The 144,179-nt window shown below is 41.0% G+C and overlaps 1 protein-coding gene and 1 long non-coding RNA gene across 4 annotated transcripts; both read right to left on the minus strand.

The window, feature by feature from the left end:
* Window positions 1-3,852: 3,852 nt before the first annotated feature.
* On the minus strand, window positions 3,853-94,254 carry CD2AP (CD2 associated protein). 2 transcript variants are annotated; one of them, XM_061460983.1, is made up of 18 exons: window positions 94,138-94,254; window positions 67,128-67,288; window positions 46,450-46,603; window positions 42,655-42,755; window positions 38,376-38,496; window positions 35,634-35,818; window positions 31,864-31,969; window positions 27,797-27,888; window positions 25,007-25,111; window positions 22,484-22,520; window positions 22,044-22,106; window positions 18,687-18,846; window positions 16,725-16,867; window positions 10,304-10,419; window positions 9,346-9,432; window positions 8,547-8,731; window positions 7,372-7,435; window positions 3,853-6,182 (listed from the first exon to the last, which is right to left on the minus strand). In XM_061460983.1, the coding sequence occupies exons 1-18, from the start codon at window positions 94,139-94,141 to the stop codon at window positions 6,141-6,143; spliced, it is 1,926 nt and encodes a 641-aa protein (XP_061316967.1). In that variant the 5' UTR covers window positions 94,142-94,254; the 3' UTR covers window positions 3,853-6,140. The 2 variants fall into 2 exon arrangements, with proteins under 2 accessions (XP_061316967.1, XP_061316968.1); XM_061460984.1 differs by lacking the exons at window positions 3,853-6,182; window positions 7,372-7,435 and having other exon boundaries at window positions 8,595-8,731; window positions 9,346-9,410; window positions 10,287-10,419.
* A 9,558-nt stretch (window positions 94,255-103,812) lies between these two features.
* LOC133273051 (uncharacterized) lies at window positions 103,813-139,881 on the minus strand. 2 transcript variants are annotated; one of them, XR_009744643.1, is made up of 4 exons: window positions 139,480-139,881; window positions 120,850-121,231; window positions 105,639-105,819; window positions 103,813-103,901 (listed from the first exon to the last, which is right to left on the minus strand). It is a non-coding gene; the product is annotated as an uncharacterized LOC133273051 (long non-coding RNA). The 2 variants fall into 2 exon arrangements; XR_009744642.1 differs by lacking the exon at window positions 103,813-103,901 and having other exon boundaries at window positions 105,282-105,819; window positions 139,480-139,875.
* Between the last annotated feature and the right edge of the window lie 4,298 nt (window positions 139,882-144,179).

Raw genomic sequence — 144,179 nt, forward strand, 5'->3', positions numbered from 1 at the left:
CTCGGATCAATATTCCTTAAGAACAGGAGGCAGCTGGGAATCACCTACAGGTTTGAAGCAAAGGGTTGTATCAAATTATTTTCCGGTTTCTGCAGCCATTAAATGTTTACTGTGTGCTCACAGCCCTAATCCCATTTCACAGCTGGGAAACCTTGAGCTCATCATGTTTCATCATTAATATGTATTCAATCTGTATTTAATCACTGATGCAACTCCACCTAGGGCTGTTACCTTTACATGAGGTAGAAATCTGGGACAACTCAAGGTATTTAAGGCTCACCGAGTTACTGGCCCATGTTACCAGTAAAACACTGATCTCGCCCAGTTACGCTGCTTGACTCGTTGTGGAAATCACTTGGCCTCACCACTACCAGAACGTGCCAAGGTAACTACAGCACAGCAACAGAAACTTAGAGCAAAACAAGTATTACAGCAGCAAGTCACTGTCACTTCAGGGAAAAAAAATGGATTTACTGACATAAGGCCATGTGGAAGCATATACAGCTATTTCTCTCCCTCCAGAACTATCATCCTCCCTCTAATCATAAACTACTGCCATTGATGTCTCCATTTTTAAAAAGCTGTAAACACATTACTCCTCTCTCCCAGAGATTTTTGTTCTATCAGGACACAGGCACATAAGCAGCTGAGTTGTCAAAACCCTCTCACGTGGAAGGGACTTTCTAGAAAGAGAACACTTCCATACCCTCAGATATTTTCCACTCAATTCAGAAGACTGTCACCAGCTGCCCATCCTCCTTCCGCAGCTCATTTCATTTGGCCACAGCCCCCCAGGGGGGCAAAGCCCTCAACAAGAGTGAAAGTGAGGAGTGAGGCAGTGCGGCTAGGCAGTGTGAGGAGAGAAAGAGAGAAAAAGCCTCATAAACCAGTAAGAAATAGTAAAAAGATCATGTATGTGAAAAGTAATCCTAATGTTGGTTAACATATCACAGCCTTAAATTCAGAGACCTTACTCCATGACTTCTGTTGGTTTAAAAGCAAAGTGCTTTGTACCACACCAGAAAACTATCCCTCCTTTTCCTCTACCTTAAGCACTTTATTGTCTTTATTCCCAGTTTAATTCACAGTTCTGAGAGCAGAGTGATCCTTACAGTAACTTTAGCTATATGAAAATTTCACATTTTCTTAGAAGTGACAACACCGTCATTAGAGACCAATTACAAAATGACAAGCAAAAAGATCAGAGGATAATTAAGATAGCTAGTTATTTCCACAGACAAAAGAATATAAAACTGAAAAAATAAATGCAAAGTAAATACAACCTAAGTAATTAAGTACATTTCACATTATGAATAAATCAGTTTCACAAAGCACCGATATATTTCAAGCTGTTCTGGAAGAACGTTGTTTTGGGATAGTACTCACTGTTTTGAGAAGTCTGGGTTCTACTGTAAGCAAAATTAACACAGCCGGAGATTCTCAAGATATCCCCTGCAAGCGTCTAACCATTCACCCATTGCCATTATGCTCCAGCCTCAGTCTCACGGTCTTACCCAGTGTTGCTTGGGTGCTCTGATTCATTTAATTTTCCCATGAAGAAATAACCTTGGGCATCAGCCTACTTCTTTTCTTGCCTGACTGGATTAACACTGAGGAACCTTCATATGACAATATAGGTATTGCACTGCAAAATGACAAAACAAGTTACAAACACACCCACAAAGCTGCCAAATCACTGTCTTTGCCAGGAGTCCACACAGATGAATCACACCTGTGTGGTTTGTACCCTTCCTCCTGGTGGAGGCCGCACCTTCTGCTCTTCTGTATTTAACAGATCATAGAATCACGCAATGGTTTGGGTTGAAAGGGACCTTAGAGATCATCTAGTTCCAATCCTCCTGCCACTGAGGAAGGGACACCTTCTACTAGACCTGGTTGCTCCAAGCCCCATCCAACCTGGCCTCAAACACCTCAAAGGATTGAGCAGCCACAGCTTCTCTGAGCAACCCTTTGCATTGTCTCACCACCCTCACAGTAAAGAACTTCCTAATATCTAATCTAAATCTCTCCTCTTTCAGTTTAAAGCCATTCCCCCTTGCCCCGTCACTACTTGTTCTCATAAAAAGTCCCTTTCCTTCTAAAGGCCAAAAAAATTTCATTATCAAAATCTGGTCAACTTAACATATTACCCTTCATAAACCAAAGATGACATTACTGACAATATCTTGCCCAGCTGAAAAGCTCAATGAGCAAGTAATTTTGTTCAGGGGCTGCACCCATCAAAAGAAGCAAGAGCTGTCTGCTGAACCTTGTGCTATGTTTGCTGTCAGCTTATTCAATACCAACTCACCTCTAATAGGCACACTTCCAATTACCAGGAATTTACAACAAATTGTTTATCCTCACAGAAGAGCAATTCTGAACATCTTTCTACTCATAGGGCTGCTTTGAAAGAGCTTTGGTCACTTATCTTTCCACAGTCCTGAAACGCATTTGTCATGAGCTTACAGGATTTCCTGAGATAATTCCCACCAGTCCTCAGACACAAAGTAGGTCTCCACTGTCAGCCCAAAGGCAGATATTTACTGTTCTGTTTTGATACAGCCAGAAACAAGATTTCTTTTCTGCATCGCACATTGGTATCAAGTAGGAATTAAGCCAAGCACAATTAGGCACAGCTCAACCTAAGCAATAGTTCCCTGAAGGACATGAAGGCTGGCATGCTTCAACACTCAGAGCATCCCAGAAGGAAGAGGTGTGAATCTGTGCTCCCCAGGGGGCTTAGAAAGAGATTCAAACCATGACTTCCAACAAGCAAGAAGCGTACTCTAAACCCTGAACCCAGCACCAGCACTCTCATACTTTACAAGCTGTAGAGGAAGTTTGCAATGGTTAAGGTGAGAGGTATCTGCCTGGGCACCCAAAAGAAGTGGTATGTCTTCAGCTCTTGCAAAATCCAGTTACCCAAGATATATGACCAGCTGCTTTGTCACTGCTCTGAGAAAACACTCAGCAAGCAGGAACATCCCAGATAATGTTAATAGCAGCTAAAAGTAAAGCAGTTGTGAATGAATTTATCATTTCCTTTGAAAAGCACTAACAGACTCCTGCTAATTTATGACTTTAATGAATACAAGTTATTTATTTACAAGTTCAACAGTTACTTTCCTACACAGCTTACAGTCAAATCTTGCTATATGTGCTACAGGTTTCCATCAGAAACTTCATTCCCCTGAAGCAACATTAATGTAATGAAAAATGTTATCTGTGTGGTGACTTTAAATAAAAAGAAAAAAAAAGTAGACCGGCAGGATGGGGATTTTTTTTTCCCCAAAAAGCAAAACAAAACAAAAAAATGTACTTTATATGCAAACAAAAGCTTTTTAGGGAATGTTATAAAGATTGAATAAAAACCTTGCAGTTTATAGATGCTCCATTGTTCTATTTTTCATTTCCTTCACCCATACTCCTTTTAAATATGCCTAAGAGTCTTCAGTTCTTCACCCCATATTTAAGAGGTGAATCAAACATGCATTTATCCATGTTAGTCAGTGGAAATGAGGATCTTAAAAACAGGCTCTGAAGATGCAGAGTAAGGGTAGTTCAGTAACACCAACAATGGAAAAGAAGTAAAAAAGGAATAAAGAAATAGTTAACGGAGTTAACTAAGACATTAAGATTCCCAGTTACATTTGTGAAGAAAACCAGGAAGCGTGCCAGGATCCTAAGCCATCCTGACAGTAAAGAGCATTCCAGTGAATAAATTAAAACTGAAAGCCTCAAAGGGGGACTATATAAATCATAATACACTTTGATTCTATCCTCCAAACTCCTGCAAAGAATTTAACAGCATAAGAAAGATTCCTGAACAGAACTGAGCAGACATTTCAACAGGTTTTTAAACTTATTTTATTTGCTGAGTTTGGATAGCATGCATTATTTTACAGCACTGGTAAACAAGTCAGTGAAGCATACTGCTTTTAGGAACTTGTCCTGTGGAATGTCTTCAAAACCATTACCCTTTACCCCTCCACTCTAGTACATAACACTAGCTGAAGACAAGACAGACATATATCAGAGCAACTTCCTTATGGCTGAAAATACTCATAGCAGCGACTTTTAAAGGAGGGTTTTATTAAATCAAGTCATTGCACTTGGGTCATTTATTGCTATAGCGAACAAAGGCCATTAAATAATGAACATCTTTCATTTATGGTTTTAACTGATTGTCTTGCTGTGTTTATCTGCTAGAAGCTTACACATAGACACAATCTCTGCAGAGCAATCCATTCCAAGATTTATTTCATGCTCTAATCAATCACAGTGAAGAGCTTGTATAACAGAAATGGCTATTCCATTAGGCCCAATTCTTGCTTTTCATCACTTGACTTAGAGGCATGAATTCTAAGAGTTTAGAGTCTGACAAGAAGCATTACTGCTGCACATCATTCCTCAATACAAAAGATCTGGCTCAAGTCTTCATTTATGATGCATTGCTGCAATTAAAAGTTAAAAGCATTAATCAGCTTATTAGCAATGTGACTAGCAAATATTACTTAATACCTGCATAGTATATGAAACAAATTTTATGAATAATTTAAATTAGTAACTGACAAACATGATTCAATTGCCTTTTTGATGTTTGTATTTTAGGATGCATCAACTGTGGAAAAATATACTCTCAAGTAATAATACTTCCATGTCACAGCTCAAGTGACATGCTAAATAATTACTATATTTATGACTATTCCCATGAATAGAAACAGAATTACTTCTTTTACTGAATTTGTCAAAATATGTCACATGTTTTTGTCCTTTAAATTCTAGTAGACTAAAAAGAGATAAGGTGATTATTACCCAAAGTAATGCATTTGACTGGCTTTCTAAAGCTGGATGCTTTTTTATTCTTTAATGAAATGAATGCAGCAATAAATATTATTGTCCTCCATCACCTGGTTTGGTTTTTTTTTTCAGTATAGTTCTGGTGCACTGTGTTAAGCTCAGGGGTTAAAGATAATGACAATCCACAAGATTTCAACAGTTTTCCATAAAACATGAAAGACACTGTCTTCGACACTAGCACAATGCTGTCAAAGCAATTGTTCCAGTCACTCATTAAAATACAAAGATGTTATTAAATTTAGAGGTACACAATATATGGCAAAAGTTTGTGGCATAAATATATAAATATTGAGACATTTTGAGAGTATCAAAGTTCCAAAGGGATTTATTTGGAGACATATTATAAACAAAACCTGACTATTGTAAAAACAGATCATGATACATATTTAACCACTAGAAAGACTGATCACTTCAGTTTAGACATACAGAAGCACAGACATAACTTAAGGTTAACTTTCATGCTGTATGCTGCAATGTTTTAGGCACAACAGGTTGAGTTAAGACTGGATTCTAGCCTTGTTTCTGTATTTCTTGTATTTTTATGATTTTAAAAGTTAGTTTTGTCATAACTTCATGATTCAGTTCTAAATCCCTTTTCAATCCAATAGTGCAAGTGACAAAAATGTTCTGTTAAACTACTCAGATTATATTATTCATTCTTACTACAATGCATAGGAGTTTCACCTGCTTAATTGCATTAATTCCTATTTCATTACTCAACATATAAACAGCATATTATTTATATTTCCACTGCAGACAGGCACAACAGCATAACCCTGGGTAAGACTGCCAAAATTATACAAACATCATTTATTCCCTTTTGCATGTAGGGGAAAAGTAGTGACTACAATTACGATACAGTTATTCAATCCCTTCCAATAGACTATTTTACAGATTAGTTGTAAAGATAGATCACCCTATTTATCGCATAGATCTCTTTAAAAATTAAGATACAGGTATTCAATAAAAATCTATTAAGAATTCCCTCTCCTTTCTATACAGATTCAGTAGTATTTTCAAGCAAACCAAAAAATAAGGTCTGCAATTCCAGCACAGTAAGAAATAAGGCCTCTTTTATATTGGCAAAAAAATTACACCATTATTCCTCTTTGTTTTCTTAATCTCTCTGAATAAAAGACTATAGTCCTTTTCTTACTATGTATTTTTTCTTGAAGACTATAAAACATCAGCATTCATTATTATGAAATAAGAGTCAGTTCTCCTTGTGTTCAGCTTTGAATTCCTGGTGAGTTAAAAACATTGAGTCCATAGCTGTCTCATGTAGACATCATTGCTTTCTTCAATTTTTCTATTTCAAGCTGGAAAATGGACATTTTGAAAAGAGAGAGACATATTAAAGTAATAATAATCTAAAGTTTTCAGAGCTTTCAATAAAATTACAACCTTTACATTTCAAGGACACTTAAGCAAATAAAATTGTAACACAAATGCATTCGACAGGTTGATATTCACAGCTGATTTTATATTATTGTGTTGTTAAATAGACAAGATTTAAAATCATTCAAAGTTCGCCTATAGTTCTAGTTCATCTCATCAGATAAAGTCACTTTGAATATACCTGTGAAAGCTGGGTTGTGGAATCACTTGACATAACCCCATGTATTGTGGCATCATCACCTCAGACTAATCTCCTAAAGCAGCCTTCATGCAAAATACCGTGCTACGATTAATTTGTATTTCTTCAAACAGATTTAGAGGATACATAGAAGCTACCTCTTCTCCATTTCCAGTATGTATTTAAAGCAACTTCATCAATTGCTTCAGAGATGCATTAAAAAGAAGACTCAGCAGAAGTTCTTTGGCAAGTTTAGAAAGTAACTTTGTAGTCAACAGGAACTACTATTTCACAAATAAAATACCTTTTTTTACCAAACTGAACTAGTTTTCTACAAGGAGCTCATCCTACTAACTACTTAATGGCATTATATTGCAATGCAGGTAGCCTTCTTCATCAATAAATTGAGAGGAGTGGTGCTCATTCACAAAGAAATTTTTCAGATGCATTCTGTTCTTTTGACAAATTATCCACTTAACAGTTAAATACTTCATTAAAAAATAAAAAAAAAAAAAAAAAAAAAATCAGGAAAGTTAACTTTTGCCCTGTTTTTCTTTTATTACATAAACTAAATTTGCCCTTCAATTCTACAAAAGTATTGTATTAATCTTCTCTCTTGGAACATGTCCAGGTCTACATGTACCTAACAAAGGGCAAAATCTAGCAACAGTAAACTGAACTCACATTGCAACACCCATACACATATTGTCACAAATAATTTTCCAGATAAAAAAAGTTGAACTAAAATGAACTGTGAATCTCCTGGATACATCCAACTGGCTCATGAGGCATTCATTTGACCACACACTAACAAAGCAATACAAACATATTGAGCAGGCTGGTTAAGACTGTCCTGTGAACCAAATTCCAGAACACTGCCTACCTACTTCTAAATCTCTTTTCCCACCCACTCTCCAAATTGCTAACATTACCTCCAGATTACTTCGCAACTGCTTCTCTTCTTCCAAATCCTTCTTTAGTTTTTCCAGGTCTCTCCTAACAGTAAAGGCAACAGAAATACAATTAGAGGGGGGGGAAAAACTTTCACAAGCACAGGCCTTGTATAAATTCCACTTGTAAAAATCAAACAACTCTCTGATGCTTCATCTTATAAATAAGACCTACATATAAGTACATGCCCACTAACAAACTAGTACTCTGATCTATTGGACCACAAGCTTCCACCAACTCTCAACACTTCTTGCCTATTACTATGCACCTATCCTTAATTTATAATCACAGTTTTAAGTAGGCTACTTAAAAATTTGTATTGTCATTTTACTTGGAGAATTGAATTTAAGCTAAAATAACCTGACAACTTCCACACAATGAACAGAACTTCTTTAGAAGAGAAGATTCCTAAAAATTCCTAAAATGTTTTATTTCATAACTATATTCAGTCAAGAAAGTGCTAACAATTATCATCAAGTCACTGAAGAAAATGCAGAACACATAATTTACTAGTTTGCTTTAGAGACCAACTGATTCTGGCTTTTATAACCTCTAAAGAGGTATGTATCTCTAAAAGCTGGCTGGTTAGCACTAGTTATCATTTCAATAACAAAATGAATGTCTGTGCTGTAAAACTAAAATCAGAAAAGGGAAAATTTCCCCCAGATTGGTCTTTGCTGTTTTCTCAAACACCAATTACATTTTTATTCTACAAAAAACCCAACACACACACAAAGATGTTGAGGCTGCCATGATCACAAGACAGAAAAGCTCAGTAATATCTTTCCCTACTACCAGTCATGTCAATACTGCAATTACTTATGAACAGTGTTACATAAGGCCAGCACATGTAGTTTTATTTTATACCACAAAAATTATCTACTTTTCTCTACAGTGAAACTAATACTGTTTAAGAAATATTTTCAAAAAGCTGTAATGAATGCAGGAGCACAAAGTAGGAAGGCAAAAATGTATGCAAATTCCAAAAACAATTTGACATCAAATTTGTACTTATTTAGGACATTTAGTTGGATCAACTTCTAAAGAAAGAAGAATTAACATTAACATGGAATAGCTTTTTATTATGAAGAAGTTTGGCATTAAAGACATTTAGATTTCTATATATCCCTTTGCAGATTAAGAAGAAAATATTTACCCATGTTCTTTCCTCAGTACATCTACTAAACCCATCAATTCATTAATCTGAGTCCTGAGCTCTTCCACAGAAATTTTTTCATCATCTGTTTCTCCTTTAAGTTGCATGTCTCCAGGACAAAAGCTGAGTATAGCAGAACTTGGTCTCCGAGATGAAGATGGAGTTGGTGAACTGAATGCAGATGGCTGAAAACATAAATCAGTAGAAGGCTAAGAACTGAAATCTTTATGAACTGAACACTTACAGTGTACAGATCGTACTGGTATGGGAGCTATGTGTGCACAAATTTAGCTCATTTTCCACCCAATAGGTTAAAAAGAATGTCCAGTTCCAATGGGCTACTGTGGCGTAGGAGAGCTATTTTATACAGCTCTCGATTAAGCATTTTATTAAGGTTCCTGTAGCCACACTGCAGTTCTTTATGCTTTCAAACACTCTGTGATTTAATGGAGCCCATTAGTTCATTATGAACATTATTTGGTGCAACTTTCTTACCTGCCCAGTTGTTCTGTCTGTCACAAGACTAAAGGCTGAGCTGATATAAAGCTTATTTGAGAAATACCACCATAGTTTCATGGTATTCTATACAATCATTCTCATAAGAACTGATGTACTGTAATGATAAATGAGCTTTATACTAAAATTTCTATTACAAACTTTAGACTAAATGATATGGCTCACTTGCATTTAAAGACAATCATTTGTATTTAGATGCTTGCATCAATCTAATCTGGAAATACAAGCAAGATGAACAGAACACCCAGTTGTCTGGTACTTCTCTAGCTCCTTGGTATCATACCTTTTTTGTTTCAACTGGCTTTGGTTTGGCACTTTCTTCTTCTTTCTGCACCTTCAAATTTTTTTCTGGACTCACATTTTGACTTGCCTGGTAAACCATTCATAAAAAATGAAAAGGTTTTCAGACATTTAAAAAAAAGGTAAATCAAAAAAAACCACCTTGTCAGATGTTTCTAAAGATGCAATAGTTTAAAAGCAAACAAACCTCACAAACAAAAACAAAACCACCCCAAAACAAAACAAAAAAGCCCCCTCCAAAATAAAACCAAACTTAAGTTGCTAGACTATCAGTCTTTGTTCCCTGAAAGCCAGCACTTTTCTTCCCTGCAATACTAATTCAGCTGAATTTAAATCTAACATAGGAATCCTGGGTAGGACTTCAAGCCTCTCTGCAGTACTTAAGTTCTTGATGCTTTTGCGAGTCTGTAGGTGCTTCCATAAAACATTAACACTGTTAATTAAGTGGCATGACTGAACTATATAACATCCCATGACATAAACTAATTTCAAGGACTCTGCACTACCTGGTTCTCATGGTCTGACAATCTCACATCTTAGCACGTGAGAACATAAGTCCCACATTACAGCAACATTAAATTACAAATTTGTAGTGACCAAAGACTATCCATTGTTAGGCTTGTAAGGTACTGAAGGTACTTTCAGAGCTGTATGTACACAAAACACCTGTTTCATCATCTGTGATGCTAAAAGAACTGAGTACTTACTGCAGCAATACCCCACAGAACAGAAAAAAACTCTTTCAGCTGCAACACAGCCACATTATTTCTCTTTGGTACACCTCCCTCCTGAGAATGGATATTCCTGTAGACAAAGTCTAAAGGAACTGAACCTCATTTTTCACTCAGGCAAATGGCTCATAAGACTTTCCCAGTGCAATCCTGTCTCCTGGGAAGTTAGTTTTTAGTTCACTACTAGGAAAACCCACCCATTATACTCACAGGACTACTGCAATTGAACCGTGAAGGTAGCCTCCTACCAGGCATCTTGGGTCGGTTTGCAGTAGGGTGTGATAGATTATTTGAGGTAGCTATTACATCATCAAAGCTTAGCAGATCTAGAAAAAGATGAAAATACAGACCACCGTCAAGACCAGACGGTTTTGTGGAGTTCTTCTTTATCCCTTTGTTTCTTAATAAAAAAAAATAAAAAAAAAATAAAAAGCAATCTGAATTCTAACACAATCAGAACTGTTTCAAATATTCTTACTGGTTCTAGTTGATTCAGCATACTCAGCATGAGCCATATGAAACAACTGCATGACTTTTACATGTCTGGGAAACCATATCTTCCCCCTTGAAAACAATTCCCTCAAAAAAAGGTTTAAATTCACGTTCTCACAGAAGAATGCTGTAGTAACATGGCAGCATAAAACAGACCTAACAAATACATGCAGAAAAATATGACTGAGAGATGCCGTAGTCAACTATTTAAGAGAGCTTATGTTCTTGTCGCTAAACTTGCAGGAAAAGCATGAAAATCCAAGTCTTGGCTAAGACGAAAGCAACATGGTAAAATACATGTTCACACATTGGTGAAAGTAAGTTAACAAGACACAAACAGCAAATATTCCTGTGCAGGGTAGTTTTTCTACATTCAGTACTTAGTCTAAAGAAAATACATGACTTCATAAATTTTATAATAAATATTTCCAAACTCCATTCTCATACTGTATAAAAACAAAGAGAGCTCTTTGCTCATAGCTCTAGGTAAAAATCTCTCTTACATCAGTAGAAGGTTTTTATGTTATACGGGAAGAGGCAACATTAGGAAAAAACCTATTAATAGGAAGAATAGAACGCACCTACTTAATAGAAGTACTTCATCTAGTTAACAACTGGACTTAACTGTTTCTCCACAAAAATAATACTTACCTGCCAGCAGTTTTGTAATGAGATAGGTTATTTTATTTACGCATCAAGATTATGATTATTATATATCATTTTAACACATAAATTCATTAGATTTGCTCTAGAGACTCTACATGTTTAACTACAATGCCACGCAGCATTTACTATGGGCATCAAAAATGACATTGAAGGGTTTTGGTTTTGTCTTGGGGTTGGGTTTTTTTGATGACCCTTTATTTTTCAGGACATTATAATTTATAAAATAGAACCTAAGACACTTCTTTCTCTGTTTTCACATTTATTTTGAAGCTATAGCAAGAAGTCAGGTAAGTAAAAAAAAAAAAGAAGCAGCCCTAAGAACACTGAGCAAGATCATATCACTTTAGTGTTTGGATGATTTAAAATCATCTGATTAATCCAAGTTTTAATCACGCATTGTTAAAGCTGTATTTTTACCTGTAGGAACTAAGTTTTCCACTGAATCATAGAATGTTTTAACTGATTTTATGTCTTCTATTCTGCCATACTATCCTTGAAGTCCTTAACATGTTCACATCTTTCATATGTCCCTAAACATACCTACTTTGTCATGTTGCCTTACTGAAGTGCAAGCATTTATAACACTATCTGCTAACAAGTTAACAGTTTTGCTGCTTTTTAATCTTATTGCAGAGAATGCAAAGACAGTCTTTTGTAAACATGCAATCATATTTGCAATTAAAAAAAAAAAAGCAGGGAAGGAAAACAAAGGAAGTAATAAAGAGTGAATGAGTGGCAAGCGGCTGACGGAAAAAGAGGATGAGGGAGAAATAGCTATGAAGATATTTCTGTTGTAGCCTGTGCCAAAAATATTTAACTTATTAGAAGCCAAGCAATAGTGACCACGGGGTATAATTTCATGTTCTTTACTCAATCATCAGTAATCCTATAGCACTAACCCATGCTAAAGTATACAACAGGATTTACATTAGTTAGTTACTATTGAAAGGTTAACAAGAAGGCAGGAAATGTGCCTTTTCCCCCACCTCAGTAATTCTGGCCTGAAAACAACCCTCCTTTTGTCATTCTGGAGAAACAGCAAATCATATGGCATTACATTTAAATAAGAATTGTAAGTGTAGTTGCTATTATGACTGTAATGCCAGTCCTGCCTCCATGAACAAAGTAAACATCAGGCATGTTAAGAATATTAAGAATATATTAAGAATACCATGTACTTCTGAAAAAAAAACCAACCAAAAAACAAAAACAAAACCACAGAATTTTACAAGGCTTTAAGATGAAGACTTCTACAGTCTCGAATTGGATACGATCTAAATATAGATAGTGGGATGACACTAAAGTCAGGGTTTGCATTTGTTATCTGTAAGAGCTTCTAAAGGAAATCGCTACTGCACCTGAGACAATTGCTCAGCTTTAAAATATTACCACCCCATTACAGCCAGAGGGAATTCTAACTGAACTTGCATTTTCCGTTTTACCTTTCCATTTTGTTGCTTTGATATAAGGAAGAAATTAAAAACAGGCTGGTGGGGATTAGGTGGTGGTTTTGTTTGTGGGTTTAGGGGGCGTGTCTTTCTTTTTAAACAGCTTTTTTTGTTATTTTAGGAGAAAGCTTGGCCTCACTGAAACCAAACAGAAATACTGACAAAACCCACTGAAAGCTTACAGTTTACACCCATTTCAATCAGTAAAAGTGATTTATCAATTCACTTTCTTACAGACAGCCTGTGAGTAATTGTCAAAGGAAATCCCACCATGGTGCCAAAAGAGCAATACCATACACCTGGGGATTAATTTCAGTCAAAACTCTTTTGAGGCTGAGCAAAAGCATTTTTCTAGGAAGATGAGCAAAGTTTAAATGGTTACTTAGGACAGACTATTAGAAATGTCTCTTCTGCAAGCTTAACACTGATCCATAACAGAACTGTTAGGAGCTTTAACAGACACAATTAGGTGAGAGGTTTTGTCAAGATTTGTGAATGCTTTACATATATTCAAAGCAGTTTGGCTTAAAAAAATCTTCACGAAAAGAAGCAAAGCTGAAGGGGTGTCTAAAGAAATTGTGGTTCCAACAACTGATGTGGCTGGGGTTTAAAAACCCATGATAGAAATGAAACATATCCACTATTTTAGAAGACAAGACTTTCAATTACTTTGCAGAGTAAGAGAAGATGGCAGTTCTTTTTCATATTACTCATCTTGCTGAGATTGCACCCCAAAAAATTAGGGGACAGATATAAGCTTTAGAATATTTAAATTTGCAGTTAAGCTATAGTAAGGTATTTGCTACAATTAAGCACACGCTTAACAATGTAATTTTCAAGAATACTGTTTTTCAAGACTCATGATACTAAATAGTCAATGCTGGATACAGTGCCAAAATATTTCTTAAGAGCATAATTTGTGTGTACAGAAAGATAAAGCCATTCAACTTCATACACCAGAAGTGCTATTGAACACATTTCCCTATAAACATTAGGTTTGGCTTATCAATAGCTGGACTGTAAAGTTTTTCATTCTTATTTTATCCCCACAAGTTCCTAATTGAAAAGCATACTTAAGTAACTTCTTCTGTAACAGCTAAGGAAAACAGGCATTCAAACAAGCAAACAAACAAACAACAAAAAAAGGCATTTTACATTGAAAACCAAAAATTGTAGTATCAATCATTGCAACTGAAAACTATGCTTACGAAGTTAAGAAGAGGCTATGTGTATGGCATAAAGCGTTTGGATTTCCTTATAGATTGTTATCTTACCAAAATGGAGAAGGGTAGGGTAATTTCCTGACACGTAAGAAGGGAAACATGGCAAACAGGATAGGAAACAAAATCTGGAAAGAAAAGTCAAGGAGAGGAATGTCTAGAAAAAGATTCTGAACAAAAAAAACTATTTTACAAAGCAGGAAAAAGAAACATTTGTAGAAGAAACAGAATCGCTTTACATGTTCAGCATGCCAGTAGTATAGCTTTAGTCTTTTACAGTACCTTCATTCTAATTGAACAGAGAAACATTTATGCAACTTTTCAAATAAAACTTCAAGAGGAGGTATTTCAACATTATCAATATTTTTGAATGGTTTTGAGTATTTGTCCTTATCTGATGGCTGAGCACCTAATTTTGGTGTGGGGTGGGTGTTTTATTTTCCTATACAGAATAGGTACGTCAGCTCCTTCGGCTAAATTGAAAGTGGTTCAACCTACACCACACTTCATTGGCCAGATAAGCTAAAAAAAAAACAAAAAACAAAAAAAAACCTGAAAATTAAAAAAAAAAAAGAAAAAAAGAGATTTGTTTTTCAAAAATTCATTCAGTTCAGGATCTCAACCTAAAGGGAGGTGTGGAGGGATAAGACAGGCAATACAGTTGCCATATATTTTCCCCCACGTTTTAATATCTATCCTAGTTCTTGTAAGATTAAGCAATCTTGAACTTTATATAAGGACTCAATATCTTTGGAACTTTACACAGCTGCTGCATGGAATATTACATCTTTAGCAGCAAAATGCATACAGAGACATAATCGTTTCGTTTTATTGGCAGGAGTTTGGGCTAGTCTCTTTTCATAAGAGCAGCAAAACTACAAGTGACTCAGATTGTTTTAAACAAGGGCAGTTTTGTGTAACAGAATTTTTTAAGTTTTCTGTAAAAAGCAGCTCCTTGACACTGGCAGTGCTGCATCTCTGCATGGACTGCCTGAGCCTCCTTTGCTGCTTTGCTCCAAACAAAGACCCCTGAACAGACCTCACCCACTTTCTTGTTATGCACCCCTGCCCCACCTAAGTATCAAAATACTGAATTTCTCCATAAGCCTGTAAAATCTTATGTTAGCAAATCAGAATTCATAGATTTACTTTTTTCTAGATCTGTAGAAAATTAGGGGGCTTATATATATATATGGATGCCAAATATCACAGCTACTATGTTGTTACTCAGGTTATTAAAAGTTGCCAAGATTATTGCATCTAAAAGAGGAAAAAAAGCAGTTACATCTGTTTTCATGGGGAGTGTTTTCCTGTAGATAAATGATACAGTGCTATACAGAAATATACCTAGCACAATCAGAGAGAAACATCTTGGTAGCAGGACAAGGCTGACATTTTTAATGCTAGGTTGTGCATTGCCCTTTAATCTCTCAGCTTACTTTGGCCTCAAAGTGTTTCTTTAGCGCCTTCATTCAAACTCATCTTTAAATAGAGGCCAAAGTTAAACTGCCAATTCAAAAACTTTTAAAAAGGCATTTCAAGCACATGCATAGATTTTACTGGGGAATAATAAAGGAAAAAAAAAACAAACGTATAAACACTTTAGGAGAACAGTGATGGTATTTGTAGCATTCCCAGGATATTTTAATACCTGCTGTTGTGGCTCGGAAAAATATAATTCCATGTTAAAGCCATATGTGAAGTAACCTTTCCTTAAACAAAGTATTTAAGCTTAGAAGCACATTTAACAATGCTTAATGGAAGAATTAGGAGTATTCTTTTATATTCAGAAACTGCTTTAATTTTTTAATGCATTATTTTTATCTCCCAGATTTTACTACACTTTAGGACCAACTATTCTACAAACTGGAAATCATAATTGGCATAAAATACTAAACCAAGTTAAACTATTTCAAAATCTATTCTTACCAAAACCTTTCCTGAGATGAAAGGGTTGCATTTGAGATTTGCAAGCTGAACACTGCACATGAAGTTCACTAAAGCTTTTTCTACAGTGGTTAATCATACAAGAAAAATAATTTAGAGTTTAATAAAAATATGCCCACAACAGATGATTTCTGCATAAAAGGGGCACACACAGGACTAAAACCAGTTGTGCTGTCAGTAAAGGACAACAGATAACCATGTAATAGTTCAGAGAACCTGACCACCATTGCGGGTAGGTCAAACTGTATCAAGGTTTCTACTGGACAAATTTAGATTCAAAAAGATGCTAGATTTGGATCAAGGTGCATTAAGCAAAGCCATAAGCATGAAATTCCCATGTACAATGCTCCATGCTGGCTCAATTTTAAGGCATGATAAAGTTGCAACCTAGAATAACTATAAACTTAATCACAGAACGCTGAAGGTAATGGCATTACTAAAAATACGCAAGTTAGCTAGAAAAGCAAAAGTTATCTGAAATGCAAGAGCAGAACAGAACCAGTCAGTAAGGAAAACAACTTCATAAAAATGCAAGATAAAAGTGGCAGCAAAAAACATGCTTTCAAATCAGAAGAACAAACCATTACCTACATTTCTCCCTTCCTGTCACCTATTACAGCACAGAGATCATTGACTACCTCCCAACAGCCTACTTACATCTGCTCATTGCTTGCTGACTCTCACCTTCAGCTACCTACAGAAGTTCTCAAACCTCTACTTTCCACTGAACAGGCATAATTTCACTCTGTGTCATTTTAAGTAAATTATTTAAAAGACTTATTCTAACCTTGTAAAACACTGCAATCCAAAAGAGAAAGGCCAAAAAAAGTATTGGGTTTGTTTTTTTTCTTTTCTTACCTGATTCTTTAGAGCTCTTTGCCACAAGTGAATCTACCTCTACTGATTTTGGTCTAAGTGGTAAGGGTTCAGACTCTAACTTTGGTTTTCCTACTGGCTCAACTTCAGATTTCGGTCGAAGACAAACAACTTCTCCATTAGATCTGTAGTAAGAAAAAAAAGCCAACATATACCTAGTCGATGGATTAAATAGTTACAACTGAAATATATCAAGAATTAGAAATAAACTAAAAACTTTCAGTGTATCTTATCATATTGTAAAGATTTGCTTAGAGTCTTCTGGAGACCAGCTCTAATTTTTTAAAAGCCAATTCTTCTGTTCTAGCTATTCCAGACTTGTCCAACATGCACAATCCCCTTGTAAAACCAGTCCAAAACTTTTACCACAGGGCACATTTTGGCACTTAAATCTAAAATAGTACACTACAGTGCAACAGAAATATAGTATCTTTTGAAACGTTAGGAATATTACTCAAGATTTTTTGACATCAAAATCTTCCTGTAAAGAAAAAAAGCTGCCAAGTTATTTCTTCCTAGGTATAGAAGAAAGTAGCTTGTACACTTGGCTTTTATTCTACTGTTCATTCTATGTGTATCTGGCCACATCATCCAGGGACAAATAAACCCACCAAAACATACATATAAGATTATCTTTCTCTTGGCGCAATATATGCTGCAGAATGAAAAAAAAAAAAAAAAAAAAAGACAAAATCTCTAAATCTTTACTTAGGAAACTCTCCAAAATGCCAAGTGACAAAACACAATTACATACTGAAAACCTAAACAGAAGTAATGTGGAAATGGTCTATTTCTTCAGTCAGGCATCCAGTGTTCCCAGGGCTATGCAGATAGGATCAGAGGCAGCTAAGCCCTGTTGGAGTCAACCATCCAAAGTGTGTGCCTTACCCACGCTCCCTTTCCCTACTGCCCTCCTCCTCACTCTTTTATCTCTTTAAATATTCTTCCTTACGATTCAGCTATACAGGACCTGCTGTTAAAAAAAGATAAACCCTGACAAACGCTTGGTGCCATCCTGTATCTTGGTTGGTATTTAAGGTGAAAGCTCTTTGATGTAGCAGCTATCTGCTCCTTTATTTGAACAAGGGCAAGTGCATCGTGACATTACTTTTTCATGGTTCTCTCAAGTTAACTAAGCATCCCAAAGGGACAGTTAACCATCAGCAGTTTATTTACAGTTTGGGGTAAGGATCTAGCAATTACTTTGATGGAGACAGAAAGTAGAACTCTGTGTGGGGGATTGTACTGATGCAAAATTAGTCTTCATGAAACACCGTAAGTAAATTGTTTCAAACTTATGAGAAAAAAAATGAGAAGTGGATCTAAAAGAAATGGTGAGCCATTAGTTGCTATTACCCTCCCTGTTTGCCCAGTAACTCAATTGAGAATACTCAAGACAGTATGGAGACTGGATGTGGTTCTGTGTAAGTGCTTTCTTCCCAAGAAGAGCACATAAGCAACATAGGGTGTCTCTAGCAAGGGTACTAACTGTGCTCAACTCTTCCTTTCCACCTATCTTACTCTATTTGAAGGGTGAAACACTGAATATTGATGTAGCTCAAATCTTCATGTTTTCTTCCAACACAATAAGAATTCTGAAGTGCCATGTCCACAAATTTTTTTATACCACACTACTGCTGTAGCTACAACTTCTTCATTATGGGGCAGGCTTAAAGCAAAGCAGCCCACAGATAACTTAATCTGCCTCACAGTTAGTTATACTGAAATATTCACCGAGATGGATTTAATGTCTCAAATAATTAGAAAGTGATAAGTGCACACTGATAGACTTGGAGAACCAAGACACAGGTTGGTGTAGGGCAAAACTTAACCTTGCATCCTTTTCACCTTTAAAATATAAGTTTCTTCCCACCCTGTCCATGAGGAAAGACTGAACAAACCAAATAAAATATACTCAATGTATACAATATAAATTATACTGACTTGGATACAGATGATGGCAAAAGAGGCTTATCTGGACGTTTTGGGTGCAAAAGCCCTCCTCTCAGTAATCTGTTAGTCTTGCTTGGAGGAACAGGCTTCTTGGGTGGTACTTGAGGAGCTTGTGGCTTCAAAGGCTTCTGATCCAAAGCTCCTCTTTCATCTGATAAAATAAGTCACCACAACACTTTAAAACCCCACGTTATCTAGAATTCTCACAATGCTAACGGATTATAAAGCAACTGTTGTCAGAAATACCTTCTTTGAAGATCAATGTGAAAAATAGATTTGCTAGTGCCTTAAGTGATGCCTTATCAAAACACACAAACTACTTACCTGAACTTAAAAAAGAAAAAAAAACACATTAAAGCAAGATGTCTTTCTACTGACATGAAATAGCACATAAGAAATTATTGATTCACATTATTGCACTACAAAAGACAGCTAAGAACCAAGAATCTCTCTATACTGCTACTGCTTTCTCTTTTCTATGAATCAAACTTATCTCTTCTTAGAAAGATAGTTTTTTTTATTTTATTGTAACGAGAGCTCTTCCATATACACAAGCAGCATAATTTATCTATGCAAAAAGGAGGCAGATAGGGGAGAATATTTATCTGAATAACTGAAATTTTTTAGATAAAGTCCACCTTCCTACAAATTCAGGATACAAATTAAGTACAGGCAATCAAACAAACAAGTTAAATTTATTGTTTAATGACTGCTTGACCTAATCAAATACTGTCCAGAAGAGCTGGAGCTTTATAACTAATGCGACATGGAAAAATTCAAGCTGTTTCACAAATATTAATTAAATAGTCTTCAATCTACATTCCCTAATCACAGCCTTTGGGATACCTGGAGTAAACCTTCTACTTTTCCTTGTAAAACTATGCTATAGCCCCTTGGGCATACAGTTACCACAGTAAATCAGTTAACTGGGACGAAAGGACCGACCTTCAGCTTTGATTCTCCCCATGTTTCCCTCCTATGACTTTTCTTTTAATGCAGTATAAGTCTAATGTAAAATATTTACACATGCTATGAATTTAAGGGTTGGATTGTAAATTTGCTTCAGCTCTATCCCAGCTAAGTGCCTGATCTGCCAGTTCTATGCCTGACTTCCTTTGGAAAACTCCTCCAGATGCTGAGTGTCAAACCTCCAACTCTAAAATGGGAAAACACTGATTTTTGTTCACAGGAATAATCAGAAATAAACAGACTGTAGAGATAATTCTACAAAAAAAAAATAAAATAAAAATGATCAAGGTCAGATCAACTTTCTGCTTTGGGACATCTGAACATTAGGAGGAGACATGAACAAAACTCTCACCTGTTTGACATTCCCTTCTACTCTTTCAATATTGAGATTTAAAAAAAAGAACACTGAAGTAGTGGAAGAATTTTGCCACATGGTGGTGCTGACTGTCCGGTGTAGAACAACCTGTTAACAGTGCTAGACACTTCTGCCTAGGGATCCTATATGCAAGATTTTAAATGCCCTGTAGGAGTTAACATTAATTGAAGTTCAATTAACTTTATTTTAGCTATGCTGAACACAAGCTGAGAATTATGCCTTTTGTTTTTAAGAATAAGTGAGTTCATTAACAAGACAGAAAAACTGCTGTCATGAAATCTTGTTCCTGAATTGTCATCTGCCAGTTTTCCCTTCAATTACTCCCACTCAGAATCTGAATATAAAAACCCTCCACAGCTATGTAGAAAAAGTTAATACCAAAGTTCAAGATACACCATGAGCTCAGAAACTGAACAATTTTGCTGGACAAAATGGCGTGTCTCTTTTTTGGATTTTGCTCTGCAATGAGAGATGAGGTTTGGCTAAAAATAAGCAGTTTAGTAATGGAGATAAAAAATACTAATCTGAAGACATATACACTGAAAGAAAATTCTAAGTGCCCTCCGCTATAAACAAACACAGGAGTATTGCTTGCAATTTTTGATCACAATTCAAGGCAGATATCTTAGCTTCCCAAAATGCATAAAAAAAATTACATATTTGGTATTTTGTGATTAGAGCCACTCAATTATTTTTCTTTTTGAAAATTACAGTACAATTTCATAGTTAATAGGTTTAATCACTAGTATCAACATAGTTATTTTTCCATAAGTAAAACTTCACTGATAAATGGGCAATTCTAGTAAAACTCTACTGCTATCTATATATGCAACATGTAAGACCTGACCGTCAACTGAATGCAAGACAAACTCTTCCACCATCATTTCCTCATCACAGTAAATGACAGTTCTCTGCCTTACTTATTCAAAAGCTTTCATGTTCCTAAGCATTTTGGATGATGTTCTCAGTAGGCCTTTTTTTTTTCCCATATTCCTTCAAGAACTGTTGAACTCAGCTATGCAAAGGTTAACACCATAATACAAACAGAATCAATCTAAAATTAAACTTACTTCAGGTTAAGTAAACTTAAACAGTAAGAGCCAAGTGATCAAAATTTCTAGAACCATACAGCTGATCCCAAATCACATCTGAAGATACTGTTCGAACAGCTAAAAATAATTTGCTTGCTCACATGCAGAGGAAACATAGCTGATTTCAGCAAGTATCCTTCAAATGAAACACCTGAAAACGTGCTTTGTTTAAAATGTGGTTTGCAAAATCTGCCCAAGGAAGCCATGTAACCCACTGAGCAGGCTTACTTGTCAAAAAGCCATGGTCAGCCACCTGTCGCTGTTCAGAGAACAGAGTTTGTTTTTGTAATATGGTTAAGCTGCAGTAACATCTGAATTTCTTCTCTAAGACCCAGCAAGCATGTTTGTTTAAGCTTCTGACTTTTAAACACAATCAAAACAGTTTGATGGGGATTACCTCCAAATTCCATGGGGCAGGAAAACATGGAATATAGAAAGAATTAACAGGAAAGAAGTCTCATGAGCATTGCCACTGTTAACATCTGTCAAAGGAGTGCTATGACTGTTCTGTGTATTTCTTTCAAAAACATTTTCCATCAGAGACTGACTTTGGCCAAAACATTCAGATGCAGCAGCAAATGCTTCCATTTCTAGTAACTTACTATTGCTATTCAGAACTGCAATAACTATCACAGAAATATCTTTACATCAATTCAATAGTAACTATGTCATTATGCAGTGCAATATATATTTTTCAGAATATAATGCAGTTACAAGAAATTTAGTTCTTGTTCTAATCACTCTAAAGACATTTCCAGAACATCACAGACACAACAACTTCAGTAGATGGTATCAAGGGAATCTATATGTCATCTTCTAAACAGGTACCTATTGAACAGAGAAGTAAAGCTAAAAACTAACTCATTCACAAGACCTTGGTCTGAAATTCTCAATGAAGAAAATTGGTCTCACCTTTTTCTTCCGGCCTCAAAGAAGGTAATTTCTTCTCTCCAGTTGGCAATTCAGGCTTTGGAGCTGAATGCAAAAAGAAACCATAGACATTTCTCAAAAGGTTTAATTATCTACTTCACTAACTAAAAATATGACATAGACCAATTTGTGTTTATACTCTCTCCTTTGCAAGGAGTGAAATACTATTTATAAACACTCATTTCAGCCCAGAAAAGAGTAGGCCTGTCTTAAAGTGTTTCCAATGTAGGCTTCATCATGATTTCAAAAAATATATAGCAACAGCATACTACATGAAGCATAAAAAGTAACCTCAAGCTGCGACTATGGGTGGTTGGATCACTAGAAAATACAAAGTTACTTCTGAATTTTCTTTTGAAGTCATGCACTGCTTCCAATTTAATATTTCCTCAAATATGTACCACTATTCATACACTACATACCTGGACTTTTAACTGGAGGTGGAGGTTTCTTTGGTTTCTAAAAAAAAAACCAAAACAAAGAATAAATAAAAATATTACTCAAACAAACAGATATTATCTATTGAAGACAGACTCAGTGTTTTGTTTTGCATACTGTAATGTCTAGCTTGTTTACTAGCTGATTTTAAAGTATTTCACAAAGGAGGCAATCAATTCACAGACAGGAAACAGAACTGGAGGAATTCCTCTCATATCTCCTAGCCAGCCAGTTGCAAAAACAAAATGCAAATCAGATCAAAATCTTCCAATCAGATCAGTGCTTCAGCAGTGTGTATAAGCAGTAGAAGCACAAAGAACTAAAACCTAAGAATTACATCTGTTTTAGTCCAAAGAATTGTTCTGATGGCAACCATTTTAACCTCATTATGCAAACCTCAGTCTTAGTACAATGCAATTTAAAAGAATAATCAGGTAAATTTTTGACCTAAAATTGGTCACTTTCACAGAAAAAAAAAATTCAGAAGTAAGTATCAGAAGAACTATTTCAATTAACTGACTCCTAAATTACAAGCACAAGGAAACAAATTAAAATAGCAGCCTTTGCAATATAAACACTGCAGGTTCTAAATACTATTTTGAGCTTCCTTATCACTGTATATTTAAGTGGGAAAGGTGGACAAACTACATTAGCTGTATTTGCTCAAAAACTGTACAAAGTATTACAGTGCCATAGTCTTTGGCTTGCTTTCCCAGTGTGGTCATCACTACACTGTACATTGAAACTAACTTTATTTTAAAATGCAATCACTCATCACTTTCCTTAAGCTGGTAAAATTCAATTTAAACCTCTCCTGTTGAAGGAGAACTGGCATCTCTCAGGACCGGCATCTCAAACCACCTCATCCTTAGAATGCAATTAACAAAAATGCTCTAGAAGAGCTATCTTTGTGGCTGTACTAAGGACAAGACTCACTGATAAAGCAATCACAAAAGCCTGCAAAAAAAAACCCAAACAAACTCATTCTTTATCCAAACACTGCTGAAACCGTATGGGCTTAGTCTAATAGAGCCCCTCCAAAACACCTTGTAGTAAGTATTTTTGAAACAGTTGCTATGGGTGGATTTCACTTCTGCGCCCCTACCACTATTGAATAAGCTGCTCTTAATGCAGAAGGATTTTATTCTAATAGGCGAAATGTAACTAAGCAAGCATGAAAACCCATATTAAATTTCTTCCTCTAATTTCAGAGAACACAAGAGCTGGTGAACATAAGTAACAAGACCATATTTTCTTTCGTTCCCTCAAACATAGATACATTATCCAGCTGTGCAGCATTTCTGCCTATATCAAAACCAATTATGCTGAGAGCTCAGCATCACCCCGCCATTACATGATTCTGATCTGTGTTTTTTATCAAGTCAGTATCAAATAGCCGATTATAATAATCAGCTATCCAATGCTTTGAACTTCAAAGCTGCTCAGTGCCAGGTGAATCCCTGTACTAAGACACACTATACAATGAAAAATAAAGGATTAAAGCAGGGTTTGTCTACAGGAGACATTGTTTACGGTAAAAGAACAATTTCTCTTTCCTTTCTCAAAGAGTAATTCTGTATTGCAAAACAGTAATACTTCCCACCTACCCCTCAAATCATGTCAGCTGTATGTTACAGCATTTATGCCATTCTTGCAAAGCTGAGAATCAAGTTAAGAAGGAAATTCTGACTTGGAATAACTAGACTTTCTGTGTATGTTAAGTAACTGAGGCTAAATGCTAAATTAATAACTATCAGGTTGTACCTAGCAATTCTCTGTGAATGTCTCCAATTCCATATGAAATGGCACTAAATTACTATGAAACTCACTGTTCTGCTGAGATACATGCTTCAGCATTTAGATTTTCTGACCTGGACCTGAATCCATCCCATCTGAAGATGATGTACATTTGTGAATTAACGCAGCCATCAACAAGAAAATTATAAAATAAGAACCAAAATTACAAGACCAAGAAGTACCACATGAAACCATGCATTTCTACAATTTAGCACATGAGATGGTAGGAGAAAGATATTTCTAGATCCTATCCAAAGACTCATGCACTGCTGCCTACAGGCAAGTCTGAGCATGGAAAAATCCCAGTCGGACTTACAGGGGCTATTCAGTATTTTCAATTATAGTTGCTTACAGGACTACAGATGAAGAAGACCAACTGCTTATATATCTTTTCAAAACAGTAAGGATTGAAGACAGTAATGAGTTACATATTACAGAATGTTATCAGAACCATATCCTTTTCTATATGACCTAATCATCCTCACTGATATAGTTAATATCAAAAAGCATGCCTCTTTTTAACAATTAAGAAGTTTAAAGACAAGCATTAGCTTTTAAGTCTTTCTACTTTGATATACCTAATTCAAGATAAAGTTAAAATCGCTACAATTGTAATAACATTTTAAGCAGCTTAACATGCTATGAAGAATTTTATTGTTTGCATTTCCATCTATTTTTTTTGATACTAAATGATACACGTAAGAACTTACAGGGAAGTCTTTATCAGACTCTTGTATTTGAACAGCAAAATTATCTGGGAAGACTCCTTCTTTACCATTGAGTTCTCCTTTCCACCAGCCTGGCTCTCCAGTGTCCTAAAATAAACAACTGGACGTTTGAATCAGGATTTACTCCTTCCCCAGAAGAGATACGGTTACAGGAATATTTTTGCTTTTATCCACAATATAAAATAATTGTTTTTCTGAAATACCACATTTACCAGAGGAATACTTTGGCCACCTTTCCAAAGGGAAACAGCTACAGATCAGGTTTGGTCACTTTTTGTTTGTTTTCTAACAAGCAGGAGATGTATATTACATCATATATAAGATAAGGGTATAAGGATAAGATCTGCAAAGGGAAAAAAGTATGTAAACCCAGTATGACCCAACACACAGTATTCAATATACTCAACTTCCTTAGCTGGCAACTTATTCAATAAATACTTCAAGTGGTATTGGTGTAACACAGAATTTTACTCAGCAAAAGCGATTCTGATGTGATGAATCAGGTCCACTGGTCTGAAAAGGGTGAAGAAGCAAGAGGATATACCCATTATAACCACATTAAGGTATAAGTTAAAATTAAAGAGGGGCAGAGGGAGGGCGAATTAATTCAGTTGCGTAAAAATCCATGACATGATCTTACTGGATCAAGGCCTTAGTTTATCCATAGCAGAAAGTACGATGTTATTTGGATATTTTGGCAGCATAAATAACAGCTTTCCTCTGTTCCTCAGAGCCAAAATACTGCAGATGTCACCCCTGCATACAGCTCCAAGTGGATTACTGCTGACATATGCCTCTGTTAGCAGCACCAAGTAGTTCCTTCCAAAGTTCAGTACACAACAAGAATAATTCGGTAATTGATTTGGCTGGGACACGGAATAGGTAGAGGACTGGGGGGAAAAAAGGTTTTAAAAAAATCTCACCCCACATTAAACTGAAGGAGGAATCAGCAAGAAAGACGTGAATAGGCGATAAGTGCTGAAAATAAAAGTCTGGTAAAGTTTTCTCCTATTCCTCCCTCTGTCACCCTTTCAATTAAGTACTATAGAGTCCAGCTTCTGAGCAGTGAGCAGTCACGAATGGGAAAATGCATCTAGTGCTAAACTTCATTTAGCCAGTGCTGAGGGTATGCTAGGAAGTCAGAGACAACTTCATGGCAAATGATCATACATAACACAACAGAAAATAAATGGCCAATAGGAACAGGCTTTACAGATACTTACGTACTAGAAGAAAACTACCTTTACACATGGCAGATCAAAACCCCAGATTGGGGCAGCCAACTTAAAGTTACATTAATACACTCAGACTTCAGAAGATGGTTTTAGAGGGAGAGCTCTGCTCTGTATAACTCTGCTTTGCTCCCATTTGGACCAGCATATGCTTTGGATAAACTTGGGGTAAATTTAAGAGGGACAGAGAGGTAAGAGTTTCACTGAAGATGAATCAAGAGCTGTCATGTTTGAAAAAGTGGTCTCCATAAATACTTTTTTCCACTGCAATTACAGTCAGTAATACCAATAACTTGTTAAGAAAAGCATTCAGCTTTTCCATAAACTTAAACTCCTCCACAAAAAAAAAAAAAACAACAAAACAGGTATTACTTTCCTTCTGCTGTGAAAGCTGAAAACAAACAAAAAAAAAAAAAAAGAATTTTCACTTTTCTTTAGCCAAGTCACTATTCCTTAATATAGAATCATAGAATAGTTAGGGTTGGAAAGGACCTTAAGATCATCCAGTTCCACACCCCTGCCATGGGCAGGGATGCCTTCCACTAAGACCAGGTTGCTCAAAGCCCTGTCCAGCCTGGCCTTGAACACTGCCAGGGATGGAGCATTCACAACTTTCTGGTGCCTCACCACCTTCGCAGTAAAGAACTTCTTCCCTATATCTAACCTGAACTTACCCTGTTTAAGTTTTAACCCATTACCCCTTATCCTAGCACTACAGTCCCTAATGAAGGGTCCCTCACCAGCATCCCTAGAGCCCCCCCCTTCAGATACTGGAAGGGTGCTATGAGGTCTCCAACCAGCCTTCTCTTCTCCAGGCTGAACAGCCCCTTTCTCAACTGTCTTCATACAGGAGGTCTCCAGCCCCCTGATCATCCTCATGGCCCTCCTCTGGACTTGTTTCAACAGTTCCATGTCTTTTTTACGTTGAGGACATATAGCAGCATATAAACTAACAAACGGCTTCAGAGTACTGGAGGGATATTATGTATGGATAGGTTCTTTTGTTGTTTAAAACCATCTCTGCAACAAGATGCTCTTTCAGAAAGGAGTTTTAAATATTCAATAAATAACCTGAACTTCATTCTCCTGCTGAAAATACCTGCAGTTTTTTTTTCATAATACCTAGACCAAAATCTAAGTACTGATCCTAATTTCTCACCTTTTGACAATAATACTTTCCAACCACTACCTGATAAATAGGTCAGCCTGGTCTATCACCAGAGAAAAAGTACAAGTTCTGAAGGTAAAAGGGCTCTTTGCAAAGCTTTTCCAACTTCCCCTCTAAAAAGGCATTTGGTACTGGGTGTACACTGATCTGACTGGCCTTTGAGGAATCTAAGATAACTTCCTACTCCAGAACCATCTTTAAGGACATCTGTATCTCCACCAAGTACAGAAGAGTTGACTCTCACACAAGACAAATCAGTCTACAGGATTATCTACTTCAACAGACCCTCCGGCTTTCATATTTTATACATTATCTACCTGTGCAAAACCCACAAAAGCTACATAAACGGTTAAAGCAGACTGAACATCTTACCTTACTGATTATTTGAATGATCTCGCCTTCTTTAAAGCTCAGTTCATCATTTGAGCCGTCATAGGGAAACACTGTCCTGCAATATTCCTTGGCTGAAACAAAGCAGCACAATTAACCATATTTGCTTTCCATAGGTACTAACATACATAACACTAGATCACTTTTGCTGTCCAAAAGAAGAGCTCAGAAATTAACACTATAATAATAGTTCCCTTCTAGATGAGCCATCTGGGAGAGCTTTACATGTTCACTATGTACCCATATCACAAGAAAAAATAAAAGTCTATATTTACAGAACAATGGAAATAAATCTTTGTTATATCAAGAGTTTAAGCTCTAAAACACTTTTTTCCACAACAGCAACTTAATTCAAGTACTCTGACTTCAGAGGGAGAAGAGTCTACTAAGTTAAATTATAACAGCTTCTCTAACCCTCTCCATAGCATTATATACTCTGGTTTAAGCTACTTTAGACAAATATTGTTTGGAGCTTTTATTGAGAGTTTATATGATTTTTATTTTCAAATTTGATCTAAATCTCAAATTTGCAATCCTAATTAAATACATTCAAACATTTCAAGGTGACATCATCCTTTATTAACATGTACAATTACAGAAACTTCAAATACCCAGCAAATGTGAAATTCTGCTGTAAAACCAAATAACTGAAGCAAAGGAATTCCTTGGCTAAGCACCTGAAACCAGAGCTCATCCGAGTGATCAGCTCACAGTCACAGCCTCTTCTGCAAAAGTAGACAGAATAATTCCTTTCTTTCAATTTGGTACAGTTCAATAACTAATCCATTTAAAATTGTGATAAGGTTTTCAGGTGAAAAAGCAGAAGGATTCATTTTCCTTTCCCACACTAGAACACAAACATGAAAAAGGCCAAAATACATTAATATAGAAGGCTTGATTGCAACACAATCCCTTTTGCACCCTTTTTAACCCCAGCACATTTAAAATAATTTGGCATATAAAAAGAATATATTTCTGTATCTGACAGATTAAGGAAGAGGAAGCAAACAAAAGACTCTACTGTGCTGCCATAACCTAAACACATATTTGGCACTAACAACACACACAGGTGAGCAGCTGCACCAACCCCCACTTAGAGCGCAGCACACCACCAAGGCATCATGAGGATCATATGCAAGTCTTAATGACTGCCTGCTGCTGGATGGTAAGAAAAGAAATGAATTGCAGTTGAACCTTGTTGCTGTTGTTTTGTATTTGTTTAATCATGACACAAATCTTTAGTTAAAAAAAACACACAAATTCTGTTAATTAAAAATTTACCCTGGTGAGGAACAACCACTATGATAAATGTAAAAGTATGTCAAGATTAAGAGATAGATTTATCTACACAGATAGACATAGATATGTAACCACATGAGTAATCCCAAATACAAGAACTTGCATTATTTTACAGCCTTATCTAGTGATCAAAAATGCTCAACTGTAGATTGACTATATTGCAGCTTATGAAGAATTACAGAGCCATAGGAAGAACCATGTCAGAGACAAATGCTTAAATCTAGGTAAAAAAAAAAAATCCACCACACTGACTAAAATGAGATTCAACAGATATACTACAACTATCTATCAAATTTGGGGATTTTATTCATTATTAGTGAGTAAGTACAAACCAAGCGTAATACATTTCTATACCTTCTGCACTTCTCCCCTCCTCACATACACCAAGCCTCACAACAGGCAGAAACATCACCAGAAAGGGGACCTTTCACTCTGCTCTAGCTGCCAGGAAGGCTGGGGACAGGGAGCCCTGACACCCCACAGACCACCAAGGTTCCCACACATGCCAGACTGTAAGCACCAGCAGTCAGCACCAGCTGAGAAACCCAGCCAGGTACACTACGAGCATGCACAACTTTGCCACTTCAGAACCTTGGTTTGTAAACCTATGTCCTGGGTTTAAACCACGACAACCTGATATTCTGCCAGTAGTTAAAGAAGAAAATAGTCCAGTTTAGATTTCTGAGCATTTAAATCTAAAATGGTATTTACAAAACAGTAAATCTGAACTTCAATGAATATTTTTAATAAAAGGTAGTTTGAAATTGAATCTTTTCCAAGACTTGGTTCGACCAATACAATAGCAACAATCACAAATCCTTGGGTGACATGGTTTAGTGTGAGGTGTCCCTGCCCATGGCAGGGGGTTTGGAACTAGATGATCTTAAGGTCCTTTCCAACCCTAACTATTCTATGATTCTATGATAACAATCACAAATGTTGTGTTCTAACATAATAAGGGGAAAGAGGGGTCAAATGGTGATTATTTTTTAAACAAAATATTTTTTCATATTTGCTGCAGATGCCAAAACAAGATTCACAGAAATAGCAGAGCCACACCACAAAATCAGCCACACCAGTCTAAAAACTTTGGAGATCTCTGTTTGCTAACATGCTGAACGCATTTTATTGTAAACTCACTCTCTCAAAACTGAGGATTACATACATAAACTATGCAATAGTAGATGTTGAAATAAAAACACTACATAAAACCAAGCTTTCTTCAAAGGTGGTAAAATGTTCTTAAATGTTGTCTATCTACTGATGTTCTCCTACAGCATCTATTACTATCATATTTAAGCTCCTCTCTGACGTATTCTTCCTCTGGGGGGAAGACACCCAACATAGCTACTGGATTAGTCCAATTTCTATGTTTTTAGCATGAGATGCATCTGAAATTATGCAAAGAGCTAAATACTGAATGATAAGTGTTCAGTACTGAATGTTCAGATTTTTTAGGAAGAGTTGTGCTCAGGGTTGTACATTGTCTTGGTGCACTTACAGCAACAGCACTGGAACGGTTTAAAAGCAAGATCCAAAGATAATCCCAATTTTGATGTTTAGGAAAGATTTCAAAGTTGCAAGTTAGCAGGAACTTTCATCGAATCATTTGTATCATATGCAAGCTTTTGATGTATGCTTTGTAATGGCAAAACATAAATATTAACTGCTCTCAACCCATTTCACCAAACACTTCTTGACAGTAATCATCTGTTTGGAAATATGGTCATACTATTTATAGCTATCCAAGTCAGCAAAGCCAGAATATGGCTAGAACAGCAAGGATACCTTATACACTGTTAAAGCCACAGGTAACCAGGGCTCTGACAAACATCCTGTTTCAAGTGCCCTATTGTGCTACACTACAGAACTCCTGGGCATAACTAAAGTCAATTGTTTGTTGCAGTTTTCCTATTTCTGCAAATTATGCACTCCACCTAAACAACCCACTTGCACCAAAATAAAGTATTTCCACATAAAACAAAAATATACTTGAAATTATAATACAGAAGTCAAAAAAAAAAAGAGTCTGCTCTGGAACCAGGCAAAATGAGCTGTCTACACATCGTATAATTGAAGTTAATTTTTTATATGACTTTGGCGCTCCCACAAGATGTTTTGGGTTGGCTTAAAAATATCCCTTTATTTAAAACTATGCAATTTGGGAGTTAAATGAAGTCATAGATTCTTAGAGATAATAAAAAAGACAAATAAAAAAAGTTAGAATCACAGTGGAACTATCTACGGAACAGACTTCCACAAAACATCAACACCAACTTTCTGATGCAAGCAACTTCAGTTTGACAGTTATGAGAGCACACTAGCAACTCCACGGTAAATCCTAAGCCTAGAAAGTGACTTCTGTAATCTAGTGACAGAAACCAAATTAAGGGACTGTTCCATAGCAATAGATTTTCAGCATTCCATCTGAACACTAAAAGCTAGGCAGACAGTAAGTCTGCACAGATCAAGATAGCAAAATAATGCAAAGAGACTGCTGTAATAAAACTTCATACCCCAGCTTAATTTTGTTCTGGGGGACAATCCTACAAATATTTTGATTCCTTTTCCACAGAAATGCAAGTAAAATCTTTTTTAGACTCATTTGCATTTGCAGAACTCCTGAAAGGTACAGAACATTGGTTTTGAGTATACTGGATTTTTGTGTAAGACTTAACACAAAAAATTTGACAACCAAATACTTCTCTAGAGAGCACTACCAAGTAATAGATGTAAATTTCCAGCCTTACCAAGTTTACTTTCAGCTTCTGCTTTTGTTACTTCTGACAAGTTCTCAGTTTTTGTTGTACTGGGAAAATGAACTAGCTTTGTTCCAGGGGGATGGTTAGGTAATGTCTGTATAAACAAAAGAGAACTTTGTTAGCAAAAATTCTTTATAAGGGTTTGTTTCCCCCCACCCCATTTTTTTATTAGGCTACAGAACATACTCAGGTTTTCATTAGCTGGCATGATGCAAATGACCGTCTGCAAGAGATTCAATATGCTTTTTGCTTAAGTACTTCCTTACTGTAGTTACCTCATTACAGCTACAGCGATTAGAATTTTGTCTACTGATTAAAGATAGAGCACAGATTTGAAACTGGAAGACAATCTCAAAATATTGCCAGATATACTTTTGCAATTGTATTTCAGCAGTTCCAAGTGTTACTTTTCCATTAGCCTGAAAAGTGCTTCCTCCAGCACAGAGCAAGAAGCACTTCTTTAACAGCTCTACTGAAAGTAACTCACTGACCATGCTTACCGTGCTCTGGAATAAAGCAGTAATATTCAGTAGCTATAAACCACCTCAGCTGAAGAGGCAAACAGCTTTTAACTATTCAGACAAAAGTAAAATCACATGAAAACCCACTCTAGCTTCCCTTCACTCTCAGCAATTCATACAGAACAGGTAAGTGCCACTAGAGATTTCGCCTGAACCAAAGTAACAGAAAGGCATTGCAACCAGTAACAAGTTTCAAAGTTAACCTCCAACCAAAGTAGTTGTTCTAATGTGGATTTTTTTCCTCCACCCAGGAGACACACTGAGCTGCCAGGAAGATTCAGACAGGCTCAGCTGCATCCACTTCTTCATAGACTTACAAGCTACAAACATAGAATATGATCGTACAGTCAGTACTTACCTGAGTAGCCCTAATAATGTTACTGATGTGAAAACTCCCTTTGCCTTTAGTTAGTCTGTTCATTTGCATTTATGGTTAACTTTGCAGACTTTCTACTGCCAAAAAAAAAAATAGATTTACTCCTTAAAACCAGGCAGTGACTATGAACTGGTGTTTGGTACCTCTGACATATCATAGCAGAAGCCACGGTCACTCATGATGTTAAGTACATATGTGATTTAACTTGCTCCAGAATGCTATATGAAGTAAGCACTAAAATAACCCACCTATGGGATTAAACAAGTCCAACATGGAAATAGTTCTCTACATTTCCCTCTTCCAAAATGGGATGCAAGTAAAGGTATGAAAGCAAGTTTAGGCAGGCAGGGTATAAATAGCCTGAGCCCAGGCAGGATGCTGGCACCAGCTGAAACTCCCTCTTGCAGGACCATATATACTCTAGAGCACTTCAGATACATCAGAGCTCAGCCTTCCTGTGCTGAACAGTCTCTGAATTTCCCAAGTTTAAAAACAAAAAAACAAAAAACCAGAACTCTCTACAGTTTCCTGATGACAGCTTTTTTCCTTACTGGCTCAAAGACTGAGAACAGCCTTCCAGCATCCCTCCATCTAGCTCCAAAGTGAGCTGAGCACAAGTCAAAAGAAGTCGTTCATTTTTGCAAAACCTTCATGAGAATTACCTTTCTACGGCTCTCTATGTTGTTTTGTAAGTCTGTCCACCTTTGAGATGACCTTGGCAACAAGCATAAATGGAATATTAAGTGCTAAACTCAACTGTTTATTTCATTGTCCTTAAGCTATGCAAAACTGGTTTTGCACTTCATTTCCCTCTTGCTGAGAAATGGCCTATAACAACTTCCCAGGCAAGCCAACCAACAACAGAGCAACAACATATTTCAGTGTTTATGCACAGTCAAATAACACAATTCAAAATGTCTGAGCAGACTTCATATTAATTGAAAATACTTTAGTTAGGCTCTTTATACTCCCAAGTTACAAGGTAGAATGTAGGGAAACATGCTTTCGAATGATCAATCTCACAACAAGAAAGCAAACTGAAAGACTAGGCTGTCAGGACCCAGCTAACAGCATTCACAAGGGGATGTGGTGATACCACAGAATTCTGCTGCAAGGTACAAAGCCCGGAGAGAACTGAGGAAAATCACTTCATAGAAACACAGAATGGTTTGGGTTGGACCTTAAAGCTCCTCCAGTTTCAAACCCCTGCCATGGGCAGTGACACCTTCCACTAGACCAGGTTCCTCAAAGCCCCATCCAACCCAGCCTTGAACACTGCCAGGAATGGGGGCAGCCACAGCTTCTCTGGGAAGCCTGTGCCAGCATCTCACCACCCTTACAGTGCAGAATTTCTTCCTTATGTCCAATCTAAACTCGCCCTCCTTCAATTTAAAGCCACTGTTCCTTGTTCTGTCACTACAGACCTTGGTAAAAAGCCTCCCTCCATCCATATGCTGAAAGGACTCTGAAGTTGAGCAACACCTTCCTTAGGAAACAACATTCCTTGAGCCTTAAATGGAAGGCAACACACTTGTAACTTTTATTTTCTAAATCACCTGATGTTTTGACAGGATCAGAAACAAAGAGAACATACATGTCTATAGGTGGATGAGCACTGCTCTTCACACTGCTACCAATGGAAAACACATTCAAGGGAGTCTCTGTCTCTGCCCCCTTCCTAGGGACTCATGCCATGTTTGCCCTACACCATTACAATTATTTCCATGGCAGCAGAGGAAAGCAAATCAGTCAACAAACAGTATTAATGATCATAACCCACAGACAACAAAAAAAAAATATGAAATTGTCCAAGGTTTTAAAAGCTTGCTTTCATTGACCACCTGAATAAAAACTGAAACAGTGGATTATCTCCACTGCCTTTAATTTATCAAGAGCTGCAAGTCCGTATAGAAGCTCATGGCATAAACAATACATAAGTTCAAGATAAAGGACTGTGTATTGCTATTGTGCTTCCAAAGGGTAATAGAGCTCTCAGATCCAGACCAAAACAGAAGGGAAACTAAAGCAATTCCACCATTGTCACATTATCTCCTGTCTTCTAAGCTTTAAGTTCAATATAAAGAATAAAAGTGCCTTTTCCCCTGTCCCACTCATAAAAAAGGAGGAAAAGAAAAGAGGATGCAAATTGTAGAACAGATTTTTTCAGGCTTACACAATCACCAGTTCATGTAGCTCATTGACCTAAGACATCACCAAAGCCAAAATCTTGGCAGCATTTACTGAACAACACTTACACTGGTAATGATGGTTGACACCTAGAACACCAATCTCAACATCCACCAAAAATTGGGGGGGGGGGGGGGGGAATGGGAAAAAATAACTGAAAAACAAACAAATAAAACAAACAAACAAAAAAAACACACACAAAACAAAACAAAACATACAAAAAAAACCACCAAACATTGCTTGTTTTAAAGGACAAGTTTAACTTGCATGGAAAGATTTTACCGTACTGGAGACGTAAAACACAGTAACTTCTCAAACACATCATGCCTCTTTGAAATGATAATTTTTATATCAGCTTTGTTTTCCCTCTCTGATGTTTCAAATACCAAAACATTTAAACAGACCTTTTGGAATCAATGCTAAATATAACTTACTATGAAATAAGTTTGAGGGGGGTTGTTTTGTTTTATAGGCAAGAGCCCCATAAGAAGAATATGGTCTGATTATGGAGCCATATTGACAAATTTTTAAATGGCCAGTGCATTCAGCAGCTGCAAGAAACATTGTCTTCAGAGCCAAGTCTTCTAAATTACTTATATAGGAACCCCCTCCTCCCTCCCAAAACAAACCAAACAAACAAAAAAAAGCCAAAGCCAATATGAACCAGTATGAACCTTATCTTGCTTTTTATCTTCTGATTCATTACTGGATAATCTTGTCTTAAGTTTCACTGAGCCTTCTTTAAAGATATCTCCAAACCCAACACCTCGGACTTTCTTTGGCTGTGCTGGTCCAGATGCAGTTTCAGTCCCATTTCCTGGAGAGGCCACAGGTGAGGTAGGACCACTGAAAACAGACTCTGAAAGAAAGAAAGAAAAAAAAAAAGTTGGTCTAAGACTGGAAATTATTTGCTCTTCTTGGAAAAAAAAAAGAAGTGGGAATAACACAACTGCGTGCACTGCTCTTGCTAAACATCATTTCTAGGAGCATTATTGTAGCTGTAATACCTGAGATTTGCTCCTTTTGCACTTTTAACTTCAGACCATTTGAAATGACACCAGTATTGCACTAAATACTCTGGGCTACTAAGTCATTAGATCGCTCATATTGGTTGCTATTTCAGTTATCACTCAGGCTCCACAGCCTGTTAACATCAATGTTTTCCATTAGTTTTCAGAAACGCTGCTTATGCATTCTCTAAAGACATGGGCTTAGTCCAACATTTAAAACTTGTCATTTGCACAGCTATAGCTGCTGAAAGTGATAATCAATAAAGCTCAGTAATGAGTCCTACTATGTTTCAGCAGCCACGGGGAGAAGAAAAAAAAAAAAAAAATCACAACTGCATTTCAGCACATCGTTTGTTGTTTCAGCAATAAAATGATGCCTCTCAGGGCACCAAACTGAAATTTTCCTTTTTCTCAAAATGCACTATCAAAAATACCTGAAAAGTTTACTGCAAATTTATTTAAATAACTTTTTAACCTGGTAACACCTAAACCCTGTTTTAAAGGAGTTCAGCATTCATATCAGATATAGTTGGTAGAGATAAATACTTGTGTTATCTACCAGTGATTAAGTATTCTTTAAATCTTTCAGTCTTGAGAGACAACATTTATTCTCTCTGAAAAAAAAATGTAGTTAAAAACCTTTTAAACTCTTCTAAGATATCTATATCTCCCCCCCCCCCACACACACACACATACACCTTTTTTCCTTCCTTTTTTTTTTTTTTTTTTGGTTTGGTTGTTTAGTTGGTTGTTTTTTTATTATTTTTTCCTTTCCTTCTCTTTTAACTTTTAAGTTGCAATCAAATCTGTTAAAACCTACAAACCAGTATTCATGGGCAAATTATTTCCACATGCAGAATGCCAGATGGTAATGTGAAAATAGAGAGCTTTTAGAAACCAAATTCAAAATAGTCTCCACATCTTTTAGTTTTTCAGTTAAGTTATTTTCTGGAAATTGCAATGAAGATTAAAACCTCTTCCCTCCGCCACAAATGTATGAGGTTTTCATAATACTGTGAAGTTACGTGGCTCTTGATTTCAGTATCTCACTTTTTCTCAACTGAGTTACTACTCAGTTATATCCCTCTTACATACCTAAAAGGATAGCTAGATATTTCACTGATAAGAAAAGGTTGCATGTTTGAAAGACCATAGCTCAGTGAACAGGACATTTACTGTTTCCCAGTGGTAAGGAGAGAACTAGCAGATACCTGAAATCCTTATTGTGAACATACTGAAAATTAAATACAACCTCTGGAGGTGTGAGGGGCTTAAAGTCATAACTATGAAAATCATAACTTTCGGCCACTAACAGTGACAGAAAATACAATTACTTGAAATTACTGTTCTGTCCCACTAATCTCTGTATTCAGGAATTAAGACCAACACATGCCCATTTGTAAATTCATCTCTCCAGGCCCCACTAATTCAAGGAACTTGACCTCCAAGGAGACAGCCGCTAAGCTATTTGAGGCTGCTCAAGTCAAACAGCTTTTGGTTTATGCTACTGCAAGTATTTCCACAAATTAGCAATAAAAAGAAAAATCAAAGCCAGGCATTTTTTCCCCTATCTCTGAACAAACCCTTGTTAGAAACAATCAATACTGAATATCTTGTAAATGAGAGTGTGCATTACGGAAAGAAAAAAAAAAAAAAAAAAATCACTTTTCCCCTTGAACATTACGCAGCTGTCTTCAAGCATCCATTAACTTGCATTAAGATGTTGCTCCTAAAGAACACTGCCATTCTAGCAGTATCATGTCACAAGTCCCCAGCCTTCAAACAGGTCTTCATAGACAGAATGCCTCTAAGGTGCAGTTTCAAGGGAACAAGGAACTGCCTGTAAAGCACGCACCTGCCTGGTACCATTCAGCACTCACAGACTGCTTTCTTCTCAAGCTATACTGCCACAGCCACAAAGGAATAGCTAAATGTAAATACTGCCTTAAAAACATTTTATTGTTAGATTAAACCAGTGAAGAACCAGGGACCCCTTCTCAGGATTCTTTTTAAGTTGAATCAGAACAGTATAGAGAGCCTCAATTCAAGTTTTAATTCTCAACTGAGAGAGTTAAACACTCAAGTTCTGTGTTAAAGAACCCCATGTCTACAAAAATAAGATTGAGAAAAGCTATTAAATGAAGTAATAATTTCATATTTATTATTATTACAAATGCAGAATATACACTTGCAAGACCAACACCTCAACTGCAATTTTATTAAAACTGCATTGGGAGCAGGACAGGTATCTTCATAGCTAGCATCAGTATTTTCTAGAATTAAATTCAATACTTCCCATTCTTAGGAAGCTTGAATTCTTTACATCTTTTGCTGTAATATAACCATTATACTCTAAATTATACCTGAGATCCAAAATGACTTTAAAGGTTTACAACAGAATACCACCTGTGTCATCCAGAGAGTCCTGTGTTTCTCCATCATCAGCCACTTCCAATTCTTTCACAAAGTTTGAAGGAAACAACCCTGTCCTGCCATTTAGTGTGCCACTCCACCAGCCTTCTTCTACCTGTGTAGAAATATTTGGCACATTATTAATAAAGCAAAAGGAAATTTTTATAAATTCTATCCATGCTTCATTTGTAAAACTCTACAAACAACTTTGGGGAAGTTCAAATGACCATGATTTCTCTTTAAAGAAGCCTCGCAAAGATGTAGAAACAATAGGCAAAAAGAAGAGCAAGAAAATGGTTTACTGTCACTTCATCAATGATCCTGAAACATGAGACTAGCCCCTGCCAATTAATCCAGAACAGCAGCAAAATGTCCAACTTTCTCAAGGTAAAACAGCATAAGACGCATTACACATCTAACAGAAGAAGAAAATATCACTGTTGAAGAATGCAACATTTAACCTGGCTAAGGAAATTTTTATGGATTTTTGCTGTCCATCTGTCTTTTCCTGTGTCTGTAGTTTCTATCAGTGCTACTCCCACTGGCCTCATACCCATTAAACAGTTTCAAAAAATTGTGATTAAAAAAACAAGTTTCAAAGATATAATTCATACAGGTAATATTGGATAGAACAGAAAAAAGTCCTTCAGGACATCAGAGTAACAGAAAACTAAGCTGTCCATTCCTTCTAGCAGGAGGCAACTGGCTGAATAGCACATGCTGGCTCTAGTTGGGACAGAAGGTGCAGACATTTTCACATCAGAGCTGGCCAGCTGCTGATGGTAACAAAGATACATGAGGATTCTGTGGTGGCAAACAACAGTCCTAAGGATATAGGTCTACTGGATACCAAATTTTGTTGGCTTTCCTTTTCACAAAACCACTCATTTTTGCACTGAAAAGAAACTCACCCAGGAATTAGGGAACATAATGATTCCAGTGCTCAGGTATGTGCTTGGATTCCTGTAATTTACACTGTCATTTACACTGCAATACTTCACATTTAATGGAACATTTATCAGGAATACCCCATGGTCCAAAGCAGAACATACAGCATTTGGGCATACAGAGGTGACAGTGTAAAACAGGGCCAGAAGACTGAGTGAGAATTGTGCTTTTCAAATTTATGAGCAGTTTTCAAAGTGTCTTAAATAAATCAAATGCATTTGCCTAATGAGCACTATTTTAAAACTATAATTAACATAAATTTTCAAAATATTTCATTTTGATGGCTATTTCAGGGCTGGAAAGCTGGTTTTAGACAAGAAAGAAAAGCAACAAGAGGAAAAAACAAACAAAAGGCAAACAGCAGTTGTTTACATTATCCTTTCTTAGCCTTGTTTAGTAGGTCACTATGCCTGACACACAGGCACAGTTTAGACACCAGCCTACCTCCAGGCGAGCAGAATGCATGCAAAACCTGGCAGCTACAGAGACAGATGAAAAGAGCATTGTTACTTTTAAAGGCTTTCTGATGCTCAAATATACCTTAACTGTGGATGGTTCAAATTCAGAGTCTGATCCTCTGAAACAAATTTTAAGCACAGATTACTTATACTTGCTGACCAGGCTCCAGCATCTCATGCTTTACATATACAGAAAATGCAAACGCCTTGACTCACCCATACTACACCCAAGAGTCATGAGAAACGGACTTTTAATGCTTACGATACAGAAAGCAACTGGAGCATCCATTTATTCTTCTGCCAAGAAATAAGTTCAGCAAAGCACTTTACACACTTGCAAGGCAAAGTGACGCCAATGCCGAGAGTATCAGTAATAAAACAGGAATTTCTTGAGCATATTAGCTTTTGCTTTCTCACCACTTTTAAAAAAACTTGACTATGGACAAGCTGTGTTACCAGAAAAGCTATCTTTAAACATCATTAAAATACAGGTTTAAAAAGTTCTACATGATTTGGTGGAGAATATCTCTGCATCTCTGTCATCTGTATTGCTAAGGCCCAATTTCACAACTCATATCTTCCATTTCAAAATCTTACCACATGATACAATTTCCACAAGAGGGAGTTACAGCTTTGGTACACACACCAGTACTTTAGTGTGAATTCCATCAACTTATTTCTGTAAGATAATGAAAACTCAGACTTATAAACAAAAAGGGGAGAAAAAAAAAAAGCTAAAACAAGCAGTTCTGCAGAATTTTACTAACAGAGTCATGTGAATTTTGAGTATGCTTGATAACACAGCATGCAAATACTACAAAAATAAATCTGTTATTTAGCACTGCATCTGACACAAGTGGGAGGAAAACAAAGGAGAAATAAAGGTTTTGCAGCAGTGATACATTTATCATGCACACTTGGTTCATGTAATTTGCACTCAAACCCCACGTTCTTATTTTCCCCATTAAAAAAGTGATCAAATGATCTTTGCTTGATGTGACAGTTATGCATTATCTGCATATATACAAACTGCACCTTTTACACATAAATGGAATTGAATCATCTCATAGCAGTGAGGACAAGATACCGAGACGAGGTATCCCAGCATACCACACAACCAATAGAATGCATTTTCTACCTTTTTTCTCCATTTTTGTTTTATCAGTATACAGTTTTGTGAAGCAGACCTAACCTACACCTGTCAGGTCTATTCTACACCATCATAAAACCAGCACGCAAACAGCATAAAAACTTTAAGTTAGCTACAGTATTTTTTCTACCTGGTAGGATTTGGGGAAAAAAAAAAATAATACAAGAATAAAATAAAACACGTTTCCTTAAGAAACCAGATGAGGAAATGCTTTGATCTTTTTATTCTGTTTGACTATTTGGTCATTTGTATTGCTTCACACTGAACACCCCTCCCAAAATCATTCCAGATGTTGACATGTGTGACCTGAAACAGCAGCTTCCACAACGGTTTACTGCACATGCTGCCTCTCATAAATGCTTCCGTGGACCATCTGAAGTCATGACTGCTGTGTACAGGCACTATTCACAAATCAAGCTGGTGAGGTTATCCAGGAGCACTCAGTTACAAAACACCCACTCACACTGTTCCTTATGAACCTGTGATTTTGATGAGCAGGTTTTACAAGTCACTCGCTCTGTTTATTCAGTTCTATAAACCATTAGCACAAATGCATCTAAAGACATGACTTCTTCCTTGTTAAGAGAACGGAAGAGTCCTTCCTGGTAAATGTCAGGATCCTGAAGAATTAATACTCTCTTCAAAAGATGTCATGAATATGAAAAACAGTCACATAAAGCCACTTAAAAAGGACTCTCAAACACATCGCCAGGAAGAAACCTCCTTCCGCAGACCCTCAGGAAGGCAGTGAGAAGAGATGGTGCAGTGAAAGTCAGAGCCTGCCACAGAATCATAGAATAGTCAGGGTTGGAAAGGACCTTAAGATCATCTAGTTCCAGTCCCCCTGCCATAGGCAGGGACACCTCACATTAAACCATGCCACCCAGGGCTTCGTCCAACCTGGCCTTGAACACCACCAGGGATGGAGCATTCACAGAAGCTTTCCACCTATCTCTGGAAAGGTTCCTTCCACAACCACTCTGGTCTCTTCCGCAGGCTCCCTGACAGGTTTCACTCTTGTAAGAGGCACTCTTCCTACAACACAAGTTGCTATTGAATGGAACAGATACCAAGGATGAATGTAGGTTGGAAAAGAAACCTCCACCCTAAACCCCTACTCAAATACAGAGGACCATTGCCATCACAGTCTGAACATCAAGATATATCTTTAACTGTACTTCTTACCCAGTGAAAAAGGAAGGCAATAGAAAAATAACATGTTGTTGAGTACATTTGTATGCTCCATATTTTTGTGCAAGTGGCTGATGTGTATCGTATTACAGATACAGGCTTCTGTGCTGAATACTGTTACTACATCAGTTCAAAGCTTCAGTGAGTTTGCAATAAAGCATGAGACTGGAAAAGTCAGGTCAAATAACATTTTTCACCTAAACTGAGTTAAGAGTATGTCAACTTAAAGGAACAGTTTTAGCATTAGCATCCTAAAGAACAGGATCACAAACAAGGCCAAAGAACTGTAAAAGTCTTTTGAAAAAGGAAACTGTAACAGATAATTTGTTGCTGTGATGATCAAATACTCCTCCTAACATCTAGCATTCATTGATTTAGGATTAGATACTGAAAGAACTCCTAAATTTAGCTTAAAAAACACTAATTCCCGTGTCATTCTTCTAACATTCTTGCAATTCATTTGAACAAAGAAGCAATTTGACATTTGGCCATATAAAGAGACTATCAGCTCTGTAAAACAGCTTACCTCTTCATTGATGTCAATCACATCCCCCAGCTTGAGTTCCAGCTCATCCTCATTCTGTGGGACATATTCGAAGAGCACTTTACACTGCCGCTTCTTTGACCCTGAATCAAAGGAAATTGCAAAAGTAAGAACTCTTGCAAAGGAAAACTAGATTTCTTCATCTCCTGAGGATCACATCTGACCAGGAGACCCACAGACCAACCGAAACAGCTATGCAGATTTTGCTGCTGGTTTTCCAGCTTGCCTGTGTCACTTTAGGCTAGCAAGCCATATCTTAGACCTTGAAAATCATGGAGCTTCACAGACTGCCGATTACAAACCAACACTATGGTGCCAGTTACAAACATGCTATAGAAAACATGTTCACACAAGCAGGTCAGATAAACACCCCACTACAATGATTTTTCAAGGTGTTTCCTGAGCATAATCTGCAGGAATGACAGCCACTGCCAGCTGCAGTGTTAGCACCTGCTTGGAAGAAAACGTGCAAATTTGAGCTCCAGTCTTAAGCAATCCTTGAAAGAAGTAACACGTTTTGTTCTGCACAACAGGGAAATGCCAACAGCCTTTCTGCCCTCTAACAAAGACTTTTCTAACTACAGCTCTGAGGTAATGCTAACATTTGCTTGGCTCATATTTCAAAATCCAAACTCATTTTTATCTGTCAATGCAAAACCCCTCCCTTTTCTCAGTACCAAGATGGAGTTGAGAATTCAACCTAAGCTTCAATTAGCAGTGCTTAACAAAGGCAAAATTAAAATACAGTGCAGTCTTTAGATGTTTACCACATAACATTAAAGCCTCACAGGCAGCAAAAAGACAAAGTGACATCCCAAGAGAGGAGAGCATTGATGTGGCTTCCAACAAACCCTCCAGCCAGAGTGGTGTGAATCTACAATTGCCCATTTACTCTGCACATACCCTGGAGCAACGCTAACACTGAACCCAGAGAGCTCTCCTTCAAAGGAGCAGCCATGCCTTCAGACCTTTTCCACAACAGAGCAGCCAGAATGATTTTGAAGGCAACTGTCATTCTGTGCTATGACCCACACAGGATCTCTAAACTCCTTAAAAATAAATCTGCCACACTTTTAGTGAATATATGAAATATATGCTTGAAGTGGCAAAGCTTAAGCTTGTAGAAGATGTATAGTTTCCATACTCTCTTAATACTTTGCCCTCCTTCCATACTCAAGCTTCAGCAATTAAGATTAGCTGGGTAAAAACATTTCAGAACACAAATACTTCCTCCAAGATCGATCCTTGTTTTATTATAACAGCACTGAAAGTCCGAAGTCACTTAGAAGACCACCTTACCCAGCATCCTCAGTACAAAATACACCAGGCATCTGAATAATATTCAGCATCTAAAATTTCTGACAGAAGGCTCACCAAATCAAGAATTTTCTACATGCTGGTATATGGTCTGTGCTCTAAAGAACATAAAAGGGGCAGGAAGCAAATAAACCAGGAGAATGAAGCTCTATGGGTTATTTCTAGTAACACATAATTGCCCACCTAATACACCCTTCTTTTAAATCCACTGAAACTCATACATTAGCCCAGATGGATTGTTAGGTTAACAGTAATTGCAATAAATGGTTCACTGGCCTTTACTACCTCTTACAGTGCTTTCAGGGCTCCTCCTTTGTATGAGATTAACTGATACCAGAGAAAAAGGCAAACTGAAAAGCCATGGCCATTTGGTATAAATCTGATCTCGGCATTTCTTTTCATATTGTAATTCTAGCTACATGAAGAGGGGGAGAAACCAAACCCACATATGCTTTTCACCTGCAGAACTCACTCTCACTCGAGGTCTGACTTCAGTGGTATATAGTTCAGGAAGTACTGCCTTCCAGTTTTGAAAATCCCTAGACTAACCTAGAAAGCTAACCAATCTGCTTGGAAAACACCACTTCAGCCTCACATGGTGCTGCAGGACTACTGGGCTGCAAGCCCTCAAGCAATTGTTTCCAAAACAACTTGTCTGGCTTCAGGTTTTATTTGTTTTGTATGGAGTAAACCAAATTCATCCCTTTCTTACTGTAATTTAACACACCTTCTGTATTTTCCTTTTTGCGAATAAAGGCGGCTACCTAACTGACAGGAATAGAGCCTGCAGCTTACTACCCAGCTGATATAAAATACCCAAGAGAGCTACATATGAGAAAAAAATCACAAAGGGTGCCCCAGGCAGAGACAACCTACCTCACTGAACACTGGCAACTCCCCACCAAAGAAGCTTAACTTAGTTTTTAACATTGTAAACCTCATTTCCCCAGGTTAGGAACCAGAAACAGGAAGACAACAAAGCACTGGGAACCTTTTGAAGGGAGTGAATGATTGCCCAGGTACGGAGCAAACAGGATCTGCAGGAGCTGTTTAAACAGTCTTCCAGGAAAGAGCGAACAGCAAGTAAAATGGAAACACAGAGACTGTCATTGCACCAAGTAAACAGTTGTGTCCTTAAAGGAAGGTACTTGAACACCATTTTCTTTTAGGAGAATGAAACTAGCCAGAGAACTGCAGAGTTTGAGACCCAGGTTTTACCTATTACCCTGGCCACAGACACCAGCACAAGGCATGCTGTGTATGAGATCATTCCAGGGTTTCGGAGACAAGCAGAATGAGTAGTCAACCTCTGAACTAGTATCAGATTATCTTCATAGAATCATGGAATCCTAGTTGGAAGGACTGATAAGGATCATGTTGATTCCCTTTCAGAGCCTTGTTGCGTTAGTCTAGGAACAGCATTAATCTTTCAGGATAGATTTTTAAAAGCCTGCTGATGCAAACATCTAACAGGCACTTAAGTCCTGCTGCAAATATGCATATAGAAATCAGAGGCACTAAAAGTGATTTTTAAGGTAATATCCTTTGTTGCCTAGAAGATGGTTTCAACAAATGTGTTAATCTGACGGTCCCATTTAGGGCTTTAAAAGACAACTACAGGTTCTTCTCCTTTCATGGGCAAAACTTCAAAGTATAAACATACCAGAAACAGTAAGTTCTGAATTCTTTCTTTTAAAGAAAGCTTAAATTGTAAATGTTTGCAATCCCTTGTAAGAGAAAGGAAGCCAGAGTAATTTAAAGCAGTGTCTCTTTTAAGACTGAAGTGTCCAAATATAAATAACAGGTCAATTTTCTGGATGCAGGGAACACTAAGTTTTCTGCTCAAGATTTTAGTCACCTTCATTTAAATACAGGCATTAAAATGTAGAAGACCACATAGAGAGGTACTAAGTCTGTACTCCTGACCATCCTGAGGGCTGCAGTTACAACCAAAGGAAGGCCACCATAATTTTTCTTTGACACCAACTCCACCTTATTTCACACTAAAAGCAAGCCTACCAAACAAGAGGAACTTGAACTGCAGAATGTTTCCTTGTCAGAAAACCCTGAATTCCCAGCAAAACTTCTATGCTTAAAAGAAACATCCACAGGAAGATTTTTGATTATCATTAAGAGACCTTCAGTTCTCACTCAGGTACCTGACACAATACAAGCACAGCTCACATGAAGTTACAGATCAAGTCTCTGGAATGTGGAAAGGGCTAAATCCTGCTCCCAGGAAAATTCATCCTTATTGCTGCTGTTGAGGAGTACCTGTAAGTTTTCTGCCCATGCATCCAGAAGCAGAATTTGCTTAGAATCAAAGTTTTTCCTCCTATGTCTCTAGTTTTCCATACAATCTTAAAACAGTCAGACATCAAATAATTCATGTTTATTAAAAGAAAAAAAAAATGCACATCAGCAGTTTACACAATTAAAGGAATTGGAAAGACTACATACTCTTCTTGAAGCTTTTAGATGCGGGATGAGGCTGAAATCCTCCTGCTGGAAGCCCGTAGCTGCTCATACGCTGCACAAGACTGGCTACATTGCCAGCTTTCTCTCGCCTGACTGGTACAGCATCATCCTTGGGTTCTACATCCTTCTTAACTTCCTGAAACAGAGATTTAAAAGACTGAGAGGCCACTGAAATTATCAAGAGGTCAATACTTTTAGACAGGTACTCCATAGGCTAACAGATTTCAGGTACTTACCATCTGGTGTGTACTGATGTCTTATACTCAAAAACCCATGGTATCCTGCAACTAAACATACTAAAGGCCTTAAAATAAACTTAACCCTTCCATACAATCATGTTAGTAAACAACTAAGCTAATGTGCTGAGAAAACTGAGAAACAGGCAGTACTTTAGCCATCCACTCCAACCCTAAGTAGCTTTGAGCCCAAAAGTCTCCTATTACAGCTCTTAAGTCACAGCTTATATTTGAAAACCTTTTTAATAATATAAAGATTACTTCAGTGACAGACCCATAGGATAGGGCACTAAATAAAATATTGTAATATATAAAAATATATTAGGTGATCATCTCTGCTTCAGAAAGCTCAAAGGTTTTTGTTACAGAAAAGATGCAATCGTACTGCTGAAAGACATGAGTGGAAAAAAGTGAGATACAAGAAGCAGAGTGGGAGGAATTGAGAGGAAAGGTGTAAGAGGAAAGTAACAGACCATTTTTCTCATAATTGTCTCCCACCTTTCTATCTTTCTAAATTGAGGTGTTAGGATTGGAACTGAATGTGCTAAGACTAAGAAGCCTAAAAACAAGAAAGCATCAGTTCTTGACAGGAAAGGCACTGTACACAGCACTTACTCTGCTGCATGAGGTCGTTAAATGAGATTCCACCAGAGAACTGATCCTCTGAAAGAAGGAAGTCATCACTTTGCACAAGAAGAAACCCATTAAGTCAGATCAATGGCCCATCTAGAGCACAGCAGCTCTCAGCAGCTGCAATCCCAGATGCTCTTTAGAGAGCTAGCCTGCAACCCAGACCCTCCCTCGTTCCCAGAGCATCCATAAGGGCTTCATTAAGGAGATACATCCTCTCCATTCTCCCTTTCAGGTCTGCAGACAAAGCTGTCTAATCCCTTTTTGTACCCACGGTCCAGGCTGCCTCTGCAGCTTCCTTAGGGATAGGCATCAGATATTCACCCTCTGCTATTTAGAGAAGCTCCTCTCATCTGCGTTAAGCTGCCACTTTACTAGTCCCAGTGCATGCTCCCCATCACTGCATTTAGTTTATCACTACCTTCATGGCTGTGTAAACCTTTATCATATTCCCCCTTGGCTTCACCCTCTCAACTGAAGGCTCCTAGTGTTGTCAGCCCCAATCTCTCCAGGCAGCTGCTCCATCCCCTTAACTTTCTAGCTGCTTGTCCCCATATTGGTTTCAGCAGATCTGATGACACCTGCATCCTGCTGGTGTTTTGGGCTGTCACTGCACATTGTTCTTTCAATTCTCCTCTCCATCCTTCCAGGAGCTGGGGAGGAAGAAGGTGGGGGAATGAGCGAACAGCTGCAACGTTCTGAGTTACTGGCTAGGTTTAAACCACGACATTGCTGAACAAAGCTAGTACCACAGCCTGCAGGATCCCATTGCTGACTCTTCTCTACCCTGACAAATTAGTGATAAGTTCTTTGCTTCTTATTCTTTAAGTATCTTCCAACCCATTAAAAAAAAAAAAATCTTTCTTCAGTTCCACAGCAACTTCATTCCTTCAGTAAGTTGGAGAGCTTCAAAGACTTTCTGAAAACCCAACTGTTACATCCACTGAATCTCATGCACCTGTGTGCTTAGCAAGACCCTCAAAGCCCATCAGCTTTTTCCCTGCAGCAGTACAATGTCTTGAGGAGAGCAAGCACCCATAAGGACTCTTTGTGATCCAGTTCAGAACAATTCTTGCATCCACCACCAGCAGCCACTGGTTAACAGCTCCACTGGTTACTGCAGCTGTAGCTGCAATAAAATAATATTTGAAAACAATATTGGCAATGCATATATATATATATGCTTACTAATGTTATGTGAATGTGAGCTTTAAAACAACAGAATCCATGAATTGGTGAAATGCCAAAAACATGGGAAACATTTACCAGGACTTATATGGTGCTCTCTGGAACATTAAACCCTGGGCTACTCAGAGCAGCTGTCCAGCTGAAAAACTGAGTGGTCTGGAAAGCTACTGATGCTTTCAAACTTACTGAAAACCTCTAGCGAAATAGTCCAAAGCACCTTCTTATTTCCCAAAAGAGTAAAGCAAGTAGAATAAGCAAGACTACAGGCAGCACAATTTTTCCTCCCACTCAACTACATTATATAAAAAAGCTTTTCAGAAAATGTGAGTAGTTCCTGCTGTTACTCACCGTCTCCAGGACTTCTGCCCTGGAGATCTTAGCTCTGCTTAGATCCATCTTCCAAGTGAAGCCCCCTTCCCCCCCAGAACACCAGGAAAGCACAGCATCTGGTCTACCTCCCATTCAAGCAGACATTTTACATTTCAAAGACTGTCATTCTCAGTCTTACTGCTGTTTATTGTCCAGTTATTTGCAAGTCTGACAAACAGCTGAGAAGTGTTCCACCTCCAAAACACCCTTCAAGCTGCCTTACTGCAAGACCATTCTGCACAACTGAAAAACATATTGGTGCTTGAAAACTTGCCTAGGGTGGTTCTGTCCCTGAATTTTCTAAATTATAATCTTTTGCCATGCAATTTATACGGCCTCCAAAAGCTTCCAGCTGCTCCAGGAGCTAACACCTCCCCAGTTAACCAGTTTCTTAGTCGTAACACTTGCTGGTGGAGTCAGCTCCAGGCTCCTATCCTGGATCTGCACTTCACACAAGACTTTAGAAGAAGCTGCTTCAATAAATTTGTGAAAAGCAAGAGATGCAAAAGCGAAATGGGGATGGCATACACTGGCAGTCTGGTGAAAAATACCACCTCCCTCTTTTCTTTATTTATTAAAAGAAAAAAAAAAACAACAAAAAACAAAACCACACATTACTTCTAAGTGCTAGAACAAGCTGTAAGGTAAACATCACCTTCACCAGTAATTTGAAGTAAACAGGCAACACACTTTTAAATTCAGAGGTAATATCAAAGGCAGCAAAGTAATTGACAGGTTACGAACAACAGGGAACAATTTGAGACAAAAGCAATGACCACTACAAAACACTGAAGACCGAGGTATGTCATGGTTAAATTTCATAAGGTCAAGTGCAAGGTCCTACACCTGGGTCGGAGCAATCCCAGGCACAGCTACAGGTTGGGCAGAGAAGAGATTCAGAGCAGCCCTGTGGAGAAGGACTTGGGGGTGTTGGTCGATGAGAAAATGAACATGAGCAGGCAGTGTGTGCTTGCAGCCCAGAAAGCCAACCGTATCCTGGGCTGCATCAAAAGGAGCGTGACCAACAGGTTGAAGGAGGTGATCCTGCCCCTCTGCTCTGCTCTTGTGAGACCTCACCTGGAGTATTATGTGCAGTTCTGGTGTCCTCAACATAAAAAGGACATGGAACTGTTGGAACAAGTCCAGAGGAGGGCCACGAGGGTGATCAGGGGACTGGAGCACCTCCCGTATGAAGACAGGCTGAGGAAGTTGGGGCTGTTCAGCCTGGAGTAGAGAAGGCTGCGTGGAGATGTCATAGCAGCCTTCCAGTATCTGAAGAGGGCCTGTAAGGTTGCTGGGGAGGGACTCTTCGTTAGGGACTGTAGTGACAGGACAACGGGTAATGGGTTAAAACTTAAACAGAGGAAGTTTAGATTGGATATAAGGAAGAAGTTCTTTACTGTAAGGGTGGTGAGGCACTGGAATGGGTTACCCAGGGAAATTGTGAATGCTCCATCCCTGGCGGTGTTCAAGGCCAGGTTGGACAGAGCCTTCGGTGGCATGGTTTAGTGTGAGGTGTCCCTGCCCATGGCGGGGGGGTGGAGTTAGATGATCTTAAGGTCCTTTCCAACCCTATTCTATGATTCTAAAAACGGACAGAGGAATGCTTGAGCAAGCATCTTTTTTGCCAGGCTTAAGTCAGTAATCGAATTAGTGATGGGTAGGAAACTCTCAGAAGCTTAACACAAAACTAGGAATGGCAAATTTGAATAGAAAGTATAGATTAAAAAGATCTAAAATAATTCTGTGAGTAATCTTGCAGTCAGATTCAAAGGCTGAAGACCTACTGATGGAGAATTTTGTCAGTAGAAGACAGAATGGTCAGATACAGAGAGACTGGTAGCAACAGACTTTATGAAAGTTGAACACTTGAATATGCACTTAGGAGAAGCCGTCCTAATCTGAGATATACAAAAGAAAAGAGGATGCAAGGAAAAGATCAAGGTGACTACAGCAGCAGAGCTGCAAACCAATCAGATTTACAATAAACAGACCTGGGTAATGGACAGATACTAGCTTTGCTTGAATCAGACAACAGTGACATTTTGCTTCCTCTATCAGAAAGTACTCTGACTGTAGCATCACATGAAGGTGCTTTGCAACAAGAAGGAAAAACAGCCACACAGGAGTCTACTGCTACAGCAGCTAGTGACAAATCTAGTTTTGACAAAGAATTACAGAAGAAGGGGTTAGGAAGCAGTGCATGGATAAGCCAGCAACTGCATTTTCCATATTTAACCTACTGCTCTTTAGAACAAACTCGTAAAGAAAGCGACATTTCACACACACACACACATACACACACACATATACATATTTCTTGTTTAAGAGGAACTACAGCATTAATTATCCTTCCTCAGGGCATTAAAAACCACATTATAGCCAAACCAAGTTAAAGCAAATTCAGGAATCACTGGTCTCTGTACTTGCATATGGTCCACTATACCACAACCTGTATGTCACATCAGTCCTCAAACAGTAAGAAACTAAGATACAATTTAAAAAGCACCTATCACACTGCCAACAGCTTCACCCTGAGCATCACTGTTATGACTCTGAGCTTTTGGACATGTTAATATTTTACAAAAGAAGTGATTTTGAAACAAGACACCAGTCTGGATCTCTGAAAACTGCCACTAATTGATGCAAACATTAATAAATGACCTATTAATTACAGAATCACAGAATGGTTTTGGTTGGAAGGGACCTTCAAGACCACCTAGTTCCAACCCCCTGCCACAGGCAGGGACACCTTTCACTAGACCAGGTTGCTCAGACCCCATTCAACCTGGCCAACCTGTGCCAGTGTTTCATGACTCTCACAGGGAAGAATTTTTTCCTAATATCTAATTTAAATCTACCACCTTTCAGCTTAAAACCACTCCCCCAGTAATAAGAGTCTACAATTAACACTAAATGTTAATAAGAGATTGCAATTCTTACATGTCTGTCCAAACAGCTGGCTTGATTTTCAGTGGCTAGCAAATGACACTGCCCACAGGTCTCATCTCCTGGGTACCACTATAACCAACCTAAACATGCCCAAGACTCCTATTCATTGGCTTCACAAGTAAGGTATTTTTCTTTCTTTGTTTTTGTTTGGTTTTATGTCAGTCTCATATATCCAAACTATCAGAGAGAGACTGTGCTGTGATAATAGCAACAAAAACTGCCAGAGCGCTTCAGCTTGTTCTGAGATGAGGCCACAACAGCTGCCAGCCAGCAAAACCAAAGTGAAAATCTGACATTAACTGCAGCTGGAAAATTTAATATTTTTATGATGGGAGTCCACTGCAGTTCAAGCCTTGTCAGTGTTTCCATTAGCAACACAGATTTTATGCATTTATGACTTGGCAGTATAAGGTCACTACAGACTGTCTATTGGCATAAGACACTCAACCACCCACTCCTTCTGTTGCAAACTACAGCACAAGTCATAAAGGCTTGAAGTTTTCATGATCTCCACTAGACACATTTCACAACAATTTTGTCGAAATTGCTATAGGCAGATATACAAAAATGTGTACAAAAAAACCATTGTGCTGATCTTAAGGGCATTAAAGCTGTTTTAATTGTACCTGTCACAGTTTAATGATTTCTCAGGGAAATTTAAATATTTACATAGAAAATCTCAAAAAAAAAAAAAAACTGAAATACAGCAATGTGAAACAAGAATTATTCTTCCTTACATGCAGACAAAACCTAACATCTACACCCTTATGATGTCTTTTAAACAAATAAGCAGGCATTCCTGACCTATTTTAAGCTAGCAAGCAAGCAAGCAGCCTTTCCACCATCAGCTGCTTGCCCACACAAGGGTCCAGCAGGCATGGCATGATCCTCCCTGCCTCCCTCAGCAGAAGAAAAGAGCACTAAAATCTGCAGGGCAGTGGAGAAAGAGAAAGCAAGTCAGATCACCTGGAAGGACATGAGGAATAAATAGATGGTTGTAAATATGAAGTCTATTCCTGAATTACAAGGCAAAGCAAAATGATCCAGCAAACCTAAATCCTTAGCTAGAGTCTTCAAGCATAAATATTAAGACTTCAGTTGGCATCTCCTCCTATATTATACCAAGAATAATCTGTAGACTTATTACATTAGTTCCACTGTAAACTAGGAAACATCAGCTTGTACAAAAGCATTTCTATTACTGACTGAGTACACTTTAAAGCAAGATCAAGCAGCACAAAATGGTCTCAACCTCTAAAAGATGTTGAGATGAAGAATACACAGAGGTAAATGACTGAGCCCTCACATATGCGTATCTCATCTCCTTTCGCATCAGAAAAGCAATGAAGAACCTATGGACTGGCAAATTAAGTTTATGATTATTCTTTTTACTGGAAATAAGGAAATCAGAACTGAACTTGTCACTATTTTAGAGAAGAGAGGAATTGGAAGCTTGTGATAGATCTACAGGCCATAGTTCTGTGTATACAAGTATATCTCTTCCCCTCACAGCCTACAAAACTAAAAAGCTTGTCACTGAAAAGTAACACGTGTGCAACTTTATATAAATACATATAGAAATCTGTACAGTTGCATACAGGTAAGAGTCGGCCATAATCTGTTCAAGTGCAGTGAAACACCATGGCTCCTAGAAGGTAAAAATCTTCACATTGCTAATTATTTTAGCACCAGTTACTTCTCACATTCACAATTTCAGTTACAGCAGGACACAGGAAGGCACAGAGCGGCTTTAACAGTTCCAGTTTCTTAAGCCTAAGATATCCTTTCATTTCGCCAGTGTCTCCTCCTTGAATAGAGGACTTGTTTTCTCATCCTCAATGCAGGTGCCCACAGAGGCTAAATATTTAATAAAGGCAAAGAAAGAAATATTAATAATTTGCAGCTATTCCTGTCTGCCTCATTCCTTTGCCACACTTGCCCTGAACTGAAGGGACAGATCAAGAAAACTTATGAACCAAACTAGCTGTGAAGATCCCAAGCTCCTTCCCTGGAGCATTCAGGAGGTCACAGCAGGTTCCACTTCTCAACAGAAAAGCTCAGCTGGGAGAGGTCACAAGCTGACCCTGATTCTCCAGAGAATTAAACATTATTCTTGAAAATAGAAATAAATCACTTTAAGGATGAAAGTACTTACCATCTGAAGAACACTAACTTGGCTTGGTTTAGAAGACAAATTACCTCCTGGGCAGATTAACATGTGTCATGGGTTGATTTTTCTCTTTGGCCTGATTTATGGCCAAGCAGGGACTCTTTAACAGTAAATCACTGGGTTTATTTTTAAGCGCTGACCCATGCTCAGGCTGAAGCAACAGCAAAGCAGCATCATGCCTCATAGCTTTGCCTCTTTGAAAAATGAAATTGCTTCATATTCTGACTTTTGTATGCCCCAGTCAAAGGCATGTCTGTTCAAGACTAAGGTTAGGAAAAAGGCTTCCGGCTGACATCAATCCCTAGCAGTTTTCACAGCAGCTACAGAAACATACTGCTATAGGAACAATTTTGCTGTAGTTCCTCCATAGAGCACACCATTTACTCAAATCACAGAATCATAGAATAGTTTGGGCTGGAAAGGACCTTAAGATCATCTAACTCCACCCTCTCTGCCGTGGCCAGGGACACCTCACACTAAACCATGTCACTCGAGACTCCATCCAACCTGGCCTTGAACACTGACAGAGATGAAGCATTCACAATTTCCCTGGGCAACCCATTCCAGTGCCTCACCACCGTCATAGTAAAGAACTTCTTCCTTATATCCTATCTAAACTTCCCCTGTTTAAGCTTGAACCTGTTACCCCTTGTCCTATCACTATAGCCCCTAATGAAGAATCCCTCTCCAGCATCCCTGTATCCCCCATTCAGATATTGGAAGGCTGCTAGGAGGTCTCCATGCAGCCTTCTCTTCCCCAGCCTGAACAGCCCCAACTTTCTCAGCCTGTCTTCATATGGGAGGTGCTCCAGTCCCCTGATCATCCTCGTGGCCCTCCTCTGGACTTGTTCCAACAGTTCCATGTCCTTTTTATGCTGAGGACACCAGAACTGCACACAATACTGTAAGTGAGGTCTCAGAAGAGCAGAGCAGAGGGGCAGGATCACCTCCTTCGACCTGCTGGTCACACTCGTTTTGATGCAGCCCAGGATACGGTTGGCTTTCTGGGCTGCGAGCACACACTGAAGCCGGCTCATGTTCATTTTCTCATCAACCAACACCCCCAAGTCCTTCTCCACAGGGCTGCTCTGAATCTCTTCTCTGCCCAACCTGTAGCTGTGCCTGGGATTGCTCCGACCCAGGTGTAGGACCTTGCACTTGGCATGGTTAAACTTCATGAGGTTGGCATCAGCCCACCTCACAAGTGTGTCAAGGTCCCTCTGGATGGCATTCCTTCCCTCCAGGGTATCAACCCAACCACACAGCTTGGTGTCATCAGCAAACTTGCTGAGGGCGCACTCAATCCCACTGTCCATGTCAGCAACAAAGATGTTGAACAAGACCGGTCCCAACACCGATCCCTGAGGGACACCACTCGTTACTGGTCTCCAGCCAGACTTTGAGCCACTGACCACAGCTCTTTGCGTGTGGCCATCCAGCCAGTTCTTTATCCACCGAGCGGTCCATCCATCAAATTGATGTCTCTCCAATTTAGAGACAAGGATGTCATGTGGGACAGTGTCGAACACTTTACACAAGTGCAGGTAGATGACATCAACTGCTCTACCCCTGTCCATCAGTTCTGTAGCCCCAGCATAGAAGGCCACCAAATTGGTCAGGCAGGATTTCCCCTTAGTGAAGCCATGCTGGCTGTCACCAAGCACCTTGTTGTTTTTCATGTACCTTAGCATGCCATCCAGGAGAATCTGCTCCAAGATTTTGCCAGGCACAGAGGTGAGATTGACTGGTCTGTAATTCCCTGGGTCATCCATTTTCCCCTTCTTGAAAATGGGGGTTATATTTCCCTTTTTCCAGTCATCGGGAACTTCACCTGACTGCCAGGATTTTTCAAATATGATGGACAGCGGCTTAGCAACTTCATTCGCCAGCTCCTTCAGGACCTGTGGATGGATTTCATCAGGTTGGATGGATTTTATCGGTTGAGCATGGCTTTGGGAATCCCCCTAAATGTTTCTTATAAGAGTTTTACATAGAGCTATCCATTTATATTTAAATTTTTGCATGCTTCAAATATAAGAGTACATAAAGCAAGGATGCAGAGTCCTCATGGATAAACTTCACCACTGTCAAAGAGTGCCAGAAGACATCTGTGAACTCTCTGCACAGCACAATTTCATAAATGTTTGGACAAATATTCTCAGAACATTGAATTATTAGTATTCATGCCTGCTGCAGATTCAAGTCATAATTTCTAACTTTTCCCCCCAAGAATAAAATATATCTAGCTGCAGAAGAACTGACTCAAGCCAGGCTCACACTTGTCCACTTTGCAGATAGAACTCCAGCATTTCTTTCTATTAAATCACACCCACATCATGTCATTGGTTTCTTGTTAAACAAATTCAGCATAAGTTTAACAAGTTACCAGTATTTTTACATATATTATGATCTATGCTAAATATAGAATCATTTGGGTTGGAGAAGACCTTTAAGACCGAGTCCAACCACAAATGTGATGCTGCAAAGTCCAGCAAAAGAAGCAATGTGGTGACCAATCATACTGCCTCCCTGTTAGAAAGAAAGGCATCATTAGTCAGGCAAGGTATGACTTCTTTCCCATAATGCATAAATAATGTGGAATAAGTAGGAGACCTGGGAAACATTAAAAAAAAAAAAAAAAAAGGAGTTGGAGTCATTTCAGACTTACAGACTAAACCCTGAGCCACTGAATAAATGTATTATTTGAAGGTGAAGAACAGGCAAAAAACTGGACTTTCCTAAATAAAGAACATAGGAGGAATGTAGAAGCAGGCTTGGAATTTCAGATCTTGTTACAGGTATATATGTGTGCGTGTGTGTGTATATATGTTGTTATACATGCATATATTTTATTCTACATATACATGTAAACAAAATAACTTTTTTATTGTGGAGAAATGGGTACCTCTAAAGCTTCTGCCAAATAAGTGTCAAAGACTCTGATCTGCAGTCTGTTAACATTGGCAAAATACAAGAGACCTAGAAGCATGTAGTGTTTTAGCATCCTAAGCAGCTTTTGCCAAGGTTAAAAAGACTCTTTTCACCTGCTTTTAACATGGACCTAACCCCAGATGCATAAAAGCACAGCAGTTAGATCACCAGGCCTACCAACAGTGGAGCGAAGCATCCTAAATCAACAAGAGTAACTAAAGGAAGGACAGATTTTTACATCAGTGTTTCCCAACCATTTAAGAAAAAAAGTCTCTTAAAATACTTCTAAAAATAATACCTAAGTATTTGATGGTGTTGCCACATTCACAGCCAGATAAAAACCATCTTGAAATGTTCATTACATTTCTTTTCTATTCTAATTGCTTACACCTATGAAAATTTAATTAGATTTCTTGTAATTGTTTTATAGACTAGCAGTTAATGTCCTGCCAACCACTGGCACAAAAATAGTGCTTTAGATCAATGAAACCAAAAATCTCACATGGCAGAGGGCAAGACATAGATCCAGATTCCCCAGCACGTGGTGTTTCATCAAGCTTCGCCTACAAGAGAAGGCAGGAAGACACATTTCTTCTTCTCCCAGTTAAGTGTCTACTGCTGGTCCAGAGAAATGTGTCATCCATTAACCACTATAGGTCCAACTTTTAATTCAGACCATCCCTTGCCTCTTCTCACCATCATCTTGGGCTCCTGCAGGGGAGAAGAAAGCCAAGTACAGCATCCTGCATCTCTTTTCCAGGGCATCCATCTCTTTCTATTCCCTGTAAAATCTCCAGCACTTGTGGCCACCTCTTCACAAAGCTTAAAGCAAGTTAAAATATTACCACATCTGTGTCTCACCATAACTCTTGCCCAAAATACAGAATTAAATGCTTAAGAGATTTGTTGAATAAGGGCTAAAAATATAAATCTTAATATCTCAGTGGAGATCAAAAGTGTTTTAAAGTTGAAGTTTCATCAAAGATTCACATGTTAATTAACATTTTAAACTGCAAATGCATTCTTGTTTCCTGTTCCTGTTTTGTAAGTAGACAGGTGACAGGGCAACTGCCCATCATCATCAGTTTTTAACAGTCTGAAAGCTTATTACACCAAATACAAATGAACTCGCACACATTCCCCAGAATGATGTTTTTAGGAAGAGAAATATCCAAATGGTTGTTAAGCCTTGAAAACATTTACCACATCTAACTTTGAGATCAGCTCATAATATGAGATAGAGCCCAAGGAAAAAAACATTCAAAAATAAATTCAGTACTGAAAACACGACAGTAGAGGGGAGCTAACTTCCCCCCTCCAAAACAATGACCCATCCAAACAATAAGAAAACAGAATTCTCAAGTGGTGCAAATGTTCTGGGATTACAGGACAGTCGAGCTAGCCTCACACAGTAACTTTCATGTTCACAAGTAGATTACTTCATTCAGCCTCATAAAAAAAAAGCAAAACAACAGATTTAATATTAACTGTGCTGGGTGTACACACATGTTGATTTATTAGACATGTCTAAGTACTAAAAATACAGCACTAGGATGCATGCCCAGAGCCTCCAGGATGTAACAAACATTACATCTTACAGTCCCCAGATAACTGAGGAATAATACCGAAAAGTTCGGTTATCTGCTAATTCCAGAATACATATTTATGGCTGTATCTTAGAGTTCTGTATACAATGAAGGTCCAAACTTAAAAGTAAGTTTTCTGCACATGCCCAGTCAATTGTCGCTGATTGAGACACTTGCAATGCTTTGTGTAGTTTACCCAATGATGGTTGCAAATGCCATCTGATGGAACACACCCTGTTTGCAAGCTTTCAGGTAGGCAATGTTTACCTTTCTCCCATGCTCAGAGAGGAAGTTATAAAACTAAACACAAATCAAATGTAAAAACTAAATAAGGAAGGGCAAAAGAGCAGATGTTTCATGTGGTTAAACGAATAACTACTTGTACATACCTGTTGCTTCTTCCCAACTATCCTGTGCAACAAACCCTTACACCCAAACCAAGCAGCACTACTGGTATCCAGACTGTGCAGCTACAGCAGAGTAACATCCCAAACTGATACACCATTTAGAAAAGCCAAAGGCACATGTACAATCAAGGAACATGAATAAGTAAAATCAGAGAGTTATTAGCATATTAAGCAGGATTCACATAAGTCATTAATTACATTTTATCCTCCATCCTTCAGAACACTACTTCAAGTTCCCTTCCATACCAGTACTGCCACTGAGGCAAAATGAAGGAGCTATTTCCATTTCTCACATGCTCTTAGAAGCACAGTATTTATAGACTCCCTATTTCCAAATATATTTTAAAATTCTAAATATTAAAAGCACCACCAGTGTTTTCTTTGTTCTGTCGTCACAATGCTACAAACTTTTACAGTGAAACAGCAGTTTTCAAATGCAAACTGAAACCTTCTTGACAGGTAATTTTTTAAAATGAGCTCATGTGGAATAAGGCACGGGCCACATTTTCTTCACTGAAATAGTTAAGGCAAGAATCTTTGACATTTCAGATCTAATACTCCATCAAGACAAAGAATTCACATAACCACATCACTTTCTCATGTCATATCTTCCTAATCACCATACCTACACTGCTTTGGAATATGCAATAATTCACACATCCGAAATCAACACAATAAGGCAATAAAATACCAATGCTATACCATCCCATCATAGACATGACACAAAAAGACAACCTAGGACACAGGTGTCCATGAGCTGTGTCAGTAGTAGCAGCTGTACAGAGCAAAGTCTCAGACCATCTGCAAACTCAAACCAACCTCAAGACTTTGTTTTCCCTCTCTTCATCCCAAATAGTCAGTTTATGGAACTCACAGGGTCAGGGCCCAACTGATCTAAGCAGTCAACTCAATTTAATTGCAAAAGTCACAGGAAAAAGAATCATCCATGATGGGCCATTTATCCCACCAAAACCTCTTATATATGACTTTACTGTATATATGACTTATATATGGCTTACTTATATATGACTCAGTGCTTTGAGTATATCTGACAATGTTTTCAGCTAGATTTCTGGGGTTATTTTAGTATTAATTTTAGACAGAATGGTTGCCTCCACATAAGGAAGGCTCACCCAAGCCATTTATCCTGATATTCCGATTGGAAAAAAGCTGTTTCCTTGTTTATTCAGGACAAAATAGCTGGTTAGTAGAGATCTGTCTCTTGCCCCACAAGCACAGGAATCATTGTCACCATTCTTGCAAACCCCAGGCACGTATCAATGGATGGGATTTAGCAGAAGCAGCTGAGGCAAACCCACATGGCACCCCCTGATAACACACTCTGCAATGGCACTATTTTCTCCAAAAGCCAGAAGGAACAATTATTTGCACCACCCTGTCAGCAACAGGTCTTAAAGCACCAGCCTGAACACTCAGCTTCATTCCTTGCCAGGAAAAAGAGCCACCTTACACCCATCATTTCTCTCATATACGCAGCACTGAAACCGAAATTGCTTAATATGGCTTTCAATCTCACATGTTATCTTTGTTTCTGAAAAACAAGAACTGCCAGCTCTGAAGCGTTACCTTTTTACCAGCAGGGCTGCCTACCTCTCCCTCGGAAGCCAACAATACTTTCAAGCTCCTCAATCTCACCACTCTATGCAAGCCACTGTGACTAAACTTTCCTCAGAACAACAATAAAGCAATGGAAAAAGCTGTATAAACTATCATTTGCCTGACAGTAACTGATAAATAAATGCCTATCTAATTTTCTCCAAACTTCACCTTTCATGCAAAAAAAATCAGACAGGACACCTAGTGGAGGAACAAACCCCAAAGTTCTGGACACAGATGTGTTATAGACATCCCAATTACTTCAAGCTTATGTATGGCTTATCTTATATATGTTATTTAAAAGCTTAGGCACAATTACATGCTACAGTAACATTCAGAACAACCCAGAAGAGAGGGACAGCGTCCCACCCACAATCCCTCCCAACACCATGATTCCTGTTTAAAGTTCTGGGTGAGGTCAATTTCTATTTTTGAAAAGGAATTACGGAAGGCGCTATTCTAGAAGGAGTTCTCAGCCAAAACTACTCTCTCCAGCTCACAGCATGCTCAGTGCTTAACAGCATCCCACCAGCAAGAATGTAGGAAGGAGGCAGCAAAGACACAGCCTTAAGAAGGTAGGTCGGCAGTGCTAATACCTAGTCCTGGTGTAGGAAGGCTTTTAAGGGAAGGAAAAGGGGATTGGGTTTTGTTTTGTTCACACAGACAAACACAGAGACCAGGAAGTTGAACAATAAAGTACCCCTTAAAATAAAATCACCCTTTTTAAAAGAACTTCATGCAAGCACCATGGTGTTCTGCAGTTCTCAAGGGTCTCTATACACTACAGAAGGGTAGATAAGCTAAACTGAACTCAAGTAATTTTATTACACAACCAACTTTAAGGCTAAGGATTCACATAGTATATTAAATTAAATCTAAAACTTATACTGCAGCTACAACTTTCACATTTGCATTGCTGTTCACGTTCATTACCCTGAAACACAAAGTCTGCTTATGATATTTGCTGTTAAGAACGTACGGAAAAATAAAGCAAGCTTACCGCTTCCAGGGACATATTTGCTCGAACACACCCAGTGTTGCAGAGCTTTTTTATTCTGGGGGAGGAAGAAAAATGTCACAGCGAGCAAAGTTCACATGCTAACCTGAGGAGGACCAAGGCTCAGTGCTGAGCTAAGTGGGAGCAGCTGCACGCACCTGCATAGGCAAAAAACTTTTCTCTGAACCAGCTCTAGAACAGACACATCCTTGTCTGATCAGGCAGCTGAAGAGATGCATATCCCAGACATGCTTGTTGAAGCATCCAGTTTGCTCACCAGAGTGCCCCCAAAGCCCACCAGCAAACTTTTCTACCTTAACTGATGAAAGCTACTAATTAATCTACCCCCTGCTCCTCCCTCCTTCAAGTTACTGCCATGATAGAACTGGTTTTACTACCGTGAAAAGCTGTATTACTCACAGTCTAGCTAGTTACAAAACTAATATAGCAGTGAATAAAATTAAACAAGGAACATTAGTGATAACATTCTCACCTATGTATGGACACAAACTTCAGAAATGAACAGAAGGACCAACACCAAATCGTCACTTCCAGCTGATTAACACAAGAGGTGGCTGGAAAGTGAGCAGAGCTACTCAAATACATAAACAATCCAGAAAATAGAAGGAAAAAAAAAAAAACAGCCCAAAACGCCTTCCTTATCCCACACACCTTCACATCTCCAAAAAGCTCACACATTTAACCTAACAGCATTATTGTGCTACTCTAGCATATAATGGAGATGAATGTGTGCACGCACATTCCATGCTGTGATGAATTCTAGGAAGGAAAAACCACTCAAAGAAAACAATACAAGTTTGCTAGGTTTCCACAGCTAATTCTTTTCAGGAATTTATCAAGTTGTTGACTTTAAATTGCCCATACAGGAAGCGGGAAAAAAATGGTGATAATAGTGTCAGAAACAAGAATGCTAATTCAAATATTTCAACCCCACTAAAAGCACATATGCACATAGTTCAAAGTGGAAACTTCCAATCAGGTTTGGTTAATAGAGTTTGATATTTATGCACCCTAAATCCAACACTGCGTTACAGGCAGAAAAATCTTTAAAAGGCCTGCTGCTGAAAAGCAAATTCAAGGAAATCAGCTTCACAAGTAGGCAGTGTAATTGCCTGTACTTCCTTTTGTTACTTACTTGTTTTCAACTACACAGTCACCACAAGCTTCACCACCATCCCTGAGCTCTGGTTTCAGAACTGCTTTGGCCATCCCACCCCAACTTCTCTCCCAACCTTTACAATATTCCTGTTCTCCACCCAAGGCATTATCACTCTAGTATCTGAGGATGTTTTGGGGGTTTTATGGGGTTCCCCTGAATTGAGTCCACCTGTTCTCTTTCTTCTAATGCAAAACAGTGCAATTGGAAGTCAGCACCAAGACAATCTCAGGATGCTGGTTAAGCAAACAAGTGATGAGCTTGCAGAAAATCCTCGGTCCTGGTTGGCACTAGGAACCAGGCACTACCAACTCTGAGCCTTCTTCAGGTTCTCACTGTCAATGGGCAAAATGTTTGGGTAGAAGCCAAAAAAAACCCCAACCAAAATCTTACCAGCAGATGTTATAAGGTGCCAAGCATCACAGCAGCATCCAGAGGAAACTTCCATGCATTCACTTCTGCATTTGAGTATTCCAAAGTCGTGAGTGCTTAGCTGCCCTACTTGCCCATGCAACAAATTAACTCATTTGAAAATAGTGTCAGCTTCCTTTGCTGCACTTTTAACAGCAAAGACCCAATTGCTATTACTACACAAAACATAAACCCTAAATATTGCAAACTATTTTGCAACATTTGGAAGACTTGAAAAAGAGACAGACATAATCAAAAGGTATTTCCTGCATGACTAACAATTCCAAATGAAGTTGACAGCACCTGCTCAAACAGAAAAGACACATTTGTCAAAGCATGCAAAAGTCAAAGTATGAAAAGTAGTGCAAAATGTCAGTAAATCCTATGTATTAGCAGACCCAGAAAGAGGAAACAGAGGTAGAGTTTGAATCTGGGGCACTCAACACACCCAGGCAGCATGAAGTGATAATCCTCCTGTTGAGCTTCAAATAGGCAAGAAACAGCTGCCTGACAGCCAAGGACAGTCTGCATCTTACCACAAAGGCAACAAGCTCTATTCATCCCCTCAGACAGGATGAAGAGAAACTAACAAAATGAGTGAAAACCAAACTAGCTGGATTTAGCACCTCTCCCTCCACTCACACCCCCCAATTCTCCTGCAGCTGTCTGATGAAAAATCAAAGCCTTCTTTTAAAGAACTCATTTATCTTCTCTAAAAACATCTGTCACTTGAAAACATGTCCATCTTCACCTTATTTAATCTGTCATATATTCATTATGCTTTTAAATATTTTGTACATGAAGAAGCCAGGCAGATCTAGTGAATAACACATGTGCTTTCAGCTTCAAATGCTAATCTCTTCCAGATCAGCATAGATTATAATTTCCCATCCAAACTCTGCAAGGAGAGATTATACTCTGGCCTCACTTCAATTCTTAACAAACCAGCATATATATACCACAAAAAACCCAAATTTATCCATATTATGAATTCAGGCCAGATCTCCATTTAATGCATAAAATTACACTCATAACAAGAGAATAAGAAGATTCTTTTAGTAAGGAATAAATACTCAAGTGCATTCTCAGAGATTTGCATCCAAATATTCAAACCTTGAGGCAACTTTCAGTTCTGTCCAGAGCAATTTGCTCTTTCCAGACACATTTCTACTGACTTGACCCAAGATATCTACCCCATGCACTCAAGTTTCCCCCAGTCCTCACAGCCTAGTGTTGTTCCAGATCTTTCCACCTCACTGCGCCTTTCAGATCATTAGTCTGCTTTCCCTGTCCTGTGCGTCATGAGAAATTAGCAATATCTGTCCTTCTTCCACATCCTTCCTGTCATTACCCCTCCCAATGAATTTGCTGCACTTCTCTACTCTTAACCCTGCAAGCCCTTGCAGGAGCTGTTCCTTCTTTGACTGGCAAGACATTCCTTCTCACAGAAAGCTCAGTGGTGGTGGCCACCACCACCTGGTCATGCTGAGCTACTGGGTAAGGCAGCAAATGAGTAAATCCAGTTCTCAAGGAACTTTCCTCGTTCACAAGGCCAAAGTACAACCTTGTTCAGCTTATTTTCACGTTCTTCCTGAAGTTCACTCACAACCTGCAGGTGTTAACACTGCATCTGGCCAAGCTGAAGCATTTGAGTTCAGTTGTTGAGGCCTGGTATTAGCACCAGTCTGGTCATAGTGATGTTTCAGAGACCTCAGCCATTTAATAACCTAGAGCACCACAAAGTGAGCTCATTTGAGGGGGGAGGCAGAAAAACCCCACTTCCCAGAAATATTCTCTCAAACTATCACTACCAGTAAATTAACTTTTAAGAAGAAACTATAATCAGATTGGCCATGAAGAAAACCACAACTTTAACTTCTGTAACAATTAATGCTTTTACATCCTATCATCACTGCATGACAGCCTTCCAGTCTATGCACACCATCCTAAAAGTTCCCAAAACCAGCGTCATAATTGCACTCAACTCTACACCAAGAAGGCAAGTTATCCCCTGCTGTCATGAAACAAAAGAGGTAATTTTATTCTGCACAATTTCCTTTCCACTTTTCCAAATCCCTATGCCACCTAGAAAACTAACTGCCCCCCGTAATTCAGGATATCCTAGCATGCCATACACACACTGAACAGCTGTGTAGTTAAAAATACCTGGAGCTGAGATGCATGAAGACTTTTCAGGATGGAAATAATCTAAAAGCCACAGCTGCAGGAGGGCAAGAAAACACCCAACAAGTTTAGTATTTAATATGGAAGCAAGCCACAACTGACCCTTCTTAGTTGTTCAGTACCAAGCAAATGATCTTAATGACACAAGAACCAGGGAAGAGCCATGCTGGATGCATTATTCCCATATGGCATTTGAGTGCTAATTAAATATATCATCAACACAGTAATCACTGAAACACCACTTAAGGTAAAATTACTATTTATACAGGACTCAAACCCAAAATGGATTTTGAACTAAACTATGAGCAACATAAAAAAAATTAGACAAGTGAAAGGCATTCATAAAAATTCTCCTTGGTAACAGACTGTGAGAACAACTAGATTATTCCAGTCAGTTTTAAAAAGTAGATACTTAAACCTCTCTGCACTAAATAAAGAATGACTAATTTGCTTTTTCAGGCGGATGAACAGAAAAACTGTCAAATTTAATGTATCCCTTGTAAAGTATTTATAGCACTGGACAGACTTTTTCTTAGGTTTAACAATACAAAAAGATCCCAGATCCATCAGATAATTCTATTTTGCAAAGAATTAGTTTAACTTTAAAAGAAACTGAAATATCTAAATTCTCTTTGATTTTATGGAAGCTACACTAAGGAATCCTTGGAAGCTTCTAAAAAAGGTTAGAAAGCATAAAGAAGTAAAACCTAACTTCTCCATAACACTTGCATAGTTTAGATGAGAAAATATCTGCAGCTCAGCAGATTTCAGAGCAGAATAACACACCTAGCTGCTTTGCAGGCTTCATTTTAAGTAACTAATAAATAGGTGCATACTCAATATTACATTTAGAAAATCTGCAGAGAAAACAGAAAAAAACTTGAACAATACAAACAAGAATTTCAACTAAAATTAGGACACAAAGAATAAATATAAAAAGTTAAATAAAAGGTTCAAGAAGCAATATCTCGCAGCAGAAAATTGGCAGTTTGTCACATAGCACCTGGTGAGACAGAGCTCCCACAAGAGGCTCGTCTTCAGTAAGATGATGACTAACCCAAAGACACAAAAGTGCTACAACCCAGCAGAACACTTGCTTCACCCTTCCTGTTTCAGATACTTGCTGCTGACAAATGGGGAGCCCAGCCAAGAAACCAAACAAACTGAAAGCCAACCTGATTCCATAGTTACCTTTCAGCTGGGTACATTCCCTGCCCTGTCCCTTTGCATGGTCACAAATAGGCAGTGCCAGCAATGAGGAGTCCAGGGTAGGGCAGAATTGCTCCTTCAAACAAAACAGGTTAATCCAGGGTGAAGTACCCACAGAACTGTAGCTCGAGGATGTAGTTTTTCATTATAGCTGAGATGAGTGGTCTGTGACCCCACTTTCCCAACTCTCTCATTGCTTCCTGTCTCCTGCAAGGGTAGGCTTGGAGGTTTTTTGTGGTTTTGGTTTCTTAATCAGTTCATCTCACTAAAGCAGGTAACTATGGCTACAGAGAACTGTTAGTGTACTGCAGCAAGTGGGAGATAGAACCTATAGTGCAAGGGTACAGACCAAAAGAAATGCTGAAGTGAATGAGAACAGCAAACTTGGACAAAAACAGCTGTATGTTTTTGGTTTCTTTAGTATGAAAAAATGTACTAAAAAAAGGTAATAATTTAAAAGGTCATCCAGTTTAAAAAAAAAAAAATCATCTTGTTACAAATAAACTGATGTGTGTGCTAGCCATTTCAACATAGTTTCAGTAGTAACTAGCCTGCTGTACAATCACAGTAAAAACAAGTCAATACAGAAAACTCACCTTCACAAAATTGTCAGGGAACATGCCCCTTTTGCCATTTAGCTCCCCTTCTAACCATCCTTCTTCTTCCAGCTTTTTCACATTCCTGATGATTTCCCCAACTCGGATTGTTAACTCATCATCATGCACTGCATCATAGTCATATTCCACAATATAGTCCACTAAAAAAAAAAAAAGCCCACAATGAATGCAATTCAGACATGGAAATGCAACCCGAAAGTCATGCATGTACAGAAAGGCAGACCTAGCAACAAATGCTAAGAACAAGTGCTTCCATTGCAGCACCACCCATTTGGGAATTGTGGTGTTTCAAGCAATTTTGGAGAGGAAGAAAACTGGACAGTAGCCTGTTCAAATAAAGTAAATTTAAGAATATGACAGAGGGTCATATGTTGATAGTGGTGGGTAGGATTTCGGACATGTGTGGTGGAAGGGATTGCTGGCAGTGTTCTTTTTTATCCCTGCCGACTAAATCCCAGCCTAAGATTTACCAATTATGAATCACTGCCCACAGGGCAATCATTTGTTACTCAATGCATATCTGGGGCCAAGGAAAGAGAAAGGTTCAAACTGTGCACATATGGTACATACATGCAATGTTTTTTTAATTCTCATACTTGCAACTGCTACTATATCTGCAAAAAACTGGTTGCTGAGCACAGAATAGTTTTGCCTGATTGAACCAAGAAATGTAACATAGCCCGAAGGCATCCGATTGACATTATCATACAAGTTAAATTGCACAAACATATAAAAGGCACTCTCCTTCAGATTTATCTGGTTTGGAATGAAAAAAGAATAAGCAAGAAAACTTGGATTTTGATATAAGAAAGTTTACCCAGAGGAACATAGCATTATATTTACATACTTGTCCATCTGTTGCACAAAATCTATGAGAGTTGCTTACTGACAGCTCAAGTCTTGTTTGGCAATAAAGGCTTGTTTGTTCATCAAGAAATTCTGTTTATGCCAGAAACTTCTACTGACCTGCAGCAATCAAATTATCTTCCCTCACTAAAATCCAGTTAGGATAGCCAGGCACTACCAAGCATAATACTGTGCTCACTGAAACCTCCCTCTGCTCTGCACATCACAACAAGCATGCAAAGATGAGAGAACAACACCGTTAAAAGACAAAAATCCTGAATGGTAATAAAAACTTTTTCCCAGGTTATTCTTTATTCTATCAGTGCATAATAATATCCAACAACTGATTCGCAAATTAAGGAATCAAATGGGAGAAAGTATTATTTCCTGGTACTGAATTTACAGCTCCATTAAATCCATGTATAATTCTGGTCTGTGAACAGTTTTGATCAAAAGTGTTGCTGCATGCATGTTGTGATATATCCTTTATTCCCCTGTTGCCGACAGATGAAGTCGGAAAACCCTCAGTGAAAAAAAAAAACAAACAAAAAAAAAAACAGAACTACATCATGGTGCCATGAATACAAGAGAAGCCAGAATGATTTATTTGGCAAATTATTTTCTGAATACATCCATTGACAAAGGAGCCAGTTGAATATAAACATGAAGACCTAGTTTTGATTTTTTCCTTAAAGAAAATTTTTCTTCATCATGAATAGAAATCATCACCAGATATCTGCTCATGATACACACTCTGGAACTCCCTAATACGCTTTTTGTACTGTATATATTTGCTTTTTGTAGTGCATACATTTATTCTTGCCAAATGTATTCCCTGAGCTTACTTCAAAGCATGATTTCCCCATTATTGCCTGCAGCAAGCATAGTAGTTTTGTCTTGTTTCTGCACTGTCTTTGGAGTTGCTGACATGAAGTATCACCTAGATAGAAAATTCTGGCAGCCACAGATCATAAAGACAACAGCCATTCATCACTTACAGTCTGGAAATAAAAGCGTCATCTTCTAACCAACTCAACCCAAGCATTTTAGAAACCTACAGATGCATAAAAATGCAAGAAATTGCCACGTTACATATTTCTCTTATGATAAACTCTGGTTTTAAGCATATTTCAGTATCACACTAGAGGACAGTTTTACAAACTTAAACATGGAAAATGGCTCAGAACACACTGACAGTCATGGTAAATGCTTACAGCATTGCAGACTATGACTCAAACTGCCAAACACCTGGTTCTTTTTCCACAGAAGCAGTAGGTAATCATACCCACACTATGTCAACATGAACTAATTATTTTGAAAGCTCCTTTATTTTCTCAGGGGAGCATTTCTATATTTGTGCTTGAAATGCACAACACATTTATTTTGGTCACGTCACCTTTGCTGACTGTAAAACATTGACTTGGTCATGCCAACAACAAAAGGAGGATCTCAAGAGCCTCCCAGTCATCATCCATGTGTCTTTGCATTCCAAAGACAAGTAGCAGTAAATTAATATCAGCTTTTTATGTTTGAAATTTAGGTTCTGGATTTCCTCTTATCAGTGCTACTCAATACCGCCCTCACTCTCATGGACACACATACAAAACAGATCTAAACTTTGTAGTCTCACCTGTAAATTGGAGGGGTCATGGGGAATGTTAACATTGTTTCATCCCATACTTTTTTACAAATTGGTAATAGAAACAGCAAGAAACTACACATCTCACTACTATGTGGTCCTCAAGAGGAACACTTAGAAGCTTTAGCAAGTAGCACGGAATTAACTGTCCAGGTAATTTGGACTGCAGTGTGATGGGCAAAGAACCATTCTAGTACCAAAACAGTCCAGATTAAATAAGCCTCTGAAAGGTCTTCAAATATAATATTTACCCAAGTGAAAACAGTGCCCAGTGGTGACAGAAAGTGTTTCTAAGGAATCACACTCCTTATAATAAGAATAATTAGGAATCATGGCAGTCCACAGTTTATACTTCTGAATGCTTGAAGTAGTTCTGAATGCTCTTGAGTTATACCTCTGAATGCTTTAACTTCTTGCTTAAAAGTTTTACTCAAGAACAGATGTGACACTAAAATCATTTAGCAGTAAGTTGGACTGCAGTAATATAAGCTGGTCAAAACATTCAAAAATCAGAAAGTCTTAACTGGTTGAAGGTGCAGCAGAAAACCTCGGCAGCACAAATTACCAAACACACCTATCTTACCTCCCCTCTGCTTTTTACATGGGTTTCTCAATTTCAAACTGAATTCAGATCCATTATCTGTAGCTTAAAAGTCTATAATGACCAAGTACTGGATAGAAAATAATCTTCTCAAGCTTGAGTATGAACACAGAGGTTAACCATGCTTTGCTTGCACAGCCAACAGGATCAAAACTCACCTGAGGAAGACAACATAATCCCAATTTTTCACAGGCAGCATGGGCCATCCCAAACCACTTCCTCTGTCTTTTTTGTCTTTATCCTAGATCTCTAGCAAGTGACAATCTTGTTTCAGTAAGAATTCAAATATAAATATAAGTCAGCACCTGGCACATGCTTCAAATCAAAGGAAGAGGGAAGGAAACAAAACCAACCAAACACACACAAACCAAACCAGACTCAGGTCAATTAGGATATTGTAGAAAATAGATTGTAACAGATGAAGACCTGACAGAGCATATTTAGAAACACAGGACCACTACATTTAGCACCCTGGTAGCAGTCATTTAGTGACCATGTAGCAGTCAAGGTGCTGGAAGCTCTGTTCAATGAGACAGAGACAGCTGGGCCAGTGCCACCCAACAGCACCAGGGAGGTGATGGTGAGAACCAGCAAAGATATATGAAGAGAAAATCTTGTCTGACCAACTTGACAGACTTCCACAATGAAATTACTACTTCACTGGATGGTAAGAAATCAGGGGATGGTGTCTCCCGTAACATTCTCACATACAAACTGATGAAGTACAGGTCAGATAAGTGTAAAGTGAAATGGACTGAAAACTGTCCAAAATGTCAGTCTCAAAGGGTTGTGATCAGTGACACCCAGTCCAGAGTCACCAGAGCTGTGCCCCAGGAGTCAGTGCTGACTTGTTCAATATCTTTATCCATGACCTGGATGATGGGACTGGATGCACCCTCAGCAAGTCTGCAGATGATTAAAAAAATACTCATAGAGTGGCTGACAGAGCAGATGGGTGTGAAGCTATTCAGAAGGACCTCAAAAAGCTGAGCAAATGGGCCAACAGAAACCTCACAAAGTTCAACGTGAAACGCCAAGTCCTGCCCCTTGGGGAGGGGCAACCCCATGCACCAGTACTGGCTGCGGATTGCTTGGCTGGAAAGCAGCTTGGCAGAGAAGCACCTGATGGACATGAGCCAGCAATGCACCCTTGCAGGAAAAGGCAACCAACAGCATCTTGGGCTACATTAGGATTACAACCACCACTAGCAGGTCAAGGGAGGGAATCCTCCCCCTCTGCTCAGCTCTGGTGAGACCCACCTGGAGTACTGGTTCCTGTTCTGGGTTCCCCAGGAAAAGACAGACAAACATACTGAAGTGAGCCCAACAAAGAGTCACAAAGATGACTAACAGACTAGAGTATCTTTATGAAAGGGAAGGCTGAAAGTGCTGGGAGAAGGATCAAACTGATCTTATTGATAAAGGAGTGGAGAAGACTGAGCACTGCACAGGAAAAGCATGAGAAGCAGAAGGCACTAGCTAAACACAACAAACTTCACTTAAGTATATATATATATATACACATACATACATAAATACACACACGCACTGAGAGTGTGATCAAACAATGGAACAGTCTGTCCTGAGGGGCTGCATAGTCTTAGAGATGCTCAAAACCCAACTGGACACGGTCCTGAGCAACCTGCTGTAGCTGACTGCTCCTAGAGGAGAGTTGGACAAGATCATCTCAAAGATGCCTTCCAGCCTTAGTGATTATGTTACTGATTTGAGCCAAAGATATACCTTAGGTGGCAACTTTCTGCCATCCAGCCAGAGCTTTCCAACATAACCAGAAAACGTCCCAGACAGCAATTTTTGAAGGTTTTGACCCATTTTCAGGGGCAGGGGATTGATATTAAATCAACAGTGTTAAGTAAAAAAGTACTGATGGGACATCTTTCAGAGAAATGTGGTTATAGCAGGCTTTATGGGAACGGCCTGTTCAGCTCAAGGTTTTGAATAAGATGACAACTTGACTAATGAAACAATAAACTGGAATAAACACATCAAAGCCAGTCAGCCCTGTCAACAACTACAGACTACGCTGTTCCCCACGGCAAGGACAACAAGCATCCTAACAGAACAGAACTGCCTCCTTGGCAGAACAGCTCCCACTGTTAGCCAACACAGCAACGCTGCCTGCACAAGGCATTCAGTCACTGCTGGCACAGGTGGACTCTGCTTCTCCAAAACTGACATAACCAGCTTTTCTGCCAACCACATCCCCATGCCAAAGCAGAGGGCAAGCCTCCTGATAAGCATGGCTGCATAACACCCACCTTCACTGATTTTAAACAAAGGAAGTCTTCAGCTACTCAGACTCTTTCTGAAGGTGGCTGTTAAGAGGTAACTAAGGCTCTCTGGAGCCCTCCAAAAAGAAATCTATAAATAAATGAAGGAAAAGTGGAAACACACTGAAATTCTAGCATGCCTGTGCCTTCAATAAGAATAACCAATTGTCAGAGGCTCATCCAGGAAAGAGCACAATTTCACATTCTCGGTACTTTGTTTAGGATATTACGATACTATCAGAATCCAGTGACCTTTCTGTGGTTGCCAGAAAAAAGATACAAACCAGATACAAAATAAAGCCCATGAAAATCCACATTTAAAAGCTTATAAAATGAAAAAAAAAAATAAAATAAAAAAATGGTGGTATAACTGAAATCCTTGCATATAACTCTCAAACTACTCAAGAAGCCTTGCTGAAACTTGCTGCAGACCTGGAAGGACAGTCCAACACTAAGCAGCAAGAGGAGCTTGAGGTGTATGCATGCTCTATAAAGGTCTCTTCAGAGATGTTTTAGGTCAGTTCATATTCTAAATCATTTATTGGAACATGAATTCTGGAAAGTTGTGTGGCCTCCAAAAACATCTTGCCAGCAGAACTGCAGTTACACTAGAAACTGAGATTTTGCTTTCCCAATTTATCCTAGCAGACAGTTGCTAACTGCCCAAACCACACTTTATTAGCACTGTTATTTCCACTTATCCATCACAAAAAAAAAAAAACAAACAACAGTTTAGACTCCTATAAAACCAATTTAACATTTGTTATTATGTAAGAATACATAGAGTTACTAAGGTATTTAATTTTTACTAAGGTGTTTAGGTTTATAGCAGATAGCAAGCTTACAGTGGACACAAAAGACAACAGAAGATACATCTTGTCCTTGTAACTATCATACTTTTCTTCACAGCTATCTCAAAATCAGATGTTGGTCTAAAGGAGAAAGCTCCTTCCAATTATTTTTCCCCAGAAACATACCTACAATTTGTGAGATCCAAGTGTTCCAGCCCCTTTAATAGCAATACCACAGTATAAATTCGGCCACTGAAGACAGACCTTAACACTGAAAAAGTAGCTCAGGTGTTTAAATGCTGAACAATGGAAACACCCCCAGAAGTGTTAAACATAAGTAGTGGTTATAAGAATGTTTTTTCCCACTTCAACACCACATAATTAATCCTCTGTTACCTGACCTGAGTCATAGAATCACAGAATCATAGAATAGTTAGGGTTGGAAAGGACCTTAAGATCATCTAGTTCCAACCCCCCTGCCGTGGGCAGGGACACCTCACACTAATTCATATCACCCAAAGCCTCGTCCAACCTGGTCCTGAACACTGCCAGGGATAGAGCATTCACAACCTCCCTGGGCAACCTATTCCAGTGCCTCACCACCCTAACAGGAAAGAATTTCCTTCTTGTATCCAATCTAAACTTCCCCTGTTTAAGTTTTAACCCGTTACCCCTTGTCCTGTCACTACAGTCTCTAATGAAGAGTCCCTCTCCAGCATCCCTATTAGCCCCCTTCAGATATTGGAAGGCTGCTAGGAGGTCTCCACGCAGCCTTCTCTTCTCCAGGCTGAACAGCCCCAACTTCCTCAGCCTGTCTTCATACGGGAGGTGCTCCAGTCCCCTGATCATCCTCGTGGCCCTTCTCTGGACTTGTTCCAACAGTTCCATGTCCTTTTTATGTTGAGGACACCAGAACTGCACACAATACTCCAGGTGAGGTCTCACAAGAGCAGAGTAGAGGGGCAGGATCACCTCCTTCGACCTGCTGGTCATGCTCCTTTTGATGCAGCCCAGGATACAGTTGGCTTTCTGGGCTGCAAGCACACACTGCCTGCTCATGTTCATTTTCTCATCAACCAACACCCCCAAGTCCTTCTCCACAGGGCTGCTCTGAATCTCTTCTCTGCCCAACCTGTAGCTGTGCCTGGGATTGCTCCGACCCAGGTGTAGGACCTTGCACTTGGCATGGTTAAACTTCATGAGGTTGGCATCAGCCCACCTCACAAGTGTGTCGAGGTCCCTCTGGATGGCATTCCTTCTCTCCAGGGTATCAACTGAACCACACAGCTTGGTGTCATCGGCAAACTTGCTGAGGGCGCACTCAATCCCACTGTCCATGTCAGCGACAACGATGTTAAACAAGACCGGTCCCAACACCGATCCCTGAGGGACACCACTCATTACTGGTCTCCAGCCAGACTTTGAGCCATTGACCACAGCTCTTTGCGTGCGGCCATCCAGCCAGTTCTTTATCCACCGAGTGGTCCATCCATCAAATTGATGTCTCTCCAATTTAGAGACAAGGATGTCGTGTGGGACAGTGTCGAACGCTTTACACAAGTCCAGGTAGATGACATCAACTGCTCTACCCCTGTCCATCAGTTCTGTAGCCCCATCATACAAGGCCACCAAATTGGTCAAGCAGTGAAGCCATGCTGGCTGTCACCAATCACCTTGTTTTTCATGTACCTTAGCATGCCATCCAGGAGAATCTGCTCCAAGATTTTGCCAGGCACAGAGGTGAGACTGGTCTGTAATTCCCTGGGTCATCCGTTTTCCCTTTCTTGAAAATGGGGGTTATATTTCCCTTTTTCCAGTCATCGGGAACTTCACCTGACTGCCAGGATTTCTCAAATATGATGGACAGCAGCTCCTCAACTTCATTTGCCAGCTCCTTCAGGACCCACGGACTTGTGCACATTCAGATTTTTAAGATGGTCTTGAACCAGTTCCTCTCCTACAGTGGGTGCAAGGTCTTCATTCTCACAGTCCTTGCATCTGCCTTCCAAGACTTGGGTGGTGCAGTCAGAGCCTTTGCCAGTGAAGACCGAGGCAAAGAAGTCATTCAGAACCTCAGCCTTCTCCAAATCCTGTGTAGCCAGTTCTCCTGAGAGCTCCCTGAGGGGGCCTACATTCTCCCGTCTGTTTTTTATTTGGTATGTACTTGTAGAATCCCTTCCTGTTATCTTTAATACCTCTAGCTAAGTTTAATTCTAACTCGGCCTTAGCTTTCCTAACCTGGTCCCTAGCTTCCCAGACAACATCCCTGTACTCTTCCCATGCCACCTGTCCTTGCTTCCACTTACTATAAGCCTCTTTTTTCCATTTGAATTTTCCTCAGGAGCTCCTTATCCATCCAAGGAGGTCTCCTGGCCCTCCTGCTGCACTTCCTTCTGGTTGGGATGCAACACTCCTGAGCTTGCAGCAGGTGATCCTTGAATATCAACCAACAGTCTTGGGCCCCTCTGCCCTCTAGGGTTGTATCCCATGGAACCTTCCTAAGCAGGTTCCTGAAGAGGCCAAAGTCTGCTCTTTTGAAGTCCAGGGCAGTGAGCTTGCTGCATGCTCTTCTCACTGTCCTGAGGATCTCAAATTCGACCATCTCGTGATCGCTGCATCCAAGGCTGCCCTGGAGCATCACATTTCCAACGAGCCCTTCCCTGTTGGTGAGCATGAGGTCAAGCATGGCACCTCTCCTTGTCGGCTCCTCTATTACTTGCAGAAGGAAGTTGTCTTCTACACAATCAAGGAACCTCCTGGATTGCTTGTGCCGGGCCGTACCGTCATTCCAACAGATGTCAGGGTGGCTGAAGTCACCCATGAGAACAAGGGCCTGTGAGTGTGAGGCTGTTCCTATCTGTCTATGGAGTGCTTCATCTGCAGGTTCTCCTTGATCAGGCGGTCTGTAACAGATCCCCACAGTAATGTCTCCCATAGCTATATTCCCTTTAACCCTGACCCACAAACTCTCTGGACTGCTCACCTGTCCCCAGACAGAGTTGCATACTCTCCAGCCTATCCCTAACATAAAGGGCAACTCCCCCTCCCCACCTGCCAGGCCTGTTTTTCCTAGAGAGCCTGTAACCTTCCATTCCAACACTCCAGTCATAGGAGCCATCCCACCATATTTCTGTGATGCCTATTATATCATACCCCCGTAGACGTGCACACATCTCTAATTCCTCTTGTTTGTTCCCCATGCTATGGGCATTTGTTTAGAGGCATCTGAGCTGAGCTCCAACTGAAGCCAGCTCATTGGCTGGAGTTACTGGTGACAACCCATATGCTCAAATAAGGAAACCTGGTGGACTTCCATTGCCCTTAGAATTCTAGGCCCTGCTCCCAAACCTACCTGAGTTTTGCCCTGGCAAAGCTCTCGTGGTTAACACACGTGCACAAGGTGAGCACCAGGGTTTGATAATCAAAGACAAATCCCTCCTGGACAAGAGTCTCCACTGCTCTGAAGCCAAGTTCTTTTGCTCTGCATCTGCTCCTGTGATTCACTCTCTTGTTTATACAACGACTCACAATGGCCACAATAATCAGTTCTCCAAAAATCAAAATATGCTTTTGAGGTACAGATGTGGGTTTGGTCTTCCTCACACTGAATAGAGAAGTACCTCACATCTACCACTATTAGGGAAAACACAGTGACCACTAGTCTTGTTCAAGATGTTTCTTTCCTTCCTTTCATGCCCCAGTAGCCATCAGCATAAGCAGCAGCCTACAGACTGAACCCTGAACAGATGGAAACATACAGTATTTCCTACTTACCCTCTCCTGGTGCCCAATACAGCTATATCACCAACTCAAAGTGGGAAACCTGTAAAGTTGTACTTCTAAGACAACTTAACCCGAGAATGCTGTGATCCCACCCCCTCTTCTGTGTGAATTCCCATGCTCCCTTCCCCCTGCTCTGCATTTAAATTAGTACTTATTTATATTCCTGCTGAATCAGTTTAAGAAAACTATTTAGTGCCAACTTTCTGCAAGTTTACCTCCCTAGAATGGCTCACTGCAGGGTCAGAGATACAGGACTGCATTAAACCCAACTTAGATCAACATCTACATCATTGCTACAGTCCAGACCAGGAGCACGCTTCTTCATGAAACTTAAAACCATTCTCATCTATTGTACTTCAGTTCATGGTGTGGAGCAGTCTCACATCAAGAAATCTGGATTTACTTTCACTGAAACTAAATCAAAGATATGCAGCCCAGAAACACTCAATGCACGCTGATCTTTAACTGATGTTAAGTCCATGGGATGAGACTAGAATTACAATGATATAAAACCACCCAAAACATGCACCACAAATGCTAGGTCCCTAACACCAGCAGTTTCTTCCTATGGATCCACTGATCTCGTCCCCTGGCACTTGCTGCTTTGCACCTAGCTGGAATCTACCATGAAACCACATGCTAACATAATGCATAGACAACATGAGGTCACTGGATTCCTGTCAAATCCAATGGCAGGGCTGCAGTTCCAAGATATTAAGAAATTAAACAAGGAAAGAGTATATTTAACTAGCAGACACCATACAGTCTACAGATATTTTACAGCACAGCTCACCACAGCCTTTAGTCAATAGTTTTAAGTCACAGTATACAGAACAGCAGACACTTAACCAAGCTGAGCCATGTGGAATCATCACATTCACATTCCACGTGGAGGAAGTGCAAAACAGCTGCGTTACAAAGACTACTGAAAGCACTAAGCATCACAGGTAAGATGTTCCACCCTCACAAGTAGCTCAGAAGGAGGTCAGGTGCTTCCTGCTTGGGATCATAAATAGCAGTGACACATAGGACAGCCATTTCTACCTGTCCCTACTCCCACATGAGCCATACCAGTTTTGCCAGCTCCAGCCCTGATAAACAGCTCTGTACCAAGGCAGGCACATTACTTCCTGCTCGTAAAGCTTTGATCCCCTATATGCTAGGCAAACAAACTGCTGCTGTCACAAGGAAGGGATGTGGCAGAGGAGGGACTCTGCAGTTTAAGATAATGCCAACCTCATATACCAAATATTGACTTAAGGTCTTTTTTTAACCAAAGTGCCCTGAGCCAACAGGGTTCTTGCATTAGTTCATAATATAACAACATACTGCCAGTGGAACTGAGAGATTTCCATGCTATTCCATGTACATTTTCTTTTAAGCATATACAAATAGTTCCCAATCTGCTGTAAACTGATTATTCCTGTAGTGTATTATTTCATCTAGTAGTGGATTATTTCAGAGTCAGAGAACCTAAATCTGTAGAATTTATTGGTTCAGGTGCTGGGCAAACAAAACTTGCTTTCAAGCACTAAAGATGCCTTCAATACACACACTGTTGGACCCAAGCTGATTCTACATAAGAACAGATAAGCTATGTCCATCCAAACTCAGGGAGCACCACAAACACCCTGCTGCCAACCAGTAGGCACTTGGTTTGGATCCCAACAGGATTTGCTCCATTTGAAGCAACAGCCTTCATAGACTTAACAAGACATTCCATGTCTCAGGTTTTTTAGGTGCAGCATTAGATGAGCAATGGCAATCCATCTCTACCCTATAGAGTCAGGCCAGATTCCCAGCAAGCCCCCTTTCCACTTCCCTAGCATAACAGCTGATCAGACAGACACCTGTCCTGGCCTGAGCTTGCAGTCATGCAGCGCTGTGCTGGGACAGCTCAGCCTTGCAGTCCCTGCCCTCCTTTCTCTCTCAGATTAAAAACCCAATCTTTTTAGAAGGGAGTTTAAAAACCAACTCTTTCCAATCAACCAATTTTTCTTGGTTATCAAGAAAATATATCATTCTTCTGGAATACAGTGTATCTTTCCTATCACAATTCACCAATAATAAGCTGCTGGATATATGTGACAGCTTACAGTATTAGAAACTTAATGAGTACTTTCCAGTGTTTACAATAAACATATTTTAAACTGTTACAAAGATAGCTTTTAGGAAACAAGAATAAAAAAAAAAGAAAATTCAAAATAAACACATATGAGGAACCCTCACCTCCAAAAAACAGCAACAAAACCACTTTCAATCACTGTTTAAAATTCACAGCATTCAGTATTTCATTTGGGACTTGCCCAAACTTCAGCAACAGCAGCCCAGGTACCATCATCTTTCCATTTTGATTAAATACTATAAGCTTAAAGGGAAAAGAAAAAACTACCATTGCAAGAGGGGAAGAAATAAATTTGAATAAAAAGTAGTTCTGTTATTTGCTCTGAAGTATGGGGTCCCACCATATTTTATACTTTCTAATGATAATGGAGAAATTATTGCATCCTTTCAGTATATAAAGGGGGCTTATAAGAGAGATGGAAAGATACTTTTTACGAGGGTATGGGACAGGAGAAGGGGGAATGGCTTTAAACTGACAGAGGGAAGATTTAGTTGAAAAGAACTGTCATGGTTTAAGCCCAGCCGGCAACCCAGACTGTCTTCCCCAGCAAATTCTTTGTGCACACCACAGGATCTTTATCTCTTTCTACAGTATGTAAAAGTTCTGACTGGGCTGGGCCAGCCCTGTTGGCAGATCCTCTGGTGTTGATCAGCCAGGTGGCCTTTGGTAAATGTGTATCCCAATGTTTAAAAGTCCTACCACCCATTGCTCTCAGTGTAGTTTTTCATTGTACCGTTTAGCTTGCTTAATTGCAGCACCTGTTTCACGGTCGTGAATAACCTGGGCTATAGTGTCCATTGTTAAGTCCACCCCTCTATCACAAGCCCATCTATATGTTGCATCTCTGCCCTGATGGCCTTAAGTGTCATGGGCCCACCAGACCAAAAATAATTCACCCCTATGTTGCCAATCTAAGTCCATCTGAGCCACTTCAATCTTAGCAGCTTTATCCACTTGTTGGCTGAGATCATAGAATCACAGAATCATTAGGGTTGGAAAGGACCTTAAGATCATCTAGTTCCGACCCCCCTGCCATGGGCAGGGACACCTTACGCTAATTCATATCACCCAAGGCCTCGTCCAACCTGGCCTTGAACACTGCCAGGGATGGTGATCCCTGGGCAACCTATTCCAGTGCCTCACCACCCTAACAGGAAAGAATTTCCTTCTTATATCCAATCTAAACTTCCCCTGTTTAAGTTTTAACCCGTTACCCCTTGTCCTGTCACTACAGTCTCTAATGAAGAGTCCCTCTCCAGCATCCCTATAAGCCCCCTTCAGATACTGCAAGGCTGCTATGAGGTCTCCACGCAGCCTTCTCTTCTCCAGGCTGAACAGCTCCACCTTCCTCAGCTTGTCTTCATACAGGAGGTGCTCCAGTCCCCTGATCATCCTCGTGGCCCTTCTCTGGACTTGTTCCAACAGTTCCATGTCCTTTTTATGTTGAGGACACCAGAACTGCACACAATACTCCTGCCATAGTTCTCTACTGTGAGGGTGGTAAGGCACTGGCACAGGTTGCCCAGAGAAGCTGCCCCATTCCTGGCAGTGTTCAAGGCCAGGCTGGATGGGGCTTGGAGCAACCTGGTACAGTGGAAGCTGTCCCTGCCCATATTCTCTTTCAGGATGTTTCACAACAGACGTTCTGTGACTTTCACAGATTTCATGTGATCCCCAAGATCTGTTAGATCCCTCGTTAAAGTTTCTCATATTTAGAATTTTACACCTGCAGCTGACAGGCAGGTCTGCAGAATTTGGCCAAACTAAAATTAATTTCAGCCACTGAACGCTCCTCTCAAAAGATACGTTTTTGCTGCTATGCCACTGACATCCCAATCACAAGTTCTCAGCCAGTACAATCACAAGCCAGCTTCAGCTACTGTCAAAGTCAGTGGTAAGGTAATCTGAGTAAATTTTGCTTTCTTCTTCTTCATTTTCCTTTCTATCCTGCAGTGTCTGCTATTTTTCGTTACTGTTTTTGTAACTTACTTTATTTTGCATCACCCCTTTCTAGCACAAAAATTCTCTGCTTAGAACAATAATCCCTCTACATCAATAGCTTGCCTTCAAAAAAAAAGGAAAATAAAACCAAAAATAGCAATCTACCCATGAGACTGTCTAAAGGCAGGAGCCTTGCTTCTGTCAGCACAGAACTGGTCCATCTGAAAGCTGCCCTGGATCCACCTGTCATTTTTAGATTGGACAAGTCAATGGTACATTCTCCAAGAAATGACTCACCACAAATTCTTAATAATGTATTATGTCTAATTTTACAGCCCAGTAAGACTGGCTGAAATAACTAGGAAAATGAACAATTGAAAACCGTGAAGAATGTACACTTTTTCTCCCAAACTCTTTCAAGTATTGAGAAACTATTGCATTCTAACAGTAATCATCTCAAAAACCAGCTTCTCAAGCTGGCTCCAGCACTATTGGTAAGATACTTTGTGAAGGAAATTAAACAGTGTAGCAGAAATACTGACCAGCAGTCCGCCCTGAAGCATTAGAGATGTCAGACAAGCATGCCTCATTTTCCTGCTTCAGGCTCCCATAATTGTTTAGACTGCATTCAAGTGGTTACCACTGTGTATAATAGAACACACTTAAAAAATTAAACATGTCAATTTTCGCTTCCTTAAAGCGAATCATCTCCCCTTAATTTTACAACATACCCTCATAATTTTACAACTGTATCCTGTAGGTAAGTCATCATTACTAGCCAGCTGGGAAACAAAACATTTTAGTGATACATTCCCCACTGCAGGTATATTAAACCAACTCTAGAAGAAGCATCTGATCAAGCTTTCACCAACATTATCAGAAATACTTGTCTCAAACTTAGTTGCAAACTTACAAAATGTTAGAATTGTGGATTTGATTTACCCCTTGCTTTTAGGAGCAGGAATTGCCTGCAAAAGGCAACATGAAATAGGAAGAATTGCAGTAATGTCTCTACCACACACAGGTATTTAGTATTACCTTGTAAGGATAGAAGAAGACAAAATGGTTTTTACCTGGGAAGTTATGCTAGGAAGCAGCACAAAACATCACTTTCTGATTATCTCCTTCAGTCTGATTAGAGCTCACTGCAAGAAACCAGCCTGTAAATGAGAGGTAAGACCTGCAGGAAAGGTAGCAGAAGTCTTCACAAAGATGAAGCACTGCTACCAATTTAATATGCAGAGAAAACCAGGAATCTTAGAGGGCACAGGGGGACATATTTTTAAAAAAGCACACTACATTTTCTGAAGTCATGACTTAGACACTGCTCCATATATAGATTTACACCTCTTCCTCTCTTCCTTCCTTTAAGTCAATTTTATAACATCTATTTGGCAAAACAGTCAAGGCGAGTCACAAACCACCAAATTACAAAAGCTGCTAAACTAAAGTCATGCCAAAAAGCTCTGAAAAACAAAAAGACCATAGCTCATTCAGATTTAGTTCAAATACAAAGCACCAAATAAGCAATAAAAGTACCACAGGGTCAACACCTATTCACAGGTTTTTCCCTTAAAACCTCTAATAGACAATTAGCTTGAAAATATTTGAAGCTGAAGAGTCTGTGGCTTATCCTGGTTAAAATTCTTTTTACAAAGTCACAACCCAAAAGAACCCAACCAAACAGACAACCAAACAACTGTATTTGAATTGTATAAAAGTTTGCCTCCTTGGATATCAGGACCTCATGATACTACAAAAGCTCCAACTCCTCCTGCAGATTTTTTTCAGGACTCTGCTAGCCAAAAATGACAGCATAGTCATAGCTCCAGGTTACGAATTCACAAGTAACAAAAACAAGAAAGTCTCTGAAAGCTTTGGGTTTAAACCAAAAGAAAACTCCTTTCACTCTCAATAAAAAAAAAAAAAAAGGGGGGGGGGGGAGGAGGAGGAGGAGGAAGCAGGTTTAATAGACAGCTTACAATTTGGCATATATCTAATTCAGAATGACAATTAGTATTTCTGCAAACATGGCAAGAATCTGGCTTTGAAATACATTTATGGAAACTTAAAAGCATCATTGGGAACATGCACAAAGTGTTCCCTTCATCTTTAAAAACAGACATGATGCAATAGTCTAAATGGTCCCAGATTGGGATCTTGCAAAAACCACAGAATACGCTTACCATTAAAAAAAGGGACAAGTGATTCCCTCCAACTTCGTGCTGTCAGCACAGTCCCTACAAATTATGGCATTAATAAATTTAATTTACTTTTTAGTGTGGACATTTTAGTCAATACAAAAAAAAAATTAATTGATGATTGAAATGCATAGAGAGAAATCCTTATGCAGTAGATTTTTACAAATGCCATTGTAATGGCAAATATTCAAGGACACCCTACAATCTCATTCAGAGAGTTTTAAAGGAGATAAAACAGCTTCATTAGCTCAATTATGTTCTAAAAGTTCAGAGATCAAGTCCTTTAAACATCCATTTGTAACTTGAATTTAGAAGGATTTAAGCATATTTTGAGATGATGATTTAAACCAACATAGCTCACAATACTTCAAATCACAATAAAACAAGGTCTGAAAGTGAAGACACTTTCTCTAGGTTACTTAGCCAAGCCAGTCAGAGCAAGGCTAACCTCAGATCACTCAGGCACCTCATATCACTCAACCTCAGAACCTCAGCTCACTCAAGGCACTGCCTACCTTAAGTTTTGAAAGTCTTCAAAAGATAAAGATAAAACAGCCACCCTGGGCAACTTCTGCTACTCAACTCTCATAGTAATCTTTCCCCATTATATCCAATAGGAATTACCATTGTCCTAATTTGCAGCCACTGATTTACATTTTTTTCACTGTGCCTCCGAGGAAAGTGTGTCTTTCTCTTCTCCAAGCTAAACTAACTCCTAGCTCACTATATCCACCAGCCTGCTAACCACACTCAACTCACTGCTTTGTTGGCATCCCCTTTGCATTTGATGGGAGAGAGAAGCAAAACCAGACACTGTTTTAGAGACAGCCTTGTAAATGCCAAGTAGTGGGGAATACTCACTTCCCATGACCTGCTAGATACTATCCCGCTTGTGCCACCTAGTAGACAGTGAGGTTGTTCTTTCCTAGATGCTGGATTATGTATTTGTCTTCTTGGGATTGCAGGAGGTTCCTGTTGGCCCATTCCCCCAGTACTACTGCAGCACATCAACCATTCCCTCCTCATTCACTGTGAGGTTTTGGTTTTTTTTAGGTACTTGAACATAGTATTGAGCATTTGAAGAAAACAGGCTTGCATGAGCATCCACAGCAGCCTATCCTTCTGCTTTGCGCCCAATAATTCTTCCTCTGTACTCCCATTTGGTTGAGACATGCCAGAAGAGTAGCATCTCCAAAATAAAAGCTGCACTACTTTTTTTTTTTCCCCACAGAGTCAGCACTGAAACATCAAAATTGCAGCTCTCTCTGAGCAAAAGATGGGAGGACTGCCCCAACACTCTTCACTCATTTAACATGATGGTTAGCTAATCACCAAATATGCAGCTTGGAAACAGCTATAGAATGTGCTATGTCTTGCAGAGCTAATTGATAGTAACACAGAACAATCAGTATTTGAAGAATTCAGGAAGGAAGCAGAGGCCTTACGAGGGGTTATGAAAAGCTGTCCGGGGTAAGGGATACCAATGGCTGTGATCAGAACACTAAGCACCTGAACCTAAGTTCATAGAAAGCTAACCATCAACTCCACCATTCTCAACACATTCACTTGAATTAGTAGTTTGGATTTCAGAAACATGAAGGAAATTCATTTGACTGTCCCCAAATATTTCACAACTACTGGGCATAACGCTGGAAACCCAACTATCCACATAAAAAGTAAAATCAAGAGGAGAGGAAAATCAGCAATATAACCTCAGCTTTTTAAAAAACACAGGTCAGGATTTACCACTTCAATCACTGCTCAGAACTGCAAAAGCATGATACAGCAGCGCACAGCAAGACCCAGCAGCTCTGTCTTGATAGGAAATCAGCACAGTTGTCTTGCTGCATGGAGATGGCAAGCTGAGTCTTATTCTACTGACACCACATCTCACATTTCATAAAGAGCTTTATTTCATCTGCTCTGCATCCAACCTGAAGCTTCCTGTTACTACTTATCTATCAGGGCAGGTTTTCTTCTACTACCCTCGCATTAGAAGCCATTTATATTACAATCCATATATATATTTTATGATTCTCTCTCAATAAGGCTGCAGCATTAAGACTGAAAGAGCAAACCCTCTTCCCACAAATGAGTAAGATGATGAATACATCGAAATTAAAGGAAGCTATTTTATGCACTATCAACTGTGCTTTTACTTGCAAAGAAACATACTGTTAATTCACATACAGCCCTATAGCTCTTGCAGCTACAAGAAATGCCTTCAAGCTCTCTTCAGTTTGCAAAGGGTTGCATCCAAGACTGTTTCTAATGTTCCTACTCCCAGGCACCACACCTTCATGTCTACAGAAGACTTACTCCCCTCAGCACATCCACTGCCTCCATTTCAGAATGGCATCTCACTTTACTGGGCTTCAGAACAGCATCAGCTCTGATAAACACAAAAAGAAGTGTTGCTTGGGACACTGAGGTTTTAAACAGCCCATGGCCTGCTCTTCAGATAGTCATCTGAAACTCTGACAGTGCTCCCAGGCAGCTTACAAATCTAGCTAAATTTGTATAAAGTCTTGTACTAGAAACTCTGAACCAAAGAATATATTCTTCACTTAACGACTTCAGAAACCAAACAGAGGGGCTCTGCTTTTCAGGAATGGTTGCTTCAGTCATTTCCAGAAAATAGAGTTTCTTATAGCAATTCCAGCAGTCTGAGGATGAAAGAATGACCCTGCGTGCCTCATTCCCATACCACTGCCTCTCCCCTTGTGCTCACAGCTATGCTGCTCCAGGGTGTGCCTGTTTAGTTTGCTGCCAAATTAGCCAGCTGGTTCCCTTCCAGTTGGATTCATCTCTGGCCAGTGTCTTGAACTAGATCATCCCATGGACACATGATCACTAAATCTGCCAAAAGGGAAGATTAAAGAACGTAATGAAATGGGCATCATCCAGGGGACTGACCATATCAAGAGGTGATGGATCTAGCACTTCCCTTGGCAGTTTGTTTTAGTAGTTAATAACTTCCCCAACAGAAATATTTATATATTAAGATGGTGCAGACAGCAATATAATTTACCTTATGTTTTAGGCAAGCTTACTCTAGTGAATCTTGCATTTATTGATTCATGACAGTACTAAACAAGACAAACTCCATAAAAGCCTTCAAGTGAAGTGATGGTAACATTAAAGTCCAGACCAACTGCAGAAATCAGGAAAGACAGAGGCTTGTTTTTTGTTTTTTGGGTTTTTTTACATACTGTGTTCAATTGTCTTCTCGAAGAATACACATTCCTGAGGATAGCCAAAGCCCACAGAAATACAAAAAGCACCTCAATAACAAGTTCTAGCTGTATAGAGACTATATTCTTTTTAAAGGTATCATTATACCAATTTAAAAAAAAAATAATTTAGAGGCACATTTTAAAAAGACACTTGACTGGCTTAAAATGGATGTGGGAGGATGACAACGAGGTTTAAAAAAGCATTTTGAAGAACAGGAACAAGAAAGATGTGAAATAATCAGTTTGCTGGATCCTAAACACTTAGGGAGAGCAGTTAACAGACACTCAGAAGAAACTTATAAAAATCTCAGTTTGGATCTAATGCAAGGTAATTGCAGGCTAAAATGGAAAAAAAGCAGCACCCTCCATTCCCTGGCTCCTGGCTCATGAAATAAAGTCCACTTTCTTGCACAGGAGCTAATGGCTGTACAGATTAAGGTCATTCAGACTACTGACATGATGGCAAACCTGATACAAGAGTTTCTTCCACACCAACCAGCTTGTCAGCTCTTACCCTGGACTCATGACCCCTAGAGCCATGGCAAACCAGGAAAAGGCACCACAGAGCTCTGACGCTTTTTAGCAGCAGCCAAAATTTATCTCTGCTGAAGCACAGTGTGAAACTGCACCACAGGATGACTTCAGGAGAAAAGAGATTACATTCAAAGCAGCCTCAAAAATTCTATTATAACTAAATATAGAAATTCAGAGTTGAGTGATGTGATTCTCCTTTACTAGAGAGTGAAAATGTCATGAAACTAGCAGTTTCATCTCTTCAAGCAGCAAAGATGGAGACTTTTCTCCCCTTAGCCCCAAAGATGCATTAAATGGAAATTACTTGAATATTCTGAGAAGTTTGCTTATTGTTCTGTTTTTGTACTTTCCTGAAATGACGAAACAATGCAGCTTGGGGGAGGGTAGTGGAGGAGGATAAGTAGAATTAAGGTAAACTGGTTTGTTTCTTACAAAACCACAATTGAACTAAAGAGCTAAAATTGGAAGAGAATTCCTATAAGGCAGAACTTTAAGACTGCTGCTAATGTGCTGTGGCTGACACCACAGTAAGTAGCATCCTCATGCTCTTCCTGCTTCTGTTCACTCTTCTTGAAACCATGAGCTTAGCCTCAGTTTCTGGAGAGCCAGCCTGGCTAAAAAGCAACCCAGGAAGATGGGAGAGTTTTGAGTGATTCAGTTTGTAGAGGCAAGGGAAGAGGACAATACTCACTAGCCAGAGGTAAAGGATGAGACTTTATTTCCTCATCAGCTTAAATAGATCAAGCTACATATACAGTCAAAAACATCTGAATAAGACTGACCACTTGGTAATTTTATCCAAGAGGTAGAAACTGATGACTTAAGAGTCTTCTTTAAATGGTAAGTCAGGAAAGTTTCCAGGAACTTAAGCAAAACTGCCTTCCTTAAAACTAAAATAAAAATCATTAATAAATCCAGTCCACAAAAACCCACTCACAGCAGCTGAGACTGAAAAACCAAAAAACCCAAATTAGATTACTTAGTACTGCTTAACTCAAAACCACTCACATATTCATCCTTTGTCAAAAAGTATCATGTTCATGGTCATTCAGGTGCTATTAAGAAAAGAGCTTAAGTCATTTAAATAATTTAAAATAATACTTTACCTGGTTGAAGGAATAAAGATGATAAAATTAATTTTGAGTTTCTTTCACAATAATGTCAAATTTAAAAAATGTCAAATCTTAAAATCACAGAGCTCTTCAGCACTAAGGCACACAAGCAGACAAAGCTCTGCTTCCTTCTCCAGCGATCAGTGGAGAGTTCCAGCTGCAACCCATCACAAGTCAGCACTGTCCACATTGCTGAAATAGTTCATTTTTTTTATAATTCAAAATATTAGATTCTAATGGTTTCCACTGACAGAAATCTGCTTAATACCTTCAGCATGTTATAGGCAATATATATGCCTTTAAGCAAACTTTATATGCTAAATGACCTCATATTATATTCTCTCCAGTATAAATCACCCCAAAAGGGGAAAGATTTAACTCATCTGGCAGACAGACACATATTATGACTTCTCCTACAGCCCAATTTAGGACTCTGGTAGCGGCCGGTCTTAAATTTTTCAGGAAATGCAGATACACTGTTCAAAACTATCTACAGAGCTTTGCTTTCTTCATTCAAGATTTCTGGAAAAGCAACATTTCATACTGATTTTATATGAAGAAAGCCAATTCTCTATACAGCTAAAGCAACAAAACATAAAATCACCTAAAAAGACTTGCTCTCATTAGTAAAAGAAAGCAAACAACTGTGCTAATGCCACAGCATTATTCAAACAAATTGAAGTTTAGGCTAAGAAACATAGAATAACTTAGGTAGAGAGGAATATACAGAGGACATCTAGGTGAGCATCCTTCTCAAAAGCAAAGCTACCATCAGAATTAAATCTTTGGTATGCTTTTATTTAACATAGCAAGGGAACACTCTAGAAAAGATGTGACTGAACAGGTAGTTTTAGGTTCAGTCCTGCTAACAACCACTGCAACAGGACAGCCAAAGTCAATGCACATCAGGGTTACACTCACACCATCACGGCAACAAAGTTATGTAAAATTATTTCTCATCACTGCATGCTCAAGACAATAACGAACATCAACATTCAGGTGTCCCCTTCACAGCAAGCAGGACATCCTAGATACTCAGTAAATTCACAATTCAGAATAGAATCTAAGAACCTAAGTCACTTCAAGCACCTTCATTGCTGCTCTTTCTTAACAAATAATTATTAAGAAATTGGGTTAGGGAAATACCAGACAAGCAGTCATATGTGACAGCATCTCCAAGGAAGCAACATGGATGGGAAGAATAGAGCAATGACAACCAGACAGGGACAGATCAGGAAGCCGCCTCATTTAACCCCAGACAGTTCAGTGCTCTGGACCAGACATTTCCTGTGTTTATGCAACAAAAACCCACTAAGGGACAAAAAAAAAAAAACAACCTAACACAGGCAGGGCGCAGAATGCCAGTGAAGGTGAAAAGATTTCAAACACCCTACCTAGCTGAAACAGAAACTCTAAGAACTGTTAGGACAACAAAACAAGTCAAGACAGCAAATTAAATTATACCCCTGCATAGTGTTGAGTCTTGAATAACATGCAGAGTCCTGAACATATCTCCACAACAAGAGGAAAGTGCTGAAAAGAAAATGAGATAACCATCCAGTAAAAGTGACCAGCACTCAGAATGGCTGGCACAGGAGGAACATAGATGTAGAGAGTCCTTCAGTTTGAAGTCACCAATCGTCCACCATTTCTCAATAAGCAAAGGAGTCAGGCAGAACAAGCAGTAGCTTTTGGGGAAAAAGCTCGTGCTGAAAAGACATATCCCACACACCTTCTATTCATGTTAAACAGACTCTCACTACCACAGGTAGTTGTGGAAGGTGATAACCACGTTTTTCTTTGCCCCCCTTTGTACAACTCCCTAATGGTCCATACTCATGCATAAACAGGTCCAGTGAAGCTATAAACACCTTTGAGCAAGTCCATTAATTATTAATTGCCAGACCATGGTTTTTAATTTTACATATAAAATAAGAACTTTCCATGGTGGACCCACCTTCCATACCATTTTCCTCCCTACCTGCCACACAGACAGGATTCTCAGCTCAGCAGCTCTTACTTTCCTGGAAAAAATAGAAAAGACCAGAGCTGAGCTGACAGAATCACTCCACCTTTTCACGGGATTTCTCCTCTACCTTGACCGAAACCCATTATCCATCAATTCCTCCCAGTTACTGTAATTCGGTTTCCCAGCAGCTTAGGCACCTCCCCTCCAGAAGACAACTTTCCATCACCTCTTCCCTTAGCGTTTTGTCTAGAACTGAAAAAAAATTATAAGAAAGCACTTTGCTCAATGTTGCCTCTGCAAGAACATTTGACACGTCAACATTAGGCTCATCAAGTACCCTAGTGCAGAAGGGTTGCAGTACCTTGTACTTCTGATAAGTAATTTTTTTTTTTTTTTTTGGTAATTTACTGTGAATAAAGATCAATATACATTGCATCTTACCTATTTCTTAGTAAAAACAGTAGTGGAAGGACCCTTCATCTATCCTATCCTATTTGTTTGGGAATGTTTGGTGTGGATTTATTGTTTTGGGGCATTGCGAGTTTGTTTCAGTTTTGTTTTCATTTTTTGTTGTTGTTTTTTGTTTTGGTTTTTTTTTAATCAACAAACCTCGAAGTAACATTTTAACTGGATTTGTAACACTCCTGGTGGAAATTGAAACAATGTGTCACTATCTCTGTAACAACATGTTAAAAGTATCCAGGTATCCAGTCTGCTTCTGAAAACATTGTAGACTTCTATTGTCAAAATGAAGGTGAAGAAAGAAAAAAGCTTCACACAAATTTCACAATGAACTTACTAAGTAGTTCCTATAGACCTAATAGATTTACATATATTTACACTCATTCTGTTAGCAGTGAAGAAATGTGTGGTTTCTTAAAAGTATTCCAAAGTTATAACATTTTCTAAAGATAAAATGAAGCAAATTCAAACATACTAACTCATGGGAAACAAAAATCAAAGCTCGCACAAATTTTTGGCAATTAAAAAAAAAGGGGCGGGGCAGGAAATGCATATAGCTAAGAAGATACTATTGGAAGCCTGGTAGATTTCAGTGTATTAATGTGGAAATTTATCAACTGTTGCTGGGATATTTCATTCTTAGTTGTGAAGCCATACCAAAAACTAGTTGAATACTGCAAATTTAGCTCAACCTCCGTGTTAACATGCAAGTTATTTAGTCAAACTGTTTCTCAAGTATAATTAGGAAAATCACCTGCTATTGAGCCATAAAAGTAAACCAGACACTACAAAGCACCAATACAGGGAACTCTACCTCCTCTAATTGGATATCAGCCCTAAGGCAGCAAAAAAATATTTCAGTCAAATACTTTTTCCAGAACAAAAGAATATTTTTTCCTTCAATTAATCCATTATTCAATAGGATTATGATTTTTCAATGTAGAGCCATTTATTGAATCCACGTTATTAATATAGTACAGAATGTAAGAATTAAAATGACTGAGCTTAAGCATGTAACTGAGCATTACTAGTACCTCTATACTGTCTAGTGTTTGCCACCTCCAATATCCTCATCACCCTTTAAGCACCTGAATGACAAGTGCGCTTGCAACCTTAATTTCCAACTACTACAAGAACATAAAAGAACCCACTCCAAAGCATTTTGTACTTCTGCCTTTCCCCTTTTGGTTTCTCCAAAGTCATAATGCCCTGTTCTTACTTCTCTGTAGATCTCAGAAACCCCTGAGCTTGCCAGACACCTTGACAGTCCCCACGAGCCACCTCTTACATGTAGAATCTATTCCATGAGCTGACATCAAAGACAAAAAATCTCTTATCAAGAGCTGGCTCTACCACGATGTCAGTAATAAAAGAATCAAATAACGACTTCTCAAGGTAAATGTGAGGCCAGCACTAAATATAGTGAGCGCAGTGTGAGCTAAACTTTGCTCTTTTTCTACTTTTTATTTTCAGAGCTGTTTTACTGTACATTCCTCCTCACTTTCAATCACAAGACAGAAATACTTAAAGATCTGAATAAAAGATGAAACCTTCATAGAAAATCTATTTCAAAGGCTCTGGGATCATTCTGCAATTGTTTATAGAGGTTTGCCAGTGCTCTGGGAGAAGCAGTTCTGTAACTGCACACGCACACAAATTGTCATGGTATTAACCACCCATGCAATAACAATATTTGATACAGAGTGCATGCACCCACTTAATTCACTTACCTCTGGAGCACTATTAACATGCTCACTACTGTAATCAGGAGAGAAAGAGAACGAAGCCACTCTTAAGGATAGGAAATGTAAGGAAAAAAATACATAATGTAATATAGCAATCATTAGTCATAAACAGGATTTGGTCCCTTATTGACAGTCTTATATTGTATTCTTAACCATTTACTAATAATTTGAATAACTCAGACATACCATCTGTAAATCCTCAGGTATTTCACATTTCAGCATTACAGGGTCTGAGTTTAAAATGTTTAATTAGGACATTAACTTCTACACTTTAGGAACTACCATCACAGGGCACCACAGTGATCTGGATATACACTTCTTCCTCACAAGTGAGAGAATGCAGTCCCCAGACAAAGAAACTGTAATTCTTACCTATTCAGAACAGTCACAAGGACCACCAAAAAGTAAGGGGTTTAGTTTAGTTTGTATCAGAACCTAAAACATCGATTTCTCTTCATATTTTCAGACCTCATTTTAACTGTGCTTTGTCTATGTAAGACAACTTTCAGTGAAATGAAGACATTTATTTATAATCAGGAAGAGTGTTTAGCACTTAAGTGATAGCTTGATCTGCACACTACACGCTCCTTCCCTTCTTAGGCCAAGAGGGAGGAAGCAAAGCTATCCAAAACCCAGGTATCCTTCCACTTAAAAAGCTTAAATCACACCCAAATGTGGCACTTTTGCACACAGCAGCACCAGCCCACACACACCCCAGCACAATATACAAAAGCCACCGTCACACGTTCTTGCACACACCCCTCCAGAAGTACACGACAGCAGAGCAAAGGGTGCAATACAAGTGATACAAGAGGCAGACAAAATGATCAGTGGATCTTTTTGGACCACAGTGGCGGAACTGTGGAAGGAAAGAGTAGTGTTTGAGTCACTGTTTCATACTTCCCTATGCACTCTCCTATATTAAAAATCAGACCCGGCACAACTGACTGTTTCAAGTGTAAACCCGAACTAGCACATTATCATAGAATCACAGAACGGTTTGAGGTCGAAGGGACCCTAAAGCTCATCTGGTTCCAAACCCCTGCACGTGCAGGGACACCTTTCACTAGACCAGGTTGCTCGAAGCCCTGTTCACAGGAATACCTTGATTCGCTGTAAGCCTGCTTTTAAGCCAACAACTTGGTGAAGAAACACATGAAGAAACACAGCCCAAACTGAAGCTGAGTAATAAAAAAAGGCAAAAAGGCTGACTTCCATCAGCAAAACTTTTACTCCTCATCAAGCCGCTCCAATCAAGCTCCCTCCAACCAGCACAGCATCAGTGCTCACTACACGTCCGAAAGCCACGTTCTCCCCACCGAAAACCACATAACTCCCAGTGCTGCACCCCGCCGCCTCCCGCCCTGGGTCCCGCCGCAACCCCCAGGTCAGGCCGGGCGGGAGACAGCGCCCCGGCCTCTCCCAGCCCCGCCGCTGCTCCTCGTCCCGCCGAAGAGCCGGCGTTCACACAGGCACCTGCGGACACCTGTCACCGCCCGCCGCCACTCCTCCGGCCCCGCCACCGGCTGCCGTCTCTTGCCCCAGCACCGGGTACCAGCCACGCTCCTGCCCCAGGGTCTGCCCGAAGCGGCGCTCCCCGGCACCGCAAGTCCGCGATCTCCCCTCAAACAAAAGGCAGCGGAGGTGGCCCCGGGGGAGCGGGAAACGGGGACCCATCTCAGCGCTGCCATAGCCCCTCTCCACTGCACTCACCCATGCTGCGCCCGCCAGGGCTCGGAGGAGCGGCCCCGGGTCCCGTTGGCGAGCTCAAGCCGAGCACAACAGCTCCATCTGTGCTGCTTCGGACTCGAAGGAGACTGCTCCGAGCCGCTGGCGGCCCACGACCGAGGCTACCACAGACCCGTCCGTCACTCCCCGCCACCGCCTCGCCTCGCCTCGCCTCCAGCGAGCTCCGGCACCGGCAGCCCCGCCCGCCGCGGGGGTCGCCAAATCCCGCGAGAGCAGAGCACCACCGCCTCCACGCCGTGTCGCCGTTGCCTGGCGGGATGACGTCACCGCCAGCTCGCGGACCCGCCGCCGGTGTGGTTCTGTGTGCAGCAGCGCGGTCGTTCCTGTTCGGGCCCTCCTGAAGAAACACCGTGCCTTAGAGCGGCCATCCCCTTCCCTCACAGGGTGTCCGCAGCCCGCGCACCCCTAGCTCCCCTTCGGCAGAGCCCCGGCCTGCCCCGTGCAGCAGGCAGCTTCTCCAGTAGCTTCCCGGCTGTATCCCGTACCCGAAAACACCCGCCGTGGGGTCGTTCTGGGAGGCCCCCTTTGGAAGACTTGAGGACGGGGCTGGTTATGGCGGAAGGATCAGGCCGTGCTTTCTGGCCCCGGGAAGGTGGCAGGGTGCGTGGAGGGAGTCTCGGGGAGGGAAGCGGGTACGTCCTCTTGGCCGTTGATGGTGATAACCTCCTGTGGGCTTGTGCATTGCTCTTGGAGAGTTTGTAAGACAAAAGTATTTGGTTGTTTAGTTGCTTGTTTTTACTTAAGAAAAGAGGAAAGTCTTAAGAGCTTTATCAGGCTGCCACTGGTTAGGGTTTTGTGGGAAACGGGAATGAGTGGAAACGACTACTTAGAACTAAACTGATTTAAAGACAAAACAGTGACCCCGAGGCCAAAAGGACAAGTAAACATGGTCTGGGTTTGATGAAAATCAGGGAGTATAACACAGCAGGCCTCTCTGAAATGAAAATACTCTGCCTTCCCTGCTGCAGATATCCTTTTATGAGTGGTTCAAAATGAGCCACTGCAGCCAAGCTCAGGACAAAATTAGCCTAAAAAGAATGTCAAGTATTTCCAGGAGTCAGCTTTTAGTTAGCATCTTTCTCATGGCATATAAACAGAAAATGAGTCAGACAATGAGTACTGAAGACAAAATGTGAAGTCTGAGGGAGTAAACAAGCATATGAGGTGTTGTATATTTTATAGTATGATATTTTATCTCCACTGTACTTTGAGGCAGACTCTGCTTCCATATTTTCATACAGCAGAACTGTACAAGTAGTACTCAGAATTTCCTTGGTGCAGGTATAGTGTTTACCACTGATAAATGGCACCATGTTACTGCCTTTAAAAGGAGACTTTCTTTTTAATAAAAATACAACTTCCCTGCAGCCAAGATTTACAACAGTTAATAGCAAGGGGAGATTTGGGACAGAAAGGGAACTGGGCGTCTGATGTCACTCCCAACAAAAGAATTATCCTCATCTGTCTTTCCTATATTTTTTTTCTACTTCCTCTGAAGAGCTACATGCTGGAAAAAAAGGATAAAGCATGAGAGGAATTATAAATTTGACTTTATGCAGCAAATTATATCCTTTCAAACCCTGCCACAAGGAAAAGTATGCATGAAAAAGAGGTGAGAAATAAAATATTCATAGTGTACACCTTTACAGAGGGTTGAAGGAGCGTCAAGTAGCCTTCTTTCAGGAAACTGGTCTGGACTAGGGCAAAAGATCATTTCAGAGCATATTAGTTAACTTTACAAAATGTTCATTTTTTTGAGCATCATTGCTACCACTGGATGAGCTCTGATGCTGACAGCTGCCTCTGTTCTCTTCAATCTGGAACATGCTGGAGAGCAAAGCGCTGGTTCTCAGTTCCTATGTTGAGGACTAATAAGACAGTGGTGCTCTCAAATTCTCTTTTTTATTTTTACATATCTTGTTGACTGTGGCCAGGGCTGACTCAAAGGTTCTCAGCAATCTAAGTACAAAACCTGAATTGTATTTAGAACCCATCCGCTGTGATGATAGTGCACCAGCATATAGCTAGTCCTCTGCTTTAGCCTTCCTCTTTGAGTACCAGCGAGGCAGAAATGGGATGATTCCTGAGGGAGCCCAAAAGTGCTTTTCTGTCTGGATGACTGGCTACAATGCTGCTGTCTGCAGCCCTGTACAATTCTCTGTTTTGCCTCTGTCTTCTTTAGGGCTTTGGTCCAAGAGTTGTGTAGCGCTGAACGGCTGTGTATCTCAGAGGAGCACAGGGACCTGTTCCAGCATTCTTACACTAGTTGACCATTATAATACATATAAAGAAAATATGTCTGGGCTAGGCTATTAAATATTAACTTATAGCTAAACTGTTTAGCCATGCGACTACTTTGTTTCTTTTCCATATGTTCTATGTCTGATGTCATGTGCTAAATGCTTATTTACCAGTCATTACCTTCTGAATCACCTACAATGAGTTCCTTCTTTGCTTTCCACTTTAGTAAAAGCTGAAAACACTTATTTAGCGATTTTCACTTGGATGTAATGCAGTAATTGGTGTTCATGTGGCCCTTTGAAAACATAACCTAGCTGTTATACTGATAGGGATACAGGGAACTCCAGATCTTGCTTTTTATTCAGTCATATCTTTTAGTTCAAGCAGAGTGTAGAGCATCAATACTCTGACTCTCCAGAATTATAAGGAAGAGATTCTTCCCTGTGTGGGTGGTGAGGCACTGCGCAGGTTGCCCAGAGAAGCTGTGGCTGCCCCATCCCTGGCAGGCTGGATGGGGCTTTGAGCAACCTGGTCTATTGGAAGGTGTCCCTGCCCATGGCAGGAGGATTAAAACTGAATAATCTATAAGGTCCTTTCCAACTCCAACATTCCATAATTCTATGTTTGTTTCAGGGTGTCTTCATAATCCAGTTAGGTTCTGCAGAATAACTGATAATTTTCCTTTGGGGTGGAATTTTTCAACAAAGTTTTTTAAAACTGAAATATTATCATTTTAATTGCATTATGATTGAGCTTAATGGAATATCTGAATTTCTGTATTGATTTTGAGAGAAGAGTTGTGACATGTTCACAGAAAATATTCGCTGTTAACATCAGTAACTGCTATCATTTTATTTAGAAGAGAGATCGTTGTAGAGAGCCTTCTGTATAGGTTTATAGCATATGATAAGTTTGTCACTTCTGGAGATGCTTTTTATTTTTTCTCACACACACACAAAGAAAAAAGGAATAATTATGAACTCTCTTCCTAGTAGCCCTACAGTGAGCATTTCACTTGAACTTTTTTTGCAACTGTGGTAGTCTTAAAATTACTCTGTTACTTCCAAATAAAGAAACCTAAACCCAGAACTTTCAAAACTTCTCCATAGAGCACAAATAATAAAGGAACTGACTCTTTTTTTTTTTTTTTTTTTTTTTTTTACCAAGTTACGGTTTCATGCACACTTGAGTGCTACATGTAGTGCAATAATTGTACATTCCCCTTTAGCCAAATAGTTTGCTCCTGAGCACTCCAGATGAGTCAACTTTTCATGCTTTTAATACTCTATTGCATTTTTCACAATAACTTCTTGCACAATAATACCTGTAAAAATTGTCTGGAAACATACAGCCTCCAGCAGTAAGGAGTTAAACAGTCTTGGTGGTAAAATTTCACCTTTTGTTTTCAGTAGCAGTTCCTACCAGGTAACATAACATTGCTAAAAAAAAAGAAAAGACGGGTTTGTGCTTCGGAAGTTAATATTAAGTTTCTGAAGTTAAAAGATGAGAAAACTCCCTCTGCTGGTTTGAGGAAGCAGCAGATACATTTCCTTTTAAAAGAAACACAAAGTGTGGGAAAATACTCGTTCAGCACACACAGTGTTTTTCCCTTCACTTGCATAGTGGAGAGCAAATCTGCTTATTCCACAGAATGAATTAGAGACAAGATACAGGAAGAGCAGTTGTGTAAGTAAAAACTGTATCAAAATGTCGATTTTCAAGGAGGGGACAAGTTGAGTTTGCACACTAACATTTAATCCTGTTATTTCTTTTAACTGTTTGGGAGGGTGGAGGTCGAAGTATTTTAAGAAGCAAAACCAACTTTGGATTTGTTTTCTTCCTGTCCCCATACAGACTCTATGTTATGCAGCAACAGCTATGCAGGGCCAGAACCTTTGCAAATACAGCACAGCTCCCTCCATCCAGGTCAAGAGTAGCACTCATAGTCTTTCTCACAGCTTATTGCTAGAGGAGGATGAGATACTGTGTCACTACAGACAGCTGATGATACTTGGGGTGCCAATTTTCAGGCTATTGAAAGGATCATACACTAGTGCCCTGTTTTTCAAACTGGGGAGGGTGGGTCAGTGATGATTTATGAGAACTTAGGAGCTAGTCTGCAAAATAATTGAAAATGGCTTTGTAAACTAACTACACTTGCATTCTTACCCATCAAGAAAGCAAGCAGCCGAAATGAGGGAAATAATATGGACACTGGAAGTTTATCCTGATTTTATTTGCCTTTACTTGGAAATTGTTGTGGCAACACCACAAAAATTGTTTGTTGTTTATTGGTTAAGTTCTTGGTTGAAAAGGTTGAGGAAAATGAGCTACTGGAAACAAATTCCTCTGTCCTTTGTTTCAAGTTTAACCACTCTTGATCTATTTATTTCCTCAATTAGTATCAACCTCTAATCAATCTCATTCTTTTCTCATAATTCTAGCCTTTACTAGCACATACTATTTTTTTCCCTTGCCATATTCCTTTGCCTAATGCCAGAAACTCTTATGCCATACTCTTTTTTGCTGGGCTGAGCACAAGACAGAGAGCCATGACAGATTTCAGTTCTGTGGGCCATTTTGTTGTATAAAACCATGGGACCCAATGGTGATTAAAACATTATTGTAGGTGACAGCTTGTCCAGTACTAAGTACTTTTAAAGTCCTGATTGAAGTATTAGAAATGTCACTTCTGTTGCACAGGGATAAAATGAAGTACTTGTAACTGTTGAATCGTGAAAGAAAAGAACTGGAGAACAGGGAGAGGTATCTGAAATTTGGGCTAAGTATAGGCAACAATTAATCATGTTTCTGCCATAAGGCTGTTATAACTGTAGCCTGAAAGCATAGTTACCTACCCTGATGGCAGCTATTATGTTTATTCTTTGACATCTCTTCTGATGATTCAGTTTGTTTATACTGAGCTCTTACAACTAACTAATTCAAAGCTGCAAACAGCAGGGAGTTTGTGGAGAAACTCCATCCGCATTGTGCTGGTAAAAAACATTTCATGTCATTAACGGTATAACCATCTGTGTAAGCATACATGTAGTTTTAAAGATACTCTATTTGATTTAAATACAGAGGAGTTTTCATCTCCACAGCTTGGTTGTAGTACATCACACTACTTAAGAAAAAGCAGAAGAAAAAGCGAATTGTACTTTTCACTAACACAATTGTTTTTGGTTTTTTTATTGTAATAAGCAGTCACCTTCCTGCTTCCCTTTTAGGTACGTTTGGTATTTTGCATTTGTATTAAGTCCCTTTGGCAGCCACTGTTTGGGATTTCCTTATATTAACATCTAGCACAAAGAAATCTCATCTTCAGGGTCCAATGGGCTAATGGTTTCCTTCAGCATCTGAATAAATCAACAGCTGTGGCCTTCAGCCATTTTGTCTTACCAAAATAAGAGTAACGGAAAAATGGCTTGTTGTTGTAACAGTTCTCATACATGCTCCGGGAGGGGGATAAGAAGCCTTTTCTTTGCACAGATGACTTCACAGAAAATGTACAGTATTAGCAATGTAATTTTCCCCTCAATCCATCAGTAACAGCAATGTAGTCCAAAATGTAATCATCCAAAGACACAAAGTTTGCTCAAAAGGTAGTAAGTGTTATTAAAGCATTTGATACATCATCATGAATACTTCAATCATTGTAATGCACATGCATTATATATTAGGGTGCATTTCTGTGCCACAGGTAAGTCCATGGTGTCAACTGTTAAGTGCTCTTATATGCAGTGGCAATCACCAATACCTGTACAGCCCATTTGTGCTGTAAGTGTGGTGCCAAAAGCAGCTGAGTCACTGTCATGGCAATTGGGAAGTGTCACACTTTGACACTGAACTTCTTTTTCTGGCTCTCGCTAGTTCTAGTGCTCACCCAATGGTTTTGCTCAGTCAGCTCACCTTCCAGATCCAGCAGAAAACTTTTAAATCAGGGAATTGTCAAGTCTTCAGAGCAGTCTGGACTTGTAGTTAAACTGTGTTCAACTGTAACTAAGAATTTCAAATAAAAACAGTCTGTCACCAAAAAAGACTGCCCAGGTGCAGAAACTATGCACGTGTTACTTGCACTCAGGGAACTATTTTGAGTATGATTGCCTTGGGGGCTTTTTGTGGGTTTATTGTGGTGTTGGGTTTTTTTTAATGAAAGTACAGCAAAGCCACACCCTGCAAGCCCCACAACATGAAGACACAATATTCTCTGTAGTGATCTGTGACAGGGGACTCCTGAAGCCTTTTGGAGAAAGGATATGGAGTTATCTGTATGTTTACATTTTCCTGTAGTAATTTTTCTAAGCTGACACACAGTAGTGCATTTTCATCAATATCGCAACCTTAGAGAGGTCAAGACAAAGGACTGCAAACATACTTGTCTATCGCTTCATGCTTTAAGCTTAACACAATGCCTCTTGTCTCTCCATTCCCAAACAATGTGAGATTGTCATTAATTTTCTTGAAACTGGTGGCCTTTTTGTGAGTGCTGCTCAGCCGCTTTTGAGTTTATAAATAGCGTTCCCAAGGGGCAGTCTGTACATCTGTGGAATCCCCAGAGTTGACCAAATACCCACCGTTTAGAAAATTCTATAATAAAATATTATTTCTCCTGACAATTACACACCCTAACCTTCAGTTATACTAACTGAACAATAGGATGTGTTGCCATACTCTGTAGATGCTCCTGTATAACTATTTCCAGCAAGCTACTAAACTTTACAAGAAAGTTGGTTTCCTGCATTTTCAATTCTGAAAGCTATCAAGTAAATTACAACTAACAAAATCATTAGGCATTACTGCAGAGAAAATATTGCCCAGATCAAGAAAGGACACACATTTCTCTTTCCCACCCGCAGACAAACCAAACTTGGTCAATTTTGGTTGTTACAAAAGTCAGAATTTTGATTGGATCTAATAAATATGAAATATTTTCAATGTACAAGTGTTAGCTCTCGTCTTACTAAGGTACTCCTGACTGTGAAGAGGGGCCCCTTGGCAGAGCTTTGAGGCTTTCACTGATTACTTTTTTGTTGTTGTCATGCAGAGTAAGAACTTAGATATTTATCTACATTCCTGCAGGCTTGTATATCCTCTCCCTCAGGGCATTGATGCCTGCTGCCAGCAATGCACATTAGGTTTTCTAGACAGACAGCAAGTTCAGCCTCACAACAGGCTGAGCACTTCAGAAGCACCTGGTAGCTTTATATTCTCCCTCCTTTAACTTTAAAGAAGTTAAAGTATTGGGGATTATTCATTTTACCAGAGGATTTTCCACAAAAACAGCAGAAGATGAGTTTACTGTTTCATTCACTGACTACAAGTGGAAATTTTTACTCTATTTCCCTTTTTACAGTTATCAACATTTCAGCCTGAAGAAGGAAAAGCAGTTTTTATTCTGCTTGCAGAGATAATGAAGTTAGAGACACAAACAGAAGGTTGGATTTATGTCTCAACAAGTAAAATGTTTTTCAGTTCCCGTTTTAGTTGGGGCAGTGAGCTGAGATTATTTCTACTTTTCCAGATTAAGGTGTAAAGAATTTTAGGCTTTTAGTGTGCAGTCAGAGGAAAGCATTACAGATTAATTACCCAGAATAGTTTGGGCTTGCATTTGCCCACCTGGAAGTGCACAGAGGGATGTGTGACAGAAAAGGGAAGTGTGCTCCAGCAATGGTATCTGTGTTGCCAAATGGATATCACCAAATACACTCACAAACCCGAGTGTTTTTCTAAGGAAGCAACATTTAGCTATCTAATCAGCTGCTGTGTGAGTTAATTAACCATAGACAGGAGCATGGATAATTCATACTTTTCCTACCAAAAGTAGGCACCTTCCCCAAAACACCCACTCAGACAACAGTGCAAACACGATGTTTTCTATTCTTTTTCACTTCTCCATCTGTGTTATTTCTATCCCAGTTTACTTGAAATGTCAGTATCCCTTCTTGAATATAATTAATCCTTACAACTTGGCCTTTCACATCAAATTCTTTCCTTTTTAGAAATTCCAGTTTATAACTGTTCTAGAGTTCCTGCTGTACTCAGGAACTCCCAGTCTCTCTTCATGACCTTTTGTCACAAACAAGAGCAAAACCAATAGTTTTGTTTAGACACATTGGTCTGTTAAAAGACCATATTTTTTTTCCAAGAGAGCACTTGGAAAATAGGATCAATCTGATATAGCGACAGATGGTAACATCATATTGGTCAGAGGCAATTTCCCATCTCAGCCATTTTCTACACCAATTAATCACAAATCTCTCACGGGAAATCAAAATTCCAAAGCTTATTCTTGTTTCAGTTTGAAAATACACTATTTCTTGCAATGAATGTTCCAGAAAACGCTTGCTTCTGGAAACAAAAAGTGGTTTAAATATCCTATGTTTTTCTTTCAGTGTTTATATTTGTCTCATGGCATGTCAGTAATGACCAGATTCAGTGAGTTTAGTCCTCTTAAACATTTCTCTGACACCCCAGGTGACTGATCCGTTTTCTTCTCAGTGCATGAAAAATCCAAGTGCCAAAGCCTCAGTGTTTTTAATTCTTGCCGATCAGCTCTACAGCGTTATACTGGAACATTTTGTTACTCTAGAGCTAGTGGCCAAAAGGAATGCAGGAATTCCCATGCATGAAATTCATCCTTGTTATAATATTGAGAAAAGAGCTAATGTAATTCTAGAAAAGTGCAGCATGGTACTGTTCATGTACCCAGACATTTCAGTCACTAACTGGAATATTCTTTTGAATTTTAGGATAAACAGTGAAGCTCATTTCACCCAATTTTAGCTGCATGTTTCAGTTACTCTGCTGATGCTGATTCATTTGATAATCTTTGGAAAGAAAGAAGCAGGCACTGATTGGAAACAGTTTATCGGATCCTAAAATAAGTGCCTAAAATATGAGTGATAAAAACCCTGGAGAGGTGCCAGCATCTTTCTGGTGGCTATAGAGGGAATCCATACAACTAGCATAGACTTTGATGACTAAATTTTGATAAAGTGATGGATGGATTACATGGATACATACTCCTCTTACAGTATGTCTGTATTATTTTCCCCTTTACATTCTACTAGTAAAATGTTTCCCTTGCAAACAAAATCAACAGTGCATTTTGGACAATCTAGAATTAGATTTAGTTTGCGTTTCTGGAGATTGCTTCATATACCCAAAAGAGTGAGACAAGACCTAGACACAGTTGCTTAAAGGGGAAGTCTTGAAGTGGAAAGTAATAAAATGCTGGTCTAATCCAGTTATGCTCTTGCTATTTTTGAGCTTCTTGGGGTGAAAGATAACCGTTCAAACTGCAAGGTCCTGCACTGGTCCTGCATGTAAGCCAATGGTGAGGAGTTGTTCTAAAAGAAAGGTGTTGAGGAGAAAAATCAGAGTATACTCACTAACATGATGCAGCCATAAAAATGACAAATATGGTTCAGTTTATCAGGAGAGGTGTTTCCTTTATGCTGATGCCATTATTTAACTAGTAAGACCTACTCTTGAAAAAAGAATGCAAAGCCATTCAAGAAAAGTAAATTCAACTTGGAATAAGTAGGGAAAAGGTCCATTTGAACCACACTGGAGTGTGAGCAGTCTAAAAGAGCTTGTTTAGTCTCACAAAAAAAAAGACTGAGAAGGGGGGTATTTGCTCTCTGTAAATGCAGATCTGAGGGAGAGGAAATGACTACAGTTTACAAGCAGCACTGCTCAGAATTGGTGGATGCAATATGGTGGTACTTGTGCTTAGACTGGGATTTAGAAAGGAAATATTACTGCAGAGCATAGCCATGATGTTCTGAAACAACATTCACACAGAGGTTGGAAAGAAGTTACATTAAAGATTCCCAGGATGACTCTTGCTCATTTTATGTAATGGATTATTATTATGCTGTTTGCTTTACTAGCAGGAAAAAGGATTTTGCCACATTACTTCCTAAGGCCATGTATATACACGCACACATATATATAATGTATCTTTGTGTGTATGCATACATTTGCTGTATGTACATATACATCTATCATAGAATCATAGAGTGGTTTGCGTTGGACCTTAAAGCTCATCCAGTTCCAGCCCCCTGCCATGGGCAGGGACACCTTCCACTAGACCAGGTTGCCCAAAGCCATGTCCAACCTGGCCTTGAACACTGCCAGGGATGGGGCAGCCACAGCTTTTCTGGGCAACCTGTACCAGGGCCTCACCAGAAAGAATTTCTACCTAATGTCTAATCTAAATCTGTCTCTTTCATCTTGAACCCATTCCCCCTTGTCTTGTCACTATATTCCTTCGTTAAAAGTCCCTCTCCAGCTTTCTTGTCAGCCCCTTTACGTACCAGAGTGCTGCTATAAAGTCTCCTCAGAGCCTTCGCTTCTCCAGGCTGAAAACCCCCAGCTCTCTCAGCCTATATATTTATTTTTCAAAAATCCTATACACAAGGGTCAAGTTCTTACCATTCCACAGGAAGCAGAGTGCAAAGGCACCTGTATACATTTATAGGCTGGTACAGTGCTTTACAGAGCATGGACTTCACTATTACCATTTTGCCTTTGACATCCAGATATTCAGGAGTAACTGCAAAATAGCACACAGATGCCAGACCAGTCTTAGCATCACCAAGTCTGTGTACTGGTGACAGCAGTCAGTATTATCACAATGAGCTAGGTAGCTCTGCTGTCTCCAGCGGGTTATCATGGTCCCATTTGCACTCCATGTCTCTCTTTTTCAGGATGAACAGTCTTCAGACTAAAGGGGAGGCAGAGGTGCAGACTTACAGTAATAAGGAATGAAACTGTCTCTCCTTCCCTGAAAAAAAGAAAAAGAAGACTGAAGTAAAGAACTGAAATCTTGTATAAGCTTTGGCTGTGCTCCCATACATGAACCAGGTGAGTTACCACACCAGCCCAGAAGTGCTTAAACAGTTCTATCTGACAGCTGCTGATTAACTTGCATCGTCTAGCAGCAAAGTGAGAGGTGCCATACAGAAGCCAGACGCTTGAACTGTCACCACTTGTGCAAGCTGGTGGCCTAGAGTATCTGTTTCTGTGGGGCTATCAATCCAGCATCTGTCACAAGCATCTAGTTCTAGTGAGGAAACAAAGGGAAGCCTGAGTGATACATCTTCCAGCTGCAGTCCCAAAGAAGTGTCATAGGAGGGCAATAGAATGCCTCTTCTTCAGTGAATGAGTGGGTATTATTACAAGGCACATAAAATATGCACAAGGTCGAATTTCACCTCTACCAAAGGCAGCAGACACCAAATGTCTTTAACTGAAGGAAGCTCTGCAGTTTTGCTCTTGAACGTCCTTGAAGAAAGCCGTAGTAGGATGTCATAGCTACGTGTGATAAGTGTTGTAACTTCCATTAGGCATGATAATGAATGCGACGTAGTAATCTCATTCTTCTGTACTCCCATGCTGTATTTTCAGAGAGTGAGATAGAAAAAAACAAGAGGCATGACATCATTTTTATGTGGTAACTTCTTGCCTTAGAACAGAAGATCCTTTTTCTTTCCATTTACTTATTTTTGTAAGTACAACAGCACTGCTCTATGCAGTTCACCATCTCCTTTTCCTCTACTTTGTCTCCTTTCATGTGTATTTGTTGGGGTTTTTATAACAGAGCTTATTCTGCTGTGGCCTGCACCACTTTTTCTCCTTGTCCTCACCTCCACACAGACCATTTATTCTTGTTTAAATTATTTATTAATTTTATTTAATTCTGTAAGGCCATTTGCAAAAGAGATGGTATTTAATCCACAGGTTTGTTCTGTATATCCTACTTGTTTGTAGAGAATGCTGATAATCTTCTTTGTAATAGGCTTTAAGATGAGGATTGTAACTACATGATTGTGGAGACAGTGTTCTCATGGGAGAATGCATAATTAGTACATAAACTCTGAATAATCCTGAAAGATACAGCAAGGCCATGAGAGGACCAAAGAAGCTTAAGCAAGCAAGATAAAAAGAAGCTGGAATTCCCTGAGTTAATGAGAACTGTGGACTGTTGGCAAGCTTTCGAGGTCAAGTTCTCACACCTGTGCTTAACCAATTATATGTTAGTCACTAAGGGTCTTCAGGATATGTATCCAATCATAATATGCCAAATCACTGTAAGTGCATGTAAGAAATAGTATATAAGGAGTTAAGGCTTTGTAATAAATTTGGCAATCACTTGATCACATTGATCATCTCTGCGTTGTCCGTGACTCCCGCGTCAACAAGTGGCACCCGAACAGGGACCCTCCGATCGGTAACTCGACAAAGACAAGTTTGAAGGTCCGACGAAAAGGAGGGGGCGGAGAGCCGGCCGAAAGTCAGCGCTGCCCCGGCACTGGGAAGTCAGACGTCTGCAAAACTTCAGGAATCTCGCCCTGATCAGGTGAGCGGCCGGGGAGGAGATGGGGCACTTGCTATCCAAAGAGGAACAGGCGGTGGTGAAGCTCCTCCAACACATTCTCTCTAAGAGAGGACTGCAATATGATAGTGCCGCCTTACAGAGGCTGTTAAAGTGGTCCCATGATCGCAAGGTTAGTAAAGGGACCAAAGATGCACGGAAACACTCTACACTTTGGAGACTGGTGTTCGAGACTTTGAAAGAGATGAAACTGGAAAGGGCTGCGGTAGCTTCTGTATTTGCCACCAGAGCTCCAGAAGGGGCTGTCTCCCCTAACCCCTATCATAGTGCTGCGGCTATGACTTTTGCACCTCCTGTGGTACCTGGAGCGGCGCTGAAAAAATCAACGCCCCGAGCCGATGAAAGCAAGAGCCAGGTCCGCAGATGGCCACATACTGAACGAGAGACACCCAACAAGAAAGACATAGCTGCAAACAACGGAGACCCTGAGTTCGACCCAGGATCAGACTCCGAGTCCCCTGAATCCGAGCCAGATTTATATCCTCTGCTTCCAGACTCTGACTCTTCGTCTCCCGAGTCGGTCTGCTCAGCTCATCAGTGACTACTCACTGGTCTTGGAGACGCTCAGCTGCAACAATTGATGAAAAAGCTTGAAGCCCTCGAGACTGGGATTGAGACATCTCCATCGGTGCCTCCACCTTATCCTCCGCAAAACCCGTTCCTTAAAGAAGGCAAACAGGGGGAGGCGGTGGGAGAGGTATCGGGGGGCACAAATCCTGCGCACCGTTGGCACGGGTTAATCAAAGATGCAATTATTACAGGTGAATTTTCTGCAATGGGCCTCTCTGCATATCCTGTGTTTACTACACAGCAGGGGGGTAAAGAGTGGGAAGCTTTTGATCTCAAAATAGTTAAGGAGGCCTGACAAGCAGTGACCACATATGGGTTAAAATCCTCTTATACTCAAGCTGTATAAGTTATGATTTTTTTTGCGATTGACAGGAGACTTTAATGACTCCCCTGCTATAATACATGGTCAGGCATTAGGTTCAGGTTATATGACTAAAATTCCAGGTATTCTGGTCCAGTACAAGGATTTGGAAACCGGCATTTGGAAAGGTCCTGTGGAAGTAAAACTAACTGGTTGAGGTTATATGTGTGTAAATTACAGATTCTGGTTTGCAGTGGGTGCCAGCTCGACCAGTGAAACCCTGGAAAGAGTCAGCATCACCCCAGGACACCCCCCTTGTCAGTGATTGAATGAATTGAAATTTGAGCTTAGGACATCCGTTTTATGGATGTTTTCAGTCCTTCTTAAAGTGAAGGGAGCAATCTTTTTTACGTTAAAGTCAACAACAAACAAAAAAAAAAAACAACAAAAAAAACCCACCCCCACGCCCCCCTCCCCCAAACCTCCAGGGAAGCGAGATCAGCACGGGATACAGCCGTATTGTGTGACTTTCTGGTGGTGGGAAGGTCTCTCTTATGCTCTTATCAGGGGTATTGGGCATACTGTGATGGACCGTGGACGTGGGAGCCCGTATACAACTCATTTAATACAGTTTCTCTGTGATACTCATGTACTAGAAGTTGGTAAAAATAAGTATGTCCAGGTTTCTATCAACCTTTGGAGACCTTTATAGATATTGCTGGCCACTTCTTCCAACATAGGCTGGCCACCTGTGTCGGAATGATTGTGCATTTTGGTCAGTATAAAAGCCCAAGCCTCATGCTCTGTGGGGGAGGCAGAGCCTCTGTGGGGACACCCGCTGAGGATGAGCCTGCCACCTCGCACTGCAATGATGCTTCTCGGAGCTGGTTTCCTGTTAGTCTCCACAGGGTCCTTACGCCACGTTCTGTACGTGGGACTGTGTAGTGGGAGTAATGATTGTCTGGATTTTGTGCTTCAAATATTGTAGTTGTGTGGAGTGTGCTTGTGGGATCCCACACGTGTGTGTGTGTGTTGAGGGTAGACGGTGTTCTGTGTATTTTTTGTTGTTGGGTTCATGTGAAAGTTTTTAATGGGTAGCAGTTTAACATTTCGGGCAAGAAAGGGTTAATGCAAAAGTGTGGTTGCCGGCAGGTATTTATGGTTGCTGCTGAAGCAGGCAGGCTTTTATAGCTGCTGCCGAGCAGGCCAGCTCTTATAGCTGCTGCCGAGCAGGCAGGCTTTTATAGCTGCTGCTGAGCAGGCCGGCGTTTGTAGCTGTGCAAAGCAGGGTGAGCAACTTTTGGAAAAAAAAAAAAAGCTGACCTCCGATTCAGCTCCCGGTGCTCCACCAGCGGAATGGCCAGGATGGATGCCAGAGCAGAGGAGTGAAGGGAAAAAAAAAAACAAAAAAACAAACCAACAAAACAAACAAAAAAAACCAAACAAACAAAAAAAACCACCACCAAAACCCAACCTCTCAATCTATTGAGGTATTGAGGCAGTTTGTAGAGACACCACAGACAAAGCCTAAAGAGCACCCGCAACACAGTGGTTGCATGGTAGGAGCCTTGCTTAGTATGTTTAAGGTAACCTGGGGGTGAATCCAAGACTTGGAGGACTAGATAGATCAGTTGAAATAAGAACTGCTAACTGAAAAAGCGAGAGGGTAGTGCAACCACAAGCTTTCTGAGCTGTCACCTAAGCAGCATCAGGGTGGCAGAAAAAAAAGAAAGAAAAGAGGCAATGATGCAGCAAACTCCTCGACTGTTAACAATGTGCAGTTTAACCTGTCTGCTTCTCAAGAACTGATAACCTGGAGGAGGGGCTATATTTGTGTCCTCCTGCCTACAGGTCCATGGCAACTGCCTGCAAAGTTTGTCAAGCCTTGCCATGAGCTGGACAGACGAATGGAAAAATGTGATGCCTCAGCTACAGGAGCTGACCGTGAATACCCCAAGCAGAATGAGATAGAGGAAGAGAAAAATGAATGATTGCAAAACATCACTTGGGGACAACTGAAAAGTAACATCCTGAATATGTGTGCTTGTAAAGTAGCTATTATTAGAGGTTGTGATTTTGTGTATAAAACCACCTGTATTTACTAGCCAGTTGCTAATGAGGAACTACACCTTGTATTGTATAGATTTGTCACTTGTAAAAGAGATGTTAGAGTATGGAAATTTGCAGTAGCTGCTAGAAAATGCTAAGGCAAAAGCTGGAAAGACTCTAATACAATGGTAGTGTTATAAAGCAGGTGATGGAACAAATTTAAGAGGGGGGGAGAATTCCACTGGTAAGAAATTTCTTTGGCTAGTCCCTCGCTGCCATCAGCATCTTCAACATGCTGCTGCACCCTGTAATAGTTACTCTGCAAATGTAAATTTGTGTGTGCCTTGCTGCAGTAGCGACTTGTTACTGGATGAATCAGGTGAAACTCTGCATTGACAACAAGGTGTAAGGACTGAGGCTGACAAAATGCCTGCTACCACAGTCAAGGGCAAGACCGGGTTGGCCTCTGTGTTTGCCACCAAGAAGAACCTTTAGCTCCGCTGTTGGCTGCAACCCGGCAGGCGTGGAGCGGTGGGGACACATGCCATGCCAGACCTTGATGTGAAGGATGGCCTCCCCTGTTACCAGAGAGCCATACAGCAGAAAAAAGGGGCAGGCCCAGCAGCCTGTAGTTGGCATATGTTGGAGATATGATCTAGGCCAAATCCCCTGCTCAAGTAGGGTCACCCAAACCATATATAAAACAAAAAGGGGGATATGTGGAGACAGTGTTCTCACGGGAGAATGCATAATTAGTACATAAACTGAATAATCCTGAAAGATACAGCAAGGCCATGAGAGGACCAAAGAAGCTTAAGCAAGCAAGATAAGAAGAAGCTGGAATTCCCTGAGTTAATGAGAACTGTGGACTGTTGGCAAGCTTTCGAGGTCAAGTTCTCACACCTGTGCTTAACCAATTATATGTTAGTCACTAAGGGTCTTCAGGACATGTATCCAATCATAATATGCCAAATCACTGTAAGTGCATTTAAGAAATAGTATATAAGGAGTTAAGGCTTTGTAATAAATTTGGCAATCACTTGATCACATTGATCGTCTCTGCGTTGTCCGTGACTCCCACGCCAACACATGATCTTTAAAGTCCCTTCCAACCCGAACCATTCTATGATTCTATAGTACTTGTTTCTGGAGAACTAGCTATGTACCTGTTGCCTTAAAAAACTCAAATCATTTCCCTAACCCAGTTATAACAGTCACAAATATATTTTAGTTGCCTCTGGTTTTGCCTGCCTAATTTGTTATTTTATAAATCACCTAGGTTTCATATAGTAACTTCCACAGCCGATTTAAAACAGTTCAGACATCCGAGCCCAATCTGATCAAAGCAGCAGAAGGGCAATACCAGAGCAGGAGAGTGGGAAGTCCATGGCCTGGGATGGCACAGAGGTAAACCTGAGAGAAGATAAAAAGACAGGAGCCTGAAGTTAGAGGGAGGAGAAGGCTGATAAGGAATTGTAGGCAATACAGCACACACAGGCCAGGCAAACAAATGTCTTTTCCAGGAAATGAGCACAAGCGTTCAGGAGGAAACTTGCCTCATACAGTCTTTGTATCACCTACATCTGACCTAAACTTCTGAGCTGCAAGCCTAATGATTGAGTTCTAAGGGAGAAAGAGAATCCCATCCAGAAATCATTAAGAGGATGGCTACTCGGAAGAAGGGAGCCAACAGGTGGAATCTGATAGCAGGGAAGGGACCTGGGGAATAGATTAGCAGGAAACGGACCTAGGGGAATAGATTAACAGTCATGTTTGAGGCAGGCATATGAAAGATACTGGATTTTCATTTAAGTTTTTCATATATGGAGCATATATAGTAAAAAGGCCCACAAAACAAAATCCCAGGCCTGTGAAAGAGAGAAATTACACAGTTACTATAACATAAGAAAAACCTGAGCAAATCAAACAAGCCAAAACAAGCCTGAAGTGACTCGTCTGTCTGATCTCTCACATAGCTTGTAGCTTTAGTCCATGAAAGTACATATTAAAAACAGAGAACGAAGGAACCATAGTTAAGAGAATCCTTTGGGAAAATTTGGTCTTGGTGAGGAGATCACCGATGAAGAGGAATAATGGTCAAAAAGGGACAGCTTGCTAGAGAAGCCAGAAGAGAGAAGGTGCTCAGGGTGGCTGAAGGATAGTTCAGACTTGAGGCATCAGCTTTTTTATACTGGGAGGAGAGGCAAGGCTCACAGGCTGCCAGTGTGGGGTGTTAGTCCTGGAGGCACAAACCAGCCTGCAGTTTGTTTGCCATGAAATTATAGAGGCAAACTTCAAGTTGGTTTACTTTGTTTATTGCTTGACATTGTGGAAGGTGCACTCAGCATTACATGCTATTGTGTTTATCTTTTCTTCACCTTTAATAAGATACTACCATTCTAAACACTGACTCATTATTGTGATAGGAAAGGAAATTTTCCCAGGTGTCTGGGCTGGGGCTTAAACCAAGCTTCACAACAGACCTTCAGAGATCATCAAAGCCAGCCCTTATGGCTGCCAACCAGGGTCTTCCAATAGTATTGCAGAAAAGCTCACAGTACTTATCATTGATTTGGCTGTTGTCAAAAGGCTGTAGCTGTGCTAAGCGCTGTGAGAGCAACACCTGTCCCCAAAAAACTTTGAGTCCAAATTTTGGGAAATTACCTGGGGCCACAGTTCTGCCCAGGACCACAAATATTCCAAGAAGTACAAGGAAACAGTGCTAATTCAGCCCAAGCAGAGAACCAAAAGGACTTAATAAGAGGGATCCAGCCACTTAGAAAAGCAAAGTTTAGCCCAGTAGGATCTGGAGGCTGTAGGCTTCTCCTTCAACACGGAATAAACCAACAACCCCAGAGTGCAGTTCTTGCAAAGCCTAGTAACGTTATTTCCCTATGATGGTGTTTTTTCTGACAAAGCTTCTTTTGTGTCCCTGTGGTTTTTCTACAACAGATATTTATAGAAACTGTAGTCACAAAGCTGCCAAAAGCACTTCCTGTAAATTACATAAAGCGTCTGTCTCCCTTCCAGTATCACGAGGACCTACTCACAAACTTCCCATTACTTCTGAGACCTTTATTTTGCAAGATAGAAGAGCTCTGACTGTTACCATATGCTATATATGTGCTCAAAGAAAACACTGCTGATCAGAGAGGACTGAGGCAGACAGTAACAGGCAGAGAGTAACTGGAATAGTGACAGTGTTCATGTTGTCACAGGTGTTTTTGTTGGTGGGTTTTTTCAGATTGTCCTGGGTTCAGCAGTAGCAGTCATTTTTCTCCTTCTTGGTAGCTGGTGCAGTGCTGTGTTTTGACTTTCGGCTCGGGAACAGAGCTGATAACAATGATGTTTTGGTTTGGCCAAGGACTTTGTGAGCCTCATGATCTGCCAGGGAGGAGGGGAAGCTGGGAGGAAGCAGAGACAGGACACCTTACCCAAACTGACCAAAGAGGTATTCCATACCACAGCACGTCATGCCCAGGATGTAACTGGGAGTTAGCCGGAAGGGCTGGGAGACTGCAGGGTTGGAGGAGGTATCGGTCGGAGCTTGGTCGGGCTAGGGGGCGAGTTATCGGTCAGCGGGTGGTGAGGTGTTGTATTCTGTTCCCTTGTTATTTCCTTTATCATTATTATCATTGGTGGTAGCAGTAGTGATCTGTGTTATACCTTAGTTACTAAACTGTTCTTATCTCAACCCGTGGGAGTTGCATTCTTTTGATTCTCCTCTCCGTCCCTCCGAGAGCAGGGGGAGGGCAAGAAAGGGGGGGAAGTGAGCGAACGAATTACCTGACTGGGTTTAAACCACGACACAGATCTATAAAATGTTTTCTTGAGCAGATTTTTCCTCTGAAGATGCTTAATCAGATACACCAGCATGCCCTGTATTGTGCTGCTGATGTGTCCCAGGGCAGAAGTGCCTGTGATTGTAACCTCTCTTTAGTATCTATCAAAATGGTGTATGCTCCCTCCTCACCCAGTATCTTCACAGTAAAGGAGATGCACATTTCCCCCAGTTAGATCTGGGCTATGTTCACCTTTATGGGTGAGGAGACCCTTGTGTATTCCCAGCAATACAAGGTAGTTTAAAATACACAACATTCTGAAATAAAGCTAATTTGCCTGGGTTAATTTTACATCCAAGCGAACAAAAAATGGTTGATTATAGTGTTCGAGAGGAAAACACGAGATTAAAGAATTGATCTAATCTGCATTGTAGTTAGTAAGAAAACATCCACTTATTTTAGTGGGAATGAGTTTGGGCCTAAATGTGCACGTTTCTTGGAGTTCAAAGGAAAATGAGATCCAAGCAAAAGGTATAAAAAATGTGGAGAGCATGTTACATAGTAAACAATCCCATGAGCTCATGCTGTGTCCTTTCTTTGCCTGCCTTTGATGCTGGAGCTCCCATTTTATTCGTACAGACTTGATCCTGCTGCCTTTGAATTTAGCGGAAAAATCTCTCCCTGACTTTGTGCAAAAACTGGCTTTATGTACTTACATGGCTTTTATAAGGAATGAAGCACTTTTGTACTTTCATTGTGTGATAGGATCCTAAACTCCCCCAGTGGAGGAAGGAAACAACCAGGGCTGTATGACTTACACCAGCTTTCAGCTCCAGGCAGGCCCAGGGACTGCAGAGGACCCACACCCCCATTTTCCATCTGCTGTCCTTTTTCCTGTCTTCAGCAAAATACCAAAGCAGACAAGAGCAACGGTGCAAAAAGGGATTAGTGGGGGCCCAAGCACAGGAAGGAGCAAAAGAAAGATGAAAGGAGAGGGCTATATGGAGGGGTATAGAACCGTAGGAACATAGAATAATGGTTTGGGTTGAAAGGAACCGTAAAGATCACCTAATTCCTGCCACGGGCAGGGACACCTTTCACTAGACCAGGTTGCTCAAAGCCCTGTTCAACCAGGCCTTGAACAGGTTGGGCCATCCACTGCTTCTCCGAGAAGCCTATTCCAGGGGCTCACCACCCTCACAGTGAAGAATTTTTCTCTAATATCTAAACTAAATCTCCCCTCGGTCAGTTTAAAGCCATTGCCCCTTCTACTGTCACTACAGACCTTTGTAAAAAGTCCCTCTCCATAGCTCTTGTCAGCCCCTTTAGGCACTGGAAGCTGCTGTAAGGTCTCCCTGGAGCCTTCTCTCCTCTAGGCTGAACAAGCCATAGCAGAGGTGCTCCAGGCCTCTGAGTACCTTTGTGGCCACCTCTGGCCTTGCTCAAAAAATTCCAAGCCCCTCTTATGTGGAGGGCCCCAGAGCTGGATGTAGTACTGCAGGTGACATCTCACGAGAGTGGAGGGGCAGGATCACCTCCCTTGACCTGCTGGTCGTGCTTCTTTTGATGCAGCCCAGGATATGGTTGGCTTCTGGGCTGCAAATGCACATTGCTGGGTCATGTTCAGTTTCTTGTCAACCAACATGCTCAAGGCTCTGCTGCTTTCAATTCAGTCTCTGCCCAGCTTATATTTGTGCTTGTCACCCAGGCTTCTGCCAGCAGCCACCTGCAATGGTAGCCTCCACCAGGTGAGCAATCACTTTTATAAGATTCTGGGGCAATGATTAACAGAGGATAAAATCCTGCTGAGGCCACTCACTAAGTGAGATTGGTCCTAGTCTGTACAGCCCATTTTTTGAGTAAGATTTACAGCACTATAGCAAGGGTTAGGAAGTGCCAGTGGAGGCTGTCATGTCCCAGCCCTGGCTGTTGTCCCACAGGACATGGAAAGGTCCTGGCTGTGGAGTGAGCAGAAGGCTGCAGGCTCCAGGGAATGGAGACTGATAGTGGAGGGCATTCAGTGGGAGGGGAGCAGAGGGGCTGTGAGCATTACACAGCTCATTATGGCTTTGAGATTTCCCGGCAACATCACACTGTTCTTAATTTAGTTTGGAATCAAGGTGATTTCCCAACACAATGTTTTGCTCTTAAAACCTCTCCCTTAACTCCCCTTGTGTTAATTTATTAACAAATTAGGGCCTTTTCTGTAGCAGATGAAGCCACTTGCATTCACAACTGTACAACACTGGTTTAAAAATAGTAGCAAGTAATTTAATAGCTCAAACACAGGGTGTCTACTTGGAGAATAAATATGTCTCCAATGTTAGCTCAGCTCTTCAAACAAACTAATAATTGCTTCCAGAGATAAAATATTTGTAAGCTATTACTACAGTCCTCTTTCACTACAGGGCAGGAAACACACTTTTCTCTTTGGAGCAGGCAAATGGCAACAGAGAAAGTTGTGCTCCATAATTAGGCTTCAAGAACCGTCAGGTACCTGTATCTCTGACAGCTCAACATTAAAACCGTGTAGGCAGAGCATTCATCCATGCTGCTGTTTCCCAAGCCACCCAAAAGAGGTTGTGAATTTGTTAAATTAGTTTATGAAAAACACCGTGTTTCTGTCTCCGAAAGCAAATAGCCCAGGGAGATGTAAAATGTCTTGAACAGCGAACACAAGCCTGCAAGTGATTTAATGGCCTGAATATTGCCTATTCTTCAAAAGCAGTGGAAGAGGAGGGAAATGGATGTGTCAGTTAGCTCATGTCTTCACACAGAGATGTGGTTTTTCTTCAAGTGGCTGTTTCACTTCAAAGTACCTGATCCTACAACTGCTAAAACTGACAGTCAGTGAAGCTGCTTCTTCATGCCAGGGCAGGTTGATTTGGGAACTGTCTGAAAATAGCAGAGGTAGCACATTGCTTTCCAGAGATTGCTTTAGGATTATCCAGTACAACATATCACTGGCTCTTGTTTACAGAAACATCCCTCATTCTAACAACAGCAGCATTTCCGATCACAGTTTTAGCTCAGCGTCTCCCATTCTTGACATAATTTGGAACAATTTTGTACTAAAAATAACCTGGCAGGAAAAAATAATCAAAACAAAGAACTCAAGTCATAAATCTGCATTGTTTCCCTCTCAAGGGATAATAACACTGTGATATGGCAATAGGCCACAGCTGTAAATTGCCCCATATCTACACTGCACACCTGCTGCATCAGAACAGCACATTTCTGTTCATAGCGGCACAATCCAAAATTAACTTGCCCTAGCAAGCTCAGTTAAAATCGGGATGTTTTAAAAATGGAGATCCTCACTAGCACCGAGGAGGACACATGAATTACATAACCTGCTTCTGAGCTTTTAACATCTTCAGTAAGAACTTGGTATATGTAAATCCCAGGGCTGCTCACATGTTTTGCAGTAAACGTTTGTCTGGATTAAACCTCTCTGGACTTAATTTTTGGCCAAGGGGCTACTTAGAATTTAGAAATCAGGCAAGCCTTGGAAGGGCAGATTCTCTCCAGCCATGTAACATAAACTAGTGGTGTGCTCCCCCATATACAGCTGAAGGCAATGCCTCCCTGTTGTTAGAACCCTACTGCCCGGATCTCTTGCCCAGGAGGAAGACAGTTGCAGGTTTTTCCTGAACTGCTTTGAATTCTCACCTCACTGTACTCTAATTAACTAGATCATCTCAGCAGAGATTCCTCCTCCAATCCTGCTAAGGTAAGGCCCCTATGGGCCCATCAACACACAGTGAATGCAATCAAAACACTTTCTGTGACTGGAGGGGTGTGTGTCTTTATTTGAGACTGGGGAGCTTTAGGGAACTGCCTGCTGGCTTTTTACGTGTATCTGTAAAGCCACCGTTTGGTTAAGAACAGAGACCTTCAGGTAGCTCCTACCGTCGTTGTGAGCATCCTGCTTGTGGTTACCATCCCAACATTGATCTGGAAACCTCACATAAAGAATTTGGGCATTGTGAATTCAGCTCCTGCAGCATCAGTTTTTCAGCAAAATCTGCCTTTGCAGATCTGTCTTAGGAACATTCCACAGATGGTAGAGCCCTTGTAGTATGGTTATCCTGGTTCTGTACCTCTCTTTATTATTCACAAGGAGCCTCTGTACATAGGAAAGAAGTTTTAAAATGATTGTCTGCGAGGACTTCCAACAATCAGAACTCATGATCCGTGGGGATTATTTGTAGTTTATTGTGAACTGTGTCTCATTTGTCCTCCTGAAGAGGAAGGTCAATGACTCACTGTTTGAGGTATAACATAATGATTTTTGACAGATCAACTTCCAACAAAGGAGAGCATTTAGTGTAAACGAATCAGTTACTGTACAGCAGGTCTTTGACTAGCTTGTAGTGAGGCAGAGGACAGAATTTAATACGCTAAACACAAGCTGGAACAGTTCAGCCACTTGGGACTTCAAAACATTAGTGCAAGTGTACTTTCAGTAATTCAAGCTGATTATTTTATGTCCTTTTGCAATATACAGAAAAAAAAATCCAGTTCTTCTTTTCAGAAGTATTTTTGCATATATAAAGGCTGTTACAAACTTCACCATCCATTCTCTTTTCTCGAATTGTCTAGAAGTTTCTAGAAATGGATTCATTGTCTACACCTTTTCTGAAGTGTTTTTACCAAACCAAGCACACTTATTCCATTTGCAGCCTTAGCAATGTTATCTAGAGTGGAAAGATCATTTCAACATCTTACATGCCATAGGCTGGTTAAACAAATCAATTCTTTACAAGTCTGCCTTGTCTGTTGTTAATTAGATGTTTCCTGCATTTTAGAAACACTGTTTTGATATATTTGATATATTAATATAAATGCAGTCAGACTGATTGGTCACAGTTCCTGTGTACCGACCTTCCTTCTTTTTTACCATACTCACCATGCTTGCTCTTCTCCAGTGCCCTCGAACCTCATCTGTCCTCACCACCTTCTCAAGGATGATCACTCACATCTCATCCTGCTTACAACAGCTACTTCAGCATTTTAAATAAACTTCCTTTTTCTTAAGTGACTAATGAAGGAAAAAAGGCATTAAACCTATCAGCCATTATTATTCCTCCCTTCCCATCACTAACTCTTCCGTATGTCATGACTTTGGATAATGTCCTCATGTTATTCTTCATTCAATTTCTTTGCTGCATCTTATTCTGATCTTCATTTCACACACACACACACACACACACATGTTTACACTGGTCATAGAAATTCAACCAGTATCTACGTTATGTCAAAATCCATTTGATACAGGACTTAAATACAGTAACTTAGCTTTTGTCTGTTGGGTAATAGTAAGCAAATACCGCTTAAGCAAAATACCACAGACTTTTTACAATCATGTCACTTCTATATTCAAGGGGGCAACTATGCCCGTTTCCCTCGAGCTCCTGATGAAACTCCTCCTTACAGCCAGGAAGATGAAGGTGTTATCCTGAGCCTCAGTAAAATTGTGTGAGCATTTCTCTCTCACACAGTGAAATCACCAACTATTTTCAATGTGTACAAAGTCAGCAGGGAGATGGCAGCTAAGTGCAATAAAAGGAGAAGGAATATTGCATCTACTGTTGTGCTTAGTTGTTGAAAGAAAATAAAAGACTCAAGGTGAAACTAGTACTTTGCTCAAAGATTATTAATAAACATGCAAATGAGGAACATTTTGACCATTTAAAACCATCTTTTCAGTCTTTTTGAATACCTGAAACTTAACAGTATGATTAAACAGCTGCTGTGGCTAGGGTCGAATAAACCCAAACCCAAGTATTTTCTGAATGTTTGTCTGTTTCCCACACTAACCAGGAAGCAATATTTGACAGTTCTGAATTCTGAAGTGTTTCTTTAGTACTGTTTTTCCCTGGGTTTGGATTTTTTTTTTAATTTCTACTGGTTAAAATGTTTTTATTTAAACAGAATTGAGAGATTTAACAGTAATTTTTGTAACATTTCTCTAATCATTAATCAAAACACAATGTGAGCCTGTTCTAATGTATTTTTACTAGTGAGCAAAAACATGAAAAGCCCAGATGCCTGGCTGCCTCTGTGAGCTGAGGGCAAAGTTTGAGCCACCTGGTATTTACTCATAACCAACTTTAATACTGTACACTTCCCATCTTTAAAACCCCTTCAATCATTAACTGATCCCTCACAGTTCAGCTATGCAGGTAGATTTATTTCTTCCTGTCTTGCAGACAAAGTGATACAGTGAGCTGAAAAGCCGCAGAGGGAGTCGCTGTCAGTGTCCCCATTCAGAACACGATTTAATTAATCTTTACCTGATGGTAAAAATGTCTGCGTCTTCCTTTCCACTCAGTGTGTCATCCACCTTGCTCACATTTTCTCATCCTTATTACACACTTTTCTCCCCTTACTTTTCACAAAAGAAATGCTGGGATTTTTTTTTCCATCTGCTTGGTCTCTTCTTTCCCCATGAAAGCTCTGACCCAGGGGAAAGGATCCTGTGTCTTGCTTTTGGATAATCTCTTCATTTCTTGGCAGACAGTCAGGTGAAAAGCAAAGCAGAGAGCTTTGGCACAAACCAGAGGCTCAGTGCTTGGCTGTTTGGGAATTTTTTAATTGTTTCTAGGGGACTTTTTTCCCCCCATCTCTTCTTGGGAATGTTTCACTTAAGCTGCCCTTTAGTCCAGGGAGAGAATAAGAACCCATTATATTAAAGGCTGAAGTTTGATGTTACAGCTATTCACAGGAAAGTGGAACTTTCCTTTTATTGTTCACAACAAACATTTTCCTTTATGAGAAGCATAATAGAAAGGCAGGTCTGAAGCTAGGGAAAAAGATGTTTTGCCCAACTTTAATCAGATATGAATTGCTTGTGAAGTTTTACGAGAAGCATATTGTTTGAGCTTATGAACACCGCCTGATACTTCCTTTTCTTCTTGGATGCATCATTACAAAATAAATATGGGAAAAGATAAAGTGTAACTATTCTAATGTTTCACCAAAAAAAAAGTCCTGTTAAAAAATAACTGGTGATAAGCTGCTGGATCCCTGCACATGGTCTGACTGCTCTGTGTGAGCTGCTCCTGAGTCTGTAGCACCTCTGCGCGGGCTGAGCCAAGAAAAGTGATTCCTCTTCTTTGATTGCAGGATTCACTGCTAGCCAGCCATCATTTCCCACCTAGCATGAAACATCTTAGAGGTGTCCGTGCTAACTCTTTAACTGCCAGATGTCCATCATTTGATGGAAATAAATCCCTGTGCTTTTTGGAACAAACATGACCTGGAACATTCCAATTTTAACACTTTCCAAGCCTTGAGTGCTATTAATAGCAGACAAAACTTACCACGTGAGTCCCCATCCACTACCAACATGCAGCCTATCCTTGAATTCACCACAGAGAAGAATGGCTGTTTTCTCATCCCGACACAATCAGCTTTGGCTGACACTGCAGACCTCCTGAGATGGAGAAATGATGCAGAAGGAGCAGGAAAATCTTGGGCTCCCCATGCCCCTACTCCATTCTCTGGCTCCTTCTTCACCCATGCTGTGGGGCAGCTAATGAGAGTATCTGAGCTTTGTTTTCTGTCTACAGCTACTCACTATGGATCAGCATCACAAAGCCAATGTCTCCTGTAGGACACAGTCCAGTCTTAGAGTAGAGGGTGAGATGCTCTCAATGTGGCTCTTTCTGTATCATGGCTAGCTGATGGCATAAGCAGTTGTATCTGTGGGGGAAAAGGACTGTTCAGTCATGCTAGAATTAGTCTTACGTGTACAGGTACTTTAGCACACACACACTGCAGATGCTGTATGGAACTGTTCCTCCTTTCTGGCAGAATCCATATACCTGCATGATACGCATACAGGGTTTGCAACAGCTGGAGTTCACAGGATTGTTGAGCTTCAGCTGACAAATGCTGAGTCCCTTGGCAGCAGCTCTAATCTAAATAGCCTTTAGATTCCTAATTCAGTGATCATCAATCATGATCTCTATAAAATAGGTATTTTCTAAGTTATACACAGTAGGTGTGCTCTCTTTTTCTACATTCCCCCGTCTGTATAGTATGTCCATGAAGCACAAGGTACAGTCTTTTCAGCAAATCTTGTGGTTTGGCTTCATGCAAGCTTACTCTGAAATAATTACATCAGTGTTCTTATAAGTTGCTTATTACTTCAGGGAAAGTCCATGAATGAGCATGTTTCTTTCAGAGTAAACTGAATTGTCAGCCAACAAAAGAAATAGCCTGTATGGGAAGGTTGCTAGAGGGGAAGAATAAAGCTGATCTAATTTAGGCAGATTCGGAAAGGTAAAGTCTGGAGGCGTGAAAAGCTAAAGCCTACTACATTCCTGGAAAACCTCTACTGGAGCAAAGTTCATGGGGAATTACATGACTAATGAATGATGTGCTGGAAAGGGCAGAACTAAAAGGATGAATCGACTCTGTGTGTCCTTAAGGAAAAAAAATTAGTCAGTGTTCGGATTAAACCAGTTTTGAACTACGCTCACTGCAGTCCCCCGGATTGCTTCAGGAGATGTTGTCAGGTTGAATTCTGATTCATTTCAGCAGCACAGTCGAAATCATGAGTTTATTGCATCAGGGCAGAAAGGGAGAAAATAATTTCAATAAATAGATTGTATCAAACCTTGGCCTTGTTTTTCCTCACCAAATGCCAAAGTGGAATTTCACAAGACTCATTTTTCAATTGAAATTGCACGGCTTGTTCTCCAGCCATATATTGGACATTTCTGTCATAAGGGATAAAAAACACTAGTAAAATTCTTGGTTTAGGTATTAGACAATATAAAAAAACCATCTGTTATTCATACAATCTACATACGCCAGTGGTGCAGAAGGATTTGGGCTGTGCTAACAGCGAATGGTAATGTTTGCATCATGCATGATTTTAGTGTAAATGCTTGCGTGTACAAATGCACTTATAGAAATTCAATTTTACAAGTTCATATAAATATATATATTGCTATAATTCAGTCAAGCAAAACTGGAAGAAAGTGACTCTCAAAATACCCTGAAATTTTTTTTGTTTGTTTTTTAGAATCAAAATGATTTTCCTATTCAGAATGATTTAATAAACTCATACCACAGATTAAATTGCTTGAAGAACATTACTTGTGAAATGAAGCCTTTTAACCATCATATAATTAATGCTGACATGCACAACCCTTAATTAACCACAAGGTTTTTCAGAACCTGATGTTTTCAGTGGGAAATTTCTATTAAAATTTCTCTAATATACAAAAGTCCACGTCTGAAGGAAATGCATGAATAATTTGCCTTCCAGCATGGCTCTCTCTAGAAATATGTATCTCTCTGTGCATCCTTTCTTTTGGGTAAATACTGGGGAAACTCCTCAAGCAAAACTGGATGCAGAGTTAGCCTTATGCCGAAATGTCTTTCCGTGTTATCACAGCCCCCTTTGCAAAGACTCTTGGACGCTTTTGCACATTCATCAGACTGAGCAGGAGGGTTGGTCCACACAGCCCAGTCTTGTCATTGTCCAAGGTGCTGTAGCATTAATTCAGTCAAACTTCAGATCTCACAAGGACTCCCCCGACGAAGGAAGCATTTGGCAAAAAATCTCCCATATTTTTCCTTGGTTTCTCGGTTATGGCATTCATTCAGAAGGGATTTTAGATGGAGAAGCTGCCTGGAATAAGAATGTTGAAAAATCAGAACAGTTGTATTTATTATACCAAGGTTCACCCTAGCTCTTGAGTATGAAGGAAAGGGAGTCACAGGAAGCATTCATCTTTCCATGTTCCCCACAGGCCTGCCGCTATGATGAACCAAGCAGTAGAGCATCCCACAGTTGATTTCCCCTTGAGCTCTGCACGCTGCCTGTCTCACAGCCTCTATCCAAGTATGTGAAACCAAGTGCCAAACACTTTGGCTGGGTCAACATTGTTATCTACCCACATTCTGTCCAGGCAAGATATACCCAGAGATAAGGAGACACCATCTTTTCTAGGTGCCACCTAACCCCGTAGTGCTTCTGCTGAAGCATTGGCCAAAGGCACCACATACATTCCTTGGCCCCTAGTTTTAATGGTTGGACACAATGATTTCAAAGATCTTTTCCAAACAAACAATTCAACAATACTGTACTTACAATATACTTGTGTGTGGCACTGCACATTATCACCCCCCTCCCTGCTTCAAGGCTGGCATGGAAAACCTGATGCATCCCATCATGCAGAACTGTCAAGTTTGCACACTATAATCAGCTGATTTGTGTGGGGCAGTGGGTCAGGGCCAAAAGGAATCTGATATTGCCAATGGTTGTACAGAGGTGCTGCAGACTAACTGGGGGAGACTGAGTGAATGTCACCAGGAAAACAGAGGGCTTGCTGTCCATGTACATCTAAAATGAAAGCTGAATGGGGCTGGCTGCAAACAAATATGTAGGAGGGTGCTTGGAAAGATGTTCTGTGCTTCCCACACTGACTAACACTTGCTTCTTGTAATCTTGGTGTTCTCCATTGCATTCTGGCAGAGAGACAAAGACAAGGCAGGAGGCTCAAGCTGATTGACAGCAAATATCACTGCAGCCTGTGGTGACCCAGTTTGCAATGCTCTCTGCTTTTCTGTGAATGCAGGAAGGTCTCCACAGGGATGAAGGGAAGCTGATGGTCCTACCAAGTGTTTGTCATCTCCTGCCCCTGACATGCATCAGTTCTGTGGCAAGGAGGTCAAGTTAAAATTGAAAACAAGTCTGTATTCGCAATTCAGACCAAGCTGATGCAGAGCAGATTAAGACTGACCCAGCTCAGACTGATGCACAGGCTTCCCAGGAAAGGGGTTGAGTCCCCATCCCTGGAGGTATTTAAAAGATCTGTAGATGTGGCACATGATTTAGTGGTGGACTTGGCAGTGCTGAGTTAACAGTTGAACTCGATAAACTTAAATGTCTCTTCCAACCTAAACAATTCTTTGATTCTATGATCTGCTGTCTGACTTGCTCCAGTGTTTTTCTGATAATAGTTCTTTACCACCTCCACCTTCTCCTTAGCCATACAGGCCCTTCCAGAAGGGGATTATGGGCTGTTCTCATCTTCCATCACCTGCAGCTTCATGTTCCTTTGGGTGTCTCCCACTGGCAGCATGCTGAGAACAGCACTGTCACAGTGTGCCTGTTCTTAGACAGTACATGTCTGACTTGTGACTGGTCTTCAGTGTAACACCAAATAAGACAATAAAACCTTAGAGGAAATGTGGTGCAAAAGAGATGTGTCACAAATCATAGTCAGGCAGGTAAGGCACTCAAGTGACAGCTGCTTAACCAAGATGCTGCAGAGGCATGTTTCAGCCCAGGCTTGATAAGGGACCATAAACCCACAAACTAAACCCAAACAAATAAAAAGTTTTAAGTGAGTAAACATTACATGTTGGTCTTGAAATGCAAAGTAAGCACACATAATGATGGCGCATTTCAATGTGATGGGCAGAGAGGCTCTTTTTGGGGGTATGCGGCATGCCACATTTCACGTGGTTGCTTTTTTAGAGGGAATTTATGTTCATTATTTAGGTACTACGTAGCATCTGGTCATTCCTATCAGGGATCTCATATTTGCACTGAAAAATACAGAACTGAAATATTTCATTTGTGTTTTACATACAGCCCTGTCCATGGAATTGCAGATATGTCAGTGTCAGGGAAAAGGTGTCTGATGTCTGCTCTGTGCCACAGGGACAGCTTTTGTGTCAGGAGTGTCATGCTCACATTTCACCTTTTCTGCATATTCTAATGAGCAAGCAACACTCTTCCTTCCCCCTTGCACCGCACTGGGCAAAACATTCCTGTGTTGTGTGCAGGAGCCAGGCTATACCGGCCACACCGCACACGGGCGTTCTTCACGTAACCTCTCAATCGCTTGGACCAAATTGGAAAAACCTGCACATTAGGGGGTAACAATTCCTTGTCCTCCATCGTTTAGTCAGTAGGTGGCTCTGCAAGCCTTGGAGTTGCGTGGTGGAGATGAGGGAGCCTGGCTGTGCGCCCTTCCGCAGTTCCTGCTTCCTGCCTCAAAACCTGCAAACCACCACGGGTTTTGTCTAACCCTTGTTCTTTCTGACATCTTTCCCACCCTGACCTTGTTCTTTTCATTACAGATGTCCATTCATCCCATACTGTTCTCCCTGGAGGTCCAGCCCATGATAAGCACAGTCATTCACTCACATCCCATCGCAGCTGCGCTATGATGTATTTGGATGAACGCCGATAATATTAGCTGGGTGAGCACATCAGTGTGACAGTTCCTGCAGCTGCAGTGGGCCTGTGCAGGCAGCACTGCAGCACTGTCCTCCTGCCTGCAGCATTGAGATACTTCACATGTATTTACTATGCTGCATCATGTCTCTGCCAGCATTGGAGATAGAATCATAGAACCACACAGTGGTTTTGATTGGAAAGGACCTTAAGACCATCTAGTTCCACACCCCTGCCGTGAGTAGAGGTGCCTCACACTAGATTAGATTGTTCAAAGCCCTGTCCAGCCTGGCCTTGAACACCGCCAGGGATGGAGCATTCACAACTTCCCTGGGCAACCCATTCCAGTGCCTCACCACCCTTACAGTAAAGAACTTCTTCCTTATATCCAATCTAAACTTTCCCTGTTTAAGTTTTAGCCCATTACCCCTTGTCCTGTCACTACAGTCTCTAATGAAGAGTCCCTCCCCAGCATACCTATAGGCCTCCTTCAGATACTGGAAGGCTGCTAGGAGGTCTCCACGCAGCCTTCTCTTCTCCAGGCTGAACAGACCCAACTTTCTCAGCCTGTCTTCATACGGGAGATGCTCCAGTCCCCTGATCATCCTCGTGGCCCTCCTCTGGACTTGCTCCAACAAAGATACAGCTGTTAGCTGAGGTGCACTCTCTGGCACTGAATAGGTTAAATCAGCAGCTGCCATCTAACATACTACAGAAGATACAACTCATAATAGTATTTTATCATATTTTTCCATACCTGATGCTGGAAGTCCCTCGAGGTCCAATCTGCTTGACATTTATTTCTATCTGGCAACTCAATTTTACTGGCCATGCACAGTCAAGCATTGCATTTTATAGATAATACATTTAGGTTGGGGATGCAAGCCAATTTAAAAAGCACTTATGCAAATTTGAGTAACACGGGCTTGGAACAGTCACAAAAAAAGGTGCATCCTTTCCAGCTAGAGCCCTTTGCAGCAGATTGCTATGGAGATATTAGGAAGATTTGTCATGGGTGTCAAATTTTTTTCATGTAAACAGATCATTACCAACACAGTAACATCCAGGATGGGCAAAGGGGGTTACAGCTTTACCTGATACCTAAAAAGATGGGCTTGTTCTCTAAAATAAGAATCATGTAATTGTTTAGGTTCTAAAAGACCTTTAAGGTCATCAAGTCCAACAGTTAACCCAGCACTGCCAAGTCCACCACGAAACCATGACCCTAATCACCTCATCTACATGTGGGATGGTGACTCCACCCACTTCCCTAGGCAGCCTGTTCCAATGCTTCACAACGCTTTCAGTGAAGACATATTTCCTAATATCAAATCTAAACCTCCCCTGGTATAACTTGAGGACATCTCATCCTAGCACTTCCTACTTGGGAGAAGAAGCCAACACCCGACCCACTACAACCTCCTTTCAGCAGCAGCAATGCTGAGTTTTGGCTCCCTAGCCAAATTCCAGGCAAATCAGGGCAAGAGCATGCTCATTTGGCCAGACAGTGATTTCCTGGCTGAAAGCCATTCCTTCAGGGAAGCTGGCAGAGCCCACCCAACACACAGAAAAAAGCACACTTTGCTTATTCCCACCTGCCCAACGCAGCCCAGCATTCAGCAGGGTCAGTTTCCCCTGGGGATGTCTCACAGGCACTGTGTAGCACAATGTGGAAGGGAAACGTAAAAAGCTCCAGTTCACATGCATTCACAAAGATGTCTGCATCCATCCACAGAGTCCTTGCCCTGCTTTTAACCCAGTCCCATGTCCTCACTCAACTACAGATCCCCAGATGGATCTGACCATGCAGAACATGTGTCCACACCGTGGCTGGGCCAGGGCTGCAGTACAGGCTTCCTAGTGCAAACACACCTTCACAGACCAGTTTGGTGGAAATGCTGTGGACTAGAGTAAGAAAGGCACCAGGTGCCTTCCCTTCTGTCCCACCTGCTCTTCTTGCAGGAGGCATGGTCACAGTGGGGAGTCACAAGTCAGGCATCATGGCTGGATATAGCAGAGCTTCTGTGTCGCAAGAGCCCAGATTGCAGGATATGTCCCTGGAAGTCCGACCCCTAACTGAAGTCACCTCTTTGTCAAGTCACCTATGTCAGCAATCACTAGGTGGCTTCAGTGGCTGCTCAGGTTTCTAGCTTTCACCACACAATTTGCAAAAGGCCCCAGCATCTCTGGAGCAGCCCCATAGCTCTGAAAGGGCTGCCCAAGGCACATGCAACCTGCTGCTGCAGGGCTGCTCAGGGTTGTCAGCACCCTGCAGACCTTTCCATGCCTCACTTCTTCATGTCTGAGTACAGGCAAGGAGACATCCTTGCACCATTCAGTCAGGCTGTGTAGGAGGTATAAGGCAGGGCTCAGCAGCCCTGTGACTCAACCAGGAGAGCACTGCAGAGTGCTAGGGCAGTGCTTTAGTGGACAATAGCCTTAGGAAAGAACAGCAGTTGCTCCTTCCCTGTCCATCTCCTCAGCTGTCTTTCCACATGTCCTCCAGTCACTCCTTTTCTCCGGTTCCTGTCTCCTTCCCAATGAGCTGAGCTGCAAATCACTGTTTTGCCTTTACAGGCTCCAGACTGACACCAGGACCAAAACCTGCACCGGGGCCCTTCTCCCCTGGCTCAGCCTTGTTGACTGAAAATAACAGCAAACAGAAACTGGGCTCCTTGCTGGGTTTCATCATTACTCATCAGTTTGGGCAGGATAAGACAGGGTGAAGGTTGCTCAAGGATGATGCTTGATGCCACAATGGCCTCAAGCTGTGGCAGGGGAGGTTTAGACTGGATATTAGGAAAAGTTTCTTCACAGAGAAGGTGATCAGGCATTGGGACAGGCTTCCCAGGAAAGTGGTGAAGTCACAGTTCCCAGAAGTGTTAAAAAAACCTGGATAAGGCCCTCAGTGACAGGTTTAGTGGTGGACTTGGCAGTGATGGGGTAAAGAGTGGATTTGAGCTTAAAGCTCTTTTCCAACCTAGGTGATTCTATGATTCTATGTAAAGGGCCAACCTGGGGGACTAGAATCTTTGGAGGATCCATTGCCTAAGGATGCCATCACAACTCATGGCAGCACAAAGGAGTCTTGCTCTCAGCATTCAGGCCTGGGGTGGCATCCAAAGTCATCCCGAAAGTATCCTAGGCTGGGCTGACCTGTAGATGGCAAAGCTTCTTAGCCATTTTTAAATGAACAATGTGTTTATGATGAAGCTTTAACCTATTAACAGCTTTGCCCTGCTGTGCAATGGGTTCCACCACTTCAGAATTATGATCTTTATTAGCCCCCAAGAGGTGTTTCAAAGCAGCCCTAAAGGATAATGGTCTGTGTCTAAAAACCTTGACATAGCGATTTGTCTCAGAACCCTGACTGCGTTATCACTCAAGGGCTGAAATCTGTAATCAGAAGCTCAGCTGAGCCTCCACTTTCCTTAAAACGTCTCCCTCCTTGAGCATCATCAACACATCAGCCTGATGGTACAAAGCAGCAGCTCCTTCATCACTAAGCAGCACCAGCACAGCTATGCATGGCTGCGATTTTAAGTTCCAGTATGGAGACATCAAGGGCATTTGGAGCTGCTTTTCTCAGCAGTAAAACCCCTGTCCCTATTAACCAGTGACATTTACTCCTGGCAGTAGCCTCCAGCCCCAAATTAGCATTGGGATACCTTAAACAATGAGCAGAGGCAGGGCTGGTGGCATGCAGTGCGAGAGCTGGATTTTGGGTCTGTGCTCATGTAACTCCTGCACACGTGTTGGATGGTCAGAACAAGGCACATCTAGAGACACCCTCAGCAGCAAGGGAAGGCTTTCTTTAATAAGATAACAAACCCCAGCAATCAGTAACAAGTTTCCACATACCTATTGTATTGAATACAGACATCTGCCATGACCTGTCCTGGCAGCTCCCCCTCTCTGAGCAGCCCTGAAGTCCCTGGAGTCTGCTTACTTTTATCCAAATGCTGCCATGTATCTTGGAAGCCAGATTTGTCTTAAAAAATGTCTGTGTTTCCAAAACAAAACTGCACTATTCTGGTTTCACTAATGTTGTTCGAGGTTTCCTTCCAATTCCTCATGAAAATAATTCCGCAAATTAAGGAAATTGGGCTTCCTGGTCTGCTCTGGCATTGTGAGCCCTCTTAGCTCCCCACTGTCATGTCTCAAGTTGCTGAGACATGGAGGGATCATTGTACTGGATTTATGGAACACTGTGCCAATTTTCTGGAGCACCAAGAAGCAAGGTTGTAGGAGAGAACAACAAGGTCTTACACTAAGACAAAGCCCAAGACTTTCCATATTCTTCTATTGCATTGCTCCCAGCAGCTTCCTTCCCTTCCAGAAAAAAAGGGCTTTTCTTGAGGTCTTCCCATGGAATGGCAGCTATAGGGCAGTAGCCTACATGTCAGAGCCTCTCAGGGTATAGGATAACCCAGGCTTGACATAAGGAATGACCTGTGCAACACCAAGTTAGCCTGAAATGGTGTAGATAGCTCCAAGCAAAACAGAATACTTGGTTCCCTTAACTGGGAACTGGAGAGAGAGCTGCTAATTCCTGCACTGTTCAACTCTGCCACTAGGATGAGGGCAAAACCAAAGAACATTGCTGGTAAAAAGCTGGGGATCGCAGGAGGATTGGTGGGATAATCAGTAACTGCAGTGACAGAGCAGTTGTACTGGGGCTTGATTCTCTTCCAACAGTGTAGGATGAATAGCACTCCATGCGATGGGATATAGCGGGGAAAGAACACAAGCAATGCCTATAGCATGGAGACTCAATGTATCTCAAAAAGAATTTGAGGGGTTTAGGGGGATCATCTGTACCAGCTCACAGTGTGATGTTGCAGCAAAAAGGACTGAGGCTGAAGAACAGATGGGAAATCTGTGCTTTAGTCAAACACAAGCTGTTGAACTGAACAGAAGGAGCTGGTTACATGTTATAATTCAGTGTCAAACAAGAAATCAAACTAGATGTGCCAACAGAATATAAGTTTATGATCTGTCAAGGGTCACACATGGTGTTTATCATAAAAAAGAAACCTGAAGACGTGTCTTTGAAGCCCCATGGCCAGTGCCCATCCTCTGAATCTCTCTCCCTTACTTGAGAAATGATAAACAGTTTTCATTCCTTTCCCCTTCCTTCCACTCCCCTTTGACAAGGAGTGGGCTGGCTGGCAAAGCTATGGTTGTATAAGGCTGCACCCAGTGCTGTTAGCAGGAAAGCTGCTTTTGAGCAGAAATTCTGATTACAGCACAACCTTGTTGTCCTGCTGCACCTTGTGCTCAATCCTGCTTGGATTCTACAGTCGGAATCTTCTGCAGATCCTGCTGCTGTGGGACCCAGTGCCATGTGAAACATGGGTCCAAGGATTTGCTCCAAAGTTTCTCCTGTTCCCAACTATAATTGCCTTGGGTCTCATGTAGTTCGCTCTACAGTAATGGTGAGTCACTGCTTCAAAGGGGCTCAGAGCTAGGATTCGGTTTGGAATGGCATGCTCCTGGCATGCTGGCAGCACTTGTTAGCTTCACGTCAGAGCTGCTACTCCCGAGATGTGGGAAGTGACATGTGGTTCATCTGGGAAGCTTGGCAGTACTTTCACTGCAAGCGGTTCAGCTGTGCTCCTCAGGGAGAGAGTAGGAAGTGTCCTCATTTCCCCAGGAGCACGAGGCACAGAGTACGTTTAGCATGTGTCCATGAGAGCCATACCTTCACCTGGCTGCTGCGACCAAAGGACATGTCCTTCCCTCGCACACAACCACATCACAAGGGACACAAAGTAGTAATACATAAGAGATCAAAACTGTTTTTTTGCTGGAGGGCTGGGAAGAGAAGGGTTATAAGGTCCTTTCCCACCCAAGCTTTTGGGAATTCTGCTGAAGTTGCAGAGAGAGCCTGTGTGTCCCCTCTGGACAAGGGCTGAGCTGCCTCAGAGGGACAGGAGGAGCTCCACGGAGGAGTGCTCTGGACTGGGTTGCCAGCGGGTTCCCTGTGGTGTGAGAGAGAGCCTGAAGAGCAGTAGGGAAACCATGTGAGTCACCAGGCTTGCCTCCTCAGCCACATCTGCCTTCAGGTTCTCAGCTGTAGGAAACATCCTTCTTTCCATGTCTTTTCACACCCATCTCTTGATGGCAAAGCCTAATGTCACCACAAACACAAGGAAAACCCAGAGAGCTGTGGCTCCCTGTGGTAAGATCTCCATGCTGACCTGCTTGGGTACCCAAAGAAGGTACTTGCTTGCTACTCCCCAGGAGAATACTGAGGGTTTTCCACTGCTTTATGTTCCAGGGCAAGGTGGGACAAGCCAGTTGGGCCACTGGTCCCCAAAGGACACTGTGGCACAGCCAGTGCTACAGCCATGCCCCCAACCTGGGCACTAGCAAAGCTGTTGCTCTGCCTGGACCAGCTCTTTGATCTCTGAGCATTTTGTTCTCCAATATTGTCTTTCTCTCCTTCTATCACACACATTTTTGGCATTACTGATGCTCATTCATTTTTAACGCTGAATACACTTTTCCTGCTCAAAGCTTTTCCTAAACATCAACTAATGAAGCCTCCACACTCCCTGTGGAGACTGGCATCAGACAAGATTATCCCCATGGCAGGGATTTGGCCATGAGCATGAAACAGGTCAGCTCCAGAGCTGGATTTGAGCCCGGAGCTAGACAGCACCAGGGTTGTGTCCAGACCAAATGTATGCTTCTGGAAGGTCTAAAGCCATACACAGTATAAGGGATAAGAAGGGTTGTCCTGTCTGTCTGTACTGAACTTGTCAGCTACCATTGCAGAGATGTTTTGTTCACAGCAGAGACCATGCTGTGAACAGTTATCATCCACTTTAAGGCTATAAACAGCACTTCCTCAGTGAAGGATATTAGCCCAAAGCTTCTGTGTCTGAAGGATAAAATCATTCACCAGCCTGTCCAGGTTCCTGTTGTCTGGGTGTGCCTGGCCCACGGTGCTTCCCAGACTCAAGGAGCTATCTTCATCTAAGCACTAACTGCCTTCAGCAGTATTATTATTATTAGAATCACAGAATCATAGAATAGTTAGGGTTGGAAAGGACCTTAAGATCATCTAGTTCCAACCCTCCTGCCATGGGGGGGGGGGGGGTTACTATTATTATTGTTATTATTATTGTCTCCTCTGTCTGACTGCAGCTTCCTAGAAATTTCAAGGCATTAAAGCAGAACTGGAGAGGGTGGGGGAGCACCTCCATGCAAAACTGTTCACTGCTTTCCGGACATCAGCTTTGCTTGCAAGTGGCAGCCAGATCACATAAGTCAAAACTGAAGAGCAGGAGCCACTTTGATCTGCAGCACAGAGCTGGTGCACCCCACCACCGCAGCCCAGAAGGTACTGGGGATGGATTGGCACAGAGGGATGGGTGCCTGTGCCTGCAGGCTGCCTTGCACGTTCCCAGTCAGTCCCACTGGAGGATGCCTCACTCTTTATGTCAAGCTATTGCTTCATGTGTCTTCTTTACTGGGTGGCATTTCAAGGAATATATAAGCGTCGCTGGTATATTAAATGAAGGACAGATGAAATATGGTGAAAGGCCCATAAAAATGAAATGTGTGAGTGCCTCACCCTGACTCTTTTCTAGCTCACATTTTTCTTTCTTTGCATTTACAGCACGGTAGGATCAAAACCAGCAAGGATGGAACAGGGCAGAAGTGGGCTGGGAACAGGGGAAGCAAGTCATTTGCCTAAGCCTAAAAAGCCTGTAAATTAGAGTGGCAAAATTCTTATTTCAGCGCCAGCATGACCCTGTTATGAGGTATGTTTTATTATCAGCAGCAGATCCAAACTGTTCTCTCCCCTCCAGTGTAGGATATGCAGGGGCTGGCCATTCCTGCAGCTCCTCACTGCAGCCCCTCACTGCAGCCCCATACATCTCCCCGGTGATCCCATTGGCACTGCCAAGGGGCTGCATCCCTCAGTCCCATGTATAATGAGAGGCAGCAGGGATTCTGCATGTGTTTACCACGGTTCTCCAGCAGCAGGAACACTGTAACTACTGCTCCCAGTGCTGTTCTGTTGTTTTGCTTTCCAGGTCATGAGGAGCAAACCTGCCCTGCACCTGAGGCCACAGGGCTTGGGCTGCTTAAAATCCTTCTGAACAGGATGCTGTAGGGCAATGTCAGCTCTGATGCTGGTGCTCTTAATTACTCCACGAGTCCTACCAGTGCCTTGACTCACACCATTTATTTGGAGTGTCAATGAGGAGAAATAGAGCTTTCTTTGGTAAGGCCTGTATAGGCACTGCAGTACTGGGAGATGTTGTTATGGGGAAGTGCATACCCACAGCTTTAGCTAGCATTTATCTGAAGACCAAACACACAAACAAAAAGTGCAGCGGATATTTCATGTTTAGATGATGTGCAATGATGCAGAGTTATGTGTGCGCCTGGGGAAACTAGAGGGGGGTCGGCAGCATTGCTTTCCTAGACCATATGTTAACCCAGATTTGATAGAGAAACACAGCAGCATGCAGGAATAGACATGCTTGGAAGGCAACATTTATTCCCTGAGGCCTCATCTCACCCTGCAGGATTATGCTTGATAATCCCAGGGTGATAATGGTAGTGAGTTTTGCTTCATCACTGTCTTTGCTTCGGCCTTGCTGGAGGGGAGTTGTTGTGTCACATCCTGATCTCAGCAGAGCAGGAACACTTCTGTTCTCAGTCACATACACAGAAATGGTTTTCTAGGTTTTTTTTTTTTTTGGCTTTGATTTTCATCTCTTTGCCCTGAGATTGATCTACTGCGATGAGCTACTGCGTGTAGGTATAAGAGACAATACTCGGCTAAATGTACAGAGGAGCACAAAGAAACATTAAAATATGACAGAAACCAATAGATTTATACCAGTTTGCACTCCTGGTGATTTCAGCCTATTCATCAAGCCAAAGTTGAGTTTAGTTTCACCACTTTGTACATGAACATCTATAGAACTGACATGTATAACCCATAAACAAGTATATGCAAGCATGTTTCTGCACCTCCACAATTTACTACCTTACTGAAATTGTCCCTCTATGAGTACGGCACAGATGTCAACGTTACACATCTAATAAATTCATCAACCACTCAGTTCCACATGCAGACACACTGTATCTTTTAAAAATGGGACGGAATACAGAAAGAGAAAAGAATTAGTTATCAACAGCACCCTCCAAAATGAGGGAGTGTGTGAACAGCCAGAAGGCAAAGCGGAGGTGGGAATCTGGCGTCTTGGAAAGTCTGGAAGCAGTTTTATGTGTAAATCATATTTTACTGTCTTGTCCACTGTGTCATGAATCTCTCTCCAAATCTGCATGTAAAAATGCCACCACCAAATTATTAGCTATGAATTAAATGCTGGATTCAAGCGAGAATTACCATAATGTGCCACAGCATCCATAAATATGAGATTCAACAGGGGCATAATGGCCTTTTGTTTCCCTCTGCAGAATTGTATGCATGACCCAGTTTTTTCTAATACTGCAGTGGCAGGAGAGACATAGCACTGTTAGTTCAACACAAAATGGGGAAGGAGGAAGGGCTCTATTTTGTGATGAACAGTAAATAAAATCTTGGACTGCAGAACAAAACCAGAGAAAAGGTGCTCAAGTCTCTTGTTTCAGCCAGCAATATTTGCAGCAGCATCTCACAGTTACTTATAACACTTTCTGGAACTGTTTGCTGCCAATCTCAGAACCCAATTTTCATTTTAGGTACTCCGCTTCTCCATCCTGGATCTCTTGCTTGCATTGCAGGTTGGCTTGACCTGCTGGTTTGGGTGGAAGTTGAAATCTGTGAGCCGCAGACCCTGGTGCTGGTGGGGTTTGGAGGTGCTCAGGGCTCTTCGGAGGGCAATGGAAGTGAAGAGTGCTCAGTGGGCTTGGACACCAGTGGGGCATCAAAGCCAGGAGGTGTGTGGCCCTCACCCCTGACAAAGAGCATTCAACCTTCAGCCTCCACAGTCATTGGGACAAGCAGTGTGAGACATCCTGGCCAGCTCTGGCTGGGGATGAAGATTCTGGTGGCTGAGAAACACCTGCCCTGGGCAGAGGTACATAAATATGGGAGACGGGGGGAGGATCCACTTTTCTTTGAGAAATTACTGTGCTGGTTTAAGGGAGAGCTGACAAAGAGAAAAAGGCAACAGAGCATCTACCTATTAATGTCTCTACAACATCCCCCAAGAGCCTAGGGAATAAATAAGTACAATGTGAATTCCTAAGGCACAGACACAATGGTGACATTATGCACAAGGAACTCACAGCACAGAAACCTACTTATGTCCTTACAGAGGTAATCTGGGAAGAGCAGAGGAAAGGAAGGCCATGATGGGAGGACATGCGGCTGAGCCTGGGATGTGGCCATGGCAGGAGATGTGAGGAGGAGGTAGAAGATGTTCTTCCAATTATCATGAACAGTCAGAGTGAAAGATGTTATTTTAATTACCAATAACTGGAAACAAGACAGGAAGAGACAGTCCACCAGGTCCCTAGGCTGCCGGGGATAAAGTTTCAGCTCAGATGGACAAACAACTACATAGACTGGACTGTGACCACGAGTTGATGCTGGGAACTGGAGTGGAGAGCGATTTCTAGGACAGTGATCACAGAGTGGCAGAATTCATTCTTCTCACAAACAGGAAGTGGCCAGAGCAAGGGCAGAGGGACACTGAACCCGAACTGGCTGATTTCAACACACGTGGGGAAGCCGTGTGTAGCTCCTGGGTAAGCAGGAGCGTCGGCACAGCAGGGGAGAGCCCTAAAGGCACTGGGAGGTTTATCCTGCAGGGAGGAAGACAGAAAACACAACCACAGACCCCAATACCAGTGGTCCTGCTGCAAACCCAGGGCAGAGGGAGTCTGGAACTGTGGGAGTTCATTACGTATTTGCAGCCAAAACAGCCCTATTGCAAAACCATGTGAGAAGGCATGAATGAGTTTCTGCTAACAAGGGTGGGAAGGCAATAGATCTATAAATACGTCAGAAGGAAAAGAAAGAGGAAAAAGTAACCAATGGATGACTCAGAAAGGGCCAGTGCTGTGTTCACTAAAAAGGGTCCTTGTCACCAGCTGAATCACTTAAATTACATGTTAATCAAAGAGGTGGAGGTGAGCAGAGAAAGCAATTGCGATGCTTCGCCCAGACACCCTGAGCTACGAAAAGACCTGAGGGGCAGAAACAGGCAAGAACAATATCTCTCTTTAAGGAGTGGGAATTATACACCTTAAAAACTTAACTTTGAGCCTTGGAAAACTTCCAGAACAAATGATTAAACAAACAGTTGATACAAAGCCAGAGGAGAATATGGGGATAAGAAGAGAAGGTGAATTTGTCAGAAATAAAATGTTTAACCCAAAGTAATGCTCAGCTGAGGTTCTCTCTTGGGCAGCTGAAAAGTGCTGCGATTTAGGTAAAGCTTTTGGAATTGTCCCACCTGACATCTCACAAGTTCTCTTAAATTAAGGAACAACTGAATAAAAGACACTTGGAGTCACTGCTGATGGTTTTCAGCCAGGCAAGGAGGAGATTCTGAGCAGTGTCCTCCTGGATAGAGCATAAAGGAGCTTCTATTCAATATTTTATACTTACTGACTTGAATGATAGCCTGGGGAATGCATGTCTAAAATATGCATCCCGTGCCGAACACAAGCACCCAGGGGGACTGGATAAGAATTCAAAATTACCTCGAAAAACTGTAGAAAAAGCCTGAATCGAACAAGATGAAATCCAATAAATAACAGCACAAACTGTGTCCCTTAGAGGAATGATATCAAATGTGCAGCTCCCACTGGGGAGCTCTTATCAGGTGTCAGCACAGAAGAAAGAGAGGAGGTATGGCAAATCACAAAAGGATGGGGATGAGAAATCTGTCATTGGGAAAACACCAGCAGAAAGCAGCAAATCTCTTTCTAGGATGCAATAACAGGACTGTTGTGTGTTTAAGCCAGAAGAGGCTGCCTTTCTGCCATGCTGATAAGCTCTCGGCTGCACTAAGTCTCCTACTTAGGATACACTTTGAAAAAGACGTTAATTAATTAAAAAAAATAAGATATGAAAAAGTAGAAAGGTCAAAGGATTTAACTTTATTTTGTCAGGAAGGACAAGCTGTGATAAAAGCTCTATAATACAGCCAACTCTTACAAAGAGCAGATATTCGAGTGTTGCAAAAGGAAATCACATTAAATTGCAGTAGGGCAGCTGCTCCATCCCTATTAACCATCCAGCAGCCTTTTCCTGTCCCTTTTTCACCCCAGCACACCTGCTTTGGGGTATAGAGTCTGGAGCAGCACACGGTGTTCACTGTGTGGGTTTAACATTGCTGAGCACAGGATCAGGGGAGAGCAGCCACGGCTCTTGCAGTGAATGAAGCCAGACAGGGGGCTGGAGCTGGATGGTCCAATTTAAACAGCAGATCACGGGTGTATGGCCACCCTTGGAGTGGGCCTTCTAGCCCCCTGCCTCAGCCTCTTTAGACTCTAATCTGTTTCAAGCTGTTGGATATGCATAAATTGAAAATAAGCCCAGCAATAATTAAAACACTGCAATGCCTTTTGCTTTGGGGTGGATAAGAAAGAAAAAGAAATCTGATTGGTTTTCTGGTCTGGTTTTCCCCAGTTTTTTTTACACAAAAACCAATTCTCCTTTATTACGATTGGATGTTCCTATGTTCCCGCTCATGTTCCTTGCTCGTGTTAATGTGAGGATTTAAATACACTATTTAGAACTGACATGAGCCAATGAACTCATCGTTACACTCACGCTCCCAGACTGCAAGGACGATGCATGATTCTATAACAGGCAATTAAAAATCCTGTTATGGGACTGTAGAGTATGAAGTAGATGATACATAAAAACAAGGAGCATGTTTAATTTATAAATCCAAGTTATTGCATGCTGTGAAGTGCTAGGGAGAGAAATGAATAAAGAAAGGGCTTTGTACTGTGGCTCACTATTAAGCATTTCAAACAGCAATATATGTCTGGACATCAGAGCCTCCCAGCAGCTTTGCATCTCTGGCAGCCTTCTGCCTCCCCTTCCCCTGGGGCAAATTGTTTCCTGCTTTTCCAAATCCAGTGAGAATTTTTGTTTCATTAGCCAAAGAAACCCTCACCGCATCATTAGGGACTCTTATGCTGGTGACCTCGCCTTGGGGCTGGGATGCAAAGTGGAATTATACAGTTTCTCTATTAAAATTCATCCCTGGTAATTAAAGTTTAATAATAAAGACCAGCTCAGCACACAGATGCCGCAGGGATGAATTTCTTGGGTGTGCTGCTCTGCGAGGCACCGCTCTCCTGGAAGATGACCACTCCCATTTATTTTTCAGAGGGAAAGCAAGAGGTATATTGTGCAAAACACACGTAATTGCACAGATGGCAATTGTAGGGACTGCTTTGTCTTTCTGAGAAGGACTGCTGAAGTGGGGTGCAGCCCTGGTGTTAGAACCCCTCCAAAGAGGGCTGTCAGGTCAGACTCAGGGCCTGGAGAAGTGCCTGAGCCCACCTCCCTCTGGATGGGAATGCTGAGGTTCCTCCATGGGGCTATGCTCCGCACACGTGTGTCAGTGGTAGGTTATTATCCTCTGCGGAGCAGTGCCTCCAGCCATAGCAGCTCTGGTGACAGATGGATGCTACGAGGGATGCTAGGCCGGGATGACTGGAGCCCAGCAGTTTGCTGAAGGGGGTCAGAGGAAATCCCAGAGAGAAGTCAGGGCGAGAGATAACACAAGGGCAAGACATCTCCGACCTGCAGGGAGGGCTGGGAGAGGAAATGGTCCATTAGCAGCTCTCTGTCTGGGAGAATCAAAGAGCCATTGTGCGCTGGTCTCTGCATCCAGCTTTCTCAGCATGTTTCCACCTCCCCGGGGACAGTGCTCCAGCCTCTCACCTACTTCTTACGTCAGTGCATTTCCCAGCAGATTTCCCCATCTGTTTATCATCTCTGGTGGTGAAGGATCTCATGGGGAGCTCTGCCCGCTCTGCATCTGCTCTTGTGACAGGCTCCGCTCTGTCTGCGGGAGATGAATGAGCAGCCCTGGGGTGGGGAAGTCCTGGGAATAAATACTCTGGTCTGAGGGGGACCTTTCTATGGTGAGGGTGAAACCCTGCACGGCTGCTGTGGTAAGCTGGGGAAGAATGGGAGATCCCTGTCAAAGGAGCCAAGGGGGTCTTTGTCTTCATCCACAGAAAACAAATGGTATCTTCCTACATGTTTCATTTCATATGGCCTTTAAAGACACTGTCATCCCTTGGGTAATTAATGGAGAAGAACGTTATTCTGCCTTGGCTCAACCAAAGGTGATGACCATTTCCAAACACACTTGCACATGGCAAAGGAAGATGACTAACAGATCCTGGGCCAAACATAACCCACACCAAACTGGCTTTGAGGGTCTGCTTAGCCCTGCATAATGAGGGGAATCAACCAGCAAGCAAGGGCAGAGAAGTCCAGACCACCAGAAGCCCAGCTCTTTGCCACACACAAGCATGTGGCCCCAGATTACTCAGAAAGGCTGCACAAACAAGATGTGTGTTGAGGGATATCTCACTAGGCAGCCAAATGGACCCCCAAGGCCTGAGAGGACACAGTCTCCCTTCCCACTTGACGGTACTGTGGCCACCAGAGAGAAGCCCCTGACTTCTGAGGGGTCTGCAATGAAGCACTGTCAGGAAAAGTCCTGGATGATGTCCTCAGTGCTCGCACAAGTTCTCTCCCTGCACTGGATGATGTAGATTTCCTTGTGAGATACAATTCTGCTGTTATGTGTTATTTCACGGGCCTAAGCTGCGTCAAATGCCTGAGCTTCCAGCCATCCCAACATCCCAAATAAGCAGACTTCCTAAGACACAGGTAGGGCCTGGAAGGAACTTTTCAAACCATTTCAGAGTAAAAATCCATTTGACTAGGGCAAGCCCATGAGGCATCTTCTGGCTGGTCACTCTCTCCTTCACCTGATACTTCAAGGGTATTTTTGAACTTCATCAAGGACAAATACCAAGTCCAGCAGAAAGACCTGAGGGTCTTGGTGGACACCTGGTTGACCATTAGCCAGCAGTGCATCATTACAGCAAAGAAGGCCAAAGCCCCTTGGGCTCCATTAGTCACAGCATTGACAGCAGCTCAAGGGAGAGGATTCTTCCCCTCTGCTCAGCCCTGATGACAGCACGCCTGGATATAGCATCTGGGTTTCAGCCCCTAATACAAGAGAGACAGGGACACATGGGAGTGAGGCCAGTGAAGGGCCACCAAGATGGTCATGGCACTGGAGCACATGGCATGGGAGGGGAGGCTGAGGGTCCAGGGTTGGGGAAGGGAGAGCTTTGGTGGGGATCTGATAATGACCTCCACTACTTGCAAGAAAGATGAGGATGATGAAGGCAGGCTCTACACAGTGGCACATGAGAGGAGGACAACAGACATAAGCTGAAACAAGGGAGGTTCAGACTGGATATGAGGAAACACATTCCCAGTACGAGGACAGTTCAGCACTGCTCCAGGATGCCAGAGAGGCTGTGCTGCCTCCAACATCAGAGGTTCCCAAGACCTGACTGAGTAGCCTGGTCTGACCCCAGAGCTGGCCCTGCACAAGCAGGAGGTTGGGCTGGAGACCTCCTGCAGTTCCTTCCCACATGAGCCATCCTGTGATCCTACAGTGCCCAAAGGCACCCTGTGCCCAAGACACACAGTGCATCTGGAGCTGAGTCACTGCCAAACGCTGGCCTTCCTGTCTAGGAACAGGACTGGTGACTGATCCTTCTCCCTTGCTGTGGGACCTCCACCAAACCCACAGCTACCAGATGGCTAAAAGCTGCCTCCCCCCAGCACTAGCAGAGACAGGGGGAGCAGGGAGCCTCCCAGTGCTCTCCCAGGCATGCTTAACCACAACATATTGTTCTGGGCATCGCACAATAACCCCAGACAGAGCGGGGCATCGTGGGGGGGTGGGATCGGGATCCACAGTCATGTCCAGGCTGCTGCGCATCACCCTTAGGAACAAAGCCTTGCGGGAGAGGGCAGGGGGCTGTGCCTGCCAGCCCTCCCTGCCTAGTGCAGGCCACAGGAGGGGTGAGGAGCGCAGCCCTCCTCCCTCTGTTGCAATCAGCATTTGATTACCCCAAACCAGCAGTTGTAAAAGTCCCGCACTCATCTGGTAACAATAATGAGCAGGGGAACAGCTTGTCCCTTGCCTGGCACCACATCATTCATCAGGCAATGCGGCCAGAAACGCACGTCCCCATGCTTCTGCTCTGAGGCTCTCCTCTGCCACTCTTGCTTGAATACAAATTGAACCCAGCGATGGAAAACTGGAGGTCCACAAGCACTCCTGTTCCTGGGTCACATTCCTGTCACTCCATGACTTTAAGACCTCAGCTCAGCACAAATGCTGTTATATACTGTGCATTAAAAATGGGCAGGGGCACCTCATACCAGACCATGTTGCTTGAGGCTCTGTCCAACCTGGCCTTGAACACCGCCAGGGATGGAGCATTCACAACTTCCCTGGGCAACCCATTCCAGTGCCTCACCACCCTTACAGGAAAGAACTTCTTCCTTATATCCAATCTAAACTTCCCCTGTTTAAGTTTTAACCCGTTACCCCTTGTCCTGTCACTACAGTCCCTAATGAAGAGTCCATCCCCAGCATCCCTATAGCCCCCCTTCAGATACTGGAAGGCTGCTAGGAGGTCTCCATGCAGCCTTCTCTTCTCCAGGCTGAACAGCCCCAGCCTTCTCAGCTTGTCTCCATATGGGAGGTGCTCCAGTCCCCTGATCATCCTGATGGCTCTCCCCTGGACTTGCTCCAAGAGCTCCATGTCCTTCTTTATGTTGAGGACACCAGAACTGCACACAGTGCTCCAAGTGAGGTCTCACAAGAGCAGAGAGGCTGCTGCCTGGGAGAAATGCATAGCCTGAAGCTTGAGACCAAACTGAGCTCAGTTCAACACTGCAGGACGGAGGCAATAGCCAGCTGTCCTAGGGGCCCCCAGTAAAGCAAAGAGAAAGGGAGAGCTGACCATTTCTCTGTGTACTTTGGATGTATGGTTGTTTATTGTTATATCATCTGCTTTCCTGTTTCCCTTGCCTCTCTACCTTTCAGTGAAATACTGTTATCTTAAGTCTCTTTGTTCACAAATGGGGAAGAATAGCTGGGAAGGGAAGTAGGGGAAGAAGAGCTGGAGCATGGCAGTGGAAGAAGGAGACCAGAGGCAGAATGGTGGGGAAAGGCTTGCAGGGCAGGATAGTTCCTTGACTGCCCAGGCTGGTTTGGCTATATTTTTCCAGGTTTCTGGCCAGAAACTAGCGATGTTTGCAAGGATCCTTAGAAAGAAGGGATTCCTTAATTGCTCTCTTGCTGCTGCCAGAAAGATTGCATTTATTACAGTATTACCCCTAGACAGGGCATCATCTAGAGCTTTTAGAGCTGTGACCTGTCATTTCAAAGACAACTTGCCCCATAGACACTTAAGAGCTTAAAGAGGAGGTTCACAAAGGTGAAATGGAAAGAACTGGGCTAAAAGCAGCAATGTGGTAGCTACATGGCTAGCCCTGTACTACCTCTAAGTAGGCTTATCCCATAGGCATGGAACTGGGTATTCAACCATCCTCCTGCTACCCAGACAGCAAGTGCCCCTCAGTGATAGGGCAGAGCTCAGGCTGAGATGAAGTCTGTTTGGCAAGCTCTTAGGTTGGTTCAAGATGAACTGCTTAAGCCATGTTGAAGGTGATTTGAGCTCAGGGAGCGGGACTTATCCTCTGTTCTCCCTCTCATACAGCCTGAGTTTACCTGCAGCGGCAAACAGACCAGAAACCACCGCAGGAGAGGGTCTGAAAGCTGCCAAAGGAACAGAGAACTGCCTAGTCTCTAGGAAGGACCTGGTAAAATGGGAGGGATGTGTTCTTCACGTGAGGTGGCCTGTGACCCAGGTGCTGCTCTGCACATCAAGCCCTGAGAAGGGACGTTACCCTCTCCAGCAATAACCTGCACTAAAGATGCTCTCTTCCAGGGTAATTTAGCACCAGCGCTAATTCTAAATTTCCTGGAGGAGTATTTGCACGCAGCAGAAATGTGTGAAGGCAGGAGAGTGCCAGACTGCAGGGAGTTTTCTGATGGCTCTTCTTACCTCCTAAACTGGTGCTTAATGCAAGGCTTGGGCTCCCTTGTGCTCGAGGTCTTGCTGCCTGGGCCTTTGTCTCCATTGAAAGCTTATCATGGCATAACTAGCTCCTTATACAGCCCACCAAGCTACTCTAACTGACATTAAGTCTACAAATTAGTCTTTAAACTACGTCTGCTTATGCGATGATTAAATAGCCTGAAGTGATTTAAATCATTCAAACTTGGGCGAGGCTTTTAAATGGTTGTGCAGGACTACAGGAGCTCACGGACGATGTGCCGTCTCATTACCTCCAAGCCACTTTGCCCTGCTCCCCATGGTGCTGAGGAC

The sequence above is a fragment of the Pezoporus flaviventris genome, unplaced genomic scaffold, assembly GCF_033815535.1.
Source record: "Pezoporus flaviventris isolate CSIRO_AGI_PZ_B2104156 unplaced genomic scaffold, CSIRO_AGI_Pfla_v1 ptg000031l, whole genome shotgun sequence".
Lineage (NCBI taxonomy): Eukaryota > Metazoa > Chordata > Aves > Psittaciformes > Psittacidae > Pezoporus > Pezoporus flaviventris.

Coding starts and splice junctions, on each gene's coding strand:
- CD2AP (XM_061460983.1), bottom strand. Junction 16,868..18,686: donor TTGCCATCATCTGTATCCAA/GTCAGTATAATT, acceptor TTCTTACTACAG/ATCTAATGGAGAAGTTGTTT. Junction 8,732..9,345: donor AGCCAGTTGAAACAAAAAAG/GTATGATACCAA, acceptor TTATGTTTTCAG/CCATCTGCATTCAGTTCACC.